Genomic DNA, 144,179 nt, shown 5'->3' with positions numbered 1-144,179 from the left:
CTTATAGTGTAGCACATGTTAGAGCTTACTATTGATATTCAGTACATTGACATTAATTGAGTCCTTATTTATGTGCCTGGGGTAATGTGCTGAATTCATTTTCTCATTTAATTCTCACAAAACCCCTATCCACTCATTCAACAATTCCCCAAATGTGGATCACCAGGCACTGTTCTAGGTAGGACAGCAAAGCCTCTGCCTCCCAGAGCTGACACTCTAGAAGCAGAGACGGCTTAAACAAGGAAGCAAAAATATTTCAGAGCGTGATGAGAATTACGAAGAAATGAAGCAGAGGAAGAGGTGAGGAGGAATGGAGGAAGATGCAGCTGTTTCAGAAGTGGTGATCAGAGATGATCTCACTGGGGAGATAACTCTTGGGCAGACTCAAGGATGCTGGGACCAGGCCAGCTGTGGGTCAGTATGGACTCATGTGTTTCTTCCATCACATGGAGCACCGGAGGGGTTGAGGGAAGGGCCTGTGTTCTCAGTTGCTAGAACAGTGTCTGACATAGAGCAGGTGACCAGTAAGCATTTGTTGACTAATCAGTGTATAAAAAGATCAAAATTAGTATGAGATCATTTGTCAGCTTGCATTGTAAGAGCCACCAATTTGTACCAGGACCCTGTGTATATAATGATCCATTGTGAGATTCTTCAAAGAACTTCTCTTCTAGATGAGTGAGTGACTGCAAAAGTATTTTCTAAACTAAAAAGTGGAGATCCATAGTAGGCCTGCTGGCCCCTCCATATTCATACCCTGATGTCATGTCTAGAAGCAGGAGCCATCATTATTACTGTTTTCTCCTTGGCCTTTTGTGCTGTTCTGCCCCGACATGTCCCTTTCAGATGAGACAAATGCCTTGTCTAATAGGAACCTCCAGTGTTTAAAAAAGGGAACTAGCATTTATCAAGTGCTTACTGTATGCCAGGCAATGTACTAGTGTTTAAAATAATCATCCCTGATGCTTTCTAAGTGTTCTTTGAGACGTTCATGCAGGTGGGGAGAAACAGGCCCTGGGCAATTGGGTATTTGGCTCAGTGAGCAAGTGACTGCCCCAAGATTTGAGAACAATTTTGTGTCCTTAAGAACTCCCATCCCGAGAGGGAGGTTCAAGAGGGAGTGGACATATGTATATCTCCGGCTGATTCATGTTGATTTTTGGCAGAAACCAACAAAATTCTGTAAAGCAATTTCCTTCAATTAAAAAATTGATTAAAAGAAAACCCTTCCATCCTTTACAAGATGGTGCAGAGACCCTTCCCTAAGGTTTGGGTTTTCTTTTTCTCCTTCCTCCCATGTCTCTTGCCTCTGGTCTCTCTGATTGATTCAGACACTTCCTGTCCGGGATATCAGCAGCAGTTCCAGGATGTCTCCATGGGAAGGGAATAGAGACAGAAATATGGTGGAAAGAGTGGGGAGCCCTGGGCTTGTCTTAAAACTGTGTTTGTGGAGTAGATGCCCTGCTTTCATTGGGGTTGTATGTTTATTGGGAGAAAGGAGCATCTGTAGTATGCTCTGAGAACTTGGCAAAATGTGGGTGACCATATAATTTACCATCTAACTTGGGGCCCTTTGGGGAGAGAAAGGGGTTGTTATCAATACTTATGCCAGACAAAAGCCGGCAACTGGGACTGTTCCTTGCAAACTAGAAGGTAGGGTCACCGTAGGGGAAATGGAAATAAAATTGGCCTCTGTTCTGGTTACCTGTTGCTGTGGAACATATCTATCCAAAATTGGGTGGTGTATGGCAACAATCCTTTTATACTCTCTATTAGCTTCTGTGGGTCAGGAATTGAGGAAGGGCTTGGCTGGGTGGTTCTGGCCTTGGGTCTCTCAGACAGGTGGTTAGAGGTGCAGGGAGCTGGAGTGGCCGGAGGCTGGCTATTCTCTTTTTCTTTCTCTCCATTTAGTCTCAGGGTCTCTGTGTGGTGAGTTCACATGGGGAGTTTGGGCTTCCTCAGAACATGGGGGCCTCAGGCCAGTCAGACTAGTCACAGGGGGCTGAAGACTGCCAGAGCATGCATCCTGATTAATAAGCTGGGAGCTGCATGGCCTTCTGTGATCCAGCCTCAGAAGGGGTGTGTGTGTGTGTTAGTTACTCGGTCGTGTCCAACTCTTTGTAACCCCATGGACTGTAGCCCTCCAGGATCCTCTGGAGGAGGAATTCTCCAGGCAAGAATACTGGAATGGGTTGCCATTTCCTTCTCCAGATGATCCTTTCTGACTCAGGGATTGAACCCAGGTCTCCTGGATTGTAGGCAGATGCTTTACCCTCTGAGCTACTAGGGAAACCCCTAAGTTACGTAAGTAACTTCTGAAGCCTCAGAAGTTATGTAGCACCAGTTCCATCCCTTCTCTTGGTTCCCAGTGAGTCCCAAGTCTGCCCAGAGTCAAAGCACAAGGTTCTAGAAGAGCATATGGAGATGCTATCGTGGTCGTCATAGGAGCAGAAAATCTGCCGCAGATGTCAGCTGACCTTTTCTAAGAGTCACCAGTTGGTTGTCTGCAAACGTGTGGCTGATGAGCTGGGGACACATCAAATTCCAGACAGAGTGTCTGAGCAAGTCTGGCTGAGGGGAGGCCTGGAATGTGGCCATGGTTTATCATGGGAAACTGATCACAGGGAATGGAGGAGGGAATGGAGATGTAGAAGGGGGAGGGTCTAGGAGCCAGAGCTGGTGCTGTCCAGGGGGCTAAAGTGTCACCCCCATTTCCTGGGCCAGAATGCCCACTTAAGCTGCCTCTGCTGATAGATGCTTCTTCAGAAAAACGCTGTCTCTTGTTCTGACTCTCTCCCATCATGATCGTAAATCCTCACAGAGCTTTTACTGTAGGAAAGTAAGTGCTGGTCAGGCCAACAGAAGTACCGGGTCCTGCTGGCGGCTGTATTTCTTGTGCTCTCTGTTAAATAGACAGATCATCTGTTTATGCATCAGCCCTGCTTTGTGCACACACTTAACCTGAGCTGCGATGGACTCACCAAGGTCTCCTTTGGGGACCTGCCAGTGTGACCAGCCCCTTTCCAGGCAGCAACCTTATGTGCCTTCTAGGAACCAACACAGGAATTACCATCCCATTTTACGGATGGGAAAACAGAAATTGCAGTCAAGAGGAATGTCTTGCCCAAGGTCAGCCAGCTGGTAAAGGTGCAATTGGAATGCACCCAGGATTGCCTGAAACCAGACTGGCATCTCATACAGTTCGAAGGTCTAGATAAGCTCTGAAAACCACAAGCTTTCTCATGAAGTTGAGGACAGTATCTGATGGCAAGCCTGATCCAAACTGGATATGCTGTTACTTACTTTTTAAAGAGTTTTTGTTTTTGATGTGGACCATTTAAAAAGTCTTTTATTGAATCTGTTGCAATATTGTTTCTGTTTTTTATGTTTTGGTTTTTTGGCCTCCAGGCATTTGGGATCTCAGCTCCTTGACCAGGGATTAAACCCACATCCCCTGCATTGGAAGGTGAGGTTTTAACCACTGGACCACCAGTGAAGTCCCTGGACATGAGGTTATTTATAGTCGTTCTTACCCCACTTAGCATGAATATGTATACACTTTGCTGTATAGGAATAATGAGTTTATGAAGGGTTTGTGGGGTTCTGCCCCAGGACTTGCTGGGCATATTGTGTAATATACGGTAGACTCACCGTATAAACTGTTCTGACGTCCACAGAATTCTGTTAGCAAGCACACCGAGCCCCAGGTTTTTCAGGTCAGGAACTATGAACTTGTACCACACTTTCCTGTCTCAGAGGTACAGAAGGCACTACCCCCATTTTACAGATGAGAAGGACTGAGGATGGGGGAGTTGGTACCCGAGGCAGATTCCATGAAATTGCAGCATTTTATCATCCTGTAGGAGAGTGTGCTGGGGGGAAGGGAAGCCTTTGAATCACCAGCCCACCTCAGCCTCCTAAGAGCCTTGTTGCCCCAGCAAAATCTTAAAAATAGAAAACCTGGAAGGATTAAAGCATCCCAAAGGATGCTTCAGGCCTACCGGAAGAAAGGGAGGTTTGCTGTAGGTTCCGTTGGTTGGCATTCAAATTTATTTATTTTTTTAAAATCTCAGCTGGATGTACACTCACCCATCACAGGATCAGTTCCCAGAATAGAGAGGTACCTGTTGACTCGCCCACCCCACTTCCTGCCAGTGCAGGCATATCTCCAAGTGCCGAGCCATCCACTTCTCTGCCATGGCCTGAGATATATCAGGATTTGCAGCCCTGGTGATGGGAGACAAAATAGATTCCCATTTCCTTTGGAACCATTTAGCTACTTGAAAGAGTGCTTGACTGTTTCAATGAAATGATCAAGAACCAGGCTTCTCCTGGCTCCTCCCTGCCCTATACATTTTCCCTTGTTGGAAACTGGGATTTGGTGTTCTGGGAAAAGAGATAAACACCAATTCTGGCTTGATCTACCTGTGCAGGGTTGGATAGCACCTCTCTGTGAAGCTAAGGTTCAGATTCTGCAGTGCTGGCATTGTTTTCTGTGCCACTTGTGGTTCCTACTGTCCTTAAAATGGAAACGATGCCTGGCAGCTTCCCAGAGAGCTTTATCAGGGCTATGTATCTGCAAGAGATATTTAAGGAAGGTGGGGGGGTCTCATGGGGCAAGATGGTATCGCAGCAACACAAACAGACATTGGTGGAGACAAACTGCCTGAATTTGAATCCGAGGTTATTGCTAGCCATATGACCTTGGGCAAGTCATGCGATTATCTGAGCCTCAGCATCCTCATCTGTAGAAAGGACAGAATCATAATAAGTAGGTCATGAGAATTAAGTCAAATAATATGGAAAGTGCTTAAACAGTGCCCAGCATGCAGTAAACACTTAATCTATGTTGGCTGGACTGGCATAGTCACCAGAAACCAGTAGGGATTTGACTGGGCAAGTACTTTCAACATTTCAAAAGCAATAGCTTGCCACTGGTTGGGATCCAAGTGCTGAGCTGGTCACTCAGACTGCAGAGACCTAGCCTTCCTCCCAAGTGGCCCAAAGTCTAGTGAGGAGGTAGGTGGGACTGCTTCAGGGGTTACAGTGCCTGTGAAATGCTTAACAAAATGGGTTTGGAACCTATATTTTAAAAGCAGATTTCACATAGAAATCCAGAATTTTGGCTTCTTGAGCAACACTGGGTTGGCTTTCCTGCCTGATGCCGAGAAGCTCGTACTGAGTAGGGGCAGCCCCCAGACCAGGGGTTCTCTGCTTTGCCATACTCCCTACTGTTCTCCATCGCATCATATCTGACCTACTTCCTGTTCATGTATGCTTGTTGCCTTCCCCCCATGGGAATTTGCAGATAAATTACAGTGCAAGGCTGTGAATGTTGTGGGAGTAGGATGAGTGATAATAACTCAGCCTTGGGCAGTCAGGAAGAGTTTCCCAGGGGAGGCAAACTCACAGCTGCTTTTCTCTAGAACCTGCAGAAGCTGCCGAACACCCTCATCTTTATGGTTCAAGGACAGGCATAGAGGACACAGGTAGAGCCGGCAGGGATCTCTGACATAAAGCCACCAAAACTAAGTGGCCTGTTTGAGGTCATTCAGCCAGCAGATGGCACAACTAGGGCTAGAACCAGGACTGCCAACCAAAAATAGTTGTGGGCCTCGGCAGTCAGGTGAATTTGTACTCTGGTGTCTTGAACTGGAGGCCCGTCTCTGCCACTTACTTGCAATATGACCTTGACTAAGTTGTTTCATCTTCTTAAACCTTGGTTTCTTCATCTGTAAAAAGGGCTAAGGATTCTGACCTCAAAGGAGCATCTTGAGGGCCAAATAATGAGAAACTGAATAGGGAGACAGTCGTAAAGTCAAGAGGACTCTTGACATGTGAGGGTCATCATGATTACTGCAAATTAGCCACCATCCCCCTACAGGTCTGCCACCATCTGTTCAGCAGAGACCTTGAAGGGGACCCATCCCCCATCTGCCTTGTCCAGTTTCTTGTGGCAGCATGCATGACCTTCTTCCAGCTGTGGAACTAGGATGGGGATGTTTTGGAATTCTCGGACCTTGACTGTAAACAGGACTCTGGGTGCAGAGCCCCAGGGCTCCCCTCTTCCAGGAGCTGCCAAAGTCTAAGGAGGTACTGAGCTAGAGATGGGAATGAAGCAGAATTCCCTGGGAAAAAGAGGAGAAATGTCAATAATTCCTTAATTTTCTTCAAAACTGCCAGCTGGGGCAACCTTGAAATTGCTGGTCAGTGGCTGAAACTATTAAGACAGAATAACATTGATGACCTCGATTTGGGGGTGACCTTGTCCTGAGTTCAAATCTTGGCTTTTCTGCTTACTAGTTGAGTGTGTCTTTTGGCAAAATTGCAAGATTTCCTAAACCTCAGTGTTCTCACCTGCAAAATGGGGTTCTTATTTATTTTCACTGAAGTATGGTTGGTTTATAATGTGTTAATTACTGCCGTACAGCAAAGTGATTCAGTTACATACACACAAACAGATACACATGCATTCTTTTAAAAATATTCTTTTCCATGATGGTTTATCATAAGACATTGAATATAGGTCTCTATACAAGAAAGACATGTAGTGCCTTATTGTTTATCCATTCCATATGTAAAAGCTTGCATCTGCTAATCTCAAGCTCCAACCCCATCCCCCCTCCAGCCCCCTCCTCCGCTAGCGACTAGTCTGTTCTCTATGTTGGTGAATCTGCTTCTGCTTCATAGATAGGTTCATTTGTATCATATTAATGTCTCAGATTCCACATGTAAGTGATATCATACGGCATTTGTCTTTCTTTTTCTGAGTTACTTCACTTAGTATGATAATCTCTAGTTGCATCGCCAAATGAGATTCTTAGAAGTAACTATTGTATAGAGTTATGTGGAAATTAAATGAGATTGTATGGTAAAGGGTTAAGCATAGTGAGAAGTTCAATGAATGCCAGTTAGTAGTATCATTAGAAATAGTCATAACCATCTATCTTATTTGTACAGGATTTGACCATTTATGAACTAGTTGTGCTTTTCTTTCTTACCCCATTTGACCTTCACAAGACCTCTTTGAGCTGGCCTGTGCAAGGATTATGACCTCACTGTACAGATGAGAAAACTGGAGCTCAGAGACGGCAGCAGTCTGCTGAAGGTCACAAAGCTTGTGAGTGGCAGAGCCAAGTTCAAGTCTTCTGAGATGAAGGATGGTTAGTGTTCACAGGGCCAGGCCAGCCCACCTGAATATGTGACTAGGCTTTTCCCAACTACCTCTTCATAGAGAAATAGTCCAGTGTTGCTTCAGACTCTCGTTGCCCCTGTTTATTGTACTCTGAGCCTATACCACTTCCGGGAAGGAAGAAATTTCTCTTTGTTCTGTGGTGTCAGACTGACTTTTCCTTGTATTTGTCCTAACAACCTCCAGCGGTCCCCTCCCAGCCTGTTCCCTGCGGACCACCCGGAGGTCCATGTGTTCTGAGTTCTGGCCACGGGATGGCGCTCCTCCCCAAGGCATGAAAAGTCCTGCCCAGCACTTGGATTGCATTTCAATGCATCAGATATTAATTAAACACCTACTAAGAGCAAGTCAATGTGGCTGCTGAGGAGAGAGCTTCAGTTTGGTACTGGAGACGTGGGTTTGATCCCTGGGCTGGAAAGATCCCCTGAAGGAAGAAATAGCAACCTACTCCAGTATTATCCTCTGGGAAATGCCAAGAACAGAGGAACCTGGCAGGTCATAGTCCACAGAGTTGCAAAGACTCAGACACAGATGAATGACTGAGCATGAATACAGATTTTCAGAGTTCACTGAGCAGTTGACATACGCTGCATTTGCCAAATAATCCTGTTGGATGAGGTGGGTCTCTTCACTCCTCAGTTTGGGGAGGAAACTGAGGCACAGAGAGGTGCCAGGCCGGCATAAAGGCCCCGAGGGGCACGCGGCAGGCACTCGGTGAGTCACAGGTGGCAGATTGAACGGGTGGGCCAGGCATCGGTCTATTGCATGCCGTCATTTGTCTGGGAGGGCGGGGACTACCTTATCTGCCTTTCTTTCCCCCCTCCTAGGACTTTGCCTGGTCGAGGGCTTCAGCACACCTCTGGGGCAGGGAGAGGAGAGGCACGGGGTCCCTGCAGGCCGCTCAGCCTCCCTGAAGCTGCAGTGCCGAGCAGCTGGCCAACTGCAGCTCCCAGGCCAGGCCTGGAAGGCTCTCTGGATGCTCTCAGGCTGAGAGATGCAGCCTCCCGGTTGGAGCTGGTAGAAGAGACTGCAAAGAGAGGTCACTGCCTGCACCACGAGCCATGGGCAGGATGTGAGTGACTCACCATAATTGGGTCCCTGAAGGCGCCAGGTGGCTGAGGGGACAGGAATGGCTCATTCATTCATTCATTCATTCAATAGACATTTCCTAAGACCCTGCTAAACATTAGGGATACAGAAAATCTATCCATACATTTGAAGAGAAAAACACAGCCCCTGTCATCTTGGAACTTTAAGGGCAGCAGGGTAGACAGAGGGTAGAAAACGAACAATACAGATTGATAGGTGCTGCTCAGAGGTCCAAGTGCCATGGCTGGGGGGAGGGGGTGTGCGGTGACAGAGTCCACCAGGGGCAGGGGGACAAGCTACATAGAGCGGGGATTCTTCTGCAAGATCTGAAAGGATGACATGAGTCTGTAGATTATCAGGCAAAGGGCGTCCCGAGGTGGAGGGAAGGAAAGAATCAGGGGTGACGGTGAGTGCATGGGAGCAACAACTGTCAAAGGCCTTTGAGCATTTTTTTTAACTTATCATTTTTATTATTATCTTTGATATATTTTTTAAAATTGGAGTATAGTTGCTTTACAATGTTGTGCTGGCTTCTGCTGTATAATGTGAATCAGCTATTTGTATAATAGATCCCCTCCCTCTTGAACCTCCCTTCCACCCTCCTCATCTCACCCCTCGAGGTCATCACAGGGCACTGAGCTGAGCTCCCTGTGCTGCCCAACAGGCTGCCGCTAGGTATCTATTTTACATCGACCACTGCATTTGAGGATGGGTAAGAGGTGCACCGAGAGAGGGACCACGAAACCCATCCTGAGGACACTGAATTGTGTCTCATCGATGTCAGGGATCATTTCAAGGCTTTTAATCATCATGCCAAAAGCTGTACCGAACTCTGGGATCCAAAATGCAACATTGTGGTTCTCACCTTCGGAGCTCAGAGATTTAGGGAATTCCCTGAAGATCCAGCTGGGGGCCTCTGTTTGATTCCTGGTTGGTAAACTAGGATCCTGAGGGCCCTGTGGCACAGCCAAAAAAATAAAGAAGTTCAGAGTTTCATGGAGAAGGTGGACAAAAAGAAGACCGTCACTCATGTTTCCTGAGCCCTGCCTGTTTGCTCTGCGTGGTGCTAGGTGCTTCCTGAGCATTGGTTTATCACCTACCTTGCAAGACAGATATCATCTCTCCCGTTTAATAGCTGAGTAAACCGAGGCTTGGAGTGCTTAAGTACAGTTGTCAAAGGTCAGGGGACTCGTCATGGTGGAGTCATGGCTTGTCTTTTTGGCCTTTGAATGGTTACCTTTACTAAAGTTAATTCATTCATGTTATATGGTTTATGCATATGGTTCAAAACTCAAAAGATGCCCTGTGAAGTTGGTCTCACTTACATCCCTGCTTCCGGTTCTCCCTCCCCAGAGATGACCACTCTTAGTAGTTTCTGATGTTTCCTTCTAGAGATGTTCTATCCAGACTCAAGCATGAAAGGTAAGAAAAGACAAGTGCAGGTGAATCACCAGTGTGGGCTTGGGAATAGCCTGCAGGGGATTGAATCATGACTTTTTCATCTGAGCTTGAGGAGCATTCCCAATAATTATAGTTTGAGCAGGGGGCAGAAGGGCGGGCAGGGATGGCAGTGTGTGTGTGTGTGTGTGTGTGTGATGGTGCAGGGCTGGAATTGAGGGGAGGATGTGGTGATGGGATGGAGATGAGGGAGGGAGGACCCCCTGGGGCTGGAGAGAGACTGAATAGGGGCCAAGGAGGGGAAGAGAGGCTGTGGAGGGGTGGTCACAAGAGCTGGATGTGCACTGAGAGGGACAGAGGTGGCCCTGGGGCCAGGACGGTCCCCATGTGAGGCCTCAGGCTGACTCCTGGAACAGTTCCAGTCCATTGAGTCACACACCAGAGCTGAGATGGGCTGCAATGGGCTGCCTGGGAGGCCCTGGGCTCTGGAGACTGGGATGCCTGGCTTGAGTGGCCCACAGGGGACTCTGGGCAAATCCTTTCTCTCCCCAGCAGTCAGTGCCAGTCAGCACTTCACAGAAGTTTGTTGCCCCTGCTGTTCTCCACCATGGAGGGAAAGGCGGGGTCAGGGATGGGGAATGGAAAGGTTTGGGAGAAGCTCAGCCTGGGATGGGGCTTCCCTCATAGCTCAGTTGGTAAAGAATCCACCTGCAATGCAGGAGACCCCGGCTCGATTCCTAGGTCGGGAAGATCTGATGGAGAAGGAATAGGTTACCTACTCTAGTATTCTTAGGCTTCCCTTGTGGCTCAGTTGGTAAATAATCTGCCTGCAATGTGGGAGACCTGGGTTCGATCCCTGGGTTGGGAAGATCCCCTGGAGAAGGGAAAGGCTACCTACTCCAGTATTCTGGCCTGGAGAATTCCATGGACTGTATAGTCCATGGGGTCCGAAAGAGTTGGACACGACTGAGTGACCTTCACTTTCACTTTCAGGCTGGGATGGGCTGGAGGCTCAGGATCCTTTTCTGGAGGTTTCCAGGCTGCATCTGAATGAGTGTCCCCAGTGCCCAGAGCAGGGGACAGGGGAGGGTAGGAAGCCAGCATATAGAGAGAATGTTACATGTTATACTAATGCACATGTAATATGTTAATAACATGTAGCACATGTGGACACTAATTCTGTTTGATTGTCACCTCTCCTGTTTGGGAGCCCCATCTAGTTGGGCATGGAGGCTTGTCAACCAGCGTTTGGAGTCTCTGGTAACTCCCTGGATTTCTGTTAGAACAAGATGTTCCAGACTCATCTTGTGCTGTCCCTTCCCCAGTCCTGGCATCAGCCTTTTCTCCAAGGAGTCTGGTTCCCTCTATGAGAAGGGCTGTTTGGAGGTTTTGGTCCTGGGTGGGGGCAGGGGCAGATAAGAGGGGAGCAGCGATCTCGGGGAGAGCCCCTGATCTAGGCAGAGCCCGTTAGTGCTTAGGACCTTGGACGAGTCCCTCTCCTTCCCTCGTGTGGGAAGAGTGGTTTAGAGGGCCAGTTCAATCCTTTCCAGACTCGGCTGAGGCTGAGAACAAGATGTGGGAAACGTTCACACTGTGTGCCCCTGGGCTGCTGCAAGGACACGGCGGAAGCCCACGGACCTGGACTCAGGCCCCAGCTCTGCTGCCAGGTGTCTGGGTGACTCTGGACACATTACTTAACCTCTCTGAGCCTCAGGGTCCTCGTCTGTGACATGGGGATAAGGGCACCTACTTGGCATGACATCCACAGAGATTATGAGAGACGACACATGTAGATTCTGACATCTCTCACCTAGAGCAGGTGCTTGGTGCGTGTAGATTCCCTTATCTCCCTCTTTGATCATGTGACTTCAGCACTGTAGGAAGTGGATGGTTTGGGAGAGGGGAAGAGAGGAAACTAGGGAGGAAGAAGAGGTGGGAAACAGCAGTTCAGGGACAAATAGAGAGGAGGGAAGGTTAACTCAAAATGGGGAAGATGATTCGTTGTCAAATCTGACCCATGCAGAAGGTTCTTGTTGCTTGGGGGAGATGGGGAGCCTCCTGTCGCTGGAGGTAAACAAATAGAAGCTGAGAGGCCGTGGGTCACAGAGAGGTTCCTGTGGGGGCTCCTGCATTGGCCAGGAGGCTGGTTCATCCACTCAGCAAACTTGCTGGAGAGGGCTGAGCTTGTCCGGCCCTAAGATGGGATGGGGGGTCCCCATGTGAACGGCACAGCACCCCTGGCCCAGTCCAGGGAATGAGCCAGTCTCGAAGGTCCCTTCGACTCTGTGGTTCAGTCCTTCAGAGCGTCCAGGCCTTGGAGGGAGTCGGCTGTGGATTTCCAGCGTGTGCCTTTTGGTATTGATCCACTGGAGCTAGGCTGGCGGGGGGCGGCGGGGGGAGGATGCTGCAGTGTTGGTGCGGAGGACACGCTGTAATCTGTCAGTGTCACCCTGGCCGCAGCTGGCCGGGGAGCCGTCCTGCTGTTAACTCCTCGCTGTCCTGCCACCACCGAGCACACAGCTCGCACAGCGACCTCCCGGGTGCCTCCATCTCGTCCTGTAGGAGGGCGATGTGGGTGTTTGCTCTTCTGTTTCTCCCTGGCATGATCCCTCTGCCCCAGTCACAAAGATTCATTCAGTGTTTCCCAGACATTCCTGGGACATTCCTACCTCTGTGCCTTCAGTTACCAGCTGTCCCTACCAGCTATGGTCACTGAATTTTCTTTCATCCATCCATCCATTCATCCATCATCTATCATTTTAGTATCTAAAAATCTGACAATTTTTCCATTCCCTGAAATAGCTCTCCATCCATCAACCCATTCAATCATCCGTCTATCTACCTATCCATTAATCTATCTATCTATCCATCCTTCCATCTACCACCCACCCTCCGTCCATGCACCTTTGCAAGTCAGTTCAGTCCAGTTCAACTTGACTCAGTTCAATTCATTCCACATTTATTCGATTCACAAGATTCCTAGGTTTCACCATGTGCCAAGCAAGTGAAATGTGAGTCATGTCTCTGTTGTCAAGGAGCCCAGGCAAGAGTCCTCCTCACCCTTCATGGCCAGCTTTGAGTCTCACTTCTGTTAACCCTTTGCCAGTCCCCTGAGCAGAAACAGTTGACGCTAAAGGGCTGTTCTGCGGTAGAAAGTTTAGTCTGGTTTTCACAAGCTCCACAGGCCCCCACTAAGGCAAGGAGAGAGGCAGAGTGTGGGCAGGAAGTGGGAGGGAGGTGAGCCAGTGGGGCAGGGGTTGTCATGGCGGGGGGGGGGATTCCGTTCAGCCCTGAGCACGCGGGGAGTGAGTGAGTGTGTGCTGCGGGATGGAGGTAAGGAGAAGAGGGCAAGGTGATCACAGCTGGAAAAGTAAATAGTGAGCATGGGAGCTCTGGAGCCAACAGACTGCTGGGATTATGGTCTGGGCTCTACCTTTTCCCACTGTGTGACCTTGGGCACACACCTTAATCTCTCTGAGCTTCATCGTCCTCGTTTGTAAAATGGAGATAATAAAAGGATCTGTCTCATCATGGAGCTCTTATCATTATCACGGAAAATGCTTCAGTGAATGGCTGGCACCAAGGGAACGCTCCACAGATTCTGGCTTTGATTATTATCACTCTTCGCTGAGTACAAGCTACGTCTGGACCCTGTGCTGGGAGCTTTCACATTCAATATCTCCTCAGAGCATTTCAGTCACTATTATTATGTAGAGATTATTGAACCCATTTTGCAGATGAGGAAATGAAGGCTTATTATTATTAATTTTTAAAAATTTGACTGTGTTATAATGGTGTGTGGGATCTTTCTTGCAGCACATGGACTCTCTAGTTATGACACGTGGGCTATGTGAATGTGAAATCTTAGTTCCCCAACCAGGGATCAAACCCAAGTCCCTACATTGCAAGGTGGATTCTTTTTGTTTGTTTGTTTTTGAACTTTTCATTTTGTATTGGGTTGAGCACTGAAGAACTGATGCTTTCGAATTGCGGTGCTGGAGAAGACTCTTGAGAGTCTCTTGGACTACAAGATCAAACCAGTCAATCCTAAAGGACATCAACGCTGAATATTCATTGGAAGGACTGATGCTGAAGCTGAAGCTCCAATACTTTGGCCACCTGATGCAAAGAGCCAGCTCATTGGAAGAGACCCTGATGCTGGGAAAGATTGAGGCCAGGAGGAGAAAGGAGTGACAGGATGAGATGGTTGGATGATATCACTGATTCAATGGACATGAGTTTGAGCAAACTCTGGGAGATGGTGAAGGACAGGGAGGCCTGGTGTGCTGCAGACCATGGGGTCGCAAAGAGTTGAACACAACTTAGCTGCTGAACAACAGTAACAACATAGCAGATTAATAATGTTGTGATGGTTTCAGGTGAACAGTGAAGGGACTCAACCATACATATACATGTATCCATTCTCCCCCAAACTCCCCTGCCATCCAGGCTCTGCAAGGTGGATTCTTAACCACTGGACCACTAGCAAAGTCCTGGGAGGCTGTCTTTTGTTCGCATCACACAGTTAGTGAAGGATGGAGCTCGGCTTCAAGTATAGGCATTTCTAAAGGAGATCAAATCAGTCCATCCTAAAGGAAATCAGTCCTGAATATTCATTGGAAGGACTGATGCTGAAGCTGAAGCTCCAATACTATGGCCACCTGATGCAAAGAGCTGACTCATTGTAAGACCCTGATGCTGGGAAAGATTGAAGGCAGAAGGAAAAGGGGGCGACAGAGGATGAGATGGTTTGATGGCATCACCAACTTGATAGACATGGGTCTGAGCAAGCTCCGGGAGTTGGTGGACAGGGAGGCCTGGCGCGCTGCAGTCCATGGGGTCGCAAAGAGTCAGACACGACTGAGCGACTGAACTGAACTCTGTTCACCGTGCTCTCCTTCCTGCCCTTCCTGCTGCCTTCCAAGGGGTATGTGCTCTGAGATGCAAGGATTGGAAGATTTTCATCTCAGTTTCTGTCTGGAGCATCTTTTGACCTCCTGTACTTTTAGCCTTGAGTTGTTACTTCTTATTGTTTCATGTGTGTTTTCTCTCTTTTCAAGACAGTATGAGAACAAGTTTTCTTCTCTATAGCAACCGAAGTATTGACTTTGACTATGAAAACTAGAGAATTTATGATGTTTCCCTTTTCACCTTGCTTGCCAGGAAGCTTGAACTTTTGTCATTTTGCTTCCTTCTCCTTTATATGATTTGGATTTCTACCTTTAACATTCTTTTTTCTTTTTGTTGTTTTGGCTGCACTGTATGGTATCCTAGATCTTAGTTCCCCAGCCAGGGATCGAACCCGTGCTTCCTGCAGTGGAAGTGCGAAGTCTTAACCACTGGACAGCCAGGGAAGTTCCTAATGTCCTTTTTTGTTTTTTTTTTAACGTATCTTTTGCTGTAAGCTCTTCCACTCTTGGGAGGAGCTTTATAAATAGATGTTAATTGAACGGAAAAGGGCAAATTGCAAATCACAAGTAAATAATTCAAATGAAACTGTGAACTTCAGGAAAGGGGCTTGTTTTACTTATATCTGTCCCTCCTACTGTGTCTAGCTGTGGCTCTGGCTCAGTGAACCTTGCATGGAAAGCTCAGTGCAAAGACTGCCCCTGGAATAAAATTTAAAACTCTGCTTCATGAGGACTGACCCCTGCCCACCTCTTCCATCTCCTCCTTGTCCCTTGCCCACCTGGGATAACAATTGGGTCATCTTTTAGATCTGCTCACAGGCGAAGTTCTTTCCTGTCTCAAGACACGAGGCTTTGCACATGCTGTTTTCCTCTGCCCAGAACTTCCCCCTCTCTCCCATTCTCTATTTTCCTGGCCCTCCCTCTTTACCCTTGAAATTTCAGCTGCAAGTCAGTGTCTCAGAGAGATTTGTGATTATTATTTGATTCTTAACTTGCTAATTTTTCCTCTTCCCCGCTGCAGGAGGCTGGAACTGTCTTTTTCGATCACTTCTACCTCCAGCATGGCACATCAAACAGCATGTAGGAGAGGGCCTGAATGATTGAGTGAATGAAAAACATCAGAGTGCCCTGCAGTGTTCCTGAGAGCTGGGCTGGCCAGAGCCAGGAAGGAGGTAGTTATGGCTCAGCCTCAGTGCCCATGGGATGTCCTAACTCAGAACTGTGAAGCCTCTCTAGGCGTCATCTTTGCATCCCAGACCCCCAGGCCCTTGCCAGGGAGAATTGCCTCCTCCCTTCTTCTTGCTCTTCTGTGCCCTGTGCAGCCCTCTGTGAAGTTTTCTGTGACTCTGCGTGCGTTGCGTGCATTTGTGTGTGTAGGTAATGGAGGTGGGACAGAGCAGTGGGTGCCAATGAGGACTCTGGACTCAGAGACACCTGTGTTTGAACCCTGGCTCTGCCACATCCTAAGTACACCTTGGAGTCATGGCTGTGTTTCTTGAGTTCACTTAAATAGGAAGTGCTCTATAGCTGTTGTCATGCACCAGACAGTGTTCTAATGCCTCCCTTCCTCTCTTTTTTTATTTTATTTTTTTACAAAACAAAATGTTTTTATTTGGTCCACCAGAGCCTGAGTCTGGAGACACCCGTGGAGAATCACTCTACAGGGTTGGTATTGACAATTGATGAAATCGGCTCTTTGTCAGAAGAACTGCTGTGTGTACAGGTTTAAAAATACAGCTCAGAGTAAAAAGAGGAACATAGAAGGGGGCCCAAGGATTCCTCCTGGACTCTGCTTCTCCCAGCAGAGGTCAGGTGGTACTGAGGACAAACCACTTCACCAAACATAGGGCTGGGCCCGGGCCCACCTGACCTGCTGCCCCAACCCCAGCCCCGGGGCATGGCTTCCATCCTGACTGGCGCTCCAAGAATTGCATAGTGCCCCTTCTCACCCCTGCTCGAGCCCTTGGTGGCCAGGCACCTGCCTCCTGGGACACTGCTGGGACTCCAGGGACCCCTGCTTGCCTCAAGAAGGCTTGGGGCGAGATGGGATCTCAGGCAAACTGGGAAAAAGGCTTTTGACTTCATGCCCCACAAAGCGGGTGGTTCCTGCTCACCCCAGGGTCCTGGCCAGACCCCACAGAGGGGTGGCCCCTGCTTTCATCCTGGGTTCTTGGCCTCTGACTGCCCCCCCCGCCAAAATTGAGGGGGCACAGTTCTGGCCTCTGAACTACCCAGATTTGGTTTTGTGAATGGAGCACTTGGCTGCAGGAGGCCCCAGGCCCAGGGGGAAAGCAGCTATAGTGTGGCCATTGGAAGTTAAACCAGAACTCAAGGTGGGCTGGTCAGAGGTGCTGGCCCACGGCCCCTCCAATACTCTTATTTCATTAACTCCAAGTAACAACCTTATGCATTGGGTTCCATTATTATTGTTTCCCTTTTGCAGATGAGGAAACAGGCCTAGAGACCTTGCCCAAAGCTGTGCTGCCAATAAGTGGCCTGAGCCTGTATGGGACCCTGACAGTGTGACTCCAGAGCTCATCCTCTTAACCTCCAGAACTTTCTGCCTCTCTGAGCCTCAGTTTCCACGTCTGTAAAGGGGGTGATAGTACCTGCTTGTTTGTTCTTGTTCAGTCGCTCAGTCATGTCCAGCTCTTTGTGGCCCCATGGACAGCAGCACGCCAGGCCTCCCTGTCCTTCACCATCTCTCAGAGCTTGCTGAAACTCATGTCCATTGAGTCAGTGGTGCCATCCAACCATCTCATCCTCTGTCGTCCCCTTCTCCTCCTGCCCTCAATCTTTCCCAGCGTCAGGGTCTTTTCTAACGTGTTGGCTCCTCACATCAGGTGGCCAAAGTATTGTTAAGCTGTGATAAAATGTGACTTGCTAGTTCCTGGCATGGCGTTGTTGTTGTTGTTTAGTCGCTAAGTTGTGTCTAACTTTCTTGTGATCCCATGGACTGTAGCCCACCAGGCTTCTCTGTCCATGGGATTTCCCAGGCAGGAGTACTGGAGTGGATTGCCATTTCCTTCTCCAAGGGATCCTCCCGGTCCAGGGATTGAACCCGCGTCTCCTGTACTGCAGGTGGGTTCTTTACCACTGAGCCATCAGGAAAACCTACCTGGTTTTCAGTTTGCTGTGGCAAGATAATCAGGAGGCTGGCCAAGGAGGGCATCAGAGGCTTTCCTGTGATGGCACCAGAGAGGCATTGAAGGTTTTGAGTGAGAGAGGGACATAAAGAAACAGTGGTTTAACCTGTGAGATCCTGAACTGTGTAAGGGTCAGGATAGGCCATCCCAGACTTCTGACTTGAATGGAATGGGAAGAGCCGTTCTCCTTTTCCTCCTCATGCCAGACATTCTTGTTCTTGTTGGACTCATTGAAGAGAGCTGCCTCAGAGAGCCCATCTGAGGGTCTCTTTCCTTCTCTGGTTTGAGCAGTCGAGGTGGAGAGAGGTGCCTGGGGGCGATCTTCCCATTTGCTTCTCCTTTCCCTTGGGGTCCTTTTCATAGCTGTGTGGGTGAGGTGAGCCAGCCTGGTAACTCAGCGGGGGACGAAGGAGGGAGAGAAAGTGAGGGAGAGGTGGGGAAGGAGAGCCAGAGCAAGGGAGAAGGTGAGAGGGAGGCCAAGAGGGAGAGACTGAGTGAGAGCGAGAAAGAGAGAAGAGGAAAGCTGGGTTTATTGCTTCAGGGACGGGTCCTCCTGATGACAGAAACAGGCCATCTCACCTAGTAGGGTGTTCCCTGGTTCCAGCTGATGCTCTGAGCCTGTGCACACACACCCACACACCTATGCTCCATGAGTCCATACAGGGGCGGCCTTCCGTGACATCATATACCTACCTCCATGCTTCCCTGCACCCACAGATGCACAGGTGGGGCTACGAGTGTGTGAAGGTCAGGTCCACAGAGAAGCACGTGCGGCGGGCAGCACATCTCACTGGAGCACCAGCTGCTCTATGTTCCCGCCCCGTGTTAGCTCACTCTCCTTGCCACGCCTTGCTGCAAGCCTCTCTTCTGTCCATGGTCCTGTCTCTACTGAGCGCTTCCCACAGGGATGTCTGTGTCTTGGTCATGTCTGTACACTTGAGACCAAGGCCAAGACCTGCTGGAGCAGGTGTGGTCAAGAAAAGGCAACAGACTAAATGGATATGTTTGTGTGAGTGGATCTAATTCCATAAGTGTGAGTGTTTGTGTGTGTGCTTGTGTGTGCTCATGCAGGCCTGCACATAAGAATGTGTACATGCACACATGCTCACAGGCACATGCACTATCGGGGCTATGAATGTGCCTCAGAGGCGTACTCGAGTGAACTTATAAACACACATCATGGCTGCAGCTGTATGCAGTGGTAAGCTGATGTTTGACAATCAGCTCTCTATTTAAAAAAGTTGCCTGGTTTGTATTGATAGCGTCTGCCCATTACTGTGCTGTAAATACTCCCAGCACAGCCAATCTCAGGGTGCCAGTGTGGTGTCAGTGAACAGAGAGCAGAGAGGAGATGCATATGGTGGGTTTGCCTCGGCCTGTAGGAGGTAGCCCTGGCATACACTGGGTATTTCCATCTGTGACAGTGTGAGGAGGAGGGAAAGGAAGGGCCCAGTTCCTCCGGCCTGGACTGGGAGGAGTCCCTGCAAGCTGGCCCACAGACAACTTCTTTCCAGAGCCTGTGTGCTGGGGAGTGGGGCAGTCTTTGGCTACCAGGCAGCTTTCTCAGCATTGGCTTGGAAGCCGGTCCAAACTGCTGCTCTTTGTGAGGCAGGTCTAGACACTCATGGAGACAGCAGCTTTCTCTCACTCCTGCAGACACTCTCAGGGCTTTTGGAGTTTGGTGAGCTCAGCATTTCTACAGGGAAGGTTCTCTAAGCTTGGAGTATGAGTGGAGAAGGGAGAAGAAAAGCTTCAAGCATCCATCAGAAGGGGTGGCTGGGATGACTTCCCTTGTGGTCCAGTGGTTAAGACTCTGTGTTCCCAATGCGGGGGACACAGGTTTGATCCCTGCTTGGGTGACTGAGATCCTGTGTGCTACAGGATGTGACCTAAAAAACAAATAAATACCCTTGTTTTTTTAAAAACAAAAAAAACAGGAACTGTTGGCTGGGGATGTCAGAAGTCAGATTCTAGGGCAGGCAGCCTGCTTGAAGCCAATTCACTCTGCAGGTCTGGTTTGAAATTGCTTTCTCTGGACTCTAAAATGCCTTTCCTCCCGCCAGGGAATAGGTCTTCTAAGTTCCCGCCCCCCATGCCCTGCCCGGATTCAGAGCCCTTGTATTGGACCATGAGATCTTATTCAAAAGTCAGACAGAGACTGAGCTGCCGTTAGACCTGGGCATGAGGGGTGCAGGGTGTTAGGGGACCTTGCTCTGGCCCTCCTCCCCCCCGCCCCTCCCATGGTGGGGAAGAGTCCACAGACCAAGGCCATGTGCTCACCCTGAGCCCACATCTCTCTTGTAGCCCTCTCTCTCTGGTGCCTGCTTTTCCAAATTTCTACCCAAAGGCTCCCGAGTCAGCTCCCAGGGTTGGCCACCATCTGTCTTGAGGTAAAACTGGCCTGAGCAGTGGCCAAGGAGTTGATGTTTCAGGCGACTGTAGCTGGAACTTGGATGGGCAGGCTGGGGTGGGCACCCCCTTTGTGGGAGAGGCCCTGGGCATGCTAAGTGAGCTGGAGATTGGAAGGGAAGGAGGCGGGGTAGGCAGTGGGCTCAGAGCCAGAGTGGGCTTGCCTTGTACCACTTTGGGGAGCAGAATTCAGAGGAGGTTTAGAATTGTAAATGTAAACTTTGTATTTTAGGTCATCGTGAAGATTGACTTGTCAAGATAGAAGGATAGAATGTATTTTAAAGTTAGTCTGATTTGTAGCTGTTAAACATTTGGACTGACAGTATGGAGGCCATTTGTATTCCTGCCCTGAGACCAGTGACTGTCAGGGGTGAGCTTGGAGGAGGAGATGCTTGAGATGGGTGGGAAGCTTGGCAGCCAGGTCCAAGGGGAGTCATGAATGTTGACCAATTCTTAAGGGGAGTTTTCCGGGGCCCCAGGCTATGGGGCTAGCTTTCTCTTAAGTCTGTGTAACTCAGAGGACCTCTGCATGCCATCTCTTTTCTCTTGAGCCCTAAGAAGAGCTGTATAATGACTAAGCTTCCTCACTTGCATCTCAGACAGTGTCTTGCCTCTCAGAGAGCCTACCTCCTGAAGCTCATGAAGAAGTCCTGGTCTGTGTTCAAACTGGGGATTTTATGTCTGGAACTCTCCCTGGTCACCATCACTGTTTGTTGTTATAATGGTCTCTTTTTCTTTTATTTTTTGGTCATGCTGCGTGTCATGCAGGATCTTAGTTCTCCAACCAGAGATTGAATCCAAGTCTCCTGCACTGGAAGTGCAGAGTCTTAGCCACTGGACTGCCAGGGAAGATCCTGTTACAGCTGTCTCTAGGGTGACCTGGTGACCCCTCATAGATCACCCTTCTGGCTCTCCACATGAAAATATTAAAATGACCAGGCTAGTGAATCCCAGCCATTATAATGAAAGAGACCATCATGGTTTGTTTTTTTTTCTGGTCTGCCCCTGTAGATGTTAGTAGGACAGAATGAAGCTTTTTTCCTCTTTTTGGAGCAATGTATCATAATGTTTTATTTTAAACAAGCTTTGGTCAGCTTTTCTTTTTCCTGTTTTTCATGGCATTTATTATTTTTCTGAGTCGAGGATAATAATTCAGTAAGGGTGGTGGTAGGAAGGTGGGCACAGGAAACCCTTGTAAGGAGGAGGAGGGGAAGAAGCATTTCACAATTTGCCAACAGAAGAGGGCTTTTTTGGTCTGTGTTTAAAATCTTGGTTTGATTTCGAAATACCTTCTTTCCATCCTATTCCACATGACAGTCTTTTTAAAGTCCAAGTGAACTAAATGAAATGTATTTAATGCATTTGGAGAAGTGCTTACATCCTTCCTTCAAATAATTGACCATGGAAGTTTAACTAGAATAGAGCAGATGTCGGTGGACTAGTTTTTGAGCTGCCTTCAAATGGGGACTTTCTCTAATGTCAAGGGTCAAATTTTCCCATTAGGTTAGCCTTGATAGGCCGAACATTTTGTTGCTGTTGTTGTTTAGTTATTGAGTTGTGACCAACTCTTTGTGACCCCATGGACTGTAACCCGCCAGACTCCTCTGTCCATTCTTGCCTATTCCAGGCAAGAATACTGGAGTAGGTTGCCATTTCCTTCTCCAGGTGATCTTCCTGACAGAGAGATCAAAGCCACATCTCCTGCTCTGGCAGGTAGATTTTTACTGCTAAGGCACCTGGGAAGCCCCAGGCTGAATGTTTGTGTCCCCTGAAAAATGCATGTATTGAAACCCTAACCCATGACATCATGGTATTGGGGGCAGGGCTTGGGGAAGATAATGAGGCTTAGATGAGGTCATGAGGGTGGGGCCCACATGATGTGATTAGTGTCCTTATAATAAAAGAAGACCAGAGGCTGTCTGTGCTGTGTGAGGACAGTGAGAAGGTGGCCGTCTGCAAGCAGGAAGACTGTTTTCATCAGGAATCGAATCTGCCGACACCTTGATTTTAGACTTTCTGGACTCCAGAACTGTGAGAAATAGCCATCCAGTTTATGGTACTTTGTTATACCAGCCTGAGAAGGCTAAGACACATCCTGTCTTGCCTTTCACATTAGGAGGGTCCCAGGTCCCCCTGCTAGACCTTCCCTGCTTGTCTCCTGAATCCGCAGTCCGTTCTGAAGAGCACCCCTGTACAGGGGACCCTCCAAGTGCACTGGCAGGATCATGTCCATTCCAGGATGCACACTTTCACGGGGAAAATTGAAACGCTGGAGTGATGTTGGGATGTTGATGGAGGCTGATTTATTCTAAAGCTGAAAACTCAAGGATGTTATGTTCACGGCCTTCAAATATCTGAGGGACTATTGTGCTGAAAAGGGAAGGGATTCGTTCACTGCTGCTGGTCAATGGAAGAGGTGGATTGAAATGCATATGGGGAGGAGACTTTTACCAATGAGCATAGGCTGGGGCTGCCTATGAGAGGGGTGGGCCTCCTGTTGCTGGAGGTGTGTAAATATCAGTAAAGGATATTTAGGAGGAATCGCATGACCTGGGGAGCAGGGCTATTCTACTGCATGGCTTCTAAGCCTCCTCTCCCTCAACTCAGGTCTGAGAATCTGAGTTTTCAGATTTCAGCTTTAGAATGACCTTAAATGGGATGCTAGGAGCTGGGAAAGCAATGAAAGAAATCCATTGACATGAGGACCAAGCTATAAAAAAAAATCTTTATTTCATGTACCAGGATTTTTTTTTTCTTTTTTTAGTTTTCAGCTTTTTAAAATTTTTTCTGTTAACAGTCTGAAAAAAAAAAAGGACCCACCAAGAAAATAAAATGGAGGTTGGTTTCTTGAACTGGTTTGAGCTGGACATGAGCAACTGTCCACCCTGGCAAGCGGCGCCTTCATGGTCCTGAACCCAGCTCCTTCCCTCCAGGCCCCCTAGCCCTTTCACCCTATACCTGGATGGCCTTCTTCAAGGGGACCCAGGCCCCAGGCCTCGTGGCCCAGGAGAAAGTGCTGATTGCCATCCCAGACACTCTGCCAGGACTCAGAGAACTGGGGTCAAGTTTCCTCTTTGGACAGTGCCCGCTTGTTTGCTGTTTTCTTGGGGCTTCTCCCTTATTTTTCCTACTTGATCCTTTTAGGTTTGGAATTTGGGGGGGGGGGGCAGTGGGCAAGGTCGAGGTGGGAAGGGAGCGATTATGACTTCTGCTCAGACTGAGAAATACTAGGTGGCCCCCACACCTGGCCTTGGCTGCCATGACTCTGTCCTGGGGCCCCCGTGGCCTCTAGGGAACATCCAGGTTGGTGGGCAGATGTTCTGTCTTGTGGCTCAGGCTGGGTTTAGGGTTCCAGCTGCTACTGATCTGAGAAAAGAGCTTTCCTTCCCCAGACAAAGGACGGGAAGGGCAACTGGGAGTGGGCAAGCCCCTGAAGCTTTTCTAGCTGCTCCCCCAACCCCCCAGAGCTCAACTTAAGAGAAGGTCAGGCCAATGTCCAGAAAGAGACAAACCAAGCCATGCTGATGGGGGCAGCAGGGGCCCCTGCCTTCAGCACAGTGACTGGCAGGCTGCGCTGAAATTCGAGCTTGGGAAAGCGATTAGTTTTCTTTCCTTCTGAGCTGGCCTTGCTGCTCTGGGGAGAAAGGGGGGCAACATGGGACACGCTTTGTAGTCTAAGGTTAGCCTTGGGGTTGTTCCTCATGCTGGGACCAACTGTGTAAAGCTCTGCTCTCCATCTCTCAGCCGTCACCCATCCCAGCAAACCTCAGGGGAACCTCCTTTCCCCTGACCCCCAAACACTATGGGGGAAGCCTGGTGGCTGATCTTCCTCCAAGGAAGTCCCCTCTGCTCTCTGTGACCGGATTATGGAAGTCAAGAAAGGGGACATAAAACAAAGAGTGGCTTTGGGGCCCTCTGGGACCTTTCCCTCTCTGTCTGAATGGCAGAATACATTTGTTCACATGTGTGTATTTTTGCTTTGACATTGGATGTAGGGGCAGGGGGTTGGGAGCACAGTGAGGAGGCATATGGTGTGTGTGTGTGTGTGTGTGTGTGTGTGGCTGAGCATCTGAGTGGCTGACTGACGATTTGGGAATGTCTAGGGGCTGGATGGCAGCCATTCTGGTCATCCCTTGGCATTCTCCTCTGGGCAGGTGGCAGATCTTAAGAGTCATGGACACCAAGCATGAGAATGTGCCTTGAGAGCTCATCTGGGCCAATCCACACATTTATACAGGGAGAAACTAAGGCCCAGGGAGGCCTCGAAGCCAGGGATTCCAGAATCCAGAGCAGGATTCCAGACTAGTGCCCTTTCTAGGCATGCAAACTGTGTGAGTGTGTGTTGTGTGTGTGCATGTGGTGTGGTGAGCGGGTGTGTGTGAGCAGAAAGGCCAATATGGAGCTGTGTCGTCAATGGCTTTGGAGAGCATGAACCAGTCTTCTCTGAATCCTGCTTCTGGTTGGGGAACGAGATGGAAGGGTTTGGACTGAGTGTGTGTCCCCATGAGTGATTCCGCTGCTGGGCTTCGAGGACTATGTGTGTGTGTGAGTGTGGGAATGGGTGTGCTATCTCCCTTGTGTGGAGCAGATTCTCAATGATGGTTCTCTCTCTTTCACATGAGCAGCACTTTCCCGGAGGAAGGAAAGAAATCTCTTGTCACAGCCCCTGTGGTTCCCTGGGGCCTCTCCCCATCCCCTCCTGCTTGAAGCCCAGCTCTCATCTCTCACAACAGCTTGTTTGTTTTTTAAAATGGATTTGTATGTTTGTTTTCTGTTTTCTCTTTACAAGTTCCCTGCTAAATTTTAAGTCCCCCACCCCACCCCATTTTTTTTTTTTTTGTTTTCACAGTTTAAAGCTGGAAAAGAATTAAAAGAAAAATACTATCTGATTTTCTTGCAAGTAAATCCACTTATTATATATTTACATTTATTTATAGTCTGTGGTTTTTTTATTAAAAAAAATTACCACTTGTTTTTCCTTTTTCTTTTGTAAAAAGAAACCTTTTTGCAAGTGTCATTGTTGGACCCGCTAGGCCCTGAGGGGGCTTCAGCGAGTCCAAGGACCCCCAAAGGGTCAGTGAGCCCCCTTCCCGAGGGGTTGGGAGCCGATGAGTCTGGGGGTCCACCATCGCCCCAGGGTCATCGCGTGGCCCTGAGGTGAGGGGTGAGGAGGGAGAGATGCTTTATATCCCCCCGGGGGGTGGGCATCTCCTGCCCCCAAGGACAGGAGCTTGGGGCAGTGACCCCAAGAGGCTCACCCTGAGGATTCCGGGGTTTTCCGGGCATCTCAGCAAGCCACTAGCAGCCATCCCCTCTCCTTCCCTTCCCTCAAGGCCTAGGAAGTCATCACAGTGGGTTAAGGACCATAAGGACTGGGAACCCCAGGGCTGGGCAAGCCCCAGATGCACCCCCCTCCAGGCACCTTTCGGACAGGAGGGACCAAGGACTCTTGGGTCACCTGGAGGCCTACAATTGCCCCATCAATGCTGGGTGGAGCCGGCTCGCAAGCCACCGAGCTTGCCCAGCGTTCCTGGGGCACCCATCCTGAGGCTCCAGGGACCTGGCAGTGACCAAGAGGCTCACCTGGCCCCGGGGCCCCTGAGTCTCCACCTCCCCCACTCTCCCAGGGAGGCGGAGCCCGCTTGGGGTTAAAGGGAACAGAAAAGTAACTCTCCCTGCGTTAAAAAAAAAAGTAACATAAACCCCTGATAAATGCAAAGAACGTTTCCCTTCCTTTCTGCTCCTTCTCATTTTTTTCTTTTTTTTGCTTTAATATTATCTTGGTTCCCTTGTATGTTTTCATTTAAATTGGTTTTTATTAAATGTTAAAATAATGGTACATGGGAAATCATGCATTTTCATTTAGATTTATTTTCTATTTTTAATTTTTATCCTCTCTTGCTTTTTTTTTAAAGTTTGTTTCTCCTTCCCTCGTTTATATTTTTGCACATTTATTGTTTTGCCTCTTTGTTCCTCTTATATGTTGTTCTTTTTTTTTTTTTTAATTTACTTGTTATGTTTTTCTCTTTTTTTTTTGTTTTTTTTTTTTTTTTTTTTGTTTGTTTGTTTTGCTTTTGGAAGGTTTGTCCCCCCTGGTATGGTTTGGTGTCCCCCCCACCCTCCCTTCACCCCCGGGCCCATCCCGCGGGCCGCGCCCCTCCTCCCGGCTCTGGGCGGCGCTGGCGAGGGCCCCGTGGGCTTCATACGGGGGTGGTCCTGCGGTTGGCTGTGTTGGAGTGGAGAGAGTCTTTGTTCTCCTTCTGGATACAGTTGTGAACTTGGAGGAAGCTGTTATCCCTGTCGGAGTTGTAGGTGGCGGTGGGCGTGGTGGCGGCCTTCAGCGGGTCCCTGCTGAGGGTGTACATGGAGATCTCCGTGGACGGCAAGGTGTTGAAGCCCTTGATGCCCACGGGGGAGGCGTCCCTGGAGTGTGAGGGCTCGGTGGAGCGCGAGCTGGAGCGGCTGCGACGCTGGTAGCGGTAGCGGTAACTGGGGATGCGGGTGATGGCGGAGGCCTGGAGGTAGTCCGTGGCGCGGGCTGTGGCCCGCAGCTGTTTGTGCCGGTCGATAAACATGTGCACGGCCAGCACCCCGACCATCTCGGCGATGATGAAGGACAGGGCCCCGAAGTAGAAGGACCAGCCGTAGGAGTAACTATTCTTTTTGGAGTCGCTCTTGGAGGGGTCTCCGGCATTGGCAGATATGTACACTATAATGCCAATGATGTTACTCAGACCTGCGGGCGGGATGGGGGTGGAGAGGAGGCAGGGTGGAGGGGAAAGCAGAAACAATGATGGTTAGTATCCAAGGAGGATGCCAGGTCCTGGGCAGGATGGCGAGAGGTGGACACCTGGATGTGCTTTCCCGGGTCCAAGCATTTTTGTGGAGAATGGATGGGCCGGTATAGTGGGAAGTTGCAAGCATCACCTTACTATCCTATCATGCTGTTTGGAGAGAGCCAGACAGGGAAGTGCTAAAGGAATCACAGATATGGGAAGAAGGGAGAGAACGGCGGGGCATTCTACAATATATTGAATGATAATAATATTACTTATTGAGCATTTACTACCTGCTTTCACTGCTGAGTGCTTTGCAAAGGGTTTGCAGATGAGAAAACAGATTGCAGAGAGGTTAAGTAAGTTGCTTAAGACTGCACTGGGATTTGCAGCTGCTGTAGCAGGGGGCTAGAGCTTCCCTGGTGGCTTAGTTGTAAAGACTCTTCCTGCCAATGCCTGCCACTGCATTTCAATCCCTGGGTCAGGAAGATCCCTTGGAGAGGGAAAAGGCAACCCATATCAGTATTCTTGCCTGGAAAATCCCATGGACAGAGGAGCCTGATGGGCTACAGTCCATGGGGTATGAAAGAGTCGGACACAACTTAGAGTCTAAACAAGAACCACAAGCAAAGGGTTAAGTCTGGCTACTGCCTGTATGCAAAGCCTTTGGCAAGGTAACCATCATCTGAGTTTCCATTTCTGTGAAGTAGATATAATAATAGTGCTTACTTCTTTTAGGTCAGAGGGAAGATTATTACGTGTGAATACGTATGAGTTACTACTACATGTGAGTTAATACTCATGAAAGCTGTTAAGAGTCTGCATGTGGTAAGTGCTGCTGAAACGTTAGTTGTTCTTATTAAATGGCTTGTGCTATAGCCCATGATCTTCTTCTGGCATCTGAAGCGAGTGTGACTTGTCATGTAGCTGGGCTGAGAAATGTGGTTTTGAGTGCCTGCCTGCTCCCATCTGGGTAGGACAGTGAGGGAAGAGGGCAATGAGAAGAGACCCAGCATCCTGAGAGGATCTTGGGAATGGGGCCTTCTCTCAGGAGGTGGGGGAAAGATGAGTCCCTGGGCTAAAGGTCAGGGTGTGGGGGCAATCCCGGTGGACTCAGTGGAGGGCTCAGGCCTGGCTATGGCGCGGGAGCCCAGCACAGCCTGCCTTCTGTGCGACTCGGCCTGTTTGGAAGGTCCAGAAGTCCCTCCCCTCTCTCCCCTCCTTTCTCTGCCAGGCCCCTCCAGTCACCAGGCCCCCCAACCTCAGCCTCCTCCCTGCTGGTGGGCCTGGCCTCGGGCCGCCTGGTGCCGCAGCTCTTACCTGCAGACACGAAGAAGATGCCGGCACTCAGAATGATGTTGTGTCGAGTCTTGTAGAACTCGCTGGCTGCGATGCAGAGTCCGCCCATGAAGAGCAGAATCACACTCAGGATCGGGAAGATGCTCGAGGCCCTCACAGCCCCTGGAGAACACAGCGGGTGGGGAGAGAGAATGCCATGGCTGTGAGATGAGGGGCGGTGTGCCAGAGGGAGGAGAGGGAGGAGCTCACAGGAGCGGGGGCTGGGTGAGTTTTATGGACACAGGACCAGAGTGGAGGTTGCTTAGCAATACTAGGGAGGGAGAGAGAGGGAGCACGCCACCGCTCAATTTACAGGGGCTCCCTGCTTCTTCAAGAATCAAATCCTAGCACTTCATGAGACCCACATGGGCCTGTGAGACTTGGTCTCTGCCCAGCCCCACCTTCCCTCCTGTCCAGCCACAACAAACTTCCCATGACATATTATTGCATGTTTCTGACTTTTGCCGGACTGAGATTTCTTCCTAGAATGTCTTTCTTGCTCTTTTCACTCAGCCAACTTCTATTCATCCATCAAAACCCAGCTCAAAGTCCCCTCCTCCATGATGCCTTTCCTGATTTCTTTAGGCAAACTTATTAACCCTCTCCTCTGCACTTTGGGGCACTTGGGGCACAGAGAAAGGCAGTGTGTTATAGTGGTTAGAGCTGGGTGGTTGGACTCTGGCTTTAGCATTTATTAGCTGTATAGGTTTGGGTAAGTCATCTCATCTCTTCATGCCTCAATTTCCTCACCTGTAAAATGGGCATGGTGCCTCCCAGAATATTGGAAATAAAAGCAAAAATAAACAAATGAGACCTAATTAAACTTAAAAGCTTTTGCACAACAAAGGAAACTATAAGCAAGGTGAAAAGACAGCCTTCAGAATGGGAGAAAATAATAGCAAATGAAGCAACAAAGAATTAATCTCAAAAATATACAAGCAACTCCTGCAGCTCAATTCCAGAAAAATAAATGACCCAATCAAAAAATGGGCCAAAGAACTAAACAGACATTTCTCCAAAGAAGACATACAGCTGGCTAACAAACACATGAAAAGATGCTCAACATCACTCATTATCAGAGAAATGCAAATCAAAACCACAATGAGGTACCATTTCACGCCAGTCAGAATGGCTGCTATCCAAAAGTCTACAAGCAATAAATGCTGGAGAGGGTGTGGAGAAAAGGGAACCCTCTTACACTGTTGGTGGGAATGCAAACTAGTACAGCCGCTATGGAGAACAGTGTGGAGATTCCTTAAAAAACTGGAAATAGAATTGCCATATGACCCAGCAATCCCACTGCTGAGCATACATACTGAGGAAACCAGAACTGAAAGAGACACGTGTACCCCAATGTTCATTGCAACACTGTTTATAATAGCCAGGACATGGGAAGCAACCTAGATGCCCATCAGCAGATGAATGGATAAGAAAGCTGTGGTACATATACACAATGGGAAATTACTCAGCCATTAAAAAGAATGTATTTGAATCAGTTCTAATGAGGTGGATGAAACTGGAGCCCATTATACAGAGTGAAGTAAGCCAGAAAGAAAAACACCAATACAGTATACTAACGCATATATATGGAATTTAGAAAGATGGTAACAATAACCCTATATGCAAGACAGAAAAAGAGACACAGATGTATAGAACAGACTTTTGGACTCTGTGGGAGAAGGTGAGGGGGGATGATCTGAGAGAATAGCATTGAAACATGTATATTATCAATTGTGAAACAGATCGCCAGTCCAGGTTGGATGCATGAGACAAGTGCTCAGGGCTGGTGCACTAGGATGACCCAGAGGGATGGGATGGGGAGGGAGGTGGGAGGGGGCTTCAGGATGGGGAACACATGTAAATCCATGGCTGATTCATGTCAATGTATGCAAAAACCACTACAATATTTAAAGTAATTAGCCTCCAACTAATATAAATAACTGAAAAAAAGAAAAAAAAATAAAATGGGCGTGGTGATAGTTCCTGCCTCCTAACATTGTTGTGAGGACTAAATGAGTTAATTCTGATAATGTACTTAAGATAGGTCTCTGAAGTCATATAGTAAACATTTGCTCAGATAGTTATTATAGTAAATAGTTGTTTATATATATGCATCCACCATAGGTCATGGGATCCCATGAGAGAGAGGATTGTAGCTGTTTTTTTTTTTTTTTTTTTTAAGTTCTCTCTCTTCATTCGTTCTGGCCTCACCACCTAATTTAAAGCCAGAGATACAGTAAGCCCGCAGTACAAGCTCGCCTTGTGAATCAATGTGGAGAGGTGGTCTGGAAAGAGGAAGAAACTGACACATTGCAAAGAAAACAGAAGAGAATAAAAGCAAAAAGCGAGTTAAAAAAAACCTTTCAGGATAAGAAGGAAGGATGAACAAACAGGCAGGAGAAGAAAAGAATATTTTAATGAATGCTTTACTTCAGCATGGGGGAGGATGAGAGAGGGGCACAGATGGCTGGGGAAGGAGAGGGAAGGTGGCTGGGGGTTTATGAGGGGGACTGTGTCTGAAAGATGCCCCAGAGGTGTGGAGTCCTTACCAGTGTGTCTGGAAAATAAAATATTTTTTTCTATCCAGATTCAAATAGGCAGAGAGTGACCTCAGGACCTCCGACTCCATGTCCTGGCCTGTGTGGACCAGGTAGGAGGCAGAGGTGTCTGGTGGCTAGTGTGAGGAAAGGGATGTCTTCCTGACACGTCGGGGTGGCTTGAATGGCAACCTCAGAATTTAAGTCCTTTTAGATTGAGGACCCTTTGGCTTGACCCAGAAGTTGGTTAGGGGTGTATGCTTTGGAGGGGAAGTGCCTGCCCTACTGGCCCATCCCTGTTCCTTCTGGTGGCAGCATGACCACAAAGGATCTGTGAAGAAGAGAATTTTTCTACATAGAACTTGAGGGATTTTTCTAAGAAAGAGTTTTAGGCCATTTACTGTGTGATATAAAACCCTTCTTTCCCTGGTGGATCTTCAGTCTACACTGCTTGTGATGCTATTGCATGAGTAGATTATTTTGGGGGGACTTGAAGAAGGGTGGAGTTCTCTTATCGCAAGTTGGGGGCACCTGAGCTGCTCATATAGAAGCAGGCGCAAGAGGGTGGGGGGCAGCTGGGTTACTCTGCAGTCTAGTAACCCTCTCCCCTGGAGGGCAAAGACTGGGCTGCCTCCTCTCCAAACCTGAATGGATGCTTTCTTCCTGCAGGTCTTTTCTGAGATGGTATCTCTATCCCCAATTGGATTGACACCCCCACCACACAGGAACGCATGCCCAGATGCTCCCATTCACAGCTACCTGGAGGCCCATCTCCATAAGCACATGAGGATGGCGAGGGCGTATCGAAGACTCAGCTCACAAGAGGTAGTATGGATTAAACAACCACACCAAGTTGGGTCTGACATACATTATACAATTTAATCCTCATAATACCTCTGCAGGGTGTATTTTTTTGCCCCAATTTATAGATGAGAAAACTGAATTTCAGAGAGGTGATGTAGCTTGCTCAAAACCACCCTGTTAGTAAGTCAGGATTCAAGCCCAGATCAGTCCAACTTTCGACTCCCCTGGACTCTTCCTCTGGGTCTTTTAAAGAGACCAGGAAGCATCCTGCAGGGTCCAGAGATCTGGATTCTGGTCCCAGCTCTGCCCTTCCTTGCTGTGTGGCTGAGACAGGTACCTTGCCCCCTCTGGTTTCCCCATATTTAACATGGGTGTGGACCATTAGTTGATTTCTAATGCTTTTTCCTTCTCTGTGTGGATATGATTTCTGACCAGCTGGAAATGGGGACGACAGTGTAAAGAAAGATAGAGAGGTTGGGGTGACTTCCAAGGGGCAGCAGCGGCTGCTCAGATGAGCAGGGTGGAGGAAGATCTCTGGCCTTCTCCCTGCAAGGAAGCAGGCTCTTCCTGCCCGCAGTGTGCTGCATTTGGCAGGCCAGGTCTGCATCCTCAGAGCTCATGCCTCACGGCAGCCCTGGGCTTGACATTTCCGGTTCAGCCAGTCTGCTGTGGGAGCCTGGATGCCCCAACTCAGCTTTCCTGCCAGCAGAGAGAGCACCAGCTGTGAAGGGGGATGAGATGCTGTGTGTGTGTGCATGCACGTGTGTGCGCACGTGTGTGTGCATGCGTGTGTGTATGTGTCTGTGTACTGGGTTGGGGGAGTGGGCAGGCTGGAGGGAGACATTTGCTGTGTTGCAGCCAACGTGGAGAAAACAGTACCACTTCACAACATAAAAAAGCAGCAAGCAGGCAACAAACAGAAGCCTCTTTACTCCAGCAGAGCCAACTCAGACACCAGCCTCCCTTGGAAGAGGCCTCTTTACCCAGAAAAAAGGTGATAGAGGCAGCTGGGAAACAGTACCAGCCTAGGAAGGTTGAAGTCCTCAGGACCCAGATCCAGGCTGGCAGAAAGCTGGTTTCAAGCTGGCAGGGACCCCCACACTGAAACAGTCTTCTGAAGGAGGTCATTCTGGCTGGGCAATGTCACAGAGGGATTTTGCAGTTAGCCACACCTAAGTTCAGAGCCTGGCTTTGTCACTTAGTAACTGTGATTTTGGGCAAGGGTCTTTACCTCTCTAGAGCCTCAGTTTCCTTGCCCAGGTTTGAGCCCTGGTTGTCAGACTAAGATCCCGTAAGCTGTACAGCATGGCCAAAAAAAAAGAGAAAAGAACATGAAAAAGCACATCTAGATCTATATCTGTATCTGTATCTATATCTATATCTGTATGTATATATCTGAGTCACTTTGCTGTACAGAAATTAACAGTGCTGTAAATAAACTATACTTCAATAAAAATACATAAGAAAAGAATCCACATTTTAACAAGATCTTTGTAACAAGACTAGTATGCATCTGAAAGTTTGAGACGTGCTATTGCGAGGGCTAAATTAGATAATAACTGTTTTGTTTCTGATACTAGGAGGGCAGTAAAGGGTAGCGATTTTTGTTATTTTTAATGTCCTTTTTCTTTCATGCCAGACACAGTTTCCTTATGAATTATCCTGATTTCCTAGTAAGGCTGTGTCACTGTATTAATAGTAATAGCATTACTCTTAATGCTAAAACTTATCATGAGAAGAAAATATCTTATTTAGTCAGTGCACAGGTATTTATTGATCTACGAGTAAGTGTATGGAACTGCACAACACCATTTCTGGGGTCCTTCCTACATGCCAGACCCCATACTAAGTACTTCCCATGGGTGAACCCGCTTAAACCTCCTACCAAACCCATGAAGTTATGAGTCTTGGTTGCATATTACAAATAATCTCCAGGAATTGGCAACATATTTCAATAAAGGGACACATAGTCAAGGTTTCTGGTTTTGCCACCATAAGGTCCCTGCTGCAACTACTCAACTCTGCCCTTGTAGTGTGAGAATAGCCATCAGCAACATGTGAATCAATGAGTGTGGATGTGTTCCAATAAAACTTTATTTAGAAAACCGGTGGCCTGGATTTGGTCTGCCTATTACAGGTTGACCTGAGAACATAGCGCCCTGTACTAGGGAAAAGCTGTGTGGTCCAGAGTGGAGGGATGTTTTTCTTTTGACTATGTGGCCGTCACCACCCTGCTTGGTTCCAGGCTGGGCATAGAAGGTTTATGGGTGCAAAATCAGGCCTAGTCCATGCCTTCATTGGGCTTAAGTTCTCATGAAGGATATATGGCACAGATGAACATGTAATTAACAGTTAGGATGAAGTGCTATGCAAGAAAATTAACCATATGGCACCATGAAGGCAAGTGGTAGGCTAACGTACTGCAAGGAGATCAAACCAGTCAATCCTCAAGGAAATCAGCCCTTCATTGGAAAGGCTGATGCTGAAGCTGAAACTCCAAAACTTTGGCCACCTGATGCAAAAAACTGACTCCTTGGAAAAGATCCTGATGCTGGGAAAGATTGAAGGCAGGAGGAGAAGGGGACAACAGAGGATGAGATGGTTGGATGGCATCACCGACTCAATGGACATGAGTTTGGGTGTACTCCGGGAGTTGGTGACAGACAGGGAAGCCTGGCGGGCTCAGTCAATGGGGTGGCAGAGTCGGACACGACTGAACTGAACTGAGTGTCACCTGTAGATGGCTGATACTAACTGAAGGATCAGTGTACGCTGGGGACACACACACTTGTGGACCTGTGTGAACCCTTAGTTCTCATCTACAGCTCCATAATTACTCCCATCACACAGAGACTAAAACTGAGGCACAGAGAGATTAAGCCTTTTGTTCAAGCCCACTCAGGGAGGAAATGGAGGAGCTGGGTTTGTGAACCTAGGGAGTCTGACTCTAGGCTGTGCACCAAACCACTGCACCCCTGGCTCTCAGAGCATCCTCATAGCTCACAAGGGCATTGAAGAGGGCTTTCCTGAGATTGATGGACAAGGGGAAGCTAAGTGGGCAGAATAGAGGCAGGGTGTTCTAGGGAGAGGATGCAGCATGAGCAAGGGCTGGAAGACTCATGGTTCTTCTGGAGACTTGAAAGGTCTGGTCACAGAGAGCAAGGGCGGGGCCTTGGGGAGCTCTAAGGGAGCTGAAGCAACTGGGCCCAGGCCACACGGGGACTCACAGGTAGACTTTAAAGATCTTAAAGCTAGCAGGGCTGTCACAATCTGACTTGGATTTTAATTAAAAAATTTCTTTTTGGCTACACCCAAGGGCATGTGGGATCCTACTTCCCCAACCAGAGATCAAACCCATGCCCCCAGCATTGGGAGCACAGAGTCTTAATCACTGGACCACTAGGGAAGTCCTGATTTGCATTTTCAGAAGCAAATAAATTAAGAAGGGGTCCAGGGCTGCTATAGGGCACCAGGAGGAGGACTGTTGCTCACCACATAAGTGATGGTGGTGCTTGGACCAGGGCAGATACAAAGAGTCTAGCAGAGGAGGTTGCATTTGAGGGGTGTTTAGGAGGTGAGGTAAAGCTTGGTGATGAATGAATATGCGTGGAGAAGAGGGTGGTGTTGAGAATAACTTCTGGGTCTCAGGTTTGCTGGCTGGTTGGATAAAACCACTTATGGGGCTTGGAGAGGATCAAGGGGTGAGGAGGACAATCAAGGTTTGTTTGGGACAGATGAAGGCTGAGGTGCTCTGGGGACACGCATGGGGAGCTTGGAGCGGGAGGTGGATGTGCAAGACTGGGGCACAGAGGCACAGTGTAGGCTGAAGCTGTAAATGGGGAGTCAGACTCAGAGGTGAGCACAGCAGAGCTTGAGCATGGAAGAGTAGGGGGTTTACCTTGAGGCTTGGGGAGCCCCAGTATTTAGTGACTGGCCTGGGAAGACCTTGGGCCAATCTCCTGGTGTCACTGAGGCCTCCACTTCCTTGTCTGTAAAATGGGGCTGAAAACTGGAAATCTGTCTACCTTATAGGGTGCCTGCTAAGTCACTTCAGTGATGTCTGACTCTGTGTGACCCTATGGACTGTAGCCCACTGGGCTCCATCTGTGGAATTTTTCAGGCAAGAAAACTGGGTGGGTTGCCATTTCCTCCTCCAGGGGATCTTCCCAACCCAGGGATCAAACCCTCCTCTCTTACATCTCCTGCATTAACAGGTGGGTTCTTTACCACTAGCGCCACCTGGGAAGCCCCACCTTACAGGGTGACAGTAATTAAATCGGAAGAAGACTGGAAATTTTTGAAAATACAGAACATTGGGTAAACTAGGAACAGTGTATTATTGTTTTCTATGCTGGTGATGGAAATGAAGAGTGTCATAAGCACCCAGAAGGGAATGACATCTAGCCTTTCAGCAGGGGTAGGCTCAGCCATAAATCCCTCACTCAGTCTCTCTTTGGCCAAGTTCTGTAGACAGATCATCTCTGATCCAGTGCCCTGTGGGCCAGGCACCCATGGTGTCCTTCTGTGGTGGGCACAGCTGGAGGACAAGTAGATGGCTGCACTCGGGGACCTGCTTCCACACTCAGTCTGGTGGAGGAGGAGGGGAGTGGGGTGGAGGGAGGTGGGCAGACCGCTGCCTAGTGCCCACTCTTTCCTGGCTCGTCCTGAGGCCTGACTGTGGGCTTTCCCTGCTCTGGGTCTCAGGTCTGGCTCTGAATAGGTGGGACAGATGACTTGTAAGATTTCAGCCATCCCTGCTGGTCCTGTGCCCCGCAGGCCTCCATCAGGGGCCATTCATCCAGGCTGGCCAGATGCTGGTCGTGCCTTTCATCAAAATAGTCGTCATGATCAGGTATAGGGGAAGCCGGGGCTCCTTGTTTTCTGGGCATGGTGTTCAACTCTTTATGTCTGTTATTCCCTTTGGAATTTGATGTGTTCTAACAGGACACAGATGTGTTGGGTTGGGCGGAGCTTCTGGGCCCTGGGGCATCTCTCGCCCTCTCCTCCTGCACGCTGTGCTGGATGAGGAGCCAGTGGCTGTGAACGGGGATGAGCTGCTGTAAATGCAGGTGAGAGTGAGCGTGAGAGGGTGAGTGTGTGAGAAAGAATGGCAGGAGAGAGGAGGAGAGGAGGGAAGAGGCAGGGGGAGGGAGGGATTCACCGCCATTCAGAGTGGTGGTGAGGAGCGTGGGCTCCTGATGTGGACTGCTTGGGGTCCCATCCTGCACTCCCCTGGCCTCCCACTGGCTGTGTGGCCTGTGTCTCACTTTTCTCATCCGTGTAATAGAGACACCAACAGTACCTACTTCTTAGGGTTGTTGTAAGATGAATGAGGATAACGTATGGTGTGTCAGGCCAAGTGTTCCATGAAACTTTGCTATATCTGACATAGGAAAGGAATTTCAGGCCCCAGCAAGCTTCTTTTGGGAAGGCCACCTGTGCAGGTGCTGGATGCTTTCTGACTTTCTGTGGTCTCTGGGGTTGGTGATTGGCTCAGGAGAGACGGCCTGAGCACATCCCATGTTGCCCCCACCCCGTGAGGCTCAGTGGCCTCCTCTGCTGCAGGACACACCCAGCTCCCGGGGCCACAATAAGGGGCAATGAGTCAACGCGTCTGAAGCCACGAGAACCATGGCTGGTACCCACAAGCACCAGGAAATGTTAGTTCTTGCATGGCAGAGCGTATTATTGCTGTTTCTCACAGACCTGGGGTTACCTGGACTGATGTTTATTAAAGTGCAGGTCGTGGAGTCAGTGTGGTGAGGGTGGCATTGGGCACTTTAATAAACGAACCAGTATGGAACAGAAACTATCCCTGTGGGCAGAGGCCATAAGGCAGAGGTGCTGATCATGAAGCATTTGCTCTGGCTGCCTGGATGTGAGTTAGTAGGAGCTCTAACTTAGGTGTTCCCGACTGCAGGATGTGGTCACCCCACTGCAGTGACCTCTGGAGGGGACGTCCCTCATGACAATTTTGCTGAAAAGAGCTGCAGTTCCCAGGCAGTGGACAGGAACATATGGCCTGGATAACCAGGGAAGCAAGTGGCATCCCAGGGCTTCCGAGGTGGCTCAGTGGTAAAGAATCTGCCTGCAATGCAGGAGACCCAGGTTCGATCCCTGGGTCGGGAAGATCCACTGGAGGAGGAAATGGCAACCCACTCCAGTATTCTTGCCTGGAGAATCCCATGGACAGAGGAGTCTGGCGGGTTGCTACAGTCCATGGGGTGGCAAAGAGTCACTTGAGAGCTGAAGTGACTTAGCGGCACCCTTTACGGTAGACAGAGTTCTGATTTTCAGTCCCATTTTACAGACAAGAAAGTGGAGACTCCCATGAACAAAGGAGACTGGTAGGCTATAGTCAACGGGGCCACCAAGAGTCGGACATGACTGAGTGACCGAACACGCACAGGTGGCGTCCCAGGAATGGTACTGGGCTGGGGCCGGTCACTGTCCCTCTGTGGGCCTCAGTGTCTCCCTTGTCTGTAGAATGGGAGGGTGGGGTTGGGTGACCCTCATGGCATGTCTACGTTCAGCATTTCTGGAGATGGAAGGCTGTGTCCCTGAACTTCAAAGCTGTAGGGGGCAAGGAGGGACAGTGGACTTCCCTCAGCATTCCCCTGGGGTAGCTGGGGAGCCCAAACAAAGCATCGCCCTAACCCTCAGAATTGCCCCTCACTCCCACCTGGGACTGGTATACGTTGAGGTTCAGAGAAGGTGAGTGTCTGGACCAAGGTCACAGAGCAGAGCTCATCTTAAATTCAGGCCCTTTCATTCCAAGTCCCAAGCTCAGGCCTTGACACCTGGTATCCCCACAACTGTGTGCCCCCTCCCCAGCTCCCCAGTCCTCAGGGCCTGGTGAGACTGGCAGGAGGGATGGAGAAGGGGGAACAGGGGAGAGCACAGGCTTTTCTGAGGCTGGGAAGGGTGGCTTTGGCTCAGCTGGAGCCCCTCCAGCCTCATTCTGGGAAGAGGAGGAATGTGCTAGGCAGCTCTAGGGAGGGTGGTTCCCGTATTTTCATTCAGCAGCTCTCTCCCGGGCCTGACTGAGGACAGGCCCTGCAGTGGGCGGGGTGGGTGGGGTGTGGGTGGGAGCAAACTCTATTTGCAGCTCCTCCCTTCAGTGTCCTCAAGCTGTTTCACCATCCAGTGGGAAAGAAGACTCTGTAACAGAGAGGTCACCTCCCTGCGACCCAGCCTCCTCCACATCCCTGGCCGCAGAGAAGGGCTGCACTGTCCACTGTCTCCCAGACGGGACACCTAGACGTCGCCTGAGTCTTCTCCCTCTCGCCTCCCCCCTCCACCCCAATGCAGGATGCCAGTAATTCCTGCTGGCTCCAGAACTAGTCCCCCTTCTTATCCACCTCCCACACCTCCTCCCTGATCCGAGCCCCATGTGTTTCCAGCCTGGGTCCCGGCTGTCATCTCTTACTGGTCTCCCTGTTCCTGCTGAGACCCCTGAGTCAGCTCTCGAGGAGAAGCGGAGCAGTGCCTTAGCCTGGACCTCAGTCCTTTCTGCTCAGAACCTTCTCGTGGTCTCATCTCAGAGGCCCCCAAGTCCTATGGATTCCCATCCACTGCTCACACCCTCGGCCTCCTTGTGTGGCCACCTCCCATCTCCTGTACACAATGCACGTGCGCACACACACACACTCACACACACACTCATACACAACACACGCACACACATTCACACACACACACACTCGCACACACACTCACAGACACACACACAACACATGCACACACACACACACATTCACACACACATTCACACACACACTCACACACACACTCGCACTCACACACATGCACACACACACAGACACACACACACACGCACTCACACACACGCGCGCGCGCACACACACACACACTTGCGCACACACACATTCACACACACGCACTCACACACACTCGCACACACACAGACACACACACATTCACACATACACTCGCACACACACACAGACACACACACATTCACACACACTCACACACACACATTCACACACATTCACACACACATATACTCACACACACATTCACACACACACCATGAAGAGACCCACGTGCACACGAGCAGACACACGCATACACACAGGCACTTATATTCTGAGGGACACTCAGATGCACAGACACGCAGGCATCAGAAGACACAGCACACAGCACACACTCATGCCCTTGGCACAAGGCGGACATGCAGACACACCAACACACACTAAGAGTCATAGGAAGTCACACCCTGGTCACCACCACCTCTTCTTTACCAGCTTGAGGTAAGGAGCTTTGGCAGGAAGAGAGAGGCTAATGTTTTAAGGACAACTGGACTGTATGATGGTCTTTTACTTTTATCTAGTGTGTTTCACTTTTTCTATTTCATATTCAGTGCTTCCATTTCATTTGGTTTGTGTTTTCCAATTTCTCCATCTCTTCTTTTTTTTCTTTTTGATGTCCTTTCTTAAGCCTTTATCAAGCATAGTAGAAAAACTTTTGTATATATATATATATTTAAATATAATATAATATATACATTTTAGAAAACTTATGAATTTTTGCCTAACTAAAAAATGTATGACATTTTGATTCCGCTTGTTTGACTTATGTCTGAATAGAATGCTAGATTTCTAATTAAAAAATAGATATGCAACAAACAAAGAAGGTTTACTGTATAGTACTCTAATAACCTATAATGGAAAATAATTTCAAAAATAATATATGTGTATATGTATAACTGAATCACTTTTTTGTGCACCTGAAACATTGTTAGTCAACTAGACTTCAATAAAATATATATATTTTTTTAAAAAAGAAGAAGAGAGAGGGCTAAGGAGGTGCCACACAGCAGACCCAGCTGACAGCCCCACAGAGGTGCTTGGAAAAAACAGACTGGTCACCATGACTTTGTGGGTAAGTTGGTGATAGGTGGGCAAGGCCTGAATTAGCTGCACCTTCGTGGGGCCCAGAAGTCCAGACTCGGGGTGATGACTGGGACCAGCTAAGGCTGTCCCTCCCTGGACTCTGTGGCTGTGAAGAAGCTGGGGAACCCTTTGGATACCCACGGAGACTGGACATTAAGAGCATTCATTCATTCACTCATTCATTTGTCCCATCAGATATTAATTTGGTGCTTTCCTTCTGCCCTGTCCTCCAAGAGGCGTTGAACTTGCCTAAAGCTTGGTTTGCTGGCTTGAGAGCAAACCAAAGTGAGTCCCACTTTCTCTGCCAGCCCAGGAGATGAGCTCTGTGCCCCTGGCCAGTCATGCTCTCCTGGCATCCTTCTCCCTCTCTGCTCCAGATCCTCCATCCAACTGGTGGATCAAGGATGGCAGGGGTTACCCAGGCCACCTCACTGGCCACCCGTCCTCAGCTCCTTCCCTGGGGCTCCTCCTCTGCCTGGCCTTCGAGCCTTGGGGTCCTGGGGCTCAGATCCTGCACCTCTTCTCTCTCTGCACCACTCTCTTGGTGCTGTCATCAAGTCTCATCGTGCTAAATATTGTCCCCATTCTGACCTCTCTCAGACTCCTGTCTCAGGCCAGGTCCCACCTTGTGAGTCTCAGACTCCAGGTCATCTCCCCAGGGAGTCTGTGGGCCTCTTTAACTTATTGTGGCCGATACTGATCATCCAGCCTTCCCCATCCCAACCTGCTCCCCCCATGGGCACAAACCTTGGAGTCATCCTTTATCCTTTCCTGTCCCTGGAAATCCACATGCAACCTTTCAGAAGAGCCTATATGCAGACCCTTGGGAGTATTTTCAGGCTCTGACCCCTCCCCACCTCCTTCACTGCCAGCACCTGCCTTCAAGCTGTTATCATCTCTTGTCTGGATGATTGATCGTAACAGGCTCCTTGTTTTTTGCTTGTTTCCTCCATCAGGGTGTAACTTTCATGAAGGCGCTGACTTTCTTTATTTTGTCCACCCTTGAGTCCCCATACCATCAACAGTGCCCTATACATAGTGATAGTATCTCCTGAGCGAGTGAATGAATGAATGGATGAACGCTTCCAGAGTCCTAGTCTCTGCATTGGTGCCACCTTCTGTAGGGAACACTTCTGGAATGATGGACTCCAGTCTGGGTTAGGCGCCAGGCTTCCTCAGCACCCCGGATCACTTTCTTTCCCTGCTTGAGGCATCTAGGTTAGGTTCTTGGGCCTGTCAACCCACGTGGCAGGTGAGCTGAAGGTTTAACAGACCAGAACGGGACGGGGGCGGGCGGGGGCGCCGGGGTAAGTTGACTCAGACCCCACCCACCCGAGTGCAGCCCCGCCCATCTCCCTGGACCAAAGGCCCATCTTCAGGAGAAGCTCCGCCCACCTTCCTGGGCACCAGCTCCGCCCACCACACTAGGGCAGGCAATCTTCCTAGAAGAATGACCTCTGTCTTCTAGTTTTTCTAGCCAATCAGGTTAGAGGTTGGCAGAGAATGATGGGAACTCACATCTTCCAGCTTTAAAAAATGACGTTTGTTGTCTAACCCCAGACTAGCATATTACAGATCAGAGGTCAACAAACTGCCAGATGAGGTCTGTTGCCTATTTTTGCAAGTGAGCTTAAGTTTCACTGGAGCAAACACAGCCATGCTCAGGTGCTTCCGTGTTTGCTTTAGTGCTACAAGGTCAAGGCTGAGTAGTTGGGACAGAGACTTTATGGCCCACAAAGCCGGGAATATCTCTTTTCAGAAAAGGTTTGCCAATGTCTGTTACAGATGCTAAAAATATATTGCTGGATTAAGTTAACTCAAGTCAGACTCTCAGAAACCTGCGCTGCTAATTTGCATTCAAGTCTTCTGCCCAGAAACACCAAAATGAACCAAACACTAAACAATTCTTTCTTTAAAATTCGGGAAATGAAGGTATAGAGTAGGTAGGAATAGCTGCTGAAGAATCCTGTCTTTCTTTTAAAAATAGCGTGTATTGGGCACCTTCTATTTTCCAGGAACTGTTCCGGGTATAGCAATGAATGAGACAAGGGTCCTGGGCGTCCGGCTGAGAAAGCATTGCCCCTTGCTGGGCTCAGCCAGTGTGGCTTTGCGCACAGACCCCTACGTGGCTCCCCCTTCCATCTTCTCTCTCCGGTGCATCTCTGCAGGCCCCTGCCTCCCAAGTCCTGCTGTTTCTCTGAGGGTCCTCCCACTAGGCTGCGCTCTGCCTGCAACCATGAGCGGTGTCTCATTCATTCCTCTGGAAGTCTCCAGCACTCAGTCCAGACTCTGACATACAGAAGGTGCTCAATTTGTTTTTATGCCCTCGTCAGAGTCCTTTGAGAGCCTTAGACCTGGTAATAGGGGCTTCCCTGGTGGCTCAGATGGTAAAGAATCTGCCTGAAATGAGAGAGACCCGGATTCAATCCCCGGGTTGGGAAGATCCCCTGGAGGAGGGCATGGCAACCCACTCCAGTATTCTTGCCTGGAGAATCCCGTGAACACAGGAGCCTGCTGGGCTATGGTTGATGGAGTGGTTGATGGGGTCGCAAAGAGTCAGGTAAGACTGAGCAACTGACACTTCCACTTTCAGACCTTGTAATGCAGAGGACGAACAAACGATCCTTTAGGAATTCCATCTGAGAGCAGCGTCGTGCAGGAATTCATAAAGGGAAAGGATGAGCCTTGTAGGATATTCCCCCTTCTCCTTTAAAAAGAAACCTACGAGTGACCTGATGTCCCCTTCCTTTTTCTTGCCGCCTGGCTGGCTTCTTGTTCCACAGGCTTTGAAATGAAACCCAGATTTCAGACTGACCTGAGAGTTGGGTTTGACGCGAGGAGTAATTATTGAAAGTGACAGGGGTGATCCATATAATAAAATGCTTCCTACATTTTTCATAGAAATGATCCAATACTAACCACTGCTGTGAGGGATGGGAGGGAGGCTTTGGCTGGGGAAGGGCACTTGGGAGCAGAAGAGGGTGGGGGCGTGGGCAGGGAGGGTGGTCCTGGGAGGAGAGCAAACTGCTTTCGGAAGAGCTTCGTACAGAGCTTTCAGCCACTTCTGCTGGGGCGACTTTGCAGTCCCATGCTTTAAGGACCCTCAGCCTCTCCTGGAAATCCTTTTCTCCTGGAACACTTTACCTTGTTAGTTTTTGCTGCTTCTTGAGAGATTTTCTTTGGGTCTCAAAATGCTTTCTCTTGATACTATGTCTCAGGTGGATTTAAGATCACAGCTATTACATCAGGATTTAACTTTGACTTGACTGTGGGGAAAGAAAAAAGTAATCTCATTGTTTCAGTAGAAGTTTCAGTCTGGCACTGCCTGCTGAGTCTCCTCATTGGATTGTTCAAGAAATATCTACGGAGTACTTTCTATGTGCGGGGCACTGGCCTGGGAATATAACGATGAATGAGATAGGTAGAGTTGTATCAGAGTTCTAGTGGAATTGGCAACACTGTGAGGGAGCTGGTTGCTCAAACAGACATGGACCCAACAGCGTGATAAAGATGCTAGGCTCTGGGAACCGCTTCAGGGGCATAGAGGACTTCTTGGAGGAGGTGTTGTTTCACTGGAAACTTGGAAAATGTGTAGGAACTTGCCAACAAAGAGGGGAGGAAGGGCGTTGCAGGTAGAGGGAAATAGCACACATGAAGGTTTGGCCATGGAAAGGGGGGAAGACAGAAGGCTCAGCTTTTTCCTCTCCTCTGCAGTGACAGAGACCTCTAGATAGTTCTGGCCTTTGGCTCTTAAAGGATGGAAGGGCAGGACCCATCACCAGGAGAGAGATAAAAAAAATTGCATCCACTCACGGAGGAAATATTCTGCTGTGTCAGCTTCGTAATCTGCATCCTCTGGGAAGTGATCGATTTGCTTGCAGAGACCTTTGAAGTTCCCTGGAAAACAAGGGAAGAAAGTGCTCGTAAGACATCCAAATCTCCAGGGACTCAGCGCCCACTGGCCTCTTCCTGACTTCTCGTTCTTCTGAAGCTGGCTCAGTCCTCTCTCTCACCTCCCCCCTCCCCCGCAAGGAAGGTATCGCTTTGTCTGTTTGGACATCTGCCCAGTGAATCAAAACACACACACCCGCGGTGCTGCAGAGAGGATCTAAGGCTTAAGACTTCAAAACCCAGCCTTCCATCTCTGCATCGAGGCTTCTGAGGATTAGCTGAGGCTTGGCGGGCGGTGGAGGTTTGAATCTGGGCTGGGGACTGCCACAGAGGAGACTGGTGAATACCAGCGCGCCTGCCTTTGTGCCCCAGCTCGGCTGGGAGTCACCTCGTGTTTTATATGCGAGAAAGTTGATCGCTTTCCAAAGAGGGCAGACCCCAGACCGAGGCTGACAAACATTCCCACAGCCCGGTTAGATGAGTTTGCAAAGCATTTTCCCATCTGCAGTTGCATGGAATTCAGTATATGGAGCCCACGAAAGTTCTGCAATGCTCCTAGGGTTGAACACCCCACCCAGGCCTGGGTCACTGGCCAGACTTGTGGACTATGACTTAACCTGTGAGAAGAATAATAGCGTCTCCATTTTATAGATGAAGAAACTGAGGCTCGGGGAGACTGGGTACAAGTGTGCTTACAGAACTATTTTAGGTATTGCTAGCTATTATATAGCTAATCCTATACTACATATTACAGAGAAGATGGTTGATCCTTACCCTACAACCCTCCCTTATCTGTCTGTGCCAATTCAAATGACTGAATAAGTGCTCATGGCCAGGAAATAATGGAATCTGGGCTCAAACAAAGACCTTTTAGTTCTAAAACTTTCGTTGGTGATTGCTGAGAAGGTGAGAGCCAGCTCAGATGAGAACCCTTAGCCCAGTGTCCAGCAGATCCTCAGCAGTGATCCCTAAATGAATGAGTAAACTACTGAATGCGATCTTCATAAACACTCATGTGGAGAACAGAATTTACAAGCGTGGCTGCTTCATGACAACAGAGACTTTTGTCTGTTTCATTCACCATTGTATCCTGAGCTCCAGCACAGGCACGATGGATGTTGCCTTTCAACATGGATGGATGGATGACTTTCTCTGAATGACTGGACACTCGAAACTATGCAACACTGGGTGAGAGGCAGGTCCTGCAGCTGGCCTGCCTGGGTTTCATTCAGTTTCACAGAAATGCCTCAGCTTTCTCATCAGAAAGCAGAGATCGTAGAGATCCTTACTTTGTCGATTGTTGTGGGGATAACATGAGCTAACACGTTTAAAGTGCTCAGAGCAGTGCCTGGCACATTAGTAAATGTGCTGGGGGTATTGAGTGAGAGAGAAATGGACTATGACTACATTTAGCCCCTGACATTCAGGATTTTCCTGTGACAGACGCTAATGCCGCCTAATTAATACAGTCCTCAGTTTGTGTGAACAATTTCTTTTCTTGTAGGATCCTGAGCCTTGTAGCCCATAGAGTAGGTTTTATTATGTACTATAGGTATTAAGAATATTAAGTCATTATTACACATATACACAGCTGTATATATCATACAACTGGATATACAGGATGTGCTCAGTTGCTCAGTTGTGTCCGACTCTTTGCGACCCCATGGACTGCAGCCCACCAGGCCCCTCTGTCCACAGGGATTCTCCAGGCAAGAACACTGGAGTGGGTTGCCATGCCTCCTCCAGGGGGTTTCCCAACCCAGGAATCGAACCCAGGTCTCCCACATTGTGGGCGGTACAGGTACGCTTACAACATAACTGTGTTTCTAGTTATTATAATATGTATAGGTAACACTGGGGATCCTAGGTGGCGCTAGTGGTAAAGAACCCGCCTGCTAAGGCAGGAGACAAAGGAGACATGGGTTCGATCCCTGAGTCAGGAAGATCCCCTAGAGGAGGGCATGACAACCCACTCCAACATTCTTGCCTAGAGCATCCCATAGACAGAGGAGCGTGGCAGGCTACAGTCCATAGGATCGCAGAGTCGGACATGACTGATGCAACTTAGCATGCACACATAGGTAGTTCTGTACTACATATAACAGAGAAGATGGTTGATCCTTACCCTACAACCCCCACCTCCCCTTAACTGTATCACTGCCAAATTCACTTCCTTTCCCAACTTCTGCGAGAAGAGCCATTCCCCAGAGCACACGGGGACTCTAGGTAGACAGAGTTTCTCTCAGAATGCTCCCATGGGGCAGGTGTCTTTTCTCTGTGTGCTGGACCATGTCTTGTCTTGCTCAGCACCCTTCCCATCGCATACCTTGCTGTCTGTCCCTCCTCTGTGGTCCTGAACACGTGCCTGCCCTGCTGTCAGCATCTTGGTGCATTAACCAGAGGCTTCCCCTCCCTCTCCTGGCTTATCCCCCATCCAGTCACAGACTCTTTTCTCCTGAGAAGAGTCTTCATTCCTGCTTCTAAGCAGATAACATTTACCTCCACATTGGTAAAATTACAAATCAGTGTATTTGAAAACCACTTTGCAAAGCACTTTGCTTTTCTCTCAATGCAGTCTAACAAATATTTCGTCAGCACCAACTTGGTGCCAGGCATCTTTACAAGGAATCTGTGCAGGAGGTGAGGTGCTGAGAACGGTACTGAAGTGCCCCGCGGCTCCTGACAAACTGGGGACTGTGCTCAACCCCCAACCACAGGTGGTGCCCCCACATCTGTCTTCTAAGGGCCCCACCCTTCAGGCTTGTGGACCACTAGTGCAGCTGCTCCCCACCCAGCCTGGCCCCAGCCCCTGCCTCCATCATCTTTGGACCACTGGGTCCCAGCACAGTGCCCTGCACAGGAGAAGGACTCCAGAGATGCTTGTAGAGAGGCTGTGTCAAAGGATCAGCAGCCCAGACCTCTCCTGTGAGGTCCAGACCTGGGGATCCAACTGCCTATTTGATGTCTCTTGGTGGATGTTTTAAAAGCATCGTACACTCAGCAGGTCCAAACCAGAACTCATGATCTATCCCTCAAGCCTAGTCTTCTGGATGCAACAACTAGGTCAGCCAAGGCCTCTCTGTTGCTGCCTCATGCAAGCCTGAGCCCAGCCATCATTGCCAACATTGCTGCCTCTTCCCTGCAGGCTCCATCCATCACGACATCCCGTCTGTATTGGCTCTCAGAATCTTTCAAATCCATCGATTTTTTTTTTCTCAACAAGAGCAATACCCACTGCCAGGCCACCCTTCTTGCTTCCCTAGATGACTGTGGTAGCCTCCCCACTGGCCATTTTGTACTCACTCTTATCCATCTTTACAGAATAATCATAGTGAGGCTTTGAAAATGCAAATCTGTTCAAGCCACCTTCAGTTTGAAGTGCTCAACAGCTTCTCGATGTTCTTAGGGAAAATCTCAGCGTCTTTAACAGGGCCTGGCCCCTGTCTGGTCTCACCTCCGTCTCAGCACACGTGCAGTCTCAGCTGTCCTTCCCGCCACGCTCACTCCTACCATGGGGCCTTTGCACATGCTGGTCTAGCCACCTGTGCCCCCACTGTATCCTTTGTTGTCCCTCCCTCAACTTCTCTGTGCCCTCCCGCACTGTGCTAGTGTGGGATCTACTGCTACTCTGGCCGCTCTGTGGTCAGGGGAGGTGTCAAGGCATGAGTGATGCCGGTGGGAATGCTCTAGCAGAGAGGGAACACTTGATAACCTGGGGAGCGGGGGGACAATACAGGAGCACTGTGAGGGGGAGGAGGCCTGGGACACGAGTGCAAGGCTGGCCTCACGTGGATGATGGTGCATCCACGGCACTGTGGGGAGGGGGCAGTGTGGATGCGGGTGCAGGGGACGGGTGGGCATGGTGGAAGCTTGTGACACTTCTCTTCTGGTTGCTTCTATTTTCTGAGTGAAATGGGAAACAGAATTGTCAACTGAGAGTGAGGAAAGGGAGGAAGGAAGTGAAAATTTTCTCCACTTGGTATGGGGGCAGTCCAGCTGGAGGGTTGCCTTTAACCAGGATGAGGGTGTGTGAGATGAATGCAAGAAGGGGAGGGGGAAAGGGAGTAGATTATGAAGATGGATCAGACTGTAAGCTGATAAAGGGAGCAGTGAAAAGGTGGTGGGATCAATGCATTGGAAGCATAAGGTGAGGGTCAAGGGATTGTTGGTGGGGGTGAGGGGGTGGGGGGATGCTCTTGGGAGTAAGCTGGAAGGGTGGGGCGTGGGAGTCAGAGAGGTTGAGATTGTGGAGGGGGCATGGTTGTTGGTAACTTCAGGGTGAAGGATAAGACCATGAACTGGGTGGCTCAGGTCAGGTGGAGGTTGGGAAGCCATTCAAAGTATTTAGCGAAGCTCAGACATATTATTTAGGTTGGTACGAAAGTAACTGCAGTTTGTTGAACTTTGTTGTTTCACTTGTGGCGCTAGTGGTAAAAAACCTGCCTGTCGGTGCAGAAGACTTAAGAGATGTGGATTCGATCCCTGTTGGGAAGATCGCTTGGAGAAGGAAATGGCAACCCACTCCAGTATTCTTGCCTAGATAATCCCATGGACAGAGGAGCCTGGCGGGCTACAGTCCATAGCGTCACAAAGAGTTGGACATGACTGTGTGTGACTTAGCACACACACATGCCTATATCATTTTAATGCACATTTCTTGCTTTATGGTTTTTTTTTTTTTGCTAATGACTTATTACTTGCTGTTTATTTTATATTTATTTTAGACCAGGGAAGTTATGTTAGACAAAAAGAAAATTTGAGTGATTTTCTTATTTAAGTTCAAATTGGGTTGTAAAGCAGTGGAGACAACTCGCAAAATCAACAACCCATTAGGCTCAGGAACTGATAACAAATGTACAGTGCAGTGGTAATAAAGAGGTTTTGCAGGGGAGATGAGAGCCTTGAAGATGAGTGCAGTGGCCGGCCATTGGAAGTTGACAATGACCAAATGAGAGCATCATCAAAGCTGATCCTCTTACAACTATAAGAGAAGTTTCTGGAGAGCTCAACACTGACCATTCTATGGTTGTTCAGCATGTGAAACAAATTGGGAAGGTGGGTGCCTCATGAGCTGATTGTAAATCAAAAAAATCATCTTCTTTTATTCTATGCAACAATAACACACCATTTCTCTTTTGGATTGTGATGTGTGATGAAAAGTGGATTTTATATGATGACCGGTGACAACCAACTCAGTGGTTGGATGGAGAAGAAGCTCCAAAGTACTTCCTAAAGCCAAACTTGTACCAAAAAAAAGGTCACGGTCACTGTTTGGTGGTTTGCTCGCTGTGTCATCTACTACAGTTTTCTGAATCCTGACGACATGATTACATCTGAGAAGTATGCTCAGCAAATCCATAAGATGCACTGAAAGCTTCAACATCTACAGCTGTCATTGATCAATAGGAAGAGCCCAATTCGTCGCACAATGCCTGATTACACATCACATAACCAAGCCTTCAAAAGTGGAATGAACTCGGCTACAAGTTTTGCTTCTTTCTCTATATTCACCTCACCTCTCACAAACCGACTACCACTTCTTCAAGCATTTCAGCTTTTTGAAGTGAAAATGCTTCCATAACTAGCAGGAGGCAGAAACTACTTTCCAGGAGGTGGTCGAATCCTGAGGAATGGACTTTTATGCTACAGGAATAAACAAACTTATTTCTCATTGGCAAAAATGTGCTGATTTTAATGGTTCCTATTTTGATTAATGAAGATGTGCTTGAGCCTAGTTAAAATGATTTAAAATTCACAGTCTAAAACTGCAATTACTTTTTCACCAACTATCATATACAAGATAATATAATACTAGCTTATAATATACAAGAGATAAAACCAAATAACTTCTATATAAAGACAAAACTAAATGTTCACTTTTATTTCCTATATACATCAAATACATATTATAAAACTGCTTACCAAGTTAAACATTGACGTGCAAATGATTCATCCAATTATTCTAATAGGCCCCAAATCAATGGTTGGTTTTTAGAAATTATTGGTGTGATCTTTTGATGATGAGTCTTTTACAAGCTAAATGATGGCTCTGTCTGGATGGAGATTTGACACAGGGAACCACACCAGATGCTTCTCACCCTTCTCTGTTAGAGTAAGAGTCATTCTGTCTCAGTGATACAGAGTTTTCTACTAACCTCTGAGGGACAGAAAACTAAGATCATGGCATCTGGTCCCATCACTTCACGGCAAATAGATGGGGAAACAATGGAAACAGTGAGAGACCTTATTTTCTTGGGCTCCAAAATCACTGCAGGTGGTGGCTGCAGCCATGAAATTAAGAGATGCTTGCTCCTTGGACGAAAAGCTATGAACAACCTAGATATCATATTAAAAAGCAGAGACATTACTTTGCCAACAAAGTTCCATCTAGTCAAAGCTGTGGTTTCTCCAGTAGTCGTGTATGGATGTGAGAGTTAGACTATTAAGAAAGCTGAGCTCTGAAGAATTGATGCTTTTGAACTGTGGTGTTGGAGAAGACTCTTGAGTGATCTTTGGACTTCAAGGAGATCCAACCAGTCAATCCTAAAAGAAATAAGTCCTGAATATTCATTGGAAGGACTGATGCTGAAGCTGAAACTCCAATACTTTGGTCATCTGATGCAAAGAACTAACTCACTGGAAAAGACCCTGACGCTGGGAAAGACTGAAGGTAGGAAGAGAAGGGGATTACAGAGGATGAGATGGTTGGATGGCATCACCGACTCAATGGACATGAGTTTGAGCAAGCTCCAGGAGTGGGTGATGGACAGGGAGGCCTGGTGTGCTACAGTCCATGGGGTTACAAAGAGTCGGACACGACTGAGTGACTGAACTGAACTGAATTGAGGGACAGAAGATTAGTGGTGAGGAATGACTGAGGTAAACTGGGACCCAGGCTGTGGTGGGATTGATCCCAGTGGTCTCTGAGGTTGATGGTGATGATGAGGCTGTGAGCATCGGTTGGAGCATAAGGGGTCTCCAGGAGCACTGGGGGCTCTATGGCCTAGGACTCAGTCTGATTAAGGTGGTGCTTAGGCTCATGAAGCAGTACCCTGGTGGTACCGCATTGCTATTGGTAGAATTTAAGTTTGGTAGAACATCTATGTCTGCAGACATTACTACTAACAGTGAAGAGGGGTATCATCTTGTTTTCCGGATGCCAGCCTTGAGCTCTGCTGTATTTCTTTCTGGTTGGTGGCCATCAAGTTCAGGGATTGATTCAGCTTCAGGCACAGATAGATCCAAGCACTCAAATATCTGGTGTCTCTCACCATCTCTGTTCGTCTTTCCTCTCTCCAGGATAGAGATTAAGGGACGACTAAATGCCTGGCTCTGGAGTGGTGGAGGGAAACGTGACCTGATCCTTGCCTTTCAGGGACGCATAGTTTTGAGGGAAAAAAATAGATAGCACAGAATTTACTAGAATGTAATATCTCACATCCTATATTAGAGAGATATAAGGCATCTGGTCCCATCACTTCATGACAAATAGATGGGAAAACAATGGAAACAGTGAGAGACTTTATTTTCTTGGGCTCCAAAATGACTGCAGATGGTGACTGCAACCATGAAATTAAAAGGCACTTGCTCCTTGGAAGAAAAGCTATGATAAACCTAGATAGCATATTAGAAAGCAGAGACATCACTTTGCTGACAAAGGTCACTCTAGTCAAAGCTATGGTTTTTCCGGTAGTCATGTACGGGTGTGAGAGTTGGACCATAAAGAAAGCTGAGCGCCAAAGAATTGATGCTTTTGAACTATGGGGTTGGAGAAGACTCTTGCGAGTCCCTTGGACAGCAAGGAGAGCAAATCAGTCAATCTGGAAGGAAATTAATCCTGAATATTCATTGGAAGAACTGATGCTGAAACTCCAAAACTTTGGCCACCTGATGGGAAGAGCAGACTCATTGGAAAAGACCCAGATTGAAGGGAAAGATTGAAGGCAGAAGGAGAAGGGGATGACAGAGGAGAAGATGGCTGGATGGCAACACTGGTTCAATGGACATGAGTTTGAGCAAACTCCAGTAGATAGTGAAGCACAAGGAATTCTGGTGTGCTGGAGTCCATGAGGTCACAAAGAGTCAGACATCCTGAGTGACTGAACGATAGCAACAGGGCCTTCTGGGCTTCCCTGGTGGCTCAGTGGTAAAGAACCCGTCTGCCAGTGCAGAGGACATGAGTTTGATCCCCGAGTGGGGAAGATCCCCTGGAGGGGGAAATGGCAACCTAAGTATTCTTGCCTGGAAAATTCCATTGACAGAGGAGCCTGGTGGGCCACAGTCTCTGGAGTCACAAAAGAGCTGGACATGACTTAGTGACTAAACAACAACAATAAGAACATAAAGCCTTGTGGGAACATAGTTGTTCAGCTAACGCGTATGTTGCACAGACTGCATGCCATGTTCTGTGTGATCTGCTGAGGACACAGAGGGAAAAAATCGACTTTCTGTCCCCACAGAGCTTTCCATCTATGGGAGACAGAGAAGAGGTGCTGTGCGGCAGCAGGACGTGTGTTCTGACAAAGCAGGGTGTGTTTAAGAACACAAAGAGGGCTGCAGATTCAGGCGTGTGAGCGCGTGAGTGCTGACACAGGCTTCCTGACTCAGAAGGTGGAGGAGTCAGCCAGGTGAAGCAGGAAGGTAGGGATGTGTGTGTGTGTGTTGGGGCATCTGAGGACGCAGTGGAGGGTGAGAAGGGATTCTAGGAAGAGGCAAGTCAGGGAAGAGCAAGGTCAGGGAAGTGCTGGGCACACAGGAGGGGGCAGAGTGTCTCAGGGCGCCAGGCCGGTCCTCCAGGGCAGAGTTGGGGGTAAGAGGGAAACCTGGAGGCAGCGCTGTGCTGGGGCTGGCTAGTGTCTCTTCATAACTCACACGAGGAGCTTGAAATCAGCCACGGTGCAAATATTCGCACCACAGACATTGGCAAACACTCCAAATCAAGATCCTGTATCCCTGCACAGAGAGCCAGCTGGTAAACATTTACCAGCAAACCCCTGGATGCAGGGCAGTCTCATATGAGGGGTCGGCCAGTGCAAAGACATGACATCTTCATGGGAGTGGTGATTTACAGAAAGATTGATCCTAACAAGAAGGTTGGATGGGTGAGGGTGAGGGCAGGAGATGGCTGGGGAGTAGGCAGGGATCTGATCCTTCTGGGCTTGTGGTCCAGGCTGAAATGAAGAGGGGGCATCTCCGTGCCTACTCCCCCCACAAGCACTAGCTTTGAGCTTCTGGAAGATGAGGAGATGGGGGAGATTCTTCCACCATGAGGGCTTCCCAGGTGGCCCTAGTCGTAAAGAACCCGCTTGCCAATGCAGGAGACATGAGAGACTCGAGTGCGATCCCTGGCTTGGGAAGATCCCCAGGAGGAGGGCAGGGCAAACCACTCCAGTATTCTTGCTTGGAGAATCCCATGGACAGAGAAACCAGGTGGGCTACAGTCCACGGGGTCGCAAAGAGTAGGACACAACTGAGGCAACTTAGTGCGCACACACTCCCACCATGAACTATAAAGGATTTTTCTGCCAAGGGGACCAACAACTGTGAGATTTCTACTGAACCCCCACTCCAGAAGGGCCAGCGATGTTGCGCCAACCCCAGAGCCCACAGACCTCAAGCCAAGCCTTGGAGGGAAGGCCTCCCTTCCTTAGGGAGGAAGCCTAAGGACTGAGTCTTAGGCTGCCGCAGCTCTGCCTCCAGGAATTCCCCGCTTCAGTCTGAGAATTTCAGCTTGCAGGTATTAAGTAGTTTAAAAGGAGGTTTCATCAGCTTTGTAAAAAGCACATTAATATCTCACAACACCAACTGCTGTCTCATTTCTTTGAGATACAATAACCTCTTCATAAACCTGGTCATTAAGGGTTGAACAAGCGCTGTTTTATTTTTCCACATATTCAGGAGAGGCTGAAAGAGCAGCTCAGAACCTGGAGGCCGCACGGAGGGAGCCGGCTGACGCACGGGTAGGAAGTCGGCGAAGTAATTTTTTAAGTGAAGCAAATGAAGGGTTTGGTGGGAGCTGCCGGCACTGTGTTTTAAACCTTTTCTGCTCCTGGCTTTTTGCTTTGCTGGCAGGGCCCTCCCTGATGGCAGGGATTAACGAGACCCCGGGGCAGGTGGGCGAGTCCTGGCTCGTACTTCTCTGGAAACCTTGGCCCCCAAGCAGTGCTGGCACTGGCAGCTGCTGGAAGGTTTAAAACAAAACTCTCTCCCCATTCATTCATTCATTCATTCATTGAATTGTTTCCAATGGCTGCTGCGCGCTAGGTCTTGTGCAGGCTTTGGGTGGGGTTAGAGTGTAGTAAGAAGATGGTCCTGCCTGCCTGCTCTCCTGTCTGTCCTCAGGTGTGCCCTGAGCACTCACCTTCCGGAAGCTCTGGGTGCAGCACTGAGCACTTTTGCACACATCTCTGGGAGGAAGAAAAAGTGATAGGGTCAGTTGCTCAGTCGTGTCCAACTCTTTGCGATCTCAGGGACTGCAACCCGCCAAAATCCTGTCCATGGGATTCTCCAGGCAAGAATACTGAAGTGGGTTGCCTTTCCCTTCTCCAGGGGCTTTTCCAGACCCAGGAATGGAACCTGGGTCTCTTGCATTGCAGGTGGATTCTTTACCATCTGAGCCAGCAGAGACTATCCTGTCCTGACTCTTGTCAGCTGCTTCTTTAGTTCTTCCAGTGTGGTGTGGGGAAGAGACTGGACCCCAGACTCAGAGGGTCCCAGCCTTAGAGCCCCGCTCTGCTAGCTATCAGCTGTGCCGCCCTCAGCAAGTCATGTGACCACTCTGTGCCTATTTCCTTCTCCGTAAAAAGGAAATCCCTGCCCTGTGGGGGTGATTCTGAGGACTCAATGAGAAAGCCCTTTGTGCAGTTCCTAACTCAGAGCAGCACTCAACGAATGTCATCCTTCCTTCTCTTTCTTCTTCAAATGACGCCTCTTTCAAGAAGCCTTTCTTGATTGCCCTTAGTTGGAAAGACTCTTTCTCTCCTCTGTGCCCCTCTGAAGCGCGTCTAGGTTTTAATGGGCGTAGGAATCACTAGGGAATCATGTTAAACCAGTTGCTGACTCAGTGGGTCTGGAGTGGACCCTGAGACTTGGTATTTCTTGCAAGCTCAAAGGCAGTGTTGTGATTCAGGGTCCCTGGTGGACTGCATTTTGGGTTGGTTTTGAGTACTTTGTATCTGCTTTGATCATATTTTGGGCTCTGGTATCATTGTTCAGGGAGAAAATGGCTTCAAATCTGTAAGTTCCTCAAGGGCAGAATTTCCTTGATTATAAGAGCTTCCATGTACATTTCAGTGAAATTGGGATGTGTCTTACAATTGATGGGTTCATTTACTGCTGTGTGTCTCTCTTCCCCCGAAAAATCATTATTACATTGATGGTGTGTCTTACAATTAATGATAATAGCTACACGACAAGTGTTTATTGAACAAATGGACAAATAAACAAATGAATCTGTGTGTGTAGGTCTATGTGGGCAGAGAGTATTCTATACATTTCCATTCTCCTGAACAGATGAACATTATGCCAACTATTAGAATCCCTGGGGCACTAGGATCTTTTGTAGCTCTCTTATTAGAGCCTATTTGAGGGACTTCCCCGGTGGTCCAGTGGGTAAGAGGCCATGCTTCCCAATGCAGGGTGCCTGGGTTTGACCCCTGGTCGGGGAACTAGATTCCATCTGAAACAATGGAGATCACAGATCGATCCCATATGCTACAGCTAAGACCTGGCACAGCCAAATAAATAAATCAATATCTAAAAAGCCTATTTGACAGCCTCAAAATATGTGCACACCCCAAACCCCAGCAATTTCCTTTAGAAATTCGCCCTGGGAAACCTTTGCCTGTATACCTGAGGAGGTGTGTACGAGAATGTTCCTAACAGCGGTGCTTGAAACAATACAACCCTGGGAACAACTCACATTTTTCTCATCAGAAGAATGATAATAACTTGGAGCATATTAATATAATGAGATATGACTCAGCAGTGAATGGGAGTAGATTACAGCTACACTTGTCCACACAGGTGAATTCCACACGCACTGTACTATACAGAAAACACACAAAAATAGACTCACGGCATAGAACACAAACTGATGGTTACCGGGGCGGGGGCAGGGTAAATCAGGAGTTTGGGATTAAAATATACACACTACTGTATAGAAAATGGATTACCAACAAGGACCTACTATGTAGCATAAGGAACTGTATGCAATATCTTAGAATAACCTGTAATGGAAGAGAATGTAAAAAAGAGTATGTATACACAACTGAATCACTTTGTTGTATACCTGAAATGAGCACAACATTGTAAGTCAACTATATTTCAACAAACATTTAAAAAAATACTGAACATACAAATCAAGCCATGGATAGATATATGTGGTATGATTCCATTTACACAAAGTTAAATCTGTACAACTGGACAATAGATTGTTTAGAACGTGGGTTCAGTCCCCGCTCCAGGAAAATCCCACATGCCGCATGGCAACTGAATCCAGGCATCACAGGTATTGAGCCAGCGCTCTAGAGCCCCTGAACTGCAACTGCTGAAGCCTGAGTGCCTAGAGCCTGTGCGCCACAGCAAGAGGAGCTACTCCAGTTAAGAAGCCTGAGCCCCACGAAGAAGAGGAGCCCGCGCTCGCTGCAAGCAGAGAAAGCCTGAGTACAGCAGCAAAGACCCAGCATGGCCATAAATAATAATAAAGGAAAGAAAAAGGAAATACGTGGTTGTGGTGAAACTGTAAAGTCAAGCAAGTAGTGATAAACACAGAATTCAAGAGGGTGTTGACCAGAGATGAGGGAGAAGGGGGAAGGGAGGGGACAGGTCAGCTTCAGGGTACTGGGATGCTCCGTTTCTTCACTTGGTGGTCAGTTCACAGGCCTTCATTTTATCGCGTTCTCTGTACCCCTCTATGGCAGAGGCTACTTTCTAACGTCCTGTCTTCTCCATCTTCCCATATTTTGCTGGACAGGTGGCTTCCTAGAATATAGACTTTAGTTCCCAGCTGCTCTTGAAGCTAGAGGTGACCAGGTGACCAAACTCTGATCAATGGGATGGAAGGGGACGTGGAGGGAGCGACATCCTTCAGGGGATGGCATGTGCCCTTTCCTCTGGGCACATGGTATAGAGAGCTCCAGTTGCCATCATGGACCATGACACAACCTTGAGTATGGAGAGCTGCATGATAGAAGAATCAAAGTCATCTGGGCCATGCCATCAATGGAGAGTTTTATCTCCCAGATGTCATATCTCCAGAGTTGGGTGATGAGAGAGAAGTAAGCTATCTTTTTGAGCTAAAAAACAACCCTTGTTGCCAAACCTAATTGTAATCAGTGTAATCATGCAGGTTAAAATAGTCTTTTATATGTATTTAAAATAAGATACTTTTTAAAGAACCCTGATGCTGGGAAAGATTGAAGGCAGGAGGAGAAGGGGATGACAGAGGATGAGATGGGGACGACAGAGGATGAGACGGTTGGATGGTATCACTGACTCGATGGACATGAGTTTGAACAGGTTCTGGGAGGTGGTGAAGGGACCTGGCATGCTGCAGTCCGTGGGGTCACAAAGAATTGGACACAACTGAGCAACTGAACTGAAAGAATACTTAGTGCTTGCATAGAGCAGGTTCTAAGTCTCTGCAGAATAATTGAGCAAAAGGATGAATTAGAAATTGTCTCAGTCTTATTCACAACCCCTTTGGTCAGGATAAACTTTGCTCCGGTTCAGCGCCGGCTGTGGCCATGACTAAGGGAAGACATGGGTGGGGTATTGCTGAGAACCAGGGTGCAATTCAGCCTTAGACAAGGGAACCAGGAAGAAGGTGCAAGAGAGTGGGTTTGACCTCACACAGGAGGAGTGGATGGATCCTGGTGGAGATAAGTGAACCAGGACTGTCAGTGCTTAGAGACTGTGGACAGGCCCCCAGGTGGTGGCCAGGGCCCTACCCTGGGGGCTGTGTGTCCCAGGCAGGGGTACTCTTACTGGCTGGTGGGTTATGTGGACCTGACCAAGAGTGAGAACTTGGGAGGATCTAGGTTCTGAACTCCAAGGCCCCTTCATCATAACCTTGTATCTCTGTCCCCCTCACTCCATAGTGTTGATGCTGGAGCAGGCTCCCAGGGACAGGAAAACCTCATACCCTCAAGTACCACCATGTGATTGAAAGCCTTGCCCAGTGATGTTAAGGACCCTCCACAGAGGTAACGAGTCAACCTAAAATGTACTCTATCAAGCATGCTTGTAGGTTTGAGTGTTGTCATAAGCCATGAAACCATCCTCAAAAACAATTCTTAGTTCAGCTCCTGCTGCTAGAGAGGCAGGGAGGGTCAGCGGTTAGTCTCAGAGTCTGGAGGTGGGCAACCTGGGTTCATATCCCAGTTGTACCACAAAACCCCTCTGAACCTCAGTCTTTTCATCTGTAATACGGGGAGACAGTAGACCTATCTCATTGGGGCTGTGAGGATTGCATAAAACGCTACATTGAGAGGGTTTGTCACAGTGCCTGGCACACAGTAGGTTGTCAGTAAGTGTCAGGCGCTACTGTCTGGGGCCCATGCTGGGGGTGCAGATGGATCACACAGTCCCTGCTCTCAAGAAGCTCCCGGACTAGTCGGGGAGAGTAGTGATTACTTTCCGTGTCAGGATGCTCCCAGGTGGAGGCAGGCCTAGGGAGGAAGGGAGCCTGATAGGCATAGACCCTCTGGAACAGGACTGATCAAATGGCTCTGTCAACCCCAGGAGTGGGCAGACAATGAATAAATACTGTCATGTGCCAACAGCTCTACATTCATCTTGAGAGCCTGGCGGTGCTGTGGAAAGATGGCTGGGCTGCTTAGTGAGACAGCTGGTGCTTGCGCCGTCTTTTTGCCATGTCTTAACCATGTGATCTTGGGCAAGTCATTTACTTCAGGATTCATTCAGTACTTCAGCCAGTTTTCATTTCTACTGAATGCCCATTAACTACAGTGATTGAGCTGGGCACCGTGGTAGAGAGGGGATCAATATAGCTGCTGCTGCTAAGTCACTTCAGTCGTGTCCAACTCTGTGCAACCCCAGAGACAGCAGCCTACCAGGCTCCCCCATCCCTAGAATTCTCCAGGCAAGAATACTGGAGTGGGTTGCCATTTCCCTCTCCAATGCATGAAAGTAAAAAGTGAAAGTGAAGTCGCTCAGTCGTGTCTGACTCTTAGCGACCCCATGGACCGCAGCCTACCGGGCTCCTCTGTCCATGGGATTTTCCAGGCAAGAGTACTAGAGTGGGGTGCCATTGCCTTCTCTGATCAATATAGCAGGACTCCCTAAACCCTCAGAACAGTGTCTAGGAGGCACTGAGACAGAGTCAATGTATCTGACCCAGGGTGAAAACAACAACAAGGGCAGGATGGTCATGGTTGGCCCCTTGGAGAAAGTCAGGAGTGAGGTACTGGGTTAAACACTGTACATTCAATCCTAAAAAAAAAAAAAAAAAAAAAAAAATCCCTCTATTATTTTCTCCACTTTAAAGGTGTGGAAATAGAGGAACCGAGAGATGAAGACATGCACTGAAGGATTCACAGTGTGAGCCAAATACCTGGGATTTGACCCCAGGCAGTGAGGCCAGAGAACGGATACTTTCAAACTGTGGTGCTGGAGAAGACTCTTGAGAATCCCTTGGACTGCAAGGAGATCAAACCAGTCAATACTAAAGGAAATCAACCCTGAATATTCACTGGAAGGACTGATGCTGAAGTTGAAACTCCAATACTTTGGCTATGTTATGCGAAGAGATGATTCATTGGAAAAGACTCTGATGCTGAGAAAGATTGAGGGCAGGAGGAGAAGGGGGCGACAGAAGAGGAGATGATTGGATGGCATCATTGACTCAATGGACATGAGTTTGAGCAAACTCTAGGAGATGGTGAAGGGCAGGGAAGCCTGGTGTGCTGCAGTCCGTGGGGTCGTAAAAAGTCAGACACCACTGAGTGACTGAACAGCAACAGTGGGGTTCTAGTGAACCCCTGTTACTATTACTGCAGAGCATGGGATGCTGGAGGGTGGGTGGAGGGTGCATCGTTTCGTCTGAGTAGTGGTGAGTTGTCAGGAAGGCTTCCTGGAAGAAGCTCCATCTCAGATGAGCCACGAGGGATAAGTAGAAATTGTCAGTTGAATGGAAGGGCAGGGAGGTGCTGGGGGGAAGAGCAAGGGTTAACCGAAGAAAGAAGATGGGATCCTGCCACCAAGAGCTTTGGTCTGTCTGAAGGACAGATGGTTGGGCTGGATATAAACATGTGTGTATGCAACCAGTCTGGAGAGATAGTAGCTGTGGTTAGATTATTCAGGACCTAATAAGCCATTAGAAGTATAAACTTAGGAGCGGTGGAGAGCAACTGAGGATTTTTTAAGCAGGTGGTTGATGTGACCGGACTTGTGATTTAGGGTGATAGTCCTGGTGGCTGCACGGGGCGTGGACTGGAGAGACAAGCCTGGAAGCCATGAACCCAGTCCAAGCCACCAGCATCTCTTGCCTGGACCATTGCAACAGGTGAGAGATGGGGTGGCTCAGACAGGGTGGGGACAGTGACGATGGAGAGACCTGTGTGGGCATGAAGTCAGTTGAGATTTATTTATCTGTAGTATGGGGAAATGGGCCAGTCCTGTTTCCCTGAGGGTGTGATTGAATAGATGAAATGAGATGAAATTGAGAGCTAATAAACTCCCTTGGTAAATTGCAAAGCCCTGTGCAGGGGTGCAGGCTGTTTAGCCCAGGCAGCCATTAGGGATGAGACGGGGCCAGATGCAATTCTCCCTCCGTATATGCTTCCTACTCCCCAGACAAACTGCTGCTCTAAGATTCATTAGTTGTGCCGCCTTGGGTTAGTCACTTCCCCTTCTCTAAGCTTCTATCTTCTCCTTATGTTGTTGCAAATACGAATAAGATAATGTGCTGAGTACTTGACATTGTGCCACCAAGGAAGTGCTAGGAAATAAAAATCTTTACAGGGCTAGCATCTCTTCCACTACTCCATGTGCAAAGATCATGGGGCCTGGCTCCCAGGAGGTGTCCCACAGGCACTGTCCACTGAGGGACCCTCGTTCCTGCCAGCATCTCAGGAAGTCACCAACATATTGTCTAGATGCCTCCAAGGAGTGAGAAGACGTCAATGGCCTTTCCTTTTTTGCAGAATCTGCCTTAAATTTTTGACCACCAATTTCCCCCAGCCCCCTTTGGTTCATTTTCATCTGCTTAAGTACATTCAATTTCATGGCAGAGATCCAGTCCAAAGTGGTTAAATGCCACCCAAACCACTGACCCACAAGGATGGACATGCTTCATGGGACGAGGATCCGTATACCTGGGAATGCCCATCTAACTACACTCTTGTTTCCGAGCCAAACACAAAACTCAGAAATCTTATCTTCCATTCCTACAGCACAAAGGGTGGATATCTTTAGAACCAGATTCCCAGCCACACCCAGTTGGAACCAGAGCTTCCCACCTTATCTGCTGTGACTCTTGTCTCCTGGCTATGCTGGACTCAGAAAAGCATTTGGGGACTTCCCTGGTGGTCCAGTGGCTAAGACTCTGCGCTCCCAGTGCAGGGGGCCTGGGTTCCAACCCTGGTCAAGGAACTAGATCCCACTTGGTGTAGTATCAGTAAGACCTGGCACAGCCAAATAAATAAACAAATTAAAAAAGAAAAGAAAAGCACCTGCCCCTTCTTCTTTCCTCATCATTGCTTACACTTTCCTTCCTCACAGAATCAAACTCTCCTCTCTTCCCTGTCTGAAACAATGTCTGTTTTACTCTAGAGAGTAGCAGTATACAGGTAGGACCAGGACTAAGATCAAGTGCCTAGGGTCCAAATTTCAGGATGCACTCAGCTTCAGGGTCGTGCAGTTTCAGGGAGCATCTTCTTCAGTTTTTTTTTTTTTTTTTGCAGTTTGCCCTTAGCCTGGCCCAATAGAGGGGAGATGTCAGATTGGTACCTGGGTGGGTGTTATGTTTTCAGAACTGCTTCCCAAGGTAGTGAGCTCCCTGTCATTGGAGGGGTTCAAGCAGAAGGTGGCTGTTAGGGTTGTTGAAGGGGGCATGTCTGAACTAGCTGGGAGGTGGAGTAGGTGCTTCTGAGGTCTTCCATCTTCTGGAAGCTAGGATTTATGGAGCCCTCCCTGATCCCACAGCTTAGGGCTGTCTATCCTTCTTTTCAACTCTGCATTTACCTCCAAGATCACTCATCTGGCAATTAACCACAGGCTGCCTCGTGACAGCTCTTGTGTTGCTGTCTTTTCATTTCGGATTTCACGAGTATATGTGTCATTTTCTGAATAGCGTTCCACATGTACTGGGGACAAGGAGTGAACTGCACACTCTCTGTTCTCAGTGGATATGAGAGCCTCTTTAATGCTTATTCAAAATCCTCTCTGTGCCGATACTTGATATCTCACCTAATTCAATGATCACATCAACCCCTTGGGTGGATCTTATTAATGAGCCTATTCTACAGATGAGAAACTGGAAGCTAGCTGAGTTATTAATAATATTAGTTCATTAATTAATATTACCTACTGTTTAAAATGGAAATGCAGGAATGAAGGTATCAGACTGGGTGTGGAGCTTTGGGCAAATTGCCTAAGGGCTTTATGCCTCGGTCTCCTCGTTATAAAATGGGATAATAACATCATTGATTTCACAGGTTCTTATGAGAGTTGAATAAGTGAACATACACATAAAGCTCTTAGAATAATGCATTCCCTGAGCTTTCGGTGCGCAGTTACCTGTTATTATTATTGTCATCATTATCCATAACAGGAAAGAGAATGAGTAGAATGTGAGTCTTAGTATTTCCAGGTGTATGGATAGATCTGGACCAGTCATCCAGATAGGAAGACAGGCCACTCACCATCAGAGCTGGTGAATTTTCTCAGAATTGTCCCTCTCCCCAGGAGAGAATCCTGCCCAGGAGCCATTTGTAGACACGGAGACGTGGATTTCTCATGAGTCTAACTGACAAGAATCACTGCCACAGAACTTGCTCACCTTTGGGTAAACTTCAACAAAGCGTTTTCAGAACTACAAAGCTGAGGGCGAGTCTTGGTCTTCATTCATTCATTCATTGTTTAAAAACATGTTGTCAGGTTTCTGAGAGCTAGGCACTCTGCTAGCAGATGAAGATGGAAAAATCAGAATCTTTGCTCTGAAGCCTTCATGGTCTGGGGGATTGGTGGACCCAGGGATCCCTGGCCCTCAAAGCCAGACTGTGCTCAGAGAGGAGCCCAGAGATAGCCAGGCTGCCTTCCGCCTCTTCACTGCAATTCCAGAGAGGGAAGGGGTTCTTGAGGGACAAGGAAAATTACTGCGAGAAGTTGCAGCTGATCCACACGGCTCAGCGAGGAGGGAGATCAGGAGGGAAGTGGAGATGGTTGTACCAGTTGCCAGGTGTGTGCAGAAGAAATGGGGCAAGTTCTTGGGGGGACCACCCAAACCTCTGTCCCCCTCCCCCCAGCTGAGCAAGAACAGGGTCTGGAAAGACCTGCCCTGCCTGCCCCTGCTTCTGACCGCGGATGACTGCTGGAGGAACACTTTCGTTGCTGTTGGGAAGGCAAACGCTGTTTGCCTTTCTGTCACTTAAAACAATGTGGTGTTGCGACACTCTGGAATCTGAAGATAAATATTTAATAAAAGGATTCAATTTGATATAATGTCAGAACTTAATTAGAGCCACGGTGCACAGAGGGCTTTGCAGGGCCTTTAATTAGGACCCACTTCAGGGTCTGGTCTGATGAATCTCCGGCACGATGGAGGGGCTGCATGGGCTGCGATGGCACCTCTGAGCCTGAGGCCTGCCGCCTGCAGATTCTAGTTCAAGGGCACTGCTTTCTGCAGCTCTAGGAGAGGTAATGTAGGGTCTTAGCTCACTCAGTGGGTGGAAATCTACATCTGCTAGGGTTGGGGCTGGAATGCATAACCGTAGAATGATGCAAAGGAACCGTAACCTGTGTGAGCCTCAAGGCTGTGACCCCAAGTCAAGTGAAGATTCCTTAAACAGGGGAGCTGTCTTCAAGCCCACTTGGCCCCTGACCCTAGGGGCAGAGAAGGTCCCGGCTGCTGGACACTGGTTGACAATCATGTTTTTGATCCTAGCCAGGGCTCACGTTTTGCAGATATGTACTGAAACAGCTGGGCTTCCCTGGTGGCGCTAGTGGTATAGAACCCACCTGCTAATTCAGGAGACGTAAGAGATGTAGGTTCAGTCCCTGGGTCAGGAAGATCCCCTGGAGGAGGGCATGGCAGCCCACTCCTGTATTCTTTCTGGGAGAATCCCATGGACAGAGGAGCCTGTTGGGCTATAGTCCATAGGTTTGCAAAGAGTCGGACACAACTGAGCGACTTAGCATGCACACACTGATACAGCTATACTTGTGGTCTCACTTCATGGCAAATAGACAGGGAAACAGTGGAAACAGTAGCTGACTTTATTTTTCTGGGCTCCAAAATCACTGCAGATGGTGATTGCAGCCATGAAATTAAAAGATGCACTCCTTGGAAGGAAAGTTATAACCAACCTAGACAGCATATTAAAAAGCAGAGACTACTTTGTCAACAAAGGTCTGTCTAGTCAAAGCTATGGTTTTTCCAGTGGTCATGTATGGATGTGAGAGTTGGACAATAAAGAAAGCTGAGCACTGAAGAATTGATGCTTTTGAACTGTGGTGTTAGAGAAGACTCTTGAGAGTCCCTTGGACTGCAAGGAGATCCAACCAGTCCATCCTAAAGGAAATCAGTCCTGGGTGTTCATTGGAAGGACTGATGTTGAAGCTGAAACTCCAATACTTTGGCCACCTGATGTGAAGAGCTGACTCATTTGAAAAGACCCTGATGCTGGGAAAGATTGAGGGCAGAGGAGAAGGGGGCGACAGAGGATGAGATGGTTGGATGGCATCACCGACTCGATGGACATGGGTTTGGGTGGACTCCGGGAGTTTGAGATGGACAGGGAGGCCTGGCGTGCTGCGGTTCATGGGGTTGCAAAGAGTCGGACACGACTGAGCGACTGAACTGAATTGAATGTGAGTTAGTAACGTGAATGCTGTCTAAGCACCCCCAACTCCCCCTTTCCCCGCTGCCGTGGCCACACCAGCCCCTCCTTCAGGATCTCCTGTACTGCTCCCGCTACCAGCTACTGAAGTGTGGGAGTCTGACGCAGGGTGTCACCAAGATGCTGTTCCAGCACCATGGTCGGTAGCCATGCAAAATGCTGCCCCTCCCTCCAATTCCAGCTTTAAAAGTGGCAGCAGTCTTGGTGGCAAGAGGTTATAGACCTAGTAGTAGGAGCTTCAGAGTCAGACCTCAATGAATTCCATCGCTTCTGCACTGCCAGCTATGAGAACTCTGAGCCTCTTCTGTGAAGGGGGTTAATAACACCTACATCAAAACATTGTTGTAAAAAAATCAAAGAATGTAAATAATGTGGGTGGGTGTGAGGGTTAGCACTTTAGATTCATACTCCAGCAATCTAAGTTCAAGTATCAATGGAATGTTTTTAAAGGATGTAGAGTGTGGAGTATATCTGGAGCAGATTGTCTAGGTTCAAATCTCAGCTCTACCATTTACTAACCATGATGACCTTGGTCAAGAAATGCCACCTCTCAGTGAATTTCCTTATCTGGCAAATGATATCATGAGTATCTGTGGAGTTGTTAGAAGTATAAAGAAGCTAATAGACTGAGGAGAATATCTAGTGCAGAGTAGCAACTCAGTAAATGTTACTGTATTATTATTATGTAAATACATGGCACAGAATGGGTGCTGGATAAATGGTAGCAGCTTATAACCAGTTTTGCGAATGGTCTTTACCAGTACACTTCATCATCTTTATCAATGTTTTATCCCGGTTTTGGTCCTCCAAACCTCACAACTTCTTAGAGGAGAGAAGGCCACCTCATGGTGAAGCTTCTTCTCTCATCCTTTCCAACTGGCCTGCATCTGCCTGTTTATTTGTCTCGTGATATAATCAACACAAGCATGCAGGCCGAAAGAATGCCCTCCCCCATGTCTCCCCAATCTTCGTTTCCCCAAATTCACCATGTCCGTTACCCTTCAGGCTATGCTGCAACTTAGTGGGCATCCAATAAATTTTAGATCAATGAATAATGAAGGAACTCAGATCAAGGAAATTTTTCATCCTAAACTTTGGAGAGGATTTTTTTTTTTTAAAGCTTTTTATTTTGTATTGGGGTATGACTGATTAACACTAGTGTGATAGTTTCAGGTGGGCAAAAAAAGGACTCAACCATATATAAGCATGTATCTATTTCTCCCCAAATTCCCCTCCCATCCAGGCTGCCACATAACTCTGAGCAGAGTCCCATGTGCTATACACTAGGTTCTTGTTGGTTACCCATTTAATATACAGCAGGGTGTACATGTCCATTTCAAACTCCCTAACTATCCTTTCCTCTCATCCTTCCCCCTGGCAATCTTAAGCTTGTTCTCTAAGTCTGTGAGTCTCTTTCTGTTCTGTAAGTTCATTTGTATCATTTCTGTTTAGGTCCCACATATAACAGATGTCATATGATACTTCTTCTCTGACTTACTTCACCCAGGATGACAATCTTTAGGTCTATCCATGTTTGCTGCAAATGGCATTATTTCATGGGAGAGGAGGTTTTTAACCTGTGGTTTACTGATTGCAGACATTTCATCAGCTAAACATGCGTGAATATTGTGATTTCCAAAGTGTGTTTTGCTGATGCCAGCCCAAGACATGCTAGTAAGGGATACACCATGATGGTTCCATTAAGCTGGAGCAATGCTGGGCTAAATGAGGTTAAATAGGTTTCTTTACTGTAGGGCTCTTCTGAGCCTTTACTATGCTAATTGCATTGTCAGACTCACCTGTGGGAACACAGTGCACAACCTTTCCAAAAATTGTGTGTGTGTTTCATCTCGGGTGCAGATTCTCTGCTTTGTCCTTTGGGAAACACTGCACTAAATTAATCTTGTATTTTACACCTGTACTTTTATGCAGAGCAGAGAGTAATGAAAAAAGTAGAGTACAAAGGTTTCCAACACCTTTTTTTTCCCTTAAGCACTAGCGTGGGAGGAATTTTTACACATGTCCCTACAGCACCCGCCTGCTTCCACTGTGCCCTGTTGGCATCATTTGACCCAGCCGAGCACTCCTGCCTCCTGATACGCCCTCTTTCCTTCATGCCTCAGACCTCAGAGTTGCCCGGTTTTCTTCCTGCTCATCTTCAGACTCGTTTGCAAGCTCCTTTTCCGCTGATTATCTCTTTCATTTGGTGTCCTTGGGGCTCTCCCCTTGACCCTCTTCTCTTTTCATTCTATGTAAGTTCTTACAAGAATCTCATTTCACAGCTTCAATTTTCATCTGCATACTGAAGATCCATGAATCTCTGTGTCTAACCCAAAACTGTCTTTTTACCTCTGACTTAATGGTGCACTGGCTTTTCCCCTCCGACAAACATCCCACAGATATCTACACCTCAGCTTGAACCCTCTGCTCAGAGGCTCTCTCTGGATAAATCATGCCTTCATCCAGCTGTTTTCCCAAACTGCAAATATCAGTCATCCTTGATATCCACCTCTCTATCCTCACTCTCACCTAATCGCCAATTCTTTAAAACATCTTGAATCATTCATATCTCAGTCCAGACCACTCCTGACTTTTATGCATTATCACAGCACCCTCCACCTTGCTCACATCCAACCGCTTCCAATCTACTCTCCACTCTGTAGCCATTGTGATTTGCAAAAGGTGAAATCTGGGCTGCTCCTTCTCTGCTTGAAGACCTTCAATGGCTCCCTATTCCTACAGGATGGGTCTCTTTGTCAAGGCCTCCCTGACTCAGCACAATCTGACTGCCTCTTAAATCTCTAGCCTCACCTCTCTCCAGAAGCCATAGCTCAGCCACCCTGAGCTGCCCTGCTTCCTGTGAGCCACTCCTTGTCCTGCTCCTATCTTGAATTTCCCCAAATCCTTTCTGCATCCCTTCTCTTCCCTACAGTTCCCTCTTCTCTGCCCTACCCCCATGCCTCCTACTGTGCTTCAGCTCTCAATTTACTCATCAATTCCTCTAGGAAGGCTTCCTTGAAGTTCGCTCCTCCTTGCACACCACCCCAGAGAATGGGCTGACCCCTCTTTCCTTTCCTACAGCCTTCCATGCTCACCCATTTGGTAGCATTTCCCACACCACCTTGACACGCTGCTTTGGCCTGTTTCCTTGCCTCTTAAAAAGCTGCTCTGCTTACCCTCATGTCCTTAGGTGAAAGGTTGCCTGTCCACCTTCCTGTATCTCCAGATATGCCCACACGCCATCTCAGCTCTCCCCAGGGAGCCAGCAGGGTATTGAGGATAACAGGTGGTGGAGATTGTGAAGCCACAATCAATTTTGCTGAGTTAGTGCAGCCCGTGAAAGGCTTGTGGAGAAGAGATTGCAACTATTGACTCAAATGAGGTTTGGGGATTTTCTGTGGTTTGCAAAAATCCATTTGCCCATTACCAGTTGTGATGTGGTATTGGCAGCACTGACATATGGCCTGGGTCTACTGCAAGGGAGGGAGCGGGCTCTGGAGCCTGGTGGCAGAACTGATTTCTCCTTTCCCAACTTCTCTTGTGCCTTCTCTCATCCCTGGATCAATGCCAGATTGACAGCAAGGGTCTTTGTCACCAGGCACTGTGATTTGGTTTACTTCCTATCTCCCTCATTAAATGATGCCCACCCTTGGAGCAGGTATTGCAGAGGTTTTATTCACAATATATTCCCAGGGCACAGCAAGGGCCTTGGCTTATACCAGGTGCTCTGTGGAATGAATGAATTGAATGAATGTGTTCACAGCCATGAGCCCATGGAAGTTCACTGCTTTTGGAAGTGAATGCATCTTGTGTGAATCTTGGTTTTATCACTCACAACTCATTTGAGGCCCAGTTTCCTCATCCAAAAAAAGGTGTGTAATCATATCTACCTCATAGGCTCATTATGAAGGTAAAAGGAAGAAATCTGTGCAAAATCCCTATCTCTGGCATCTAGTAGGTGTTCCATAGAACATCCATCTCTCATCCCTCTTCAGTTCAAAAGGCAATGGGTGTGGTGGGAAGGAGATGGGCATGGGGATCAGATAAGGATTGAACTCTGTGTTCATCGCATCTCTGAGCCTGCTTGTTCACCTGTAGAATGGATTAATAGCTTCTGCTTTTGAGGATTTCTGAGAAGATTCATCCAGAAAATTTATGTTTAACACCTGCCCCATTCCACAGTCTGGTAACTCTGTTAGTCATCAATCTAAAACTTAGAAGCTCAACACATTTTAGCCATTTGCCAAGAATATAAACATGACTTGCAGTGTCCACCTGACCATAGTCGCTGACAAATTAACATGTGCTGAGCGACTGCTTCTGATTTTATGTGGCTACAGGGATTCGATCTCTGGGTCAGGAAGATCCCCTGGAGTAGGAAATGACAACCCACTCCAGTATCCTTGCCTGGAAAATTCCATGGACAGAGGAGCCTGGCAGGCTACAGTCCCTGGGGTCACAGAGAGTCGGACGTGTCCGAGCACACCTGCATACACACTCCATCCTAGGCAGAGGGGGAGGGCAGAAGGGAGGGGTGGATGGTGAATTCTGAGCTGTGTGCTGGTGACACCTGGCGGTTTTTGAATGAGCTCCAGGACTTGGGTCCGGGACACTGCCAGCCTCTCCTCTGTGACTTTGCTCCCTTGGGTCTTGGAAGCACTGACCTCCCCTTTCTTCCCAAAGAGGAGCCCGCTGCCATATGGCCGTGACTTCAGCTGGCCTGCAACCTGGGTGGAACCCGGAGGAAAGCAGCCAAGCGTGCCTGCAGGGGCCCCTCCGAGGCAGCTGCTCTTCTGCCCACAGCCCGGGCCGGAGGCTGCCCCGATCTGCTGCCAGGTCCTTCTCGGCCCTCACAGGAGTGACTGGCTTTCCCCTTCCTGGGGAGACAGGTGGTGGCTATATGTGCTCGGTTCCCCTCCACCTCTCCGCCATCCTGCTGGCCTCTGAGGCGTGCCTGCCCCTGCTCCACGAGCCAGAAAGAGTGAAGTGGGCGTGAAAAAGCAAGGGGTGTCTCTGACAGTTGATGTGGCTGCTCTCCCAGAACTGGCCTCCAGTTTTGAAAGAAGGAGGGAAACAGCAGAATGGCATGCAGAGAGAACGTAGAGAAAAGGGCAGGAAATTCACTTTTAGTGAGTGCCTACTGCACGCCTGGCACTTTCCATAAAAGATCTTTTATAAGTGTCACAACCGAGCGCTTGGAAATCGGAAAGATTGTAAGGGATTCCGCAAGAAGACACAGCAGCCATGGGCCGGAACCAAGATTTAAACCCAGTCCCGTCCAACTCCCAGCTCTATGCTCAACCCACGTGCATCATGATTTCTCAAACCTGAGGAGTGTTTAGGGGGGTATTAAGTGAATATAATTCTTTTAAAAAATTGTTGTTTATTTAAATTGATTTTTATTGGAGTGTAGTTGCTTTTACAGTTGTGTTAGTTTCTGCTGTACACCAAAGTGAATCAGCTCTATGTTTACATACACCCCCTCTTTCATAGATTTCCTTCCCATTTAGGTAACCACGGGGTACTGAGCAGAGTTCCCTGTGTTATACAGTGGGTTCTCTTTAGTTATCTATTTTGTACACAGTATCCATAGTGTATATATGTTAATCCCAATCTCCTAATTCATCCCCCTCCCTTTCCCCGCTTGGTGTCCATAGGTTTGTTCTCTATGTCTGTGTCAAGTGAATATAATTGTTATGGCTCTGTAGGTTGACAGATTTTTAAAAATTCTGATGTTAAAAATGTAAAAATGAATTTCTTATGCTCACAGCATATGAGCTTATTGCTCTTATACAATTATAAACCATAAACAAAATTGCCAAGGAAGTACAGAAGGGTAGTACTAATCGAATTCAAATGAATAACATTGACTTAATGTGAAGAGTGATGTTTTCCTGGAGCCTCTTTTGAGTTCATTATGCTTTGGCCAATATGCCAAGTGATTACTCTGTTTATCTACCAATGTTTTCACTTTGAATTATCTCAAGACCCTCACAGATGAATACCACTACTAACTAAAAAAGAAGATATATATGAATATATATGTAAATATATGAATATATACATGGATTATAAATATCTGAATTACTTGGGTGAATCAGCTATATGTTTACACACTTCCCCTCTTTCTTTAGGTTTCCTTCCAATTTAGGTAACCACAGAGTACTGAGTACAGTTAGTTTCAGTAAACCTGAAGCTAACACAACATTGTAAGTTAACTATACTTAAAAAAAAAGACCCTGCCAACATGTCATTTGACCTCAGTTCACAGGAGCCTGTCATCCATGTTTGCTTCTTTGTTTTCTCCTTAGCCTGTGACAATTAAGGCAATAAATTCCTTGCCGAATGCTACTACTTCTGTGATGTAAAATTAAATTTATCAAATATTTTAAGAGGTGAAAGCGGTATTCCACAAGTCTGACTTTCCACTGCCACCGACCGCAGCGAGAGAGAAGTTCAAGCTTTGTCATGTAAAAGATTTCAACCCAAGGGCCGATTGTTGTCACCTGAAAGTGGGACATACCTGCCACCTCAGTGGCAGCTGGACGTGTTTATCAACCTGTTAAAAGTTAAATGCTGTCACTTGGGGGTGGTTGCTCTGCGTGAACACAAAGGCAAGCTCCAGCACTGAATGGTGTTCAGAGATCCGTATAAGCCAGTTATGCATAAGTGGATTTTAAAAGATTATCATCAACTAGAAAATGCATACGCGTGTGGCCACACACACACAGTGTGGACTGTGAGCCCAGGCAGGAGTTCATTCTGGGGAATCGTCCCTTGCCCTCTGTGACTGTCCTCAGATTAGATGAGCAAAGACAAGCGATGGGACAGTCACCTTTCAGCACAAATCTTCCAAATCTGTTTGCAGAGAGCAAGTGGCTCAGAGAAGCATTCTCTTATTGGCAGGAAAACTTAAGGCAGGTGGTCCTCTGGGAGGCAATTGAGTGGCTCTCAGCCAAGTGACAGTACAACTCTTGCTGCAGAGTGAGGCTTATAGTATGGGAAGAAGTGTGTTCCCACGGATGCCCTTAGAGGAAAAAGATACTGAAGTTTTTTCCCCTTTTCCTTCAACGAAACAATTGCTACCTACAAAATCTCTTCTGGTTCCTTCTGCTTGGTCCTTTGTTCTATGATGTGGTGGACTGTTTGAAAGTAGTATAGACTTAGGAGGGAGGCATCCCGGATCTGAATGCCTGCAACACCGCTTCCTGGCTGTGTGACCTTGGGCAAGTTACTTAACCTCTCTGTGCCTCTTTCTGCTCATCTGTAAAATGGTGCCGATGGCACTGTGTGGCCGCCTACCGGGTTTGTTATGGAACTCATGTGAGGCATCATATTAAATACTCAGTGTTTGGTCTTGTATCGTTGGGTCCCCGAGCCAGTGCAGGATCCCATTGCATCATTCATCGCCTTGCACCTGGCCAGAGGCCAGTAAGAGCTCTAGAAAGGAAGAATATGGTATTTTCTATTCCAGTCCTTATCCTTCAAGAAGGCTGAGTTGGGTTGCCCCTCCTCTAGGAAGTTTTCCCTACTTTCGGAAGCTCAGAGAGAGAGAGAGAGATGTCTTCATCAAGTCCACTCCTGGCTGCTGGATTTGCCACCAAGTCTGTGCTTGTTTGTTCTGGTCACAAATTTTATCTTTAAGACTCTTTTCTAAAAAAAAAAAATTTAATTTAATTGTGTCTGGGTCTTCGTTGCTGCACAGGCTTTTCTCCGGTTGTGGTGAGTGGGGGCTTCCCTTAGTTTCCCGGGTTCCTCATTGCGACGGTTCTCTGGTTGCAGAGCACGTGCTCTCCGGTGCTTGGGCTTCGGTAGCTGTGGTTCCCAGGCTCTAGAGCACAGGTGCAATAGTCATGGCGCTGTCAAGTCATAGGGCTTCGTTGCTCCACGGCATGTAGGATCTTCCTGGTCCAAGGACTGAACCCACATCTCCAGCACTGGCAGGCAGATTCCTTCCCACTAAGGCACCAGGGAAGCCCTATCTTTGAGAATCTCACATCTTATGAGATAGGAGCAATTTGAGGGCAAAGATGACTTTTTTGGACTAAATGTAATGATGAATACTGATATGGCGTAGGTACTGAAAGCATTCTTGAAATAGACAAAGGAGAAGTAAGAACAGAATGAATTCTATCACTGGTGCCCATATGTGCTTTCGACTGAAAAAATCGAAGATTAAGTAGAGTTTGTGCGGGCTTGTGCACGTGTGCGCACACCTCCCGCCCCACAGGAGCTTCCCCTTTTTGCTCCATGCACCCGTGGGTGTTAGGACACATGCCTGCCCCTCTGCTTTTCCCACAGTGCAGCTGCATTATCTCCTGGGACCGTGTCTTCTTCAACCAGGCATCACAGAAACAAAAAGATACTGGCAAATAATAGATGCTCAGTCACTATTTCTTGAATGGAGTTGAATTAAAGAGACAACTGGTAGCCTAGTCATTTAAGAAAAACTTGCAGGTTTGCGAGGCAAGCTACACTGTTTTCCATCCTGTTAAATATGCATGTTGGTTCATGTATTTGCCAACGACAACAGCAATTAAACAGCGGGTGACATTTACTGAGGACTCACTATCTGCTGCTCACTCTGCTCAATACTTTATGTCTGTGATCTCATTTAACCTTCCAAACAACGATTACAAAGCAGGCTCTACTACCATTCCCTGTTTGGAAGCTGGGAAACTGATACATAGAGAAGTGAAGTGACCTGCCCACGGTTGCTTAACTAATTGATGGAGGGGGGGATTCAGAGCTTGCCGACTGGCTCAGCGTATGTTTCCTGAATCCCCACTATGCACTGGGTACACTCTAGGCATGGTAATAATCACACCATCAGTGGCTCTCAATTGTCTGTGTGTCCCAGAATGTCCTGGAGGGCTTGTCAACATACAGGGCGCTGTACCCCAGTCCCAGAGTTTCTGATTGAGTGAGTTTGGGATGAAGACAGAAAATCTGCCTTCCTAACAACCTCTCAGGTGCTGGTGGTGTGGGAACGCACTCTGAGTGCCATTGGTCTCTTTCTTCCTTAAAGAGGAAAAGCACTGTTAGGTATGTATGCAGACACAAGGTATAGAACTGGGCTGGCGCCAAAAAATGCCCAGTGAGAACAGAAATTCATCTCTGGAACTCAAGTGGGAAGAATGAACAATTTGTAGACCCTTCTTATGTGCCAGCCTTGCTCTGACACTAAGCTACTTCAAAGGCAAGGCATCTTCCTTATTCTGTCTTTGCAATGTGGAGAAGTAACAGAGGCATAAATTTGGAGAAGGTTTTGAAGTGCTAAGTGATATAGTATTTCACATTTGTATGCTGGGGCTGGACCACCTCAGTAAAAATCACAGCTGTGCCCTTCCTGGTCAAGTCATTTTGGGCAGATGATGTAGCCACCTTGTGCTCAGTTTCTGGCCTGAGAAATGGGGTGATAGGAGGACCTCCCTTACAATGTTCACGGTGAGAGTCGAGTGACTTGGAATGGCAGTGCCTGACCCAGAGTTTGTCAATGACCTTACTAATTATTAGTTAGCACAGAAAGACTGAAAGAGTGAGGCTCAAGCCACAGAAAGGATATTGGACTGAGAGTTAGGGGAATTGCTTAAAAACACACGGGAAGAACTTCTCTGCTGGTCCAGTGGTTAAGAATCCGCCTGCTAATGCAGGGGATGCGGGTTTGATCTCTGATCTGGGAAGATCACACATGCCGCTGGGCCTGCGCTCTGGAAACTGTGAGCCACAACTACTGAGCTCGCCTGCCTAGAGCCTGTGCTCCACAACAAGAGATGCCACTGCAATGAGAAGCATGCACATTGCATCAAAGAGTAGCCACTGCTGTCTGCAACTAGAGAAAGCCTGTGTGCAACAAAAACCCAGCGCAGAAAAAAAAAAAAAATCCCCAGAAAACAAAACAAACTAACCAACTAAACATGGCAACAATAATCTGATGATAATGGTGGCAATAATTTAGTATATTTGTATTTCTTATTGAGATATTTGTAGGCCAGTCATGAGCAAAATGGTTTACAGCAAAATTTCACTGAGTCCTCCTAGTAATCCCAGTTATTACCTCTGTTCTCAGGAGCGAGAGACTGAGGCTCTACCTGGCCTCGTCAACATGCTGTGTGACCTTGGGCAAGTTGCCTGACCTCTCTGGGCCTCCGTCTGGGATGAGGGGGTGGCCTCAATGTTCTCTAAGGGCTGTGCTGCTCCTGCCTGGTGACTCCTCAGCCTGTATCATTAAGACACATTAGTTCTTAAAGCTTTGTGAACCCCAGAGCTGGGAGCTCCTCTCTCTCAAGCTTCAGGCATCGAAAGTTCCCTAGAATTCCTGATTTGGAATTCAAGACACCTCACGAGTCATTCCAAACCATGTAGTACTTTTGACTGCTGGGCATCTGTGTGGGAGGTGGCCCAGGTGGCCCAGGATGGCCAAGGTGAAGCTGTGAAACAGGCAGAAGTTTCTGGCACCTTCTCAGCTCACTCAGTGGTGGGAGCAATGACCCTTCTTTATGCAATGCTGCCCACTTGCTGGGTAACACACGTGTTCCTGTAGGCTCTCTCAGCCTGTGAAGAGAGCCTATAACGGAGGGGCATGGAAAGCTTTCCTTCTATAGATGAGAAAACTGGCCCAGAGAAATCAAGCTGCTCATTCAAAGCCACTCAGCATGAGGATCAGAGCCAGGATTTGAGCTCAGGCTTGTTCGCATGTGAAGCCCGTGTTAGTGACCACCACCCTAAACTGTCTCTCCGTGTATATTTCTTCCTCTTTCTCCTGATTCCAGTTGTCCCTTCACTGTGCTGGTCCCTCTCTGAACTTGCTTTTAGTGTCCCAGGAAAGATCTGACAAGCACTGTCAAGGTACCAAAAAGCAGCAAAGACACCCAACCCCCAGACTGATTTGGGGTCTCTGGGGTAAGGGGCTCTCCTGACCATGAACCCCAGGGCCAGATGATCATTGGGGTCCCTTCTGGATCTAACATTCTTTGAAGTGAGGTCCTGCAACTCCGTTAGACTTTGCACAATCCCAGGTGTGGGAACTGTAGCACATTTCAAAAATTAAACTCAAACTTGTTCTTTATATAGAGGAAAAAACACTAGATATTGAGTCTGAAAACTCATTCTGACTCCCCCAGCAACTCACTGTGTATGACTTTGGGCAAGTCACTCCCCCTCTCTGGGCCTCATTTTAAATGAGGTTTGGATGAGATGATTCTTCTTGGCTCTATAATTTGGAGATCACATCCTGCCTTCCAGTTGCTTGTATACCTGCCCACCCACATGCTGGAGGGCAGGGTCCCCCCAGGAGGACACCAGTACCCCTTTTCTGCCTTGGGCAGTGTTTCCAGGGTCCAGACAGCACTACTCATAAATTCTGTGTTCAGTCAGTACTGCAGAACGAATGAGTGGTGCTTCAGTGTATCTAGGAGGCTGTTGCACTCTGCACATGGTAGCATATCACATCCAGATAATCACCCACGATAGCAACTAATCTGGGTTCTTAAAAAGGAACCGTATTCTGTTTTGTCTGACTTGATAAAATAGCTCAGCTTCGGAGACATTGTGTTTATCTTTAACTACAGTTGAAAAAAATAATTTCTAGTAAAACCTTCTGAAAGTAATTTGACAATCTGGGGTTTTCTACCTCTAGTCATTTTTCTTGGAGAAAAGCAAACGATGAAAACAAATGCTCCTCAGTTACAGGCGATGCTGCTTGGGAATTTAAAGTCACAGACAGGAAAAATGCAGCAGAGTGAGCACGCTGTCTTAAAACCTGGTTATATATTTTCATTGACATCTTTAAAATTCGTGTCACTTGCAGACCAACTAAGAGCTCCAAATTCTAACGCTATTTCTCATCTTGACTTGTTTTAGCCTCTGAACCAGTCACATAAATGCGCCGCCCCAGTTTGCTCTTTCGGCAAAGGATGTCAGCGCCGACCCACTTCCTTCTTGTGCCGCTGTTTCTTTCTCCTCTCTCTCTCTACATTTTTTCTTTTTAAAGACTCTTCCAATCCGTATCATTCTTCCTCATTTCCCCTCCTCCTTCCTCCCTCTTTCTCCTCCTTTACCTCTCTTCTCTCTTATTATTCAACCGGATAAAATGTCAGGGCTTTGTTGATATGTTCTCTTCTTTATCAATGAAGATAATATTTATGGACGAGCTTTGTGGATTTCATGGCAAAGGCAAGCTGGGAACCTCAGCCAACCAAAGGAGAGCTTTCTTAAGAGTCGTAATATTTTGGTTCTCATCTACTCAATATTTTGCTTCTAAAACCAGATTCCCAGCCCTTTGTGAGAGTTCCAGCTCCAACGTTAAAAGGCATCCCTTTGGGATTTCCCTGGTGATTCAGTGGCTAAGACTCTGAGCTCCCAACATAGGGGCCCAAGTTTGATCCCTGGTCAGGAGACTAGATCCCACATGCCCCAGCTAAAGATCATGCATGCTGCAACTAAGACCTGGCACAGCCAAATAAAATAATAAAAATAAATATTAAATTTAAAAAAAGGTATCTGTTTGTCCAAGCAGAAAAATCCTGGCTAATTAGGAGCTCTAGCTAAGGTGATCTTGGTCTCAGCCTTGGCTAGAGGAAGGATGGACAAGCTTAGAGTAAAACTAAGGCCCAAGAGATGATCAGTGAACCTATGACAAAGGCATTTATTTGCTGCAAGCTTTTGTCAGAGGTTTTTAAAATTAAGTATGGTGGACTTGGGGCTTCCCTGGTGGCTCAGATGGTTAAGAATCTGCCTGCAATGCAGGAGACCTGGGTTTGATCCACAGGTTGGGATGATCTCCTGGAGAAGGAATGGCTATTCACTCCAGAATTCTTGCCTGGAGAATTTCATGGACAGAGGTGCCTGGTGGGCTGTCGTCCATGGGGTTACAAGTAGTCGGACATGACTGACTAACAATTTCACTTTCATGGTGGGTTTAATATGTTGTTAATTTCTGCTGCGCAGCACAGTGGCTCAGTTATACATATTCATACATTCTTTTTTATATTCTTTTCCATTATGGTTTATCACAGGATATTGAATATAGTCCCTGTGCTATACAGTAGGACCTTGTTTATTCATCCTATATATACCAGTTTGTATCTGCTAACCCCAATCTCCAGCTTCATCCATCCTCCACACCCTTTTCCTTAGCAACTCCAAGTCTGTTCTCTATATCTCTGACTCTGTTTTGTAGATAAGCTCATTTGTGTCATATTTTAGATTTCACACAGAAGTGATAACATATGATATTTGTCTTTCTCTGACTTACTGCACTTAGTTTGGTAAAGAGATTACATCATTAAATTGTGGTATAATCTTCCAAACTAGATATCCTTATCCTCACTTTGCAGATGAGGGAACTGAGGTTCAGAAAGGTTAAGTGGCTTGGTTAGGGCCATACAGACAGGAAGTGACACAGCCCTCTGACATCAAAAGCCTATTTCCATCTAAGTTTGTCTTCTTTCTGCTGAGCAATGCTGGCTCCTGGCACCAGGCTCCAGATGAGTGGATTGGAGCCATGGTCTTACCCCTCAGATAAGACCGAGGGATCAAGTGAAGCCCCTTATTCCCACTCCTGCCTGTCCAGAATCCCGGAGGGGTGGGAGAGAGGGAGGAGAGAGAGGGAGGACCAGGGTTTGAGGTTGTGTGTCTGGAAAATAAGAAGTGAAATGGGGCTCCTGCAGGTGTGTGTGCGTGTAGAGAGAGAGAAAGAATGAGGATGAAAGAACCAGGGTAAATATACAATTAAGTGGTGTTTATTTCCAAAATGAAAATAATATTATGGTTTACTTCTGATTTTAAAAGCAAGGCATGCTTGTGGTAACAAATTTAGTCTGTACAGAAAGGAATAAAAAAAGAATGTGAAAACAGCTTATTATCCCCAAATCTAGAGATAATTGTGACCCACAGCTGGACTTTGAATTCTACAAAAAGGTTTAGCTACCTCAAATTCACTTAGGTCTTGCCTATTGGCAAGTTGCCATGGAGACCTCCAGAAAACAGTTAACAACAGTAATTCTGATTTTCAAATTTTGGATTCACTTGTTACTTTGGGGTAGCTGGGTTGTTGTCACCTGATAACTTCTTTGGGCTTATTTTCTCTATGATCACTTGCAAAGCTGGCAAAAGAAAATGAGCCCATTAAAAGTCATGCTTTCAAAGATTAAGGAGATGGGAAAAGTTATGATATTAAGAAAAAAAGAACATACAATTATGTATCCAATGTGATCTGAGTCTTGATTAAGATATATATTTACAATAGAGAACAAATTAGGGGAGAGGGAAGTGGGAGCAGTAAGATAGGGGTAAGGAATCAACAAGTACAAACTACTATATATATAAAAAAGCTATAGTGATGTATTGTATAACACAAGGAATATAGACAACGTGTTATCTAACTATAATGGAATATAACCTTCAAAAACTGTGAAGCACTATGTTGTACACCCGAAACTTATGTAATACTGTACATCAGCTATACCCCAATAAAAAAGCTATATAGCTCATTCACAGAAAAAAAGACATAGAAATTTAGTGCTTTTCCTGAAATGTTATCTATGTTTATTCTGGGTGAATTATTTTAACTGTCTTTCTTTATATTTTTCTGTATTTGCTAAGGTTTTATAATGAGCATGTTCTGCTTAGACAGTCAAGGAATAATAGTTGCTATTTTTTTAAAAAAGATAGATGTTTGAGACTAAGATATTTTTTGAGATACTTGGTGACTAGTTTGTGCAGTCGCTGCTAGTATTAAGCAATTTCCTGTTGACCTTAATCAACATTCTAGTCTGGATGGGTGTTGGGAGTAGGTGGCAGAAGTAATGGGCAAAGGGGGTGTTCATTTGAGTTTCCTTTCCTACAAATGCCTTAAAAACTCTGCACTATCTCTTGTGAGTGGCAACATCAGTTAAAATGATCAAGCAAAAGTTTCTCCCTGTAGGAACCTCAGAAGTCTTCATTTATTGATAAGTTTCTGCTTTCCCATTGAAAACTGATGGTTTTGCTCATGAACATCTGCCAGAAGTGAAACAAAAGGGACAGGTAGGAGAAAATGGCTTGTAATTTTAGCTCTGTGGATGTGTGTCATCTAGTAAATTTCCTCAGCTTGGTGTTTCTGGTATGAAACTGTCAAGAACTCCCTTGAAAGCTCCCTCTGTTTGGGTGCACTGGCAGAGAGACTGGGAGCCCCAGTCCCTCCTGGGTGGAACCGATATGCCTCTCCAGCCTCCTACTGCTTTGTCCTTTCCAAATGAGTGGTAAAGACAACAATAAAAACCAAGAATCCCTGAATCTCAGGAGAGAGTGGAGAGGTGAAAGAAGGTCTGTTTTATGGTACATCTTCAATAAAAAAAGATTTACAAGTAAGTCATTTTCTCTTCTTTCTAGGTGTTAGATTGAGAAGATCCAGTAAACTAAACCCCAGAGAGAGCTTGGTCTAAATAAAAAATTCTGATAGCTGTCAAAACAAATAGCAACCGATCAGAAATACAACGTCGAGGGAGACTCCAGTTCCCAAATAACTCAGAGAAGAGTTGGCCTGTTACAGCAAGAGTAAGGACTTAAAGGGACATTGGGAGGGGATTTAGAATGCCACCCCCTCCCCTCCAAATCTCAAACTTGGAGGCTGATTTGAGAGAAATGAGTTATATGGGTCTAGGTTAATCTCTTAAGGAATAATCAAAGCCCTAACTATTAGTGAAGAATACTTTTTCTTCATTTGCTAGACCATCGCTGAGTGCCTTCTCTGTGATGGCTGTGAGTTGGATGCTGGAGATGCAGAATGGAAGGAAATAGATCCATCCCCAAGGAGCTTGTAGCACTGAGGGAGGAGCCATAGCTATAATTCAGGGTGTTGTATACAGTGCTAGAGGCAAATGCTGGTTACTATTGAGGGAGATAGAAGAAAGGCAACTCTGTGTGTGTGTGTGTGTGTGTGTGTGTATGTGTATGCATGTGTACAAGCTGATGATTGGCAGATTTGAGTTTCAAGGATGTGAAGGAATTAGGCAGGTAAAGGGGGCCCGAGGATAAGCTTGTAAGTCAGACAGAATATCAATGTGTTCATTCATTCATTCAGCACATATATTGAGCTCTTATTGCGTTCCAGGCCCTGTCCCAAGAACTAAGTGAAAAAGACAGGTGATGTCTCTGCCTTCAGAGAGTTGACATTCTAGGGGAACAGATAATGAACAAGTAAGCACACAAATCTACAAAAAAGAGACTTTCAACTACTGATGTGCTGTGAAGAATGGAAGTATAATGTGACCTGAGAGTGTGGTAGGAATGTAGGGGGCCACACCCTGATTCAGCAATGCAAAGACCTGAGGAAGAGCACTCCAGGTGCTCTTAACAGCAAGAGTTAGGGCTTTGGGATGGGAACAAGCTTGGTGTCTTCAAGGATCAGAAGAAAGGGCTGTGAGTGAAAGGGATAGTGGAGGGAGGTGATGTGGTCAAGGTAAACAGGAGTCAGATCACAGAATGCCTGTGGGCTGTGGTGAAGACCTTCAGAAATGTTTGTAAGGAATGAGAGTGGGTAATTAGACCACTTGCTCAGCTACTGTGATAGACCCAGTGAGAAGTCATGGTGGCCTGGGCCAAGGCAGCAGCTGTGGATAGAAGATAATAGTTTGAGATTACATTCTGGAAGTAGAATCAACATTATCCATGGAAGCACTAGGTGTGATGGAAGAAGGAAAGAGAGGAATCAAGGATAACTCCTAGGAGTTTTGTCTGAGCAGCAAGTAGATGGTAGCCATTTATAGAGGTGGGGAAGAGAAACTTGGTGTTATTTGGGTTTTGATGGGAGTGGATGACAAGCATTTGAGGATCTGTATAGATGGTTCAGTATGACATAAACCCCAGTTTATAGAAAGGGGCAAATGATAGCTTGAGGGGCAGGGATTGGTCATGGAGGATCCTATTGGCCCTGTGAGAGTGTCAGATGTAACCCTGAAGCCTCGTGTGTCAATGAAGGCCTTACAAAGTAGGGCAACTCTATCTGGTTTCATCTTTTGAGAGATGAGCTTCTAAAGCAGATGTTTGTTTGGAAAGATGTGGCAGAAGCAGAGAGACCAGTTAAGATGCTGTTGTAACAGCCCAGGCAGAGTCGATAGCCTAAAGTAAGATGGAATGAATAGAAGTGGGCAGATTCTTGAGCTACTTAGTGGGTAGAAGATGCAGGATGTAGAGATTTGTTACATGTGTGAGATGAAGGACATGGTGAACTCTTGTTTTCTAGGTTTCTCAGTTCATGGATGGTGTTTCCATTCCCTACAGTGCAGTGTGGAGCATGGGGAAGGTTGAGAAGGAGTGTGGTTATGGACTCCAGTGTAATGGATACCGTGTGCTGCTCCCCAGGTATCAGCCCATCCCTCCTCCCTCACTGCAACACTGATTTTGTTCACAGTTGCCTCCCTCCCCTTCATCCATATAGTCATGTCCTTCAGGGGAAGCTGATCACACCCCCAGCTCCAGGGATGGTTCATGTGTCTAGGCAGGTAACCCACCACTGGCTAATGATTAACATGAGAGCAGTCATATGACTAACTTGGACCATTGAGATAGGAGGAGAGGATTTTTGGGTGCTTCTGGGAGAGCAATTTCCTTGTTTTTACCTGAGAGCACCTGAAAATGACCCTCTTGATTTCTCTGGGTGTTGTCCTTTGAGGATGTGTAGCCCTAAATTACTGTAGCTGTCTCACCTCCATCCTCAGGATACTGAGAGGAACAGGCAAACAGGCTGGAACCACCTAGTTATGTGAGCAGCCCATTTCCATATTGTGAAGCCAGTTGGATTTTCTCTTACTTGCAGCTCAAAGCATCTAAACTGATAGAAGGGCAAGTGGGACCCCCTGGTGGAGGTTTCCAGCAGGTACATGGACTTTAGGTCTAGGCCTGGAGATCAGGCTGTGATCTGAGATGGACAAAGCATCCCGCTGCTCACCCTGTTCTGAGAGTTGTTATTAATAGAACTGCTTTTCTTTTCTTTTTTTAAATTTTTTTTTATTATATTTTTTACAAACCCTTGTGTTGAGGGCTGACTTTCAATAGAGAACTGCTTTTCTATTCAAATAAGATTTAAAAAAAAAAAAACAAGGAAGGAGGTGGAGTAATGAAGGGAAGAATGTACTTGAAGAACATATTCCGTGGTGTGGTAGTGTACAGGGGTGGACTATGGAAGCTCTTTAATTAAAAATCTAGAGGAGAGAAGCTAATCATTAAAATGATTCAGACACTGTTCAGAGAGAAGCTGAATGACCTATTTTCTGAGATTTTTAGAAGTGGGAATTCATTTGGTGTTGGTTGCCCCTGATGACCTCTAAGGGAGATAGCTAGCCTAGAGGACAAGGGATGGGCACTTTTGGAATCTGGCATTCATGAAAGTCAAGTCCAGTTTCCACACTTTGGAGCTTCCCCAAGTCTCATTTGTAAAACGGAGGGGGGAAATGGTCCTGTGAATGAAACTGGGAAGCTCAGAAAAATCCTGTACAGTGCCCAGAAAATGGTAAGGGAGAGAAAGAGAGGGAGGAAAGGAGGGAAAGAGAGAGAAAGCACTAGAGCTTCTTTCTCCCATTCTCTATCTCTCTGCCTTCAGGTTTTCATCTCCAGCATCCTCTGCTTGTCACATTTGATGGCTAGTTCTCTGTCCTACCTTCCTCGGCTTATCAGTGGCATTTGATCTGTACTCTCCTTGAACCTCTTCACTTGCCTTCGGGCACCCTCTTGTTTGGCTGTCTTCCTAACTCACTGGCTACTCCTTTTCAGGCTCTTTGTTGGTTCTTCCTATCATCCCCAAATGAACCACAGAATACCTGAAGCCTCCTTACCCCAATTCAAGTAGAAAGTCCAACATCCTCTTCATGGTCTATATAGCTTTACCCAATCTCTCCCATACCCCAATCTTCTCTGCCACCTCTCCTACCACTCTCCCAGGTCACCTGGTCTCCTTACTGTTTCTGGAAAATGCCAAGTACATGCTCCCTTCAAGCTTCTTAACTTACTATGCCCTCTTCCTGGAGTCTCACTATCTCACTTCTTTCAGGTCTTTCTTCAAAATGTCATCATTTCTGAGACACCATCATTAGCCAGCCTGTATAATCCAACAACTTCCCACCTTATCTATTTGCATCCTCTCTCCTTAATCTATCTTCATAGCTCTTAGCATTGTGTGTTTTTTTTGTGCATTTCCCCCATTAGAATGTCAGCCTCAAGAGAATAGGGATCTTGTTTTACCACAGTTCTGTCTCCAGCTTCTATAACTGTGTTTGGCACAAAGTCAGCTCTTAGTAGATATTTATTGAATGAATGTATTCATTGAGGGTTATGGCTACTGTTACTACTAATGTCATTATTTTCCCCAGCTTTAAGATACTATGGTTTATACCTGTAAAGCAAGAGGGAACTTCCTAAGATTCCTTTCAGCTTCTCTACCCCAGGATCTGTAGCACAGTGGATGCTCTGTAAATTGTTTACATGGGAACAGATACAAACAGAATTACTGATGCTAAAGAGCCTCAGATCACCATACTCCTCGATGTCCTAGACTTCCTAAAAAGCCATCCTGAGCGATATGGTTAGACAGCCATTTAGACACATCTGTTTTGACCTATAGTGAATGTCAAATGAAACAAAAACATTCTGACATTTTAAGAGCTTTAATTTACTCATGATAAAAGCCATAGCATCTGAATATGTCAAGTTTATAAGGCAGAGACTTTGGAACAGGAATATGGGCCTACCTAATATGAGGGCATGTCAGTGAGTTGATTGACTTGTTGAAGGAGAACACTGGTAATATGTTTGGAAGTAACAGAGGTTGCATCTGCAAAATACACCTGAAACCTGGATTTAATGTGAATCTGTCACACTCATTGCAATTTGAAGTTGGGTTATATGTGAAATCAAAAATTGCTAAGGTGAGTCAAATACATGCATCTCAGAGACCCTGGAAGTACAGAACACAATGATTGCTGTCAGTCAGTAGGATGTGGTAGAAAAAGCAGAAACTTAGGAGTTATACAGGCTGGAGTTGGAGACCTAGCTCTTCTGGGAATCATCAGATAAGTTACTTAGCATCTCTGGACTTTAGTTTCTTTCAGCTTGGCAGAGACTGCAATGATCACCCAAACCTGCTTTCCCTGTAGCCTAGTACTCAACCTCACAGCGTTTCTCAGCCCTCCTTGAAGTTAGGCATGACCCCATGGCTGTGTTCTGGCCAGTAAACTGTGATGAATGTGATGCGTGTCACTTGCATTCCTAGACCATTAGAACCTCTCCTGGGCCATCTTCCATGCTCCTTCCCCTTCTGGTCTGAGGCAGAGGAACCTGGTCCCACATGCGGAAGATGGTGGACCCACAGGTGGAAAGCCGTCTGTCCCTGAATCAGTGCTTGTAGGAAAGCTGTCTTTTTTGGAATTTAAGTGTGAAAAAACAAGTGCAAGTGAGAAATAGACTTCCATGCACTAAGCCACTGGAATTTGAGTATTTAGTTGCTATATCAGTTACCATTATCCTAATACCTTTGTAAAAATGAAGATAAAGATTTTTTGGGGGAGGGTTAGTATATATTTTATTGAAAACTCCCAGAATATCTTGGTATGTTGTTGTTTAATTGCTAAGTTGTGTCCAACTCTTTGAGACACCATGGACTGTAGTACACCAGGCTTTCCTGTCCTTTACTATCCCCCAGAGTTTGCCCAAACTCATGTCTATTCAGTCAATGATGCCATCCAACTATCTCATCCTCTGTCACCCCCTTCTCCTCTTGCCCTCAATCTTTCCCAGCATCAAGATCTTTTCCAATGAGTTGGCTATTTGCATCAGACAGCCAAAGTATTAGAGCTTCAGCATCAGTCCTTCTGATGAATATTCAGTATTGATTTCCACTAGGATTGGCTGGTTTGATCTCCTTGCTGTCTTAGGGACTCTTGAGTCCTCTCCAACACCACAATTTGAAAGCAGCAATTCTTCAGTGCTCAGCCTTCTTTATGGTCCAACTCTCACATCTGTACATGACTCCTGGAAAAACCATAGCTTTGACTATATGGACCTTTGTTGGCAAAGTGATGTCTCTGCTTTTTAATATGCTGTCTAGATTGGTCATAGTTTTCCTTCCATGGAGCAATTTCATGGCTGCATGAAATTGGTATGTAGCAAGTGCTTAATAGATATTGGTTCTTACTATCCTCTTGTTAGTTAATCTACAATAGTCATTACATGTCGACCCTGTGATGGTTTTGCTAGACCCCAAGGAGATATCAAGAAGTGTAAAATATAGTTCCAGATCTGTAGTTCCAGAAACTTACAATGTGGAAGACAATTACCCTTCAGGTGTATCTGTATCCTAAAATATCAAGCCTCTGAAGGACAAGAATGGACAGTGTCTCTAGGATGGATCATTAGATTTTAGAGGAAGAAGGTACTTTTGGTTGGGCTAGTTAGGGAAGACAATAAATCATCAATATTGGAGGAAAGCAATTACATAGGCTGCCACAAATAGTGGGCAATCAAAAAAGAATTTCTGTTTCATTTTGGACACATGATATATTCATTCTGTTAGCAGTTATCCATTGCTAACCATGTTAGCAAGGAAAGCTATTTAGAAAATTAACCTAGAATATGGAAAAAGCTATAAATTAAGACACGGATGCTCATTACTAGGACATTTATAATGTCAAATAATCAGAAACAACACAAATGTTCAATACGGGGAGAACGCTTAAGTAAATCACAGTATACTCTTTAGAAGTAATCTGTCTCCAGGATCCCATCAAAGTCCAGAGTTTAAATTGCAACCTGAACAGAATGTCTCCTACATTGTGCCTTTGGCCCTGACTTCTCCAAACTCCACTCCCTATCTCTCACTACCTACAGGATGTCTTTATTTGGATGTCTCAAAGACATCTCATACTCAGTGTTCCCAAACTGAGCTTATGATTCACACTCCTTCTCCATCCCTCCAAGCTGCCCTCTTCCAGCATCTCTTGCCTCACCATCTCCTGTTGTGAGAGTCAGGACTCTGAGAATCATCCTGGATCTTTCTCTCTTTCATCTCCAAATCCAATCTGTTAGGTCCTAACTATCTTTAAAATCCATGCTCTTCTCTTCATCTCTGCTGTTGCCTCCTTGGTCTAAGACACCATCTCCTTTCATCTAGACTGTGGCTTAGCTTCTCATCTGCAACCCAGGTTCCTTTCCAATCTTCAAGATCACATCTCATAATTTCACTCCTGCTGTTCCTCACCCCCCTGAAACTCCACAATGACTGCTAAGTTCTTCACATGACCCATGGAGCACCTCACTGTCTGAGCCTTGCCTGTCTGTCCATCCTCATCTCTCTACTCTTCTCCACCTTCTTCTCTGCAATCCTGCCATAGGATATGGCATAGCTGTACTTTCTGTTCAGAATTCACTTTTCAAACCCACTCCTCTGCCTCCAAATGCCCTCTTGCAGGTCATGTCTACATATCTTCCAGATCTCATAGACTCAGTCACTTCAAAAATGCTGTACATGGTCCTGCATCGAGGTTAGATTCCTTTGGGACCTGCTATGTAGCTTACATGGGGCTTCCTAGATGGTGCAGTGTTAAAGAATCTGCCTGCCAAGGCAGGAGATGCAAGAGACATGGGTTCGATCCCTGGGTGAGGACAATCCTCTGGAGAAAGAAATGGCAACCAACTGCAGTATTCTTGCCTAAAAAATTCCATGGATAGAGGAACCTGGCAGGCTACTGTCCACGGGGTCACAAAGAGTTTGACATGACTGAGGACCATCACCACCACCACTGCATAGCTTATACAGATGGGGAAAAGGAAAAAGTGGCTTGGGGAGTTCTGGGTGGTGAGGAGCCAGATGCTAAAAAACACTTATTGCTGATAATACTGGGTGGATATCCTACCTTTATACAACTCAGCGTCAAGCCATAGAGCAGACTTCTGGTATTGAATTTGAATCACAGCAAGTCACTTAAGCCAAAAATATTTATGATGTGCCAGACCCCACTACTCTATGCTATTTCCCCTACTCCTGTGGAAATTACCACTTATTTAACACATTTCAAAAACCTGGATTTCAGGAAAGCAAATTCGTATTCAGGGAACTCTTGTGAATATGTTTTATTTCCTTGAGAAAGACATTTAATTTTCTGGGTCTCTGTTGCAATAACAATGCTTGATGACTGCCTTGTGGTGACTGGGGCTGGCATTCACGCTGCTAAAATGCTTGGGCATCCTCAGGCCTTGAACGTGATGCTGAGGACAAGTGGGGCTTTGAATGTGAGCAGTTGAAAGTGTGGTTTTCCCAAGACCCTTCCTTGATGCCCTCCCCTTCCCCCCGTCCCCACCAGAGGACTTGTGTTACTAAACCAGAGAGCTGAGCAGGTTCTGGCTGGCAAGGACCCAGGGATTAATGTCCAGGGTGCTAACATCATAGTTGGGGCAGCATTGAAGGGGGCAACATCTGCTGCGTGAGGCTCTGATGCCAGAACCCCCATTGCACCCCTCTGGCTGGCCAGGACCTCTGTCTTGGGAGGCAGCTTGGGTGGCCTTAAGGCTGCACTTAGCATGTGTTCAATAGCTACTGTCAGGTGTTGAAAAGCTCTCATTAGGGCCAAGAAATTGACTTGTGTCCTGGGCTTCTCGGGAAAACAACGAGAACCCATGGGAAAGGCTTTGTGCCTGAAGGAGCCCAGGGACTGGTAATTGAGTTATTGTTAGGCGATGAGAGGCTGTGGTCATGACAAATATTAGTGGCATGAAGCTGGCAGGCCAATACAAGGCCATCCTGCATTTTCTCTTTGGCATGGAGTATATGGGGACTCATTCCTTCCTTAAAAATGTTTACCAGGGCAGTAAAGCCCAATAATCATGAAGGCAGTTGGGAAGTCAGACTACCAAAGTCTGGAGGTGGCAAATGGGGTGCTTATTTGTTGGGAGAGGGTCACTACGTTCTGCATTGTCACATGTCTCATTTAATGACAGCATTCCTGGGATGCTGGTCCTCTTATCCTCATTTTCTTTCTAACTCCCCCCCTCCCCTCACTTTTTCCTGGATGACTCTTACTCAGCCTTAAGTACTTCTTACTCAGAGAATGGTCTGTCTAACCACAGCCCTCCCATTTGTACCCCCATACTCTCTCTTTATCAATTTGCAAATATTTTTTTTCCTTTGTATGTCATTGGCTGTTAGCTTGATTTTGGTCTTTCTCCTCCTTTATTTTATGGGCAACTCAAGGTTAGGGGCCTGGATGGTTCTGTTCCCCACACTTTCATCAGCCCAGCGTGCAGTGGATTTCCAATAAGCACTTTGCAAATTTGTCAAATGAATCAATGGTTCTCAAAAACTGTTGGCATTGTCTCTGACAATGTAAATGCATATGAGCATATTTATAGGTGCCAGTTCATTGTAACTCCATTTTCATCCATTTATTCGTCTGTGCGTCATCTCCATCAGTATTTACTTAGTACCAACTGGGTGCTGAGGATGCAAAAGTAAATGAGAAAAATTGCCAGCCCTTCAGTAACTCAGTTGGGGGTGGACTGGTGTAGATGTGGAAACATGGGCGGTCAAAGGGCTGAGTCAGGTTTGGAGTGAAGTCTGAGTCAAGTCTCCAGGTTTGGATCACTGATCCTTTGGCTCCTTGATTGTGTGACCTTGGGCAAGTGACTGCATATCTTTGAACCCTGAGTGTCTTGTTGTACAATGAAGATAACCCTATGCATCTTGCAGGGTTGTTTTGATACTAAATTGAGTGAGGTAAATATGTAAAAGCAAAGCTAAATACAGAGAAAATGTTGTAGTTATTATTGTTTGTTTTTATTACTTAGATAGGTCATAAAGGGGAGTTAGGTCAATTCTACCTAAGTGGGGGGGTGATTAAGGAAGCTCTTATAAATGAGTTAATGTCCTTGAGGGAAGGTAGATAAAGAAGGAAAGGTTTTTGGAGTGAGAGCAAAGAAGGTCTTCTTGGGGGATCTGGGATTGTGGTATTGTGAGATGGCATTTCTCCATTTCTTCCTCTCCCTGAAGGGCACAGGCCACTCTCTCTTCTTCCCAGAATTTGTTCTGCTTGTCTTCTGGGCATCCCCCACTCACCCATCCATTCCTCCTCCCTGGCTCTCCACCCTGTTCCCATCTTTGTCCTCCCCACATTAGCCTGCACCTCTTGTTACCCCTCTTCTCTTAAAACTGGGAAGAAAGATGAGTTGGAAATACCTCTGTCATCCATCAAATAAAATTGAGAGTTGGCAGCTGTGGTTTTATTAATGACTACTCAATTCTTCTCTCCCAACATCTGGAAGATATGTGCCGCAGGATGGACAAGCCAGTGATACATGAGGAGAGATTTATCAGCAACTTGGAGATGGATGGGTACCTTGAGGCCATCTCATCCAGCATTCACCCTGGACAGGAAGTCCTGGCAGCATTTCTGAGGAGGGGCATTCAACCCCTGCCTGGACACTCTCCAACGACCCCCAAGCTCATGTCAGTGGAAGTCAGCTCAAATGTGTATCACTAGTGTGAATTTTAGTCTCCAAGCCCAAATTTCAGTACAAAAGTACTTAAAAGTCAACATCTCTTTGAGGAAGAAATAGTATGATGTTCAAGAGTAAAGACTCTGGGAACCAGGCTGCCAAGGTTCACATCTATACCCTATCACCTTGGATCAGTTAACATAGCTTTGTCTCCGTTTCCTCATCTGTAAAATGGGAATGATAATTGTTCCTCTGTGCAGGCTGCTGTGAGAAATAGTTGCAGGAACAAGGAATGCACAAAGAACACTGTTGAGTACATCATAACAGCCTGATGAGTGTTAATTCTTATTACTGACTCTTTGTGACCCCCATGAACGGCAGTATGCCAGGCTTCCTTGTCCTTCACTATCTCCCAGAGTGTGCTCAGACTCATGTCCATTGAGTTGGTGATGACATCCAACCACTTCATTCTCTGTTTCTCCCTTCTCTTCCTGCCTTCAATCTTTCCTGGCATCAAGGTCTTGGTGGAACCCCTATTTTTTTCCATTTATTTTTATGTGGAACCCTTTTTAAAGCAAGGGCTAGAGTGGGATTATAAGGGCCCAGAAGAATCCCCAGCTCCCCCTGATCCTTCTTCCTGTTCTATACTGAGTAAAATGTCTTCACCAAGAATCACTGCCTTTCATCACCTGGTAACAGAGAAGCTTGTGACAGACTAAAGGGAGTCAAACCTTTGCAGTTGGGCGGCCCATATTACTTGGTTTGGCTACCTATTAACCAACTGGCCACAAGTAATTACCTACTTTTTCTGTACCTCCATCTCCTTACCTGCAGGAATGGGAACTAAAAGTCACACACCAGAGGACAAGGTCTGACTGATTAGCATCACCTCCCTGGCTCATTCCTGTCCAGGCTGCCTTCATTTCTTTCCTTGGTTACTGCAGCTTTATCCTGATGGGGCCTCTGGTTACTGCAACTCCATCCTAAGAAGTCTCTGTTTCCATGCTTGTTCCCATATGGGCTGTGTTCCACCCAGCAGCCAGAGAAGCCTTCTGAAAACCCAAGACAATTAATGTCACCCCTTTCCTTGGACCCTCCAAGGGTCTTCAACATCCTTCAGGTGAAATCCTCGTCCTAGTTCACAAGCACCTCCATGTCTGGCATCCACTTCTTTCCACGTTTCCATCATGCTTCCCTTCATTTCCCCCATATTCACTCTGCTCTCTCCACTTGCCTCCATTTGGACATGTGGAGAATCTGTGTCTTTGGACTTGCCATTTCCTCAACCCAGAAGCTGTTTGGCCCAGGTGCCAACATGGCTCATTCACTCATCTCCTTTGAGGGCTCTGCTCAGTTGCCAGCTCCTCTAATAGGCCTTCCAGGGCCACCCTATCTCATATAGCATTTCTTTCAGCAAGGAGAGATAACAAAGCCTTCCTAAGTAATCAGTGCAAAGAAATAGAGGAAAACAATAGAATGGGAAAGACTAGATATTTCTTCAAGAAAATTAGAGATACCAAGGGAACTTTTCATGTAAAGATGGGCACAATAAAGGACAGAAATGGTATGGACCTAACAGAAGCAGAAGATATTAAGAAGAGGTGGCAAGAATACACAGAAGAACTGTACAAAAAAGATCTTCATGACCCAGATAACCATGATGGTGTGATCGCTCACCTAGAGACAGACATCCTGGAATGCAAAGTCAAGTGAGCCTTAGGGAGCATCACTATGAACAAAGCTAGTGGAGGTGATGGAATTCCAGCTGAGCCACTTCAAATTCTAAAAAATGATGCTGTGAAAGTGCTGCACTCAATATGTCAGTAAATTTGAAAAACTCAGCAGTGACCACAGGACTGGAAAAGGTCCGTTTTCATTCCAATCCCAAAGAAAGGCAATGCCAAAGAATCTCCAAACTACTACACAATCGCACTCATCTCACATGCTAGCAAAGTAATGCTCAAAATTCTCCAAGTGAGGCTTCAACAGTATGTGAACTGAGAACTCCCAGATATTCAAGATGGATTTAGAAAAGGCAGAGATATCAGAGATTAAATTACCAGCATCCATTGGATCATAGAAAAAGCAAGACAGTTCCAGAAAAACATCTACTTCTGCTTCATTGACTATGCTAAAGACTTTGACTGTGTGGATCACAACAAACTGTGGAAAATTCTTAAAGAGATGGGAATACCAGACCACCTGACCTACATCCTGGGAAATCTGTATGCAGGTCAATAAGCAACAGCTAGAACTGGACATGGAACAACAGACTGGTTCCAAACTGGGAGAGGAGTATGTCAAGGCTGTATATTGTCACCCTGCTTATTTAACTTATATGCAGAGTACATCATGAGAAACTCTGGGCTGGAGGAAGAACAAGTGGGAATCAAGTTTGCAGGGAGAAATATCAATAACCTCAGATACCCAGATGACACCACCCTTATGACAGAAAGTGAAGAGGAACTAAAGAGCTGATGAAAGTGAAAGAGGAGAGTGAAAAAGTTGGCTTAAAGCTCAATATTAAAAAAACTAAGATAATGGCATCCTGTCCCATCACTTCATGGCAAATAGATGGGGAAACAATGGAAGCAGTGACAGACTTTATTTTGTTGGGCTCAAAAATCACTGCAAATGGTGACTGCAGCCATGAAATTAAAAGACACTTGTTCCTTGGAAGAAAAGCTATGACACACCTAGCATATCAAAAAGCAGAGACATTACTTTACTGACAAAGGTCCATCTAGTCAAAGCTACATTTTTTCCAGTAGCCATGTATGAATGTGAGAGTTGGACCATAAAGAAAGTTGAGCACTGAAGAAATTATGCTTTTGAACTGTGGTGTTGAAAAAAACTGTTGAGAGTCCCTTCAACAGCAAGGAGATCAAACCAGCCAATCCTAAAGGAAATCAGTCCTAAATTTTCATGCTGAAGCTGAAGCTCCAATACTTTGGCCACCTGATGCAAAGAGCTGATTCATTGGAAAAGACCTTGATGCTGGGAAAGATTGAAGGCAGGAGAAGAAGGGGACAACAGAGGAGGAGGTGATTGGATGGCATCACCACCTTGATGGATATGAATTTGAGCAAGCTCTGGGAGTTGATGATGGATAGGGAAGCCTGGCGTGCTGCAGTCCATGGGGTGACAAAGAGTCAAACATGACTGAGCAACTCAACTGAACTGAACTTCTGTCAACATTCCCTACTCTTTATTTTTCTGCCTAACACCTATCATCCTCTGACAAATGTTTGTGTATTCATTATTTTATTGCTTCTTCCTTCCCATTAAGGTGTAGAGCTCACGGGGAGAGACCGTGACTTTTCAATCTCTGCTGGATCTCCAGTAACCAGTCATGTGCCTGGCTTGGTGTAGATTGTCAATAAGTATTTTTTGAATGAGCGACTGCATAATATTCAACCAGGATTAACACTGTGGAAAGGTGCCTGGTCCATTGTAGGTGTTGGATAAATAAGAGTTCTTAATCCCTTTCTTTATCAAACTAGAAAGAGCATTAAAAAAAAACAAATACCCATGGGAGCGGCAGCACACTGATTTAAATTCACACGGGATTCCTGCAAAAGGGAGGCCTGAGTTGAGAGGGCAAAGGAAGGCAAGCCAGGGGCTCTGGAGACCAACTTTACTCGCTAAGCAATTTTGCCTCCGGCCTGCTCTGTTTATGTGTGTGTGTACGATGATCCTCCAGGCAATTGAATTGCATTACCCTTTTCATTCTAATAATATGAACAGAATTCAGATGTGGTATTTGATGATGTCTTGTGTATTGAACGACTTCAGGACCGCCTGGCAGACTGCAGCAAATTACTGTCAACTTGAGGGCCGCTGTGCCTCTACCAAAGTGCCAATATTTCCGTGAACAATCCTGGTCATTTATAGTGATGTCTCAGAAATGAATTTTTATTTCATTGGCTTAATCTTTGGAGTTATCAGAAATGTGTGTTTATCCCCAGCAAGACTTCAAATGCGAGATTCTTATAACAAGACCAGAACTGGAAGATTTCCTGAAGGAGGAGACAGAGGAGCCATCCCCTGCCTGGCTGGAATTGCTGTGTGTACAATACCTGCTGAGAGAGAGAAGAGGGTAGACTGGATTCCTTCCAGAAATCAGAAGGGAAGCTGAATTCAACTTGGAAGGGTGTTAATATCTTAAGACCAAGGGGAAGCGAGAGGGAAGTGTGTGAGCATTTTCCCCAGTTCTTACTGCTCAGACCAAATGCCTGGAAATGTGCTACATCCAGCAGTTCCCAGCCCTGGCACATTGTTGCTGTTTAGTCACTCAGTCGGATCTGACTCTTTGCGACCCCATGGACTGATGGACTGTAGTCCGCCAGGATCGTCTGTCCATGGTATTCTCCGAGCAAGAATACTGCAGTGGGTTGCCATTTCCTCCTCCAGGGGATGTTCCCAACCCAGGGACTGAACCTGCATCTTCTGCTTGGCAGGTGGATTCTTCATCACTGAGCCACCTGGGAAGCCCTACCCAAGCACAAAGTAAGCACTCAAGAAACATCCCTCAAGTTGGAGCTGAATTTAGCTGGTGAGGGTTTGGAGGCTGTGTTAGCTACTGTGATGTAGATGGGGCTTTGGCCATGTCTCTCCCCTCCCAGCCCCCACCCCCACCATGCATTCATGTTGCCTAATAATCTGTCCCAAATAGGAGCAGCGTTGAAGCCATTGGCTGTGTCACAAGGAAGGATCCAGCCCTTCCCAGGGGAATCTCCCCGTCACAGACATGACACATCTCCACCCACACACTGGGTCTCTGAGTCAGAAGGGCATGTTTTTGCTGCAACTAATTTTACTACTGTTGTTTCTATTGCATTGGTTAAATCTTGTTAGCTTTTGAGGGGAGGGGCCTGTTCCAGCTGAAATCTCAATATTAGTTATCTTGATAAAGAGGAATTTCCATAACCAGCCTCCAAATCTGCTTCCTCATTTAATGTCCTTAAACAACAGGGGAAAGACAGACTGCACTGTGAATAGCATCATCACTAAAACAGCTCCTGCAGTTTGTCTGTCTGGCAAGGGCTTGTGAAATCATGGATGATTAGTGAAGTTGTATCAGTTAGCTAACCCAGCACCACTGTAAACCTATTGGGTTAGTGATTGTAGTAAATCCAAGTAAAAGGATTGTTCTCAGCATTAATTATGCACAAATGTGATTGCCCTGTATTGTTCTAGTATAGCAACACACAGAAACAGGCAAAATTCATTGCCCACTTGGGCTAATAGTTAAATGATTCACATCTATCTATCCACCTGATGCTGTGACCTGAAATGACACAGACGATAAAATTGTAAAAAGAACCAGGATCAAAGGATAGGTCAGTCAGAAGGCAATTTCAGCACCAGAAGAGAAGAAAAGAAATGTCAATTGGTGGCTCATAGGGTCCTAAAAAGTTGTTAGTGCTAAGCGGCAACTTTGGTTCAAAGTTCTCTGACAGCCAGGATGGAGAGGAAAAAGTATGTCAGTGACATGAATCTCATTGTGCAGAAAGGGACATTGTTACTTTCCCTATTTCTTCTCAAAATAAATTCTGTTATCTAATCAGGTTACCTTATTTAAGCCTTAGAACAATCTTGTGTGACACAGTGACCACTATTAGCCCCATTCTACAGTTGTGAAAACTGGGGCTTAAAAAAGTTAATGATCTTGCCAAGAATCGCAACTGGAGAGTGGCAGGGCTGAAATGAATTTTTGGGCAGCCTAAATTCAGAGCCCGTGCTCTTAACCATATACTTCACTGCCTTTCCTGCAGGGTAACCTGGGAAAGTATATAAAAGGTCCTTTGGGCAAAAGCCCAACTGTCCTGGGAGATAGTCTCCCGCCAGGGATTGGGGATGAAAAAGGAAAAGAAAGAGGAGAGAAGTAAATCCATATGCAGTGGGAGAATTGGATGTTAAGTATGCAATTCATCAGCTTTTAGGCTCAAGACACCCCAACAGTCCATGAATGGGAAAGTCAGAGCTGTCAGGTCCCAGGGTCAGAATGACCTGGGTTAAACTGGCCTGGCAATCTTGTTGTCTTAAAATGATGATCTTAGTAAGAGAAAAGAGTTAAAAAAAAAAAAAAATCCCCATTAGCTTGTCTCCTGCCTGTACTCAGGCTGACCCTATTATCTTGGAACCTTGTCAGATTCCATGAGGTGTTGTTTGGGAGGGGAAAGAGTTGGAAGGTGCTCTCCAAGGTGCTGAAGCAAGCTGAGCTTATTTTTCTTTTTCTCATGTTGGCTTCTTGTCTCTGAATCACTATGTCTTGTATCCAGATGAGTGGTTGGGGTGGGGGTGGGGGGTGGGGAGAGAAATGCTTTTTTGAAAAAAGATACAGCTTGCATGACTAAGTTGAGAAAATGTGCCTATTTGCAAGAATTCAAGTTTACTTCCAGTGATGCCAACTTCGAGAGGTAGTACAGAGTAAAGCAGAGGTCCCCAACTCCTGGGCCACAGACTGGTACCAATCCATGGCCTGTTAGGGACCATGGAAGAGAGGGGAAGAGAGGGAAGAGTGTGGTGGGTGAGTGAGTAAAGTTTCATCTGTATTTACAGCTGTTCCCCATTGCTTGCATTACTGCCTGAGCTCCGCCTCCTTTCAGATCAGTGGTGGAATTAGGTTCTCACAGGAGCTCGAATCCTACTGTGAACTGTGCATGCAAGGATGCTAGGTTGTGTGCTGTTTATGAAAATCATCCTGAAATCAACACCCCCCCCACCCCTCCAACCCTGGTCTGAGGAAACATTGTCTTCCGTGAAGCCAATGAGAGTGTGATAAGTCACTTCAGTCATATCTGACTCTCTGCGACCCTGTGAACTGTAGCCCATCAGGCTCCTCTGTCCATGGGATTCTCCAGGCAAGAATACTGGAGTGGGTTGCCAGGCCCTCTTCCAGGGGGATCTTCCCTACTGAGGGATTGAACTCAAGTCTTTTATGTCTCATGCACTGGCAGGCAGGTTCTTTACCACTAGCACCACCTGGGAAGCCCCCATGAAAGCAGACCTGGTGCCAGAAAGGTTGGGGACTGCTGCAGTAAAGGCAGTCCCCATAGAACCAGACTATATTGGCTCAATTATTCACATGCTGAGTGACTCTGGGCAAATTCCTTAAACCTCTATGCCTCAGTTTCCTCACCTGTAAAATGGCAACAACAACAACAATCCCCCAAAGAATTGCTCTGGGGATCAAATGAGTTATAAGTTACTAAGCACTTAGAACAGTACCTAGCAAATAAAAACTCCTGTATATGTGTTTGTTAAGAAAGTTTGTTGCATTCCTTAAGGCAAAATTGCTTGGTAATGGGGTCATCTCTGGGATGATAAACCTGGCAGAGTTACTTCCTGCCAAGAAGTAAATCTAGCCTTCGGGGATGCAGCATTGGCAGATAACACAGAAAACAGTATCTTGCTTTCATCCCGCTTATCGCATTTACACGACAAGACAAAAAACATGCACCAAATCCAATTTTATGTCGCCTCTTGGAATTCTGACTCCAATAATTTTCTAAAATGTTGAATTCTGTTTGCTATAGAATTTTTAAACAACAGCTGTTCATCCACCCCAGAGGTGACAGCGAGTCAGTGTTGGGGGTTGTTCAATGCGAACCCACATCTCTTGGCTCCCTCATAGGGATGTTAGGGGGTCTAATTAATTACTGTTTGCAAAACACTGAGAAATACTCTAGTGAAAGTTGCTATAGAAATGCAAGATGCTGTGTTATTATTCCATGTACTTGTAATTGTTTTCAAAGTTTACTTATTGGGTAGGGAAAGAGGGAGATTATATTTTTTCCTTGATGGCAGTGGATAAGGTTTTGTCAATCGGCATTTATGCATGGTAAATCACTTTATGGAGATGTTGCATCTCTAGAGCTACAGGACTCTCATATCGGGAGAAGTACACAAAGCATTTCTTCTCTCACTTTCGCACCCCCAACCCTTATTCAACTCTCATTTTCACAGTAAAACAAGTGTGAAAGGAAACATTATAAGAAGCAATCATGTGTATCCAAACCTAAGAGGCCCAAATACATATTTCTACATAAAATTTCCTGTATAATCAGGTTTTTTTTCAATAGAACACTCCTCCCATTAATTTATGCTTAAGTTTGAGCAATATTATATTGAAAAAAATAAAGCAGAAACAAATATAATCTCCAACAATTAATATTATATGTTGGATTTTTCATCCTGAAAATAATAAAATATCTTAACTTGGGCTTGATTTTGTAAAAAAAAGAAGTGTGAAATGACTAGTAGCAAGTTTACATCTCAGGTAAAGCTTTCCATGGTTATATGTGCTTTTTTCTTTATTATCTATTTCCCTCTGTGTTATGGGGACATATCTATTTTATAGGTATAGTTGGCCACTGTTAGATGAACCTTCTCCATTTACTTTAAGGAATCTGTTTCCTAACTCAAGTTTGAGATAATTACATCAATTCTGGCATATTGAAAAAAGAAAATTCACTGGAAGTAAAATTTAACCCTACACAGGGGAAGAACATAAGATCTTGTCTGGGAACTGTTCAAGTGGCAATGAAACCTGAATCAGAAAAGAATCCTATTATTGCTGATATTAGCAGTTCCTCAGCCAAATTTATCCATAGCTTTACAAAAATTGATTTGCAATCAGTTATATTTGCTTTAAAAACTCCCATAAAATTTCAGAAGCCAATTTTAGTCTGGAAAATGGAACAAATAATTACTTCTTTTTTATGAATAAAATGTAAAACTCATATCTGGAATAATGGTCATTTTCTTATTACTCCACACGTTGAGTTCCAGTCAAACCACTGTCCTCCTAGATATTCTAGTGTTAGGATTTTTAAATTCCATTTGGGATTCTAACCAGTTTTCCCTACATCAGGCTCCTGTGCCCTTCACTATCTCCCAGAGTTTGCCTAAGTTCATGTCCATTGAGTCAGTGATGCTATCTAACCATCTAATCCTGTGCCACTCCCTTCTCCTTTTGCCTTAAATCTTTCCCAGTATCAGGGTCTTGGTCTTTAACCGTCTCAACTTGCTCTGCTGCCCCAGGACCTTTGCAGATGCTGTTACTTTTGCCTGAAACATTCTTTTCTTCCTCACCTTTCACCTAATTACCATATCAGCCCTTAAAGCTCAGCTTTCCCCAGGCCAACAAAACCTCTGGTTACACACTCTCTTAACTCCCAGTACATTTCCTTCACAACACTTAGCACAATTTGTAGGTGTGTGTGTGTGTGTGTGTGTGTGTGTGTGTGTGTGTGTGTGTGTGTAAGCTTCACGACAGTAGGAATTGATTCAGTCTTTTGTTCCTCACTCTATCCTCAGAGCTCAGGCTCCCCTGGAACAAAGTAGGGGTTTACAATATTTTGTTGAATGAATAAACGAATAACTCTGGGATAAATTTGAGATCTTTTTCTAACAAAGCAAGAGCCAGAGGAGAAATCTATTTACTCAAAAGCTTATTTTCCAATTGCCAGGCAGGTGTGCATTACCCAGGTAAGAGCATCTCTACTATTGGCGAGTCCTTGGTATCAACCTGAGAAATGATGCAATTCTTTTCCCAGTGTAAGTTCAGCCCTTTATAATACAATTTCATTAAGTCATGGCAAGTGTCTGGGAGGCCATAATGAAATGCAAATAAAAAATTTGAAAAGACCATATTATTTCCAAATCAAGCAACAGAAAAATATAATACCATACAATCAAACAAAAAATGATGATTTTTTTAATCAATGAAATAGATAACAACATTGGTATAGTGTGTCCTTGGGACCCATAGCTCTGTGTTGTTGTTAGTCGCTAAGTCTTGTCCGACTCTTTTTGACCCCATGGACTCTAACCCTCCAGGCTCTTCCATGAATGGGATTTCCCAGGCAAGAATACTGGAGTGGATTGCCATTTCCTCCTCCAGGGGATCTTCCTGACTCAGGGATCAAACCTGTGCCTCCTGCATCAGCAGGCAGATTCTTTACCACTAAGCTGCTGGGAAGCCCATAGCTCTGGGTAACATGAAATAAATGACTCTCTTTTACTAGGCTCCTGCTGGCATTTCTAGCTTGTCTTGTCATTCACTGTTCATGTCTTATATTCTAGTGCAGCCTGTTCAGAGGTCCCAAACAAGTCCACACTGGGAACACATTGTTCCCTCTGCCTCAAACCATCTACACTTTTCCTTCCTCCCTCTTCACCCTTCAATCTCCAGGATCCCCTGGGTGAACATCCTTCTTATCATTTTCTACCCAAGTAACACCTTAAAACATTTCCATATCCAACTTAAGTTTCAGTTTGCCCTTTGCTAGCTCAGTAAATGGCTCCATCACCCCTGCATTTTCTCAAGATGGACCTCTGGGAATCATCTTTACCTCTTTCTTCTCTCTCCAGAAGCAGTCATATACCTCCCACTAGCTAATCTTGTCCCAAATCTGTCCCTTTTCTCCAATTCCATAGTCCTCATGGTTATCCCATCATCTCTGCAGAGGTTTCCCCTTGGGTCTTCTCACCTCCACCCCACCTCTCCATTCTTCCCTCAGTGGTCAGTGTGTCTTCTGAAAGTAAATTAGACGGTACTTAAAATTCTTATGTGGTTTCTGATCTCACCAAGAAAAATATTCAAATTCCCCTCCAGGACCTCCCAAGCCCTATGTGAATTGGTTCTTGTCTTTCTCATTTTATTACTGTTACCATCTTGGGACCTTTCCATCTGGACATCCTCACATCAGGGGTCACAAACTTGACACGTCCTCAACTGAGCTCCCCGATCCACTCTAAATGCCCATCTGTTCTTTGCTCAGGTTCCCACCTCTCAGGAAACAGCAGCTCCATCCCTCCAATTGCTCAGGCCAGTGTTGGGCCCTTGTAAATATGTTTCTTATAAAAGTTGCAGGGAAAGAAGAGGCTATGCATTGGTCAGTCTGCCCGTGATACTAAGTTGGCTCCCAAACAGATTCATCCTTGACTCCTATCTTCCTTCCTAAACCTCAACTGTCCCTAACAAATCCTATGAGCCTTGCCTTCCACACACAGCCAGAATCCAACCACTTCTCATCACCTCCTCCCAACTGCCCCAACCCAAGCCACATTCTCACTCACCTGGACTGTTGCAATGACCTCCTGGGTGGTCTCCCTACTTGGGCCCCTGGGGTCTGTTCCCCACCCAACAACCAGGTCACGACCTTCCTCTATTTGAAGTTCTCCAATGGCTTCCAATGTGCTCAGAACAAAAGTCAAAGAAAGTCTTTTCAATCTGTCCCTATGGCCTCGCTGTCCACTTCAGCTCCAGGAATACTGGTCTCCTAACACTTCTCAGATGCACTGAGCACCTCCTTTTTCCTCCTTCCATGCAAGGCTCTGCTTTAGACACCACTGTGGCTCTTCACTTCTTCCTCTGGCCTCCCCAGGTCAAACTGCAGCCCCTCTGCCCACCCTCCCTGGCCCCCTTCCTTGTTGAATTCTTCCTCATAGCACTTACTTCCATCTGACCTACATTTGGCTTTTTGATTTGTGTATGGACTGTCTGTCTTCAGTACAACAAGGGCCCTTCACGAGGGTGAGGACTCTATCCACCCTGTCCGCCTGGCATGGTGCCTGGCCCAAAGCAGTGCCCGACTGCATCTGTGAAATAAACGCCAAGCACTCTCCCAGGCGATGGGTGGTCGCTTCCATGCGGCACGTGCCTTGGTTTCTGATGTTTTCTATGATCCTGCAGAGATGATTGTGTATATGAGTGGAATGCCTGTGGCTTAATTATTGAGGATGAATGTTTCATTCTTGCCTTTTTGCTTTCTTCTGGAGAGGCCAAGCGGCTCTGAGCATGGAAGGAGAGCTGAGGAAAAGGGAACCCAGGCTTCCATGTCTGCAGTTCAGTAGGAGATGAAGACCAGAGAAGGTGATGCTTTGTGGTTAGACTCAGTGGTATGCCAGAAAAGAGCCACCGGCCCTGAAGACACACATGGCTCACAGATCAAGGACAGAGAAGCTTGGCGCAGGCTCAGAAAGCCTCTGCCTACAGGGAGGAGAAGGGGTGTGAAGTCTGCTCTAGAAATCATGTTGGGGGACCCTGGGGCTGGAATCACCTTTACTTGGATGAGGAGTGCAGTAGATTCCTGGATGGAGTAATTTATCTTTATAAGATTCTGTTTCCTAAATTGGATGGGGCTGGACACTGGGTTTATACTCTGCCTATAATCATTTTACATGTATAAAGTTTTCATTTTTATAAATCTTAAAACTCTTTTTTTTTTTTCCTTCTTTTTACTGGATGTGGTAAGAATGGCCTGTGAACAGGCAGCGCTGTCATGAAGAAAGAGGTCCTGAGGTTTGTGCGTTTCCTCTGCCACAACCCAGGGAGTGGAAGCTTCTGAGTCCAGCATATCAAAGCAGACACAGAGAGATCCAGGACCCTAGAGACCCAGGCAGGTGGCACAATCCTGGCGTGGTTTTGGCGCCTGAGGGCACAAAGCGATCCTCCAGTCCTTGCCCACTTCTGACTGCTCTGCGTGCAGAGGGCCAGAGAGGTTTGGTGAGACAGTGGGCCGACAGGGACTTTTTGTTTCAGGGGATGAACCTGTAGACTTGTCATTTCTAGAGGGCTGTCCAACACATTCTTCTGGATTGTCATAGCTGAGTGTATGACCACAGAGTGTTACAGCAGGTACTGGTTTGCAGCAGGGCTTGTCAGCAAGGTCTGTGGGAATCCCCAAGTTGTTCGAATGGATACGGGGCAACGAATATGAACAAAGTCCTCACAAAGCCACGGGAGGGAAGAAAAAATGGCTGGGAAACTTGAGGGTGGGCAGGGTAAAGGGAAAACAGTCTCATCTGGATTGGGAGAAAGGCAGGCCCTGGGCTATGAATTTCAAATCAGGACAAGAAGCAACATCAGGGCAGATGCTTCCCTTGACATTAAGGGAATGTGCTGCCTGACCAGAAAGGATAAGGGAGGGACCATTGGCATCACTGGATGGACTGCTGGACACTGTTAAGGGACCTGGGAGAGGGAAGATGAAAAGAAAGAAGCATGGTCTACGTACTAATCATTTCACACATGAGAGCACTTAAAAGTCCTATACTCAGTACTCAGTAGGGGGTGGGGGCCAGTGTCTGACTCTGCGGCCCCATGGACTGTAGCCCACCAGGGTCCTCTGGTGGATGATCCTGGACCATCCCCTGTCTTCCCATGGCACAAGCTCTGACCCCAGATGAGAGACAAGCTGGGTGAAGCCATGAGGGAGTGGGTAGGTGGTGGGGGCCATGTGTGGCTGGGAGCCCACTAACAGTGGAAATGCAGATGGCATTTCTCGTGGACCAGAAGAGGGGTGGGGGCGGGGAGGGCACATGGCTGAAGCCTCTCCACCCTGAACATCACGTTACCTGATTCAGGAGCCTCCCTTCCTAGAGGGCTCTCCTGGCTCTGCCCTACAGGTGGGGAAACTGAAGCTCAGAGGGTAAAGTAACTTGCCCAAGACCACTCAGCTAGTAAGAGTACACATGTTTTTCTGACTCCATGTTTTTTCCTGTGAATCAGGCTCGGGGGGGAGGGGGGAGTAGATTAGCTGGGTCTAGGAGGGATAGAACTGAAGAAGCAGAACCTGGGGTCATTCTCGGGGAGGGAGTGGGGAGGGGATAACTCTGGGGTACTGGGGTGGGCTTTGCTTTCATGATCAGATGGAGCTGTGTTCAAATTGTCCCTGCGTCAGCTGCTGGAATCTAGCAGGTAAAGGGAGCAGCTTGAATAGCCCAACTCCCCTGCTGCCCCTCCCTTAGGCCGCCACCCCCAGAGGAGGTCCCCACAGCGCCTCTAGCCTTCGGAGGCCTGAGTTTGCAGTCCCCCAGAAGAGGCTGACTCATTTACTGTGGCTCCCTGCCACCGGAGCTGCGGGACAGTGGCCCAGTGGCCCCGGTACCTCCTCAGCTTGGTCTGATTGCTCAGCCTCCTCTGGGTGACAGACTGGGACAATCCCATCACGACTCTGATCCTGGTACCTGCAGAAGCCTCAGCCTCCCAGGTCTCCTCTCATCACCCAGCACACACCTGTACCACTTGATCGTATGTGATCGTGTATTAACGTGTCACCCTCCCTCATTAGACTATGAGCTCTTGCAGGGTTGGAATGAACCTGAGTCATCTCTCCCCAGTGCCCATGACAGGACCTGGCTCAATGTAGGGGCTGCTCAGCAAATATTTGTTGAATTCCCTTCTGAATCAAACAGGAAACCCTCCTACCCTTGCCTCGGGATGATGCTGGTGGAGACAGCATTCCCTGACCACCCAGTCTGTGAGCTCACCCCAGGGGATGCAACAGCCCTCCATGCAGAGCATGCGTCAGCATCCATCACATTTCAGCGTTGTTTTCCTTCTGATGCTTTCGATTGCTGGTTTTATTCCAGCCCATTCTCACTTTCTGTCTTGGAAAATCACAAGGAAGCTCCACGCTGCTCCTGGAAATCTTGCCAACACGATTCAAACAGACTCGAGCACATGGCCCCAAGTTCCCGCACAAACAAAGACGTTGCCACTTTCAGCTCTGCAGCCTCTCTCCCTCTGCCAGCCTGGGCCCCCCCGCCACCTTGCCCCAAAGAGAGGTGGCGGCGTGTGTGCCCAGCTGGCCCAGTTCTCACCCACACGGTGCCCCATGGTGGGTGCACTCAGGGTTGGGAGGTGCGGGCCGTGAAATAAACATGGACGTGAGTTGCCCATTGGGAATATCCCCATCAATCACATCATGATTCCACATCCTGATTCCCACTCATGCCCCCTGAGGCTTCTTTCTAGTTTCTCATTCACCCTGTGGCTTGGAACAAATAACCTAACTCTCTCTGTGTCTTTATTTCCTCATCTGAAAAATGGAGATGTCATAGCACAAGATGGTTATGAAGACTGAATGAGATATGGCTAGCATGGTGGTAGGATGGTGCTGAAAAATTACTTTACTTGACCAAAGGAAAGTATGGAAATGTAATGGATATTTATAATGCAATGGGGTCACACATCACTGTAAATATAAAGTAAACTGTCGATTCAAAAAATGTATAACATTTATTTTTTTCTGGGTGTAACATTATGCATATTTATTGATAAAAATGGGAAATACTGAAAAGCATAAAGAAATAAAATATGTCAACTTTTAACCCAGGGAGAACCACTATTGATATATGCTTTCTATCTTATAGTCTTTAAAATGTATGCATATTTATGGTTTATGTATTTTACAACAATTCTGTAAGCTGCTGTATATTGTAAGCTGCTTTTTACCCCCATTTATACAGATCATATTCTTTATATTCTTAAATGTTAAGTACATGATTTTAAATGATTATTATTCCATTTTTCATTTTTAAGTAAAGCTATAAGGAATGTCCTCATACCCTCCTCCTAAAAGAGATCTGGTGACATCACTCACTGTGCTGGGTGGGCAGTGGGCTTTCAGGAACAGTTGGCTGAGATGCCTGTATCAGCCTCAGCACATGTTCTCTGAGTTCAGGCCTTCGTAGGGAACCAGGTTCCTCAGTCATAAGCCCCGTGACTGTGCAATCAATCACCCTCATGCGTGGACCTTCCCAGGTGCGCAGTTGGAGAGCAAAGTTGGATGAAGTCTCCAGAGTTAAGGAATGACATGAGAGGCTGGGCTAAGATGTGGACTGGACACACTCCTGGCCTAGGCATGGCTTTTTCTTGTCCTTCCATGCAAGCTGGAAAGAAAAATTTCAATGCTGGGCTCCTGAGAACATATTTCAGAGGGAAACATATTGCCTACTTAATTGGAAATTATAAGATCAAGCAGGAAAAGGGTAGTGTTGGGTATCGCTCCTCTGAACCTCTGAGCTGAATGACCTGGGACAGGGGACTCAACTTCTCTCATGCCTACATCCTCATCTGTGAATTGGGTTGAAAACTGCACCTACACCAAGGGAGTCAGATGGATTTGGTGTGGTCTCGTGTGTCAGGGCCTTAGAAAGGGGCTGAAGAGAACTTAAAATTGAGTTCTATTCCTAAGAGTAGCTGCCTTAACCAGTGATGCAAGTGACTTGACTAGAGATGCTATTGCCTTAACCAGTGATACAGCCACTTTAATCAGTGATGCTGATACCTTAACCAGTGATGCTCTCATCCTGACATCCCTACGTGAAGGGTGATGGCACCCCCAGGGGAAGGCAGAGCTGTTTTGGAACTAACTCTGTTTCACGCCATCAGAGGAAAGGGACACCCAAACTGAAGGCCCCTAGGTCTGGAGGACCTAGTCCAGAACTTATCAGAGGATGAAACTTCTGTGCTTGGACTTAAAGTGGTCTGATGGACCTGAGTCTTGGACCTGATGGAATCGAGTCTTGGACTGACTAGATTCGAAGGGTTTCTGCCCTCACTCCCTGTGGAGCCTCATGCAAGACCCTTAACTTTTCCCAGCTTCAGTTTCTTTGTCTGAAAAATGGGCATAACACTATTTCTCCAGCAGGTTGCTTTGTGAGACATCACATAGAGATGGAGGGATTCAAACAGTAGTTATGGAATGAATCCTGAGCACTCATGATGCATTTCGAGAATAATCATAGCTTTTCTAAAAAGCAGATCTCAATTATGTATCCCTGGTTCCCAACTGCCTTGCTGGTTTAAGACATGTTCTCATGAGGAGGGTAAGCCCTGTAAGGGGCTCATTCCAGCGCCTGGCACAGAGGAAGTGCTCAGAAAATATAGACCAGCCATTCCATTTTTCTAGGGGATCTTCCTGACCCAGGGGTCGAACCCAGGTCTCCCGCATTGCAGGCAGATTCTTTACTATCTGAGCCACCAGGGAAGCCCATGGAGCTGACAGTTAGGTGGACTTCTCCCTCATGCATGAGACCTTAGACAATTCTGCTCTCTGTGGACCCAGTCTATTCTGAGGGCCCTGAGCCCGAAGCTCTTTGTTTGATGCCAAGGGGTACGTTGGGTGATCCCTGCTTTCCCCAAAGTCAGAGAAATCGGAGTTCTAATGACTGCCTCACGCATAAGCAAGAAATGAAATGACAAAGCGATACGAAAGTTACAGTGCTCCGAATACCCATCTTCTCCAGGCGTCCTGAGTTTTTCCTTTTTAGAGCAAAACCCTGCAATATTAATAAACGACAGAGAGAAGGCTAGAAAAATGACTCTTTCCCTTTGACATGGTAAAGATCACAGGGACTAGAGGGACCTTTAATCTTTATTAATGTATCGCAAGGGAGCCTCTCCTGCAAGCTGTGGGAAGCAGACATCCAAAGAGTTTGCATCGCTCGCAGTCCTCAGCATCCCTGGGCGCTTTAGATGACTGTCTGATACTGTTCAGAGTCTAGCAGGGCCACGTCATGGGGACCCGCTGTGTCCTGGGCAAGAACAAGGCAGCTCTAACCCAGCTCCCATCTGCGGGGGGCTGGAAGACAGGAGAAATTCAGGACACAGGCCTTGGTCACATGGGCCTGTTTCTAACCAATGCCCTGAAGAGGCTCAGAAGGAACCAGGCTGTCACTTGCAGGGACAAGCACAGAACATGCCCAGAAGGGGTCACACCTGAGTTCAGTAAGGCGCTTTACCCTCGTCTCCACCCACAGCTCTGCTCCTCACAGCCTGGCTAAATGCTCCTTCCCACGTCCCCCTCCCTGTGGCTGGGCATGGCATGAGGGTGGCCCAAAAAAATCTGTAACTTGATATCACACGGACCTCATTCTATTGACTTAGTGAGCCTGGAATTGCAAGATAGTTTCAGGAGAGCATATGTGTGTGTGCTCAGCCACTTCCCTGCTCAGCTGTGTCCAACTCTTTGTGACCCCGCGGACTGTAGCTCACAAAGTTCCCTTGCCCATGGGATTTTTCAGGCAAGAATACTAGAATAAGTTGCCATGCCTTCCTCCAGTCGATCTTGAAAAGGTTTACAATAAGGACTCAAGAGCCAGGAATGTGGCAAGGTCACTCCTCTCCCCTCCACCACCCCCCACAAACATACTGAGAAATGGAGAGGCATATTTTGACATTCATTTATTTAAAATGCTTATTAATCACCCACTCAGCGCTCAACACTGTTTTGGGCACTGGGGATACAGCAATGGACAGGATCGCCAAGGTTCTTTTTGCCCTAGAACTTAAACTCATTCCAGTGTTCTAGAGGGAGAGTCTCTCCAGGAGCCAGGACTTCACAGGGTTAATCTCACGAAAGCCACATTACCATGCAAAGGAGGTGGAGGCCACCCAAACCCCCACTTTCTGAGCAAAGTTTCTAAGCTCAGGGAGGTCAGCCTGTTCAAGCTTGTAGACCTGGAATCCGATTCTAGATACCTTTTCTTTCTACTCGTTACTCAAAGCTGAGCTGAGAGGGACAGTGCTATCCGGGAGGCAGAACGCGGCTGAAGTGTGCTCAAATAAGGCATCGTCTAATTCGATTATGTTTGCAAGACTGCAGTGTAATAAAACGGAGTTCTCTCATAAGCATCAACTCCTCATGTGTACAGAACAAGAAAGCAAAATTAAGATCAGAATTTCCAGGGAGAAAAGCATGTGTTGGAGGCTGAAATGTACAGAGAATGGACCCAGAAGAAATCGATTCCTGATTATACTTCTTAGCTCTAATGAGAGGATGTGGGTGACCCGAGAAGCTGGCACCCCATGAAATACCAGGCTGGTGCCCGGAAGGAGATGCTGAGAATGGGAGGTCCCCCTGGAAGGACACCAGGATGGAACAGAGGGGCTGATGGGAAGAAAACTGTTTAAAGGCAGGAGAGTGGGTGGAGGCAAGCAATAGTGAGGATCTGGGTGACCTGCTGGATGTATTTCAAACACCTCCTTGATTCTGTCTAAGCTGCCTCCAGCTTGTTCTCCAAGTGTCCACCTTCACAGGTAGGCAGAGTGGTTTTTCTAGCAACAGTAGAGAGGGATAATGAGCATGTGGCTCCTGGAGCTAAGTTGCCTAGTTCTGAAGCCCAGTGTGTCCCTTCCGAGGCTGTGTGACCCTGGGCAGACAACTTGCCCTCTCTGGACACTCATTTCCTCATCTCTAAGTGAGGGCTGAAGTAGTGCCATACTCATGGTTGTCATGAAGGCTGAACGAAACAATGTTCATGAAACACTTAGAACACTGCCTGGCATGCAGGAGATGCTCAATTAATGTGAGGTGCTGTCATTGCTTTAAATCTGTGTATAGTAGACCCTTTCCAGAGACCTTGGGTGGAGGTTCTTGGTTGTTCTTAGAGAAAACCCTGGCATTTGAGGGGTTTTGCCATCTGGTCTTTGCTGGCCCGTCTATTTCTCTGTATCACATCCCCACTGTCCATCCCTGCTTTCCTACTGGACTCAATCACCAACAGCTCCTGCCAACACCTTGCTTTTTCACCCTCTGGGCTTTACTACTACTTCTTCCTCTGCAAGGACCCCTTAACCCTGGCCATATGCAATGCAAAATGAGTTTTAAGATGCAGCATCCCCTGGAGAAGGGCATGGCAACCCACTTCAGTATTTTTGCCTGGAGAATTCCATGGATAGAGGAGCTTGGTGGGCTATAGTCCATGGGGTGGCAAAGAGTCAGACACAACTGAGCGACTAACATTAACACTCTACCTTGAAGAGAACTTTCTGAACATTTTGCCCACCCTCTATTCACCGCTTTCTCTATTGTGCCTGTACTAAGCCCTCCCAAGGTTCTGGCCTGTCCCCTCATGATTGCATTGTTCTGAGCCATTCACATGACTGTGTCCACCACTCAACAGTTAGGGCCCAGGCTCCGCTGATTTTGAACTCCTTGTTCTGCCTAGCGCTTAGCACCATGCTTCAGTCAGCGGCTGCTGAATGGATTTAGCCATTAAAAAAGGAGAGGGTGAGGGCCAGAAGGGCCTCCGTGACCTGCTATTATTATAAAGTAAGCACATGCTTAGTGATGGGGAAATGTTGAGTCCGCACAGAACCTTGAAAGGCTGTTCAGATTATTTCCCTGGTTGAAACCCTTTGAGATGAAGGAGCCGGGGGAGGGAGGGAGGCCTGCCTTTGCCTGCACATCGCCTCTGGAACCCGGAGGAATAAAGCGGGGGTTCGTGTTTCTCCTTCGAGAAATTAGGTCACTGGGTGTTGTTAAGTGTGCCTTACAGAGCTATGCTAATCAGTTCTCCTCTGGCCTAAATATCTGGTAATTATCTTGGTTTTTCCCTTTGCCAGACTCGGCTTCCTAAAACAGTTCATCCACGCTGTTACTTCTCAAGACCTTCAAGGAGGAAACTGGATTGCACCACCAAACAGCCAGTGCCCCAACTCCAGCCTGGTGCCGGGGGTCCGTTCTAAGTAGCCCTGGGTCTCTTCTGATCTCTGCACAGTCTAGGAGGCAGGTGATATCATTATCCACAGTTTACAGGCGGGGCACCTAAGCTCACTGATCCGGGGCCTTTGGCACCTTTGCGTGGCTCTCAGAGGCCCCTCCTTCCCCACCCTTGTTTCCCAGGCCCCACCCTGACTCCTCGACCTGGTCATGCAGGGCACGTGGCTTCCCAGGCACAAGCCCCGGCTCCAGGGTTATGGTGATCCAGGTTCCTGCCTCCCTGTGCTCTTGCCCGCTCCCCCCACCCCCACCCCCATTCCTGCCTGTTTCCGGTCTGTACCCTCGATGCAGCCTCCAAGACATTGTCTAGGCTCTGCCTGAAAATTTTCTCTATGCCCCCCTTGCCCTTGGGGTCCAAATCACCTGCTTTAATGTTTGGTGGTCCACGGGTGGTATGCACAAGCGTGCATGTGTGTGCTTGTTTGTAGGATCACTTTCTTTTCATATTGAGTTTGTAAACTATAAGAATGTAGGGATCAAGTTTCTCTCTGCCTCTCAGCCTCAACAGAACATAGATCTATCAGGACAATATCCTTATAGATTTCATTCATTAAAAATAAAAAAAAAAAAAGGGACTTCTCTGGTTGTCTAGTGGTTCAGAATCCGCCTTCCAATTTCCAGTGCAGGGTATATGGGTTTGATCCTTGCTCAGGGATCTAAGATCCCACTTGCCAGAGGGCAGCTAAGCCCTTGAATCACAGCTGCTGAGCCCTCAAGCCGCAGCTAGAGAATTCTGCCTGCCTCAGTGAAAGATCCCCCATGCTGCAATTAAGACCCAACACAGCCAAATAAATAAATAGTAAAAAAATCAACAGCAAACATTTATTAAACACCTACTGTGTACCAGATACTACAACCAGCATTGTTGGGCTGGGCTAGACTCTAATTGACTGTTGATGGATGAGCAAATGTGAAAAGAGAATTAAGAAAAATCCAATAGATTAGTGCCCATGCATTTGTTGAAACCTAAACCTCCACAATCCCAAATTTTACCTAACATACCAAAGGATACAGTCAGTCACAAATAAAATTAAATATGAAATAGAAATATAGATTATACAGCTTAATGTTTTCTGATTAGTTGGCTTGTTAGGAGGGATCTATTCTTAAGTTTGTATCTTTATAACGGGACAATCTTGCTGGGCTATGAGACAAAGAATAATTATCATAATAGCCATATAACTGAGCTTTTAAAATAGGCTTTACTTACAATGTGTTTAATGTCCAGAACACCCTCCCAAGGCAGGTCTTCTCCTACCCATCACTCTGAAAGGGGAATTGAGGCTCACGTGAGTTTACACCATTTGCCCAAGGGGCAGGGAAGCCAGATTGCAGGCTAAGCCCTAAATCTATATTCTTTATTGGTTTCTATCTCTCAACTTCTGAAGTTCTAAAATTATAGGCATAAAGAGATATTTTGACCTTGTAGTCATACATTTTCTGTAAGGCCAGAAATAAATAAGTGAAAATTAATCTGACAATCTCTAAGCAGATTGAAAAATACCCCTCTGTTCCCCTTGGATTCAACCCCCATAATTGTTCCACTCATTGGCAGCTGATCCGTTTAAATAACTCACAGCCTTTCATGAGGCCTATCGCTTGGGTTTGGCGTTTGCTTGATGAGGGTTCTGACTGATAGGAGATTGCAGGCTGATGTGTTCCAGAGACAGACACAAACTGTCACCTTCCCCAGCAACTTAAGGTAAATCTCTCTTAAGATCTCACTCTTCTGTAAAACAAATTTTGGATATTCTGGGATATATGTGTATTCTCAGTCTTCCCATGACCAAGGGAGAGGGTTGACCGTGTTTCCTGGGACACCTGGAGACACCTGTGTTCTAAGTTACAGATCGGGCTGGAGCTGTGGGTTGTAAGGGTATGCGTGGAGCCCCTGCCTCCCTGTCCTCAAGGACAGAGCTTCTTTCCAGGCCCCCTGGGACTCAGATCTCCTGCTACTAGGGACAGGGATTCTAGTTTCTCCCGGCCGCTTCCTGAGGATAGAAAATCCTACTAGTGGGCAAAGTGGGCAGGTGTTTTGAAGATAAGAGAAAAGAGGTACATTTCTGGAGATAAGAGGTTAAGGATGGGGAGAGGGGCTAGGAGGGAGTAAGACGGTGGTAACCTCAACGGACAGGAATGAAGAAGGGTGCTGAGGAACGATGGGGGGGAAGCTTCTGCTGCTGCTGTTTAGTCACTCCAGTTGTGTCCAACTTTTTTGTGACCTGTGGACTGTAGCCCGTCAAGCTCCTCCATCCATGGGATTCTCCAGGCAAGAATACTGGGGTGGGCTGCCATTTCCTCCTCCAGGGGATCTTCCTGACTCAGGGACTGAACTTGCATCTCCTGCTTGGAAGGCAGATTCTTTACTACTGAGCCTCCTGGAAAACCCGGAAGAAAGAAACACACCCAATTCTCAGAAAGGGAGAATTTCCTCGGACCTAAGAGCTGGACCATAAAGAAGGCTGAGCACTGAGGAACTGAAGCTTTCCAGCTGTAGTGCTGAAGTAGACTCTTGAGAGCCCCTTGGACAGCAAGGAGATCAGACCAGTCCATCCTAAAGGAAATCAACCCTAAATACTCATTGGAAGGACTGCTGCTGAAGCTGAAGCTCCAGTACTTTGGCCACCTGATGCGAAGAGCTGACTCATTGGAAAAGACCCTGATGCTGGGAAAGATTGAAGGCGGAAGGAGAAGAGGATGACAGAAGATTAGATGGTTGGATGGTATCACTGATTCAATGGACATGAACTTGGGCAAACTCTGGGAGATGGTGAGGGACAGGGAGGCCTGGTGTGCTGTAGTCCATGGGGTCACAAAGAGTCAGACACGACTTGGTGACTGAACAATAACAAGGTAAGAAATACAAGGTGACAACATGCCTTGAAGCTACACCTGTTGAAAGGGAAGCATGGAAGGGAAAGCAGGAAGGGGCACCAGGTGGGACCACCTTCTGAATATGGTGGGAGGGGGCTGAGAAACCATAGCAATGAGCGTTCTTCCACAGGTTGGCTTCAGCCAGGCTTTGTGCAGATTGCAGCTACTCGAATTAGATGGGCCTTAAGATGTTGGATTCCCCAGCTTGTTGGGCTGACCTTGAACCTGGAAGCAATTTCAGCTTTCAGGATCAGTCCTCTTTTCCCAGACTCTCTGCTTCCCACGTCCTCACCGTCATCGTACATCACTGGATTCCCTACAGCAGGGCCCCGCCCCAGACACACTGAACCTGAATCTGTGTTTGAACCCAACCCCACAATGACTCAGGTACAGTGAAGTCTGAGAGGCAAACTTGAGGACTGTAAGCTTGATGCATGGGCACAGGGTGGCGTCTACCATGCTGACTGTTCTGATCCTGAAGCATAAGGCTGGACACGCAAAGGGACCTTAACAGATGTGAATTGAAGGCCTGAACTCATGAATCTCTGCAGAAGCAAGGACGATGGGGGTGGGGAAGGGGGTCCAGGGATGGGAAGAAGGGGATCAATCAATTTGAGTACGCTGTAAGGATTAGGAGAGAGAAGGCCAGAAGCCAGATTCTCTGAACTCTAATAAAATCAGAACTATTGGTAAAACTTTTATGTGGACAGTAGCCTGTCTATGAGAAAGCCATCCTGCAGGACACACATATTGATCTCTCTTACAAATTCTTAAATGTTGCAAAAACCTGTCTCCATGAAGGGGTCATTTCCCTGGAAAGAACAGCCCAGAGCGGGTAGACAGATGGAGAGGCAGGAGTAGGGGAGAGAAGAGAGGTTTGGGTCTCAAGTCCGGGGAGAGGGCAGAAGGGAGGAGACTGTCTTTCTGCTGCACTGTTGCTGAAGGTGAGTAGGTAGCAGAAGAAGGGCGTGGCCTTCATCCAGAGGTTCCAGACTCTGTACCAAGACGGCACATGAGTGGTACACCTTACAGCTTACAGGATTTTTTGCCTGTGTCCTCTCTGCTTTTCATTTTCAGGAGGTGAAAACACTCAGGCAAATGGGACAGGTGGCAGCATGCGGAGGCACGTTCAGAAGGTGGACATGCTCAGGAGTAAGAGGGACAGGGCGACCTGGTAACAGGCAGGGTCCCACGTGAGTTCCCAGACTGCACTTGATGGCTGGTGGGTCATGGGGCTTGGGGCAGCTGCTGGCCTTCCCTCCGTCAGGATCAAGTAGGAGAGAGGCTGGTGGTGCCCGTGCTTGGCTGAGTCAGCCCTGGTGATGGGAAAGATGGCCTGATTGGTTCCCCAGTTAGCAAATAGCAAATGCTGTGGATGGCAAATGTTGGTCTTGGCTCATCTGGTGGGCTTGGGCCCGGGTATGCTCCTGGGTCCATCACTTACGAGCAGGGAGAGGGGTGACTGTGGGAAACCAGCTGCACCTCTTGTAGCTCCTGCTTCCTCAGGGTAAACCTGTCATACACTCACTCGTTCCATTTAATTCTTAAACCACGCCTGTGACGGGAGCCCTAGTGCAGGACACAGAAGGAGCTGGATTGCACCATGCTCTGACCTGCTGCCTTGTGCTGCAGGGGAGAGGGGGCCACAGAGGCTCCAAGTAGGCCCTCTGGAGCCAGACCTGAATCCCAGCTCCCTGCTAATTGGCTGTGTGACCTTGAGCAAGTTACTTCATCTCTCTGAGCCTCAGTTTCCTCATCTCTAAAACAAGTTTAATTATAATAGGTATCTCAACAAGTTGTTCTGAAGATTAAAATGAGGTGCCATAAGTAAGTCCTTTAGAATTGTGCCTGGAATTAGTGCTCAATAAATTCTCACTCATTATTCATAGTCCTGGTGGGAGGATGGGATACATTTATGAGATGGGTGATCAAATTTAACAGCCCTTTCCCCTCTCCTCCTTCTCAGACCCTACAGGTCACCTCTGGTCAGATTCTGAAGCCAGGCAGGAGGGAATTTCATCCCATGACACACACACTCCACTTTTTTATATTGACTTTTTTTCAAAGAGCTGGGAGTACGTCCAAGATGGTGAGTCGCACTGTACGGATAATGGTAGTAGGAATTACATCCCATCAAACAACCACGGGACCTGCAAGGCTACCTTGAATTTCTGGCCTCACCCTGCCAGTGGCAGACAGAGCTGTCACAGCGGCGTCAGGGCTCTAAAGGGCCCGGCTTGCGGCTCCCTCATGGCTGGGCCGCCCTCCTGCCTTCAACCTGTTCCTGTGTTGTCATAGCCTCCTGTTCCTCCCTCCCTGTAGGGAGATATTTGAGAAAGAAATACGGGGAAGCTGAGAAAGGCTGGTTCTAATAGTTTGTTACTACCATCAGCAACAGTGACTATCATCAATAATAGCAGGGTGATAAGAGCAGCCCCTCCTCTTATGGGGAAGTGGGCCATGGGTAAGATCAAGCTGAATCTTCCCAACGACCCTAAGAGGTCGGCATGGCCACACCCCTAATTTTAGGAGTCAAAGGGGTGAAAGAGCTTTGTGTCCACAGGGCTGGGCTCACCAGTCACACTTGGCATCTGGGACACATAGGCCACCGTGTGTTTCCACGCCTTTGTCCCACGCTAGCTCTTGGGAAGGCCAGACAGGATATTTGCCACCCCATGTACATTTTCACAGAGCTGCTCTTGACCTCCTTTTACGATAATTGTCTTGGCTGCAGCAGATTCTTCTCCGGTGGCTACCATGGCCCTCTCTTCAGCAGAGGATCTGCCGCCTGTAACTGATAGAAATGACCGCTACTGATCAGTCCCTACTGTCTGACAGACATGCATCCTGGTTCAGGATCTCAGGAAGCAGCAACCGCACTCATTTTGCAAGTGAGAAATGTGAGGTGTAGCAAGGCTAAAACACTGGCCTAAGGTCACCAGCTGGCTCCTCTTTTAAGTCATTTGATGCTCAGATTCACCCTGTAGAGGCCAGGTCTTAGAGCATTGTGTTGACATCTGCTTCCTCACGGGGTTACATGGGAAGGGGTTTGCCTGTGAAGGGTTAAATGGATCTCCTCCCTCTGTTCGGCAGAGGAAGAAATGAAGGCTTGGAGTGGTGAAGAGCCTTGATCAAGGTCATTACGCTCAGAAGTAGAAGACACAGACCGCCTCGAGCCCAGATTCTCTGCCCTCACATCCGGCGCTACTTCCTCTACCCCATCACCGGGAACGTCTGCTGGCCAGCCTGGGTGAGTGCCCTGGAAAACGGCAGGGACCTTGTTTCCCTCCACTGCCTGTTGGGAAACTTGTCTCTCTTTCTGCTTCTTGTAATATAAACTGTGTGTGTGTGTGCGTGCACACAGGTGTGTATTTAAAAAATCTTCTGTCAGCACCAAATTCATCTGAAATTGCAGCAGGAATAATACTTCAGTGTCCTCTTTACTCTCCCTGGTTCTAACAATCTTACAGTATCAAACAGCCTCCGCTTCAGAGCAAAAATAATAATGAATGACTTAAAATAACTCTGCTGAAGAAACTGAAGGTTTGATTTGAATTGCAGAGGGAATGACTCCCTTTTAGTTCTTCTTTTTCTTCATTTCCTGGCAAAGACTTTCAGAATATACTAGATCCTTCTACACCCAAAGATTCTGAGAGTCAAGAAAAACCAGAGTCAAATTATTTGACCTAAAAGTGTGTATGTTAGGTATCTATCCTGGTAATTCCAAAATACCACCAATGTCACCTTAAGAATAGGAAGTATTGATGTTTTAGTCTCTCTCTGAGGCTTTCTCTGGTCCATGGGGAATGATATGGTCTCCCCACCACTGTACTGCCTACATGAGCATCTTCCTCTGTGATGGGTCAGAGTGGTCCATATGCCACAGAAGCCTATTACAAGCTTATCCCATTAATCACTGTGATCCGTATCAATAGAAGGGAATTCTCAGAATAAGCTGAAATGCAGATTTAACCAATGTGGCCTTGAGCAGATTCATTATAACTCCTTGCATAGGTCCCCAGAGGACATGGCAGGTCACAGGTATACTGTGTGCTTCTGTAGAAACCCTGCTTAACCCCCATGGGCATAAATGAAGCTGAAATGATCAGAGAAATATACACTGGTGTATGCTGGCCCTGTGGCTCTGTTCAATCATAATAAAGTTCTGTGGATTTAATCAATTTTCTCTGTAGAGTGTCACAGCAGACAGAGCTGTGAATTGCACATTCTGTTTTGGCTTTGAGAATAGTTCTATTCAACCAAGTAGCCAATGGGAGCACAGTTAATTAATAAAAGTACATTCCTTTTCAGTACAATTTTGAGTATTGCTGTGATTTGACTGCCCCCATGACTGCATAGATTTGAACAAAGCCAGTTTGAAGGCCACTCGAATGAACTTATTACTCAGCTCTTATTTATGAAATGTATTTTGAGACTCCGAGTCATGGGGTGATCATGCAATGATGCCAGCGGTGGGGAAAAAGAGAGAATTGCTGTTGAGTTTGTTGATGAGTGAAAACCGAAAGGGAAGATGGCTGGTCACTGGGCTTATGTCCTGGGTAAAATGAGGCCACATCAAGTTATGGAATTGCTGCCTTCCCAAATGCCAATCTGGGCTGGCTTGCAAAGTGCTGAAGAATGAGTTACACCTTGTCTTGGAGGAGACTCAAGACACTCAGTTTGGGGTTGGAGTAGGAAAGCCTTACTTTGCCTAGTGTTGCTTGAAGAAAGTCAATGGAGCTGAGAGGCAATGAGCGTAACTCAGAGAAGGTCAAGATTTAACCCCTATGTAGGTCCAACCTGCTTCTTCATCCCCCTTCCCCTCGGGTCCTGGAGAATCAGCCCATTCTCCACATCACCTTCCACTACCCTCTCTCTGCACACATTCACACTTGACCCAATTCCCCCTTCTATCCAAAGACTCGACCCAATTCTCGAGCCTTCTCCCCCACAGTTCTGACCCAATTCGCTCATCATTTCCACAAAGACGTGACCCAATTTGCCTCCATCCTTCCCCATGCACATGCAATAACATTCCCCCCACACCTCCCCACACTACAGATCTGACCTAATTTCTACCTCCATGCTAGTCATTCACACCTGTTCCCCACCCGCCACCCCAATGGACTGGAGCCAGACCCATTACCTTCTCCTCCTGCACTTGGGTCATCAGCCCCTTCTCTAACACAAGTTCAGTTCTGCATGGCAACCTTTTCTCTCCCCAGGTACCCTTGCAGGGATGTGATGTGACCCGATTCTTCCACTTCTCAAACCTTACTCAGGTCACCTATTTTCTTGCACCCCCTCTTCCCAAGGACATGTGGTCAGTGCCATTGCCAGAATTTCCAGCCCTCCGACATAGCCGATGTCCCCAGTGAAAGTTTGTAGCACAACCCAGAGTCGGCAATTACTGTGGCACCTGGCGTGGCCAGAGGAAATTACACAGCTGCCTGTGCCTTAATCTGATATTCAGTTATTAGGTTATTTTTAAAGAAATCATTTTGTTGACAGAATATCTGTCAGCATTTTCAATTTTCTTTTTTTAAAAACTATGATGGGTGAATAGTTCCGGTGAAGTGGGGCGGACTGACAGTCAGGGGCTAAAGGCCTTTGTAGGAAAATGTGGAAAAGAGCAAATAAATGCATCAGCCACCGAATATCCCCTTCGCTATGTCAGTAGGACTCCTTAAGAGGTTACGGGAGATGGCTCTCTGCGGACTCCTCGTTCTCAGCTGCTACCTAATTAAAAAGTAAATATGTGTCAATTATCGCCGATGATTTTTACTTATCCACTGGAACCAGACCACAACCATTTACGCATTTTATAAAAGCTACCAAGCAGCTATCAGGTGACAAGGGCATTATGTACTATCAATTTTGGACACTAATTTGGATGAATAACCTTGGGGTAGGAGCGATTGGTTGAGGGAAGACGGGAGAGGGCTTTTGCAGCAATGCCCTAGTTTCCACGACTGTCTGATTATCCTTGTCTAACTGTCCACTTACATTTGATGGAGCAAGCCCACTACACTCCTTTTTCTCTGAACTTGGTTGAGATGGGATGACACTCAGGGTAGAACTAAGAAACAGTTATTATTTTGGAAAATCTAGCATCTTGTTGTGAGCAGTTTTTTCTTCTAAAATGAAGCAATGTATGTTGAAAGGCTTTGGGTACTGTGAAGAATGTTCCAAATGTTAGCCATTGTTATGATGTCAATCCCTATTACCATCACCATCATCACCACCAGCTCTATAACCACCAGTTTCCGGACAGTTACAATTACATTTGTCATCACCACCACCAGCACCACCAGGACCACAATCATCTTCACCACCACCTTCACTGTTACTACTGCCATCACCACCATATCTGAACAACTGATCCTCATCTTTATCTCTTAAATTCTTTTCTCCTGTCAACCTCCTTATTTATAAATTTATCCTTTACAAAGAATAAGAGTCAAAAATTAAAAAAATCATTCCTATCTTTTTATTTTAAGAATTTTTATCTTTCTTCGTGAGTCAGTCAGAAGCTCAAAACCTGCCTCTATCTGTCTATCTAATTATCTATTTATCTGTCATCTTTCTATTATCTATCATCTATCTATCTTATTTTCCTTCTACTTTTGGTTGTATTTCTGAGACTCTTCCCTTTTCCTTTTCCTCATTTCTCCACCACCATTTGCAGTTGGTTTAGCTTTCAGAGCCTAAAGTAATTGCTGCAGTGGCTGAGACTATAGAAAATGCCTCACAACACCCTAGTAGAGATACCAGACTGTTCTTATTTGAAAACAACAGGGTGAAGAGCAACTAAATTACTTTATCTTTATGTGGGAGAAAGAGTACAACTCTATTCAGAGAAAAGGTTTCTAAAATGAAAGAAGGCAGTAAATCCAAATCTTTGATTAGCTCCTGCTGCTTTAGCCGTTATGAGCACATTGGTGACATCGTGAGAATGCTTGTTGAATTGAATTTGAGTGTCAGCTTTCAGACAGGAAAGGAATTAAATCCATGGTCCCTTGGGTCACCTTTATTCTCAGTCTTTCAGGCCATATCCTTAATCTCTCCCACCTCTTTTTGTCTTATCAAAATTCATGATCTAGCTGAAGTAAAATTGACCGTTAATGTTTGGAATCCGTTGGGTGGACTAGGGTTTAAATCCCAAGTCCACCAACAATTAGCCAGAAAAAAATAATGTGACTTCTTTAAGTGTTAGTTTTCTCATCTGTGCAATGGGAAATCACTGCCATACAGGAAACCTTGTGGAAATGGAATGAAATATGGTCTATACAGTAGCTCCCAGTATGTTCAACCCGTGGGACGTGTGTGCTTGGTACATGTACATTTCATGAGCAATATCCCTTCCTCTTCTCCCTATGGCGTCCATTTCTGGTACAGCGAAAGGATGCCTGGGTTACATGTTCTTGGGGATCAGCTCTCCCTCCACAATGCTCAGCCATTAGGAGGATTTGATAACGGGCTTAGGAAACAAGAGTGACATAGGCAGACCATGAGGCAGAATTCCCGAGTGAATTTGCTGCCCTTTTACTGAGTGCAGGAGCCCTGTGAGACAGCCTGTCTCCATGGATGGGGATGGTTCCCACAGCTTGGTGATGCTCAGAGAAGGAAGCCCCATGCCGGAGTGAAGAGGGAAAAAGGGAAGTTCTGAACCTGACTCTCACCTCTGCACCCGGTAGCTTTGTGATTGTGAACAAGGTATTAATCTCTCGGCTCCCAAGTTTCCTCACTGGCTTCATAGGGATCTTAAGAAAGACTCTGCATGTTGTTCTGAGGATAAAATAAAAACATTTGGCACACAACGGGGTGCTTAATAGATGCTGTTTTTCTACTTTTCCTTCCTTCTCTACCCTCTTTCTTTTTGAAGATTTCCTTTTTTAATCTATCTCCTCTTCCTCTGAGGTTTTGTGGTACAGATTTTGAGAGATTCTGGCTGCTCATGGGTGGCTTATATGGAACCTGCAGTCATTAAGAGAATGGCCACTGAAAAAATCCAGTAAGTGATACATGTTTGATTGCCTAAACAAGCACAGCACAATTATTGGGGATCATTATTAAACTGTGAGATCAAATGAAACCAAAATAATACTAATTGTATTCAAACTCAGTGGACAGATTCACTCTCCAATTTGTTTGAAAACACTACCCTAGTTTACTATTGATGCTCAATCATGCAATTATTAAAAAGAAGACCTCCAAACTGACAATACTAGTAATGGTGATACATCTTCCCAGTATGTAGGGCTTTCACTTCATTTTAATTGAAGGGAGGCTATGGAAGTGTTTTTCCCTTATTTGAAAAAAAAAAATCTTCCTTTTTTTTTTCTCAGACCATCTGTCTGGCTATTAAAATCCCATCAGCTTCATTGCGAGAACGCTTACTTCCCCCACGCCTGCCATCCCAAAGGGGGCTCTCAGAGCCAACAAGTTCATGATGGCCCTGGCCCCTCCAAAGGGAAGGCCTGCTGCTCCCTAGTCCTCCTTTGAGGCAGCCTTCCTGCCTTTCCTGGGCTCTCCATTCTCGGCTGCACAGACCCTGTGATTCATTTCCAGTTCCCCACGTTAATACCCAGAAATTAGTTTATATCTCTAATAATGTGTTGATTCGTTCGACTGTTTAAGAAATGTCTCTTCTCAGCAGTCGAGGCTCTAACGAGACAGTGCTGGATCTTCACAATAAACAGGCTTGGGGTGAAATTCATGGCTTTAAGTTCAGAGTATGCTTTGCAGATGAGGGACGTGAAGCCCATGAAGCACAGCGATGAAGTCAGGACCAAAGGTATGGAAGAAAATAGCCCGTGTCTCTCTGCTCTGACCCAACACCTGGATTCCTAACCCTTGAGACTCTTGGGCTTGTGGGTCGCCTTATTTCAAACCCTTCCTATATTTCCCCAGATCCTTTCTACCATTACAGTCATGGGAGATAGTTTCTACTATTATTAACAGGCTCTTTTTTCTTCCCCACTCCCCATTGCCTCTGCCCTGGGGTACAATCATTACTGAGAAATCTCACAGTACTTCTTCATACCAGGGGCAAATCCTTCTATGTTTGAAAAACTATCTAGCACAGAGAAAGAAATCCCTTCCCCTTTGGTAGATACAGAGGAAATAGCTAATTGTGTTCATTCTGGTGGTCTTAGTTGTAGTGTTATAGTGTTAGCTGCTCAGTCATGTCTGACTCTTTGTGACCCCATGGACTGTAGCCTGCCAGGCTCCTCTGTCCATGGGATTCTCCAGGCAAGAATACTGGAGTGGTCTCGGGAAGGGGCATCTCCTGAAAACCCTGCAGGAAGATGAAGAGAAAACCCTCCAGCTCAAATCAGCATGTCCACTGGGGAGGCATGCTCAAGACTTCTCTTTCCTTGGGCCATCACACCATTGTCCTTTCAAGATGGAAGAATCGGTCAAATTGCAGCCAAGCGCTGAGGGTTGCTGATGCCTCAGAACAGCTCTTGTAGTCCAAGAAATTTCTGTGGATTGGCCCCTGACCTTCACTTCACTTTTCATCCCACTGCCCCTTTATCATCTAAGGAAGGAAACTGATGAGTAATGGGGATGGAGGGACACCAGTCTCTCCATCTCTTTCAAATATGGTGGATGGTTTATTAGTCACAATGGTGCTTTTGCGAAGTGAATGATGGTCTTTTGTGCTATCGAGATGGATTTATATTTCATTGGTGTAAGGATGAAGGTTTAAATGAATTTAAGCAGAATATTATCAGTATGTGTCAAAATTTTAACCAGTGCATTTAACCAGTGATTCCTTAGATATTATTGCTTAGGATGAGGCTAAAATGGGATCAATTTAAAGATATGTGTTTGATTCATAACAATATATGTAGTCCCTGGATATGGCAAAAATAATACAGGTAGTACCCCAAGTGCTGAAGGATGAGAAATCTCGGTTTAAAACAACACCCACCATCTTTCGAGTCCCTGTTCTGTGTGCAAATCCTTTATACAGATTATTTGCGTTTTTACAACACATTTCTTGATGAGCATTATTACTCCTGTTGCAGACAAGAAACAGTGATTCAGTGAGATTAAGCACCCTGCCTGGGGATGTAGAGCTAGTTGGAATTCAAACCCAGACTTGTCTTATGTCCAAACAGGGCCCTTTCTGCTGGATCCTGCTGCCCAATCAACTGGGGAAGAAACTAGGGCAGAGGGTGGTTGGGTTCTAGGGAAAATCTATGGTCCTAGGCTGCCCTGACCTGTGATCCTGTTGTCTGGCCTGTAATTTTAGCCCGAGTCCTGGCCACAGGCCCCGTGGCTTCATCGCTCAGTCCACAAGAATTTACTCTCCTGCCTGGCAGTTCCTTTCTGTCTCCAGGTCTGCACAGAGTGATCCTTTCAGCAGTGTTTCTGGGGCTGCGAGGGGTGTCTGTTTCTGCCTGGGAGGGGGCAGGCCCTTCCCCACTTTCTGTTGTTGCTGCTCTTTCCTCTGACCAACTGCCATGGTCTCCGTGGCCCTTGTTTCCAACTGCCCCGAGAGGGGATGGCAGCCCCAGGGCCCAGGCAGCCTCAGCAGATCCCTTCCAAGTTCTTACCCCTCCCCCCGCTAACCTGGTTATGCTGAGCTTCTGCCTCCGTCATCCTTCCCACGCCTGTCTCCTGCTCTCCTGGGGCTTGAAAAGCCACTGACTTAGGCATGGGGTGGGGGTGGGTTTCTTTTGCTCTGCATCCCTCCTTCCCTGGCCCCAGCCCTCCCTCCCACTCATTTTGCCTCTGGCCACATCTCTCTAACCTTGGCACCAGGTACCGTGGCAGCGGAGGCCCGTTGGGAAGCCTGAAAGGCAGAGAGTACTCTGGGGCTGGAGGGGAAGCCCTTTGAAACAGAACTTCCGGGCCAGGTTCTCCGGTTCTCCTGTGAACTCCGTCCTGCCGGGAGGGATTCTCTATTCCAGGACTGAAGCCGGGAGAGCCGCCTGTTCTCTGAGCCGCTGCTTCCACCTCCAGCCAAGATTCAAATCGATTTCTTCCTCCCTCCTTCCCTTCCTTCCTCCATCTGTCCTTCTTTCTTCCTTTCTTCTTCTTCCTTCTCTCCCTGAAAAATTTTGCCGAGAGCCCACCAGTGCCAGACATTGCCTTAACGGCTTCATCCTGACTATCGACCGACTCCTCATTTCTTTTTTCTTTTTGATGTGGACCAATTTTTTTAAAGTCTTTTTTGAATTTACCACAATATTGCTTCAGTTTTATGTTTTGGTTCCTTGGCTGCAAGGTGTCTGGGATCCTAGGTCCCCGACCAAGGATTGAACCCACACACCCCGTACTGGAAGGCAAAGTCTCTACCACTGGACAGCCAGGGAAGTCCCAAACCCCCCTCACTTCTTATCCAAGTGCCCACCACATGCCAGGCACCACGCCAGGCAAGGTGCACAGAGGCAAACCCGACGCTGGTCTCAAGATCCTTACTGCCTGTTTAGAGGGACCAAGATTTGAAAACAAATTATGAGAGAGCGACCAAATCTTGTCTGTCTGAACTGGCCGGGGCAGCACGGGCCTGACGGTGGAGCTCTTCTGGTGTTTACAGCCCGTGGATAAAGTTAAAGAGTTGCCACATGTCTCCTGGCTCTGACCAGCCCCCATCCCTCATTTCACTGTTCAAAAAGAAAACTCTGAAACACCAAGACAATAAAAGCGGTTTCCTGCCACAATCCACCACAGATATAAAGCTCCATCTCTAAGTAGATGTCTCCCTGTCATAGAGAAAATCTCGAAAGGAAAAAAGCCCTCCACGTCTCAGTGCTTTCTGAGGCCTCTCTTCAGCCAAATCCTACCGCCCTTTCACGTGACTTTGTGGATAGATAGAGAAGCTCAGAGCTTATCCAAGGATACAAGCAGGGATGTAAGCTGGGAGGAAGGAGGATAAAGAGACCCAGGAATGCGGTCGGATAGGCCTCCTAAAGGCAGAGTTTCATCTGCCCTAAAGCATCAGCAGCAGACTGTGTGGTCCAGAGGGGAATGTTTGGTGCAGAGGATAGCAAAGTCCCTTCAGCTCCATAAGCATAACTCAGCTCCTACCATGAGCCTGGCTCTGTGCTAGGAGCGTGTGTGCTAAGTTGCTTCAGTTGTGTTCGATTCTTTGCGACACCATGGACCATAGCCCATGAGGCTCCTTTGTCCGTGGGATTTTCCTGGCAAGAATACTGGAGTGGGTTGCCATGCCCTCCTCCAGAGAATTTTACCGACCCAGGGATCAAACTTGCATCTCTTATGTCTCCTGCACTGGCAGGCAGGCTCTTTGCCATTAGTGCCACCAGGTGCTTGAGGCTAAATGCTGGACCAGGACTAGGGTGTGTGGGTCTTAGTCCCAGCACTGTTGCTAGTTGGTGCCATTGGACCAGGTCCCTTCCCTCTCTGGGCCTCAGATGCTTGGGTCATCAGGTGAGGGTCTGGACTTGGTGAGCTCCGTGGATATACCACTAATTGCTTACCTCCTTTCCTTTTTTTTTTTTTTTTTTTTTTGCGGCAATAGAACCTCTCAATTTTCACCAGGCATGTGGTCACCTGAAATAAACATATATTTTCCAAGCTTCTTTATAGTTAACATGTAGTCACATGACAAACTTCTGGCCAATAAAACCAAAGCCAAAATGTTGTGTGATATGTTCCAGGAAACCTCTTTATGAGTCATGTAACAGGAGACTTCTGTCATTATATCTTGATGTCATCCTCCACCTTGATGTCTGGAAGGTGGAGGCGGTGGCTGGATCTCTGGCAGCCACACTGGACTGTGAGGTCAAAGGTCATACTTTGGATGTTGGGGCAGGGAGCTGGTAGGAGCCTGCATTGCTAACCAGTTTGTGGAGCCTCCAGACCAGCCTTGTATTTCATATCTCCAGACTGATTTCCTTGAGAGAGAATGAACTTTTTGTCTTATTTAAGGCACTGTTAATTTTCTTTTCCTGTTGCTTGTAGTCAAATCCAATCCTTCTTGATACAAGCTCTAAAATTCCTTCCAGGAACTTTCTTGGTGGAGCAGTGGATAGGAATCTGCCTACCAGTGCAGGGAAAATGGGTTCAATCTCTGGTCTGAGAAGATTCCACATGCTCGTGCATGATAACTACTGAGCCCATGCTCTAGAGCCCACAAACGGCAACTACTGAGCCTGTATGCTGCAACTAGGCGCCTAGGGACTGTGCTCTGCAACAAGAGAAGCCACCAAAATGGAAGCCCATGCACTGCAATGAAGAGTAGCTCCCAAGAGCAGTAATGAAGATCCAACACAACCAAAAATAAATAAAATAAAGAGCAAATAAAATTCTTTCCAGGGGAGCCATTCTGAGCTTGTGATACTAGGGGACTTCTTTAAGCACTCACTCCCTGTGCTAGGCAGAATAATGACCTGCCAAAGATGTCCACATCCCAGTTCCTATAACCTGTGAATATGTTTCATATATTATAACAAACAGCAGTCAGAATTACAGATGGAATTAAGGTTGCTAATCAGCTGACTTTAAGATAGAGAGATTATTCTGGATTATTCAGGCCTGGGCAATGTAGTCACAAATATCCTTAGAAGTGGAAGAGGGAGGCAGAAGAAAGAGCATCAGAGAGTTGCAACATGAGAAAGACTATGTGATGCTGTTGGCTTTGAAGATGCAGGAAGGGGCCACTGGCCAAGGCATGTGGACAGTCTCTAGAAGCTGGAAAAGGCAGGGAAACAGATTTTTCCTTACAGAAGGAACACAGCCCTGCTGACACCTTGATTTTAGCCCTGGGGAGACCAATTTCAGACTTTAGACCTACAGAGTTGCAACACAAGTTTGTGTCATGTTAAGCCATTAAGTCTGTGGTCGTTTGTTATAGGAGTGATAGGAAATGAATGCACTTACTCTGGTTTCTTACTGGCAAAGCGAGAATCACATAACACCCATATTATAGAGTGCTGTGTAGCTTATGGAAGGTGACATCTGAGTGGTTCTTAGGACAGGGCCCACCACACAGAAGTCTCTCAAACAACATTAGCTCACAAGGAAAATCATCCCTTCTTCTGACACCGCCATACGATCACCTTTAGCCATTAATGACAATCCTACCTGAAACATACTGATACGAAGTGCTCAGGGCTGAGCTAAGAGCTTCACCAACTCCAGGCACTCTGAACTGACTCAGTGCTTGGTAGGAAGATTGTCATCCTCCTTTCAGAGGTGAAGAAACAGGCCCAGCTGGCCAGTGGCAGAAGTAGGATTTAGCCCATGTTCACCAGAGCCCCCTGGAGAAGGGAAAGGCTACCCACTCCAGTATTCTGGCCTGGAGAATTCCATGGACTATAGTCCATGGGGTCGCAAAGAGTCGGACACGACTGAATGATTTTCTCTTTCACCAGAGCCCACTGGCCGTGCTCCAAAGGTGTGCTTCTTAAAGTGTGGTATCAGAGACTTGCCTGGGACCTAGAAACACAGGCTTAGCTCCCACCTGGACCCCTGCCTCAGGATCTGTGTTTCAGTAAGATCTGTGGTGATTAAGGTTCACATCAGAGCTTGAGCAGTGCTGCTCTAGACCCAGTGGTATAGCAGTCCCCAAACATTTTTGCACCAGGGACTGGTTTCATGGAAAGCAATTTTTCCATCGACTGGGGTTGGGGAGGATGGTTTGTGTGCATTACATTTATTGTGGACTTTATTTATTATTATTACATCAGCTCCACCTCAGGTGATCAGGCATTAGATCCTAGAGTTTGGGGACCCCTGCAGTAGTGCTCTGTTCTCTCCTTGACATTACTCTTTGCGAGGCAGCCTCAGGTGATTTCATTTCCTTCATCTGCCTTGTGTCTGTCTCTTCTCTTCTAATTGGCCAACTCCTATTCATCCTCCAAAACCCACTGCAGAGGGCACTTCCCTAAGATCCCTTCCAGATCTCGGCAAATAGAGTTGTTCTTATGTCTGGCCCTCACACAGACCTTCCTAGTGCCTGAGCTCACTGGTAATGGTCTCAGTACCTGCTTGTCTCTTCTGATCTTCAGAGAAGGCATATGTTTTTTACCATCCAACCAACCTTAACTAAGCAGCTACTAGGTGCTGGGTGCTGATCTTATTCCTGGGGCTATGGCAGAAAATAGGACAGAAAAAGATCCTGGCTTCACAAAGCTTACATTCTAGTTGGGAAAGAAGTAACATACACTGTAGACAAATTCAGAAAACATGAAATGAAGAAAGAGAGACTGGGAAGTGGATGGATGCTGTCAGCCAGGGAGAATCCGGGCAGACCACTCCCCATTGAAGCTGACTTGTTCCTGTGTTCCACAGATTAGCACAGAGCCTGACATGCCCAACATTCAAAAACTGTCAGATCGGATCAGATCTGAGCATTCTCCCAGATCAAACTGCACATCTTTAAGTTCATGTCCCTTCCCAGCAATTGCTAGACCATCTTTTTCATACCAAGAAACTTGTGATGTTCCTCCCTTCCCTACGAAGTCTTCTGAGCTAAAAATTTAAAGCAGAGAGTCTCCATCCTCCAGCAACGCCCCCACCACCCCTCTCTCCTCAGCCAGCATGGACCACGGTACTGTCTCCCCAGCGCCTGCCATTTAGTTATTGAATAAAGCACACCACGTGGTTGGTACACGGGGTGCATTTCCCGAACTGGGGTCAAGGTCAGAAAATGTCAGTCTCTGAAACAGAAGCTCCAAGGGTGGTGTGAACTGGGTGAGCATCTCTTTTTTTTAAGCAACAACTTCTCCTAGAGATGCTGAGTAAAGGGGAGTAGATGAGGCTTGCCTTCCATCCGAGTTTTATCAGCAAGCCCTGCTTGGGAATGTTGGGTGTTTATGCATGTATTTCCAGATGCATGGCTTTATTCACTCTGTTAGCTGCTATACCCAGCCTAGGCTGGTGGTATTTTGTGTACGTTTTCAGAAGACAAAAACTCCGCCTGTAATTTGCCATTGGCAGAGAGGAGCCTTTACATACTCGGATGCCTACAGAGGCCAGAGGAGGGCCGAAGCAGCCCAGTAGCCTCAGAAGATACTCCAGAGCAGCGGGGTTTTTGGTGAACCAGAGAGAAACTGCCACACCTGAAGGGACATCAGCTGCCCTGCTCCTGTTGGTTGTTGCCAAGCAGGAAGGGGGCCCAGGGTTACAAAACTCTGTTTTTGTTTTTGTTTTCCTCAAGGGAGGCCAAAGAGGTTTTTGTTGTTGTTGTTGTTGTTTTTTTAATAGGAAACGTCTTGATTTGTATAACATTTTGAGGGCCAAACACGACTCACTTGCAGGCCACTCTTTGCAACTGTTGGTATCATCAATAATAAACACCCTAGTGATAACAGCATCTGATGCTTATTGAGTGTTTATTATGTGCCAGCACCCTGGCACATATTATGTGTTAAGCACTTGCATGGAGCATCTTACTAAAATTTCACAACCAGCCCAAGCGTGAGATACAATTTTCCCTGCTTAGACATGAGAAACTGACTTAGAGAAGGGACATTCCTTGTTCAAGGTCACACAGAACTGGTAAGTGACAAGGTTGGGATTTGAACCCAGGCTGTCAGATGCCAGAACTGGCACAAACTCCAGGCCTGGCTACAACATAATGCTGATCATGTTCATTATGATGATGTTTGGGGAAATCTGAGATTCAACACATATCAAAATCTAGCACCTACTATGTGCCAGGCAGGCCCTGGAAGCACAGGTGTGGAATCAGTCTACCCAAAATTAAAGGTATCACCTTCTTCCTGGGGCAAATGTCTCCTGTTTGCCCCATCTCAGTGAAGGTCACTCACTGTCACACTTTACTCAACACAAGTGACAGTCCTGGGTCCTGTGGATCCTCTGATGTCTGCTCCCTTGCTCGACAGCCCCCCTGCCCACCCCTGCCCTCCCCACCCGAGGTCGCCTACGTCATCACTTGCTGGGCTGTGCAGCCTTCTCCTTTCTGGACTCCCTGCTCCATCCTCCTCTTCTTCCCATTTTTATATCACACAACTTCCTGAGCCATCCTCCTAAAATGCACATCTAATTATAACATTCCCTTGGGAAAATTCTCCTCTTTGACCTCTTTGCAAGTGAACCATCCCTTCATGATGTGGTCTCTGTCTAAAGTCAAACCTCAATATTAATATCTTCCCCTACCTCCCCTCCCACACTTGTTCCTCCAGCAATACTAGAATTTTCGTGTGGTCCCTCAAACACACCATGCCCTCCCACATCTCTTCCTGAAACAATTTTTCCTCTCCTGGGTGTTCTTGCTTGGGTCCTCCAATCCCCCACTGGGGCATAGGCCCCTTCAAGGCAGGGGTGGTATCTGATCACTTTTGTAAACCCGGAGCATAAGGGGGTAACTGACACACAGCCGTGACTGAGTACATTTTGTTGAAGAAATGGACATGGGGACTCATGGTCTGGAGGTGGAGGCAGAAATGGAAACAGGCAACTGAAAAGATAGAAGATGCTGCCTCAGAGACATGCAGATGCCTAAGAAGGAAAGAGGGAGGGAGTGTGAACCAGGTGGGAGCAGGGTGGGAGGTGGCAGAGCTAAGCCCTGAAGGAAGACAAGCGGGATTTGGTTGGAAATGGCCCTCTAGGCAGAGGGGTGGGGAGAAAGAATATATGTATACCTTCACCTCCTCCCCCTCTGTGAACTAGAAAGGGGGATGTCTATGCATTTTGAGGCATCCTTCTGTACTCTAAACAGTGGGAAAACCTGGCAGGCCCTCCCCTTCTCCCCACTCTGCCCCAGTAATAAGCATATACTAATTTAAGCATCAAAGTTTTGAACACTTCATCATGCATGAATTACCAATAGCAATTTCTGCTTAGCCTCGTCTTCAACTTCTCAAAGTAATTTATTTACAGATTTGGGGGCCAGGGGAAAATTGTAAATATAATTAGTGTAACAGAAGGCTGTGCACAGGTTTTTGGATTGGACAGGTTTGGGTTGCAATCCCAGCTCTGCCACTTGCTGTGTGACCTTGGACAAGTCACTTAACTTCTCTGATTCTCTTAAGGTGGAGATAGTGGATATCATAACACATATCTTCAGAATTGTGAAGATTAAATAAGAGCAATCCTGGGAAACACACAGGAAGCATTCAAGGAATGATTAGTTGTTATTGTTATTATTAGTGAGAAAATGATGTCAGAGAGTTGTTTTTCAGGATTACTTTCTTTGCAAAATACTTTGGAGGAAAATTGAGGAAGAGAGGTCTCAGCTTTAGGGAAAATTCAAGAAGGATAAAGTATAAGACTGGTGCAGACAGAGGTAAGAGTATGAGGGGAAAATGTGGCAGAAAAGAAGGAATGATCCTTCATGCATGGAAAGTGAAAGAAGAGAGAAGTGGGCAAAACTGAGATAAAGAAAGGTCTAGGGATCAACAACAGCTGGTCACCAGTCAGTTTTGCCCAATGGCAAGGCCAGACAGAGAGACTTGTGTTGGGGTATGTAAACTACACAGTGGATGGTTAGCAAACAAGGTGCGGATTCCCCATTCAATGAGGCCACGGCAAGGGTGCACCTGCGATCTCGTACCTAATCCATGGCATTCTTGTTAGCAGCTGGAAAACTACCCAAGGTCAAGAAAGTTCAGGGAAGAGTGAATAAATATAGTGTCCATAAGCAGAAAGGGGAGGCAGCTCCTCTGAGGCCAACTCAGCGGTGCTAAGTCGGTACCTCTGAGCCAGGCGATAAAAGTATGAGGATTTGGATTGAGAGAAAAGGTGATAGCTGCCCAGGAGGGAACAGGCTCATGGTGGCTTATCAGCTTCCCGAAGCTTTCTGGCAGAGCTGTGGTCCCGAAGGTGTTCTGAGAGCATCCCAGGTAGTGGGGTGTGTGGGAATCCCCTGCATGTTCTCAAGGGCCTTTCAGCCAGACCTCAGAGAGATGACTGTCAAGAGGAGTTTTTAAGAGTCTACCTCCCTCCCCTGCAGCCTTCCCTGGTGGAACAGTGGTAAAGAATCTGCCTGCCAATGCAGAGACACAGGTTCGATTCCTGGGTTGGGGAAGATCCCCTGGAGTAGGACATGGCAACCCACTCCAGGATTCTTGCCTGGGAAATCCCATGGACAGAGGAACCTGTTGGGCTACAATCCATGGGGTCACAAAGCGTTGGAAGGATTGAGTGTGTGTGCACACAGACCACACACACACACACACACACACACACACACACACACACACACACACCCTCCCCTGATGGGAGGTCCCTGAGGGTAGGCACTGTTGCCTTAATCATTCACTCAACATTTAGCTCCTAAACACTCTTTGTGCCAAGGCTGACACACCCCCTGCTCACATTGCTCACAGGCTTCTAGAAGGACACAGAGTGTAAGCAAGTAAATGCTAAAAAGAAAAGTCAATGTTCAGGCGTTGAAGAAGGGAATACAATCAGGTAACAGGATGGTGGGCTACCTTAGATGGGATGGTCAGGAAGACGCCCCTAGAAGGAGAAGGTGATATTGATCAGAGACTTTTTGCATCCCTGTAGCCCCAGGGCCCAGCCCAGTAAAGGCTTGTATTGCTGGGAAGGCAGAGCCTTGAAGCACGTTGATTGTATTCAACACATCGTTTACAATCTTCTCCGTGCCCCCTTTCTCTCTGTTCACCAAAGCTAGCTTAGGGTGAGTCACCTGGTCTCTGCCAAGACCTCCTGCTGTGGTTGCCCTTCTCAGTTAAATTTCACCAGCTCTGCCGGACTGGGATCCCATCCATTAGTGTCGCAACAGCCAGCGATCTCATGAATGAGCAAAGCCATCCCTCTCTTACCATCTCTCTGGGTCCCCTTTCCTTCCAGGATGGAACACAAACTATTCCGCAAGAGCCATTTCTGTCCCTGTGGGGTCCCATCTCCTCTGCCCCCCCAACACTCCCCAGTCCCAGCCTTCTATGCTCTAGCCCCACAGGACCGTTGGCCTGGCCACTCAGGTGCCTGTGCTTCTGCACTTGCCATTTCTTCTGTCTGAGGTATGCTTCCTCCCCCAGCTAGCACATTCCCATGCATCCTTCTGAACCCTGTCATCCTTGGATCCCCTCCTCCCCAGTCTCTGTGCTCCCAGATTGCCCTGAGTTTAGGCTTCATGCTGCTTCATCATCATTGTCTGTTCACTGGTCTGTCTTCTCTTCTAGATTAGAAGTTCCTTGAGGGCAGATGGTGCTATTGCCTCTGTCCTAGCTGCTCACACAGTACCTAGCAAGGACTCAGGGAGCAGTTGTAGAGCAGAGATCAACAATCACCCTTTTCCTTGTCAAAAAATGTGCTTGTAAGACCACACACTTCTCCAAGCTGCTTCCTGAGTCACGGGACAGACGCTAAGGGCACTGGAGAAATCCCTTGGGCTCTTCCAACACTTTGCCTGCGTTTCTCTCTGCCAGCAAGACAGCCATACCAACTTCCTTTGATTCCAAGGCACATATTTTAAATTTTAAGGTTTCTGAAATTAAAGTATGTTTTACAACTGGTGTTATATTAAATCTGTTTTCCCCTGCCCTGAAAGCTGTTTAAGTAGTTAGTTCATTTTTTATAACCAATGGCATCAGAACTGGGAGATCAGAGCCCTTTATACCCCCAGGAAAAAGGACCAGGGTCCTGGCGAGGGCAGAGAGCTCACTGGCGATCCCACAAGGGCTGACACGCATTCCTTGGCCTTGGGGAGCACAGTTCACATCTTTCTAGTCTCATTCCTATTTTCAAAAAGTCTGGAGGATTTAACTGAGCCTCATTCCAATTCCAGCTCAAATCCTCGATGATCCTAACTGATTGTTAGAGATGTCTCAGAGAAACTCAGGGAATCTCTCTGAGTTTGTGGGAGGGTGATAAGCCAAGGTGGCAGCAGGCTATGTCATATGTCTTGTGTGAAATGGAGTCATTCTGTAAGATGCCTGTTTTTTGGGATTTCCTGATGGGACTTGCCCGGAGGGTCCTGAGGGGAGGAGGTGGGTCTTATTCACTTCTGCTTCCCTGTGTCCACTGCAGGATTGGCACCTACCATCAACACCTCCACTAAGCATATTTTGAATTTCTTCGATTGGAGTTGAATCTATCTATTTCTTCCCTTCTCTGGGCTGTCATAAGTTTTCAGGCCAAAGAGACCACCACACTCAAATCTAGGTGGGATTGGGAAAGTGAAGAAAGTGAAAGTCGCTCAGTCGTGTCTGACTCTTTGCAACCCCATAGGCTATACAGTCCATGGGGTCCTCCAGGCCAGAATACTAGAGTGGGCAGCCATTCACTTCTCCAGGGGGTCTTCCCAACCCAGGATTCGAACCCAGGTCTCCCACATCGCAGGCAGATTCTTTACCAGCTGAGCCACAAGGGAAGCCACATTGGGAAGAGCATGACAAAGAGAAGGGAATGGCACTCTAATCCTCACAACTTTAGGGCAGGCATCATCAGCTCCCTTAGATAGACGGGGTGAAGGAGCTTCCGACAGAATTAACTAGCTCAAGGTCACACAGCTTTTAAACAAGAAGCCAGAAGTCAAAGAGCAAAACTCTTTTAACGAGACTAGCGAGGCTCCGCACTGTTGGATCCTCCTTCTGCAACCCCACCTCCCACTCCATCCAGCACCATCACCACCCCCATCCCATGTCCATCTGGACCCTCCAGCCAGCCTGGCCTCCTTCCAGGACTTGCCCCTTCTCTCCCTCACTGGTCTCTGCACTTGCTGCCCTCCAACCTGAGATGTTCCTTCCTCCTCTCTTCACCCAGCGTCGCATCCTTCAGACAGCAATTTACATCTCACTTCCTCAGGGGAGCCTTCTCTGATTAGATCTATCTTCATGTCATAGACTCACAGTCTTATGTGACTCCCCTTGAGAGCACTATCATAGTTGTAAAATACATACATATAAGAGACACAGGTTCTATCCCTGGGTTGGGACGATCCCCTGAAGGAAGGCATGACAATCCACTCCAGTATTTTTGCCTGGAGAATCTCATGGACAGAGGAGCCTGGTGGGCTACGGTTCATAGAGTTGCAGAGGCAGACACAGCTGAAGTGACTTAGCATACATGTGCATATGTATATACACACGCACACACACACACACACACATATATATATGCATATATATTTGGGAGAGTCTTTGAAGTAGCATCTGTCTCTTCCAGAAGGCTCTGAGGGCAATGACCCTGAAGGGAGGTGCTGCCCACCATGACACCTACCCTTGACCCAGCACCTGGCAAGTTGCAGGGACTCATCAAAGATTTAACCAATAAAATAAATGAATGAAGGGATTGCTTAATTTGTCACTGTAAACTAACCTGGAAACTTAAAACATATTTCATCTGTATATGGGAGATTTTTTTTTTTATATTCAAGTCTAAAAATGACCATTGAATTCTGAACTATTTAACAATCTCCTGCATTATCAGTCTGAGTACATATAGCTTCCTCCCCCACTGACCCGAAAGCTAACACTCATGGGAAGCTCCCCCCGAGGACCTGTGTGACAGACGCTTTGGATGATGAACAGAGAGGAAAGCGTGGCCAGTGTCTATTTAGAGGATGTTCGCCCCCCAGCACTTCCTGCTCAGGCATTTATTTTCTCTCCAAACACTTTCTTTTTTATTATATTTCTTTGTTATTGCCCCTTGTATGTTGAAACTCTCTCCCACTCCCTCTCCTTCCCTCTCTCCCCCTTCATTCTGTGTTGACTCTATTATTTATTTTCAGAATGTGAAAAAAAAAAAAAAAAGATGTTTCAGTCACCATCACCACTAGTGTGAAATTTAAAGAACAGTCCTTTGATGATGGGAAGTGACCGCTGTTCCTCAATGCCCACCCTGTAGCAGGCAGTGGTGGCTTCTTCATTTGCCAGCTAAGATAGGTTGATGTCTCGTGCTATGATACTTGCTGTGGTTACAGTAACAGGCAGAACAAAGATCCCTGCCCTCGTGGGGCTGACAGTCTAGTGGTGCAGATAGATGACAAGTAGTATGAGTAAATGACATAGTGTGCTAGAAGGTGGGACATAGTCTGTGAAAAAAGTAAAATAATAGAGCCATCAGTACAGTGTATGAGGTTGTTGACTGTAATTTTATACCAGGTGGTCAGGAAAGAAAGTGACAGACATTCGTGGCCTTCATTCCCACCAGCTACCCTGCGAGAAGGCTGTTAGCCTTCCTGTTTGTGGAAAGGGAAACTGAGCCTTGGAGAAGTAAAATGACTTGCTTCAAATTGCACAGCTCAGAAGGCTGCAGCACTTGTAGTGAACCCAGGTCTGTGTGGCTGCAAAATTGTGTCAACTGTATCACACACCACAAAGCTGCCTCTGAAAACTTCCATCACTTCAGGGGACATAAATTTGCCAGTTTCTGAAAAATGCTGGCCAATATAAAACCCATGGAGAGTTTACACTGAGACACTTCCAAAGTAAAAGGGAGAAACCAAAGAAGCATGTGGTGGGTCCGGCCTGAAGTTTAGCGTTGCGTCTCCTTGGCCTTGTGGCAGTGAGGGGATTAGGACAGAGCTGTCACCTTGTAAGGTGTGGGCAGCCGGAAGGAGTAGCATGTCAGGGAGTCAGCAGGTCAGAACTCCGGTGTCCTGACATACTTGGGTTTGGCGCTCAACGAGGATACTCAGTGGGATGCAGACAGAATAGAATCAGCTGCCGGCTATGAATGTGAACACAAGGCCACAGAGGCCAGAGTCTGTGCACAGAGCTCTCTGGAGTTTCCAGGATGAAAACAAGAGGCCTGGATTCAAGTTCTGGCTCTGCCCGTGTGGTGCAGTATTAGACCTGGCACCTATAAAGTGAGGGCAGGAGGGCAGTGTGAATGGGCTGGGATTTCTCAGGGCTGGTTCCTCAGTAAAGGAGTGAGGCTTGTCTTACAAGGTGAGAAGGGATAGGAATGTGACACCTGCCTCTATGGAAAACTGCTTATCAGAATCTAAGAGCTTGGGCAAAGTTCTTGAGGTCTAGGGAACTGGGTGGAGAAGTTTGATAAAGAATTCTGGGGAAGGTTTTGGGGAAGCTACATAGGGATGGTCTCTGATGACTGCTCTCTGCCCGAAGTGTCTGTTCTGGTGAGTATTAGGATCAAACTAGGCTTTCGCATACCTTAAACAGAAAAGGGAAGAAAATCAATGGGTTATTTTTTTCTTCCCTGTAGAGACTGAGTGTACTGACAATTTTTCTTTAGCTAATTAGGAACTGTGCAACCCAATGACTGACTCCTTTTGAATGTTCTTATTTTACAACAATGAATTCATGACTCATTATTAGTCTTTTAAAAAAAGAAATCCCATGACCTATATGGGAAAAAAAATCTGAAGAAGACTGGATATATGTGTATGTATAACTGAATCACTTTGCTATATGCCTGAAACTAACACAGCATTGTAAATCAACTACACTACAATATTACATAAAAATTAAATAGAAAAGAAATTCTAGGAAGAGTAAACAAATCATTCTGGTTTCCTCACCCCTTTCCCTCTCTTCCTCTCTCTCAATAACTTGCCACATGTCCTTATGATTTCTGAATTAATTTCAATAATTTTAAGAATTTCTGCATCAATCCATTGATACATATTTTTACTGTACCAACTGTGTGCAAAGTACCTAGAAGGTCAAAATATCTTAGGAATTATGGAGTGATATGTACACAGTATGTAGGCCCATTAGTAACTTCTAAACTCAAGTCTTCCACCCTTACAAAAGTGTCCAAGAAAGGCAGCTGGCATTCCTAAAATAAAAGAGATATACTTTCCTTCTGTGGAACAAGAGAGCCGTGGCTGAACCCAGTGTGGGGCACTCACCACCTTGCAGGCCAAGCAAACGTTATGAAATTATGAACTTGGAAAAAATAGTTCAAGAAAACCCAGAGACTTCTTAGGCAGAGAGAATGGGGATGTAGAATGGACGGTGGAGCCCCTGGGAGTAAGCAGCTTGAGGAGGAGAAGAGAGGAAGAGAAGCTCAGAAATTCAGCAGAGGGAACCGAACAGTCTGGGTGGAGAGAAAGATTACTGCTCTGCCTCACAGCAAGGAAAAGGGTGAGAGAGGGAGCGGGAAGGACCGGGCATTTCTGTTAGGACCACAGTGTACTATTGCTAGGACTCTGCAGGACTGGGAATCCTCTGCAGGACTGGGAATCCTCTGGGGGAGACATGGAGCCCAGACAGAGGGGAGAAAGGTACAGAAGAGAACAAACACAAAGAGTGAATTTCTTGCTGCCCCTGGAGACGATGATTCCTTTTGGTGACAACAGAGGTTAATATCCTGAGCAGCAAGTCACCGCGTGGCCCAGAGACAGCATGCGTGGAACAAGCTGTTTTAGTGTCCTGTTGTAGATTTTACTGAATTCTTCTCTGAAAGGGCCAATTCATCTCTCCATTTCGAGGCTTTTAAAACAACTTTCCTGAAAAGTTCAAGAACTTCTTGTATCACTCTCCACTTACATGGGATCCATGAGCAGACAGACCCGTCCCCCACGCCCTCAAATCCCAGTAAGGACACTAGCTTGCCAAGGGTCTTAAGTTCACACACAGGGACACTCCTGCTGCTCACTCCGCAGAGGGCGAAAAGAAAGGCTGTGATTTCTTCTCGATTCCTCTCCCTCTCCCACTGTGTCAGCCCCTAACAGGTGGTCCTGTCCCCTTCTCATGCCTCAACAGACAAATTCATTTCAAAAGTAGTCATGGATGCAAGGAAATGTTTTCTGATTCTTATTTTCACCAAGAAGTGAACAGAAAAAAGTCATCTCTGGGGACAAAAAGCCTTAATGTAAACCAGATAGCCAAAGAGACCAGAAGAAGATAGGAGGCGGCTTTTGACCTGGAGTCCCTAGCAGCATCCTGGGGAGAAGACTAGAAATCTGCTCACAACTTTCTGGGTACGAGCAGGGAACATAACAAAGGGGTGATGGGAAACCTTGTCTGAAAGTACAGTTTCTCGCCAAAAACAGAGGTTGGGAAAACCAGACAACGTGGTTTTCATAAAGGCTGATCCTATTTGGAATATGCTCAAAACAGCAAGCACACAAATGCTCCACCAGAACCAACTATGCCAACCTGCAGAAATAAGTGCACTTATAATCTCTGGAAATCAGTGCAGGTTTTGAGAATATGTATCTTTAACACCTTCAAACCACATCCTAAGTGGCCAAGGCCCAGCTCCCTAAGAGGGGGGGTGCAGTGTCTCAGGCCTACAAAACCGCATATGGACAGAGGTCTTGGAAATTAAAGGCCAGGTTGAACTGGAGCCCTGACTATCAACCCTTCCTGCCTGGGCTACAAATGGAAAAGGAACAGCAATCCCTAAGGCAACTTGGGCCAGCCCCCAACCCGCCAGTGTCTGGAGGCCTCAATCCTGGGGAGAAGAGCCAAACCCAGGGCTTCTGGGAGCTTCACACAATCCTTGGGACATGTTGCAATACTAACCCTTTTAGGGATGATCCTGGGAGTGAGGTGGGGTTATAGCTTGGAGAGAAAGTTGAAGGGGGTGGGCAGTACATTTGGGGATGTGGACACCAAACAGATGGAATTTTAATGAAAATACTTAAGCCTTTTAAGGCACAAGTTATCCAAAGCCACATCTAGTCCTCTTCCCTTATATGTTTAAAAGATCACAGTATTAAGAATTTTCAAACAAAATCCTGATAAGAAAGTATATTTATTCCAAGTCACCAATGTCTGGGAATATTTCTTCTAAAACCAGGTCCTGTCTTTAATCTCTCGGCTGTATATCTTCGTCCGTCTAACTAAAATCCAAGCAAGGCAAATTGCTTCTATGATCGTTTCCCTAAAGCAACCTTCATTCACTTTGCTTTTCTTCTTAAAGTCTGCCATAAATGTTTAATTAAATGGAAGTCTTTCCACTGTTAATGACTAGCTGCATGAAAGGCTATTCATTTTTTGAAGGAGGGGTGTGTTTAAAACAGTGCCTATTAATTTCCCGATATTGATTCTCTGGCTGGGGAAGAGCATATAGTATTCAGCATAGAGCTCCTCTGCAGACTATGTTCAAGGCAGCGGTTTGGATTGAGAAAGGGCACCAAATGCAGTATGCGTCAAATAGACCATCGCTCAATGAAGTCACTTAGCTATTCAAAACATGTTCAGCCATCACTCAACCATTTGCACCAAGATTGTTGGGAGAGGGGCACGGAATTGGTGCTCTTTCCCCAGGCATAATCATTTCCCAAAGAGCAGCTTTTGCTCAGTTTGGATTGGACTCTGGGGGCCACATCAGTTCTCTTCCTCTTAGTCCGTTTCCCTCTCTTCTCCCCTGTCTCCTGGCTTCAACTCCCTGCACCACCATCCCATGTTGAGCTTAACAAACAATCCTGCAGTCCCCGCTTCCCGACGCTGCTCAAACGGCCTCCGTATTGGTTCATATCAGAAGCAAAGCACATCAGCTTTTCGTTCCACCCAGAAACATGTATCTCTCTGAGTATGTCTTTCTACGGGTGGCTGTAGCTTATACACACAGACACAGATAGCCACTCACATGCAGCCCCCTATATTAAAGTCTGTTGCTAAATGCAGGTTGTATGACCTGCAGGAGTTTCCTGCCCCCCTCCCTGTGTTTATTAATGTGTCTCAGAAGCACATGCTTTCATCCATACCCTGATCTCCCAGCCTTTCCTCTGTGGGACCGCTTTGCCCACAGCACATACACGGGCACACATGTCCCAGTGACCCTGCAAGATCAAGGTAAACAGCTGACACCCCCCCCCCCCACAGCTCCCTCTTGTCCCCCCACAACCTCCCCATGCTCTCGCCTCCCTCCCGGCCTCCCCGCACAATGTCTGATTCCCAAGCTGGCTGCAATGCTGACTCTACACGCTTCTGGATAACAGACATGTCACTCTGCGTGGAAGTGAATTGGTTCTCAGCCTAACCTGCAAGTGAATTGCTGTTTATTAGAACTTGGGTTTGTTTCCTGTGAGAGACGTATGTATTTTTAGACTTTGTAAACGTTCAAATACACATACACAGAAGCCAGTCGCCTCGAACGATATGTGTGGCTCATAGACATTACGAAATGCTCTTGAACTCAGCTTGCGATCCTGGAATAATTAGGATTTACCAAATAAGGCGTCTTAGAAATAACAGCTTTTTTCAAAAAAAAGGAGATTTGCGGGTGATGATGTGTCTTGGACTTTTGGGGAGTAAGGGAGGAGGAGGGGAAAGGAAGAACATTTTGGAATTCTTCATTACGAAAAGAGGAGCAATGTTGAGAGAGGCAATTGTTTTTTTAATCCCCTCAGAGGTGGGCATACTACATCAAAAGGCAAATCCTAATGATTCCAAAGCAGGTGGAGCACATTTGACTTTTTAAAAACAATCTCTTGTTGTTGTTTTCATCATATCATAGATTATTCCAATGAAGAAGGTTGAGGGAAGGGGGGTGGTGGAGGCTGGAGAGTTGAGTATGGTTTTTGCTTATTGATTTTCTTGCCTCTGAAACTCACCCAACCAGCCTTGATCTGTGGTGGAAGGAGTGAAGTAAGAAAATGGTGGAATGTAAAGGGGACTTACTTGGAGGCGGGTGGGGAAGGGGGAGTGAGAAGGGGAGGGGGGTGGGGAGGGGGAGGAGATGGGAAATCAAATACCTTCTAGGCAGCAGGTTCTCCATAATCCAGAATGGGTCATAACTTCCTCGTTCTTTTTGCTGGTTTCATTCTCACTGACACTTTTGGTCTTGCAAACCCCTCTGGAGTAGAGCCAATAGTCGGTTCCCACAGCAATGGTCATCAGACTGAAGGCAGCGAAAGCACCAACCGTGGTTAAAAGCATTTGAACACCTCGATCAAACAGCCCCATAATTCTTCATTATATAAACACCCAACCGACTTCGGGTTCTCGGGAGAGTGTGTGTGAAGGTGCGAGTACTAAAGCAAAAAATAAAAATAATTCCACTAGTAATATAATGGATATATGTGTGAACAGAGGATGTGGAGAGATATAAAAAAAGGGAGGTAAGAAAAGCTCACGGAAAAGAGTGTAAATTATAAAGACCACACGGGAGGAGAGGCTTGCCTTTTGAGATCAGAAACTGTTCCAGTTGCAGTGATTAAAAAAAAAAAAAAAAGGAAAAAATAAAAAGACACCCCCCACCCCCCCAAGTGAGATGCCTTAATCTCTTTTCCTAAAATTCTGGTCTCCAGTTTCCATATGTGATAGCTAATTTGGAGATGGCTTCCACAGTGAACCAGGGAAGAGCCGCATTCTCAACACAATCTCTCATGGTCGGGACCTAGACAGTTAGAGATTGTAAAAGCCGAGATGCAACCTTCCGTCTTCGCTCTCGGCTCTGCGGCCTGCGCCATGAAAATCCTTTGCTTCGCCAGTTCTCTTCCTTGGGGGGTCTCGGGAGCTTTCGTTTCAGACCAGACTTCCCAGTATTCTGTAAGCCCTTGATCTCAGCTGAACAGGTGCGGGGGTCTCGCCTTCCATGGTTTTGCCCTGGCAGCGGCAGCGGCAGCAGCAGGGCGGGCAGGCGCGGCGGCGGCGGCGGCGGCGGCGGCAGGACGAGCAGCGGCGGCGGTTATTGTTGTTGGTGGCGGTGGTAGTGTTGGCGAAGTGGGGGAGGGAGGGGGTTTCTCCCGGAGAATCGAGGCGGGTTTCCCTCCCCCTATCTGCAAAGCTCCTGGAAACAGGGGAGCCGGCGTCTTGCTGCAGGATGGGCCGCCCGCCTGCCCCCCCACCCCACTCCCGGCCGGCTCGGCCCCCGGAGGAGGCGCTCCCACCTACTGCATTACCGGGTGGTGCTGAACTGGACAGCTCCTCGCGCCGCCCGCTTCGCGCGCTCCCCGGCTCCCAGGGCGGCCCGCCAGGAGAGGGGCGCGGGCCGGAATCCTCCCTGCCCTCGGGGGCAGCAAGGCCGGGGCAGAGCGGGGGCTGCCTTTTCCTCTTTTCACCCCGCTCCCAAAATCCTGAAACGAGCGCTCTCCTGGGCTCCCGGAGCTTAGAGAAGGCGTAGCTAGAGATAGCTCTGCTCCCTCTCCCTCTCTCTCTCTCACACTCTCTCCCTTTCCCTCCCCCCTCGGTGTTTCTTCCAGCTCAGCCTCCTTCTCATTCCATCTCTACGTGCCCAGAGCTTCAAATACAATCCTCCCATCACAATCAGAGGGGCACAAA

General features: G+C 47.0%; 1 protein-coding gene across 1 annotated transcript; it reads right to left on the bottom strand.

Moving 5' to 3' along the window:
* Window positions 1-26,344: 26,344 nt before the first annotated feature.
* Window positions 26,345-142,862, bottom strand: CACNG2 (calcium voltage-gated channel auxiliary subunit gamma 2). The gene is made up of 4 exons (XM_061124154.1): window positions 142,652-142,862; window positions 44,331-44,414; window positions 28,241-28,381; window positions 26,345-26,880 (listed from the first exon to the last, which is right to left on the bottom strand). The coding sequence occupies exons 1-4, from the start codon at window positions 142,860-142,862 to the stop codon at window positions 26,345-26,347; spliced, it is 972 nt and encodes a 323-aa protein (XP_060980137.1).
* Window positions 142,863-144,179: the final 1,317 nt, after the last annotated feature.

The sequence above is a fragment of the Dama dama genome, chromosome 22, assembly GCF_033118175.1.
Source record: "Dama dama isolate Ldn47 chromosome 22, ASM3311817v1, whole genome shotgun sequence".
In the NCBI taxonomy this organism is placed as follows: domain Eukaryota; kingdom Metazoa; phylum Chordata; class Mammalia; order Artiodactyla; family Cervidae; genus Dama; species Dama dama.
The sequence above is the reverse complement of the archived record's forward strand: the minus strand, read 5'-3'. Positions and strand labels throughout refer to the sequence as shown.

Excerpts from the sequence above, each read along its gene's own strand:
- CACNG2 (XM_061124154.1), bottom strand. The coding sequence starts at position 142,862 with ATGGGGCTGTTTGATCGAGGTGTTCAAATGCTTTTAACCACGGTTGGT. Across the intron at positions 44,415-142,651 it reads GAGAACCTGCTGCCTAGAAG|GGAACTTCAAAGGTCTCTGC; the intron begins GTATTTGATTTC and ends CTTGTTTTCCAG. Across the intron at positions 28,382-44,330 it reads CACAGCAGAATATTTCCTCC|GGGCTGTGAGGGCCTCGAGC; the intron begins GTGAGTGGATGC and ends TGTGTTCTCCAG.